General features: G+C 38.4%; 2 protein-coding genes, 3 long non-coding RNA genes and 1 other non-coding gene across 7 annotated transcripts; 3 read left to right on the forward strand and 3 right to left on the reverse strand.

Moving 5' to 3' along the window:
• Positions 1-15,907: 15,907 nt before the first annotated feature.
• Positions 15,908-27,266, forward strand: LOC126816678 (uncharacterized). Its single transcript, XR_007678514.2, has 5 exons — positions 15,908-16,004; positions 18,543-18,906; positions 23,940-24,108; positions 24,505-24,594; positions 27,128-27,266. It is a non-coding gene; the product is annotated as an uncharacterized LOC126816678 (long non-coding RNA).
• A 7,844-nt stretch (positions 27,267-35,110) lies between these two features.
• On the reverse strand, positions 35,111-45,082 carry LOC126810482 (zinc finger CCHC domain-containing protein 8). The gene is made up of 4 exons (XM_050535613.2): positions 44,534-45,082; positions 43,596-43,934; positions 41,832-42,434; positions 35,111-38,271 (listed from the first exon to the last, which is right to left on the reverse strand). The coding sequence occupies exons 1-4, from the start codon at positions 44,897-44,899 to the stop codon at positions 37,411-37,413; spliced, it is 2,169 nt and encodes a 722-aa protein (XP_050391570.1). The 5' UTR covers positions 44,900-45,082; the 3' UTR covers positions 35,111-37,410.
• Positions 45,083-45,178: 96 nt separating this feature from the next.
• LOC126816147 (biogenesis of lysosome-related organelles complex 1 subunit 5) lies at positions 45,179-55,228 on the forward strand. The gene is made up of 5 exons (XM_050542413.2): positions 45,179-45,269; positions 48,104-48,186; positions 49,945-50,074; positions 51,903-51,958; positions 52,932-55,228. The coding sequence occupies exons 1-5, from the start codon at positions 45,245-45,247 to the stop codon at positions 53,109-53,111; spliced, it is 474 nt and encodes a 157-aa protein (XP_050398370.1). The 5' UTR covers positions 45,179-45,244; the 3' UTR covers positions 53,112-55,228.
• A 1,608-nt stretch (positions 55,229-56,836) lies between these two features.
• On the reverse strand, positions 56,837-103,147 carry LOC130010553 (uncharacterized). 2 transcript variants are annotated; one of them, XR_008785846.1, is made up of 6 exons: positions 102,777-103,147; positions 72,716-72,933; positions 67,730-67,892; positions 66,669-66,886; positions 57,264-60,261; positions 56,837-57,145 (listed from the first exon to the last, which is right to left on the reverse strand). It is a non-coding gene; the product is annotated as an uncharacterized LOC130010553 (long non-coding RNA). The 2 variants fall into 2 exon arrangements; XR_008785845.1 differs by having other exon boundaries at positions 56,837-60,261; positions 102,777-103,127.
• Positions 103,148-113,348: 10,201 nt separating this feature from the next.
• On the reverse strand, positions 113,349-115,220 carry LOC126832526 (uncharacterized). The gene is made up of 3 exons (XR_008785877.1): positions 115,172-115,220; positions 114,209-114,371; positions 113,349-113,459 (listed from the first exon to the last, which is right to left on the reverse strand). It is a non-coding gene; the product is annotated as an uncharacterized LOC126832526 (transcript).
• A 6,618-nt stretch (positions 115,221-121,838) lies between these two features.
• On the forward strand, positions 121,839-132,009 carry LOC126816719 (uncharacterized). Its single transcript, XR_007678579.2, has 6 exons — positions 121,839-121,876; positions 122,309-122,497; positions 122,622-122,897; positions 129,532-129,664; positions 130,354-130,442; positions 130,884-132,009. It is a non-coding gene; the product is annotated as an uncharacterized LOC126816719 (long non-coding RNA).
• The last annotated feature ends 12,170 nt before the right edge of the window (positions 132,010-144,179 follow it).

Below are 144,179 nucleotides of genomic sequence, written 5' to 3' on the forward strand. Positions count from 1 at the left end.
TATTTCTATGTCTTTTGCTCAATAGGTTGTCAACTCACTATTATACTATCAAAGGTTATCTTTCTCACACTTAAAAATCTTCACACCGGAAATAATAACACAATTACCTCCCTTGTTTTCCTATTCCCCACCATAGAATAGCTATCTTCAAACGTTTGAATTTGAAGTTGAAAATGATATTTTTGCCAATTTCCCAACTGGCAATAGTGAATTCTAGGATTAATAGGATTATTCTTTAGCAAGGTAGGGCGATACCATCTATTTTAGGGCTTTATTTTAATAAATTTTAGGGCTTTATTTTAATAAATTTTAGGGCTTTATTTTAATAAATTTTAAAAATATAACTTAAAAATATGAAATTGTAACTTTAAATTGAAATTTTATCGATCTATGCATATTTCTATGTAAAACGCTCGCCGCCATTTTGTAGTCCGCGAAAGATTATTGATGTATCTATTTTAAACCCGATTAATGTTGTTGTTGTTGATTACAGATTTAACGTCCAATACAATAAATATGATTTTATGGACAGGTTGGTTTAATTTGATTTAATTAGATCATTTACACTTGTAAATTGTTGACAACACAAAATAAAGAAAGTCTTCGGATATCAAAAGTTCGCCGTCGTGAGAAGAGAGGGTGGGTCATCTTCTCCCTTTATCATAATAAAGTTAAATTATCCGATTGATAATTTAATTTTGTTTCTATAATCAATATGAATACATATCAGCGTAACTGAACCCGTGAGAAATTTGGTATTTTAACAAAAAAAGGACGCATCGTTAATTTAATGTACCCAAAGAAAAGTTCTACAAGTCAAAAAATTACTTAGTTTATCCAACTGACTTAAATTATTAAAATAAACATGTCTGTATGATTGCTTGGTACTTTAAGCTGACAGGCCTTCATTTTTTTATAAGTTTTTTACCATTTTGTTTATTTGGGGAAATTTATTAAAACTGTGACTCATTATAATAATTTATTTCTTTCACATTCATCGTGTATATTTCGGGACACGTCTTGTGGACCCTGATGGTAGATAAAGAGGCTAATCTTTAAAACAAAAGCCGTTTTTTAAAAAGTTTTTAAATGATTTAAAAGTTGTGCTGAAAATCCAATTTATATTTTTATGGGGAAAATACTAACACGTGTCAAATGTGGTTAAATACGTTGAAACCGATTTCGCAAAACGAACATCAGAGGGGGAGGGGGAGGGGGTGGCCGAATGGTTAGCGCGTACGCGCTGTATCATAAGGCATGTCAACTGGCGTGGTTTCGAATACCCGGTTGTACGTGACAAGGAGTAGGGTCGCCTGTCCAACCTCGTGGGTTTTCTTCGGGTCTTCCGCCCCCCCCCCCCACTACCCAAGCCAATTATTGAAATAAAATTGAACCATATGTTTGTCCCGAAATGACAGTTTGTGTCGAGTGGACGTTACCCCCCCCCCCCCTCTCTCTCTCTCTCTCTCTTTCTCTCGAACATCCGAGCAATTTTTGTATCATGTGTTTCATGCATTACGTAACAGTTACATCTGTTTTGATTTTTTCTAGTGTGAATCATGGGTTTGGTGGTTTTTTGATCACGCGAACATAGGTCAAACATTGTAATAATATATGCAGGAAATGAGTTTCGTTTGGCTTCAAATATTATGAACGTTATTAAAGGAACATTATGGGAGATTGGATAAAGAGCTTACGGTTCTCGCTATAATAGTTAAAATATTGATAATGTAAAGAAAATTTAAGTCAAATTGCTCCACACTGAACCGAAATATTAGGCCTAGTCTCGAAAATGTCAGTGGGGCCCCTCCATCAACAGTGAAAGAGGCAAAGGGGCCGTATTCTGGCGCATGCTGCCCGGTTACCTTACCGTAGCTGCAAAATATATATATATACCCTCTGTTAACCTCTTCCGTAATCTATGACGTATTTATTTATGATACAATTTTTTGGGGGCCCTCTCAAATATTTGGGGTCCTCTCTGATATTGGGGCCCAGGCGTTTCACAAAACAAAAATCCTGTACTCTCAGAACGGCGACAATAGAATAGTCGCGGAAGCATGCGCAGTAGTTAATAATATACTCCCCGAACTTCACACAAAGATATTAGGTCATAAATTATTAAATGTTTGATACACAGAATCAAATAATATTAATAATGGCCAGCGTAATCACACTACGTCATGCAATAGTGTGTAATACGTCAACATTATTGTCTTTGATGGTTAATGGGGGATGTGTATCATACAAAATGGCGGTTTATCGTGTGAGTGATAGGATTGATAAGTTGGTGACAAATTGAATAAAAGCCTGGGAAAAACTCTTCTGTCCTTTCAGCTTTATTGGTCCAACCCCGTCATAAAATTATTAATTAAACTGACCCCGAACATGGTAGCGGTGGCAGGGACAAAAAGTCAGCACCTCAATAATAAAATCATATAGGCCTATCCGCAATAAGAGTCAACTTGAGGTGCAAGTAAAATAACTTTTGACGTCTGGGATTCGAAATAGGCCCGCTAAATTCCCCTCATTGCACACTGTATGATGCAAACCTGTCTTCATTGACCCAGTCGGCACAGAACAGAAGAATATTAAACCTCATATCCTTTCATGGAGGTCTATTGGTTTAACGCTGTCAATGAATCAAGAGGTGTGGATTCGATTCCCCGGTTGTACGTGACAAAGCATCGGGACGTGGGTTTTCTCCGGGTTTTCTTCTGTTTCCTCCCGCAGCTTGGATTTATTATCTGTGACGTTAATTTATTAGCTTTTAATGACGTTTGCATATATATGGAGTATACATTTTCAAGTGTTATTCATGTCATCACACACACTCCAAAAAATTAAACAAATGCTCTAATGTCATGATGTACGTCTACTCCCACATCAGAACAGATATGAAATAAACTGACCGACTATTTAATTCTTAAAAGGGTGCTTTTAATTGAAAATATCCAAATACTTTGAGAAGAAGTAAATATATTCTAAATTATCAATTACAAATTTAATAAATTTTTCCAGACCATAATCAACTCATGATGTCATCGCTAGCCTTCGATATTTACTGGATTAAATCAAAAAATGGATAATCGAGACTTTTTTGTACCAACTTTAGTAATGATGATCGAGGCTAGGCCCAAAATTAAATCGCTAAATTCTCGCTTCAGAGTGAATCCATTTGACTGAAATTTTCAGTAAATTCCCTTTTTTAACTATTATAGTGAGAACTGCCAGCTCTTTATCCAATCTCCGATAATGCACCTTTAATCCTCTTCTGTATGAAATGAAATGTGGTTGAACTTCCTACTGTTCTGCTCCGAACTGGCCTAATGAAGACGGGTATACGCCATACAGTGTGCGATGAGGGAAATTTTGTTCGGACAGCGGCACTACAGCCTACTTTTATATCGAATTCCAACTGTCAAGGGATCCTTTATGTTTCTTCGTCCCATGCGAACGTCTAGACAAGAGGGAAGCACTCCGGAAAATCTGAATGAACTTTCTCGGCCAATGCAGGGATCGAACATCCAACCTCCAGGCTAGCGTACCCGCAGCGTCTAACCATTACAGCTCTTTATTCAATATTACCTAATACCGTTTATAATATCTGAAGCCAAACGAAACGCATGCAATATCCCGAATTATCTCTTGCGTAATGCCTATGATGGGAACACAGGAAAAACGTGAGAAAAAAATACCCGGATGTACGCGTTGCCATATCAATTTTCGCTTGACTTATCGCGTGTTTTACACGTGTTTATATATTCCAAAAGGAACCACTGTAAATACTGATAAAAATCTTTCTTTTTGAATATATCGTGAATCGTGACACGTCTAGCCCAACGGGTGTGTCATTGAGACTAGACAGCAGTGAATCAACAGAAAGAATCAAGAACGATAACCCACATCGTAGGGGAGATAACCCTCAATATAATAATATGATAAGAGGTATTTCAATAATACTTATCTAAGATCGTGGCATATCATAAAATTAAGAACATTATCAAACACAGTGTATCGTAGCATATAGTGAAATTTAGAATTTTCTTTTAAAGGGACAATAACACTCACATTTGAAAAGGTTTACGTTAGGCTTTTCAAATCATTTAGTTGAATTTTTCCAATTTTTTTAAATTAGGTGTGTTAAGATGAAATTTGTATCATCAATTAATTGAAATATTGTAAAATAGTACAATTTGTTGACCAGAATAAAGATTGGGAGATATTATTCAGTTACAATAAGAGTAGTATTGAGCCTTTAAAACAGTGTGCATATTACAGACTTTACCTTTTCTAACACAGAGTTTAAAGAAGCCAAGTCTCTAACTCAGTATCATCCAAGGTCTTCGACATTGAAATCACGAATGATTTGTCAATTTAAATCAACATTGATGTTGTGATCTTACTTCTGATATCCAATATTTAAAAGAAAATAAACGTCATTTGTAACAATCGACCCGAAGAACGAACAAGGCTAGACATATTCCACAAGTCGTGTCAAACGGTGACGGCGTATTCTTATCTGGAGAGCATGCGCAATAAATACTATCGGTGTAGACTGGAATAACCAGGCACTAGAGATTGCTATTCGATTGAAATTTCCGATGAGAGAGAGAGAGAGAGAGAAATGGAGTTTAACGTCCACTCGACACAAACTAGGTCATTTCGGGACTAACATACGGTTTAATTTTATTTACATAATTCGCTTGCGCGGAGGGGTCTTTAGCAGTGGGAGGAAACCGGAGGTCCCGGAGAAAACCCACGAGGTTGGACAGGCGACCCTACTCCTTGCCACGTACAACCGGGGATTCGAAACCACGCCAGTCGACTCAATGACAGACTGTATGATACAGCGCGCGCACGCTAACCATTCAGCCATCCAACCCCCCAAATTTCCGATGAATTTCGCCGAACATAATGTAAAAACGGAAATCATTTTATATTAATATAACAGTATTAAATGCGTCCCATTTGTATCAATTTCTAGGTCCCAAATATTAGCGATTTGGCCCTTTAATTAAACGATTGTGTCATATTATAAAAGTTAGAACCTTTAAAATTAAACAATGTATTCTTAAATCGTGGCATATTATAAAATTTAGAAACTTCTCTAAAACAGTGTTTTAAAACTAAACGATGTACTATTCTTAAATCGTGGCAAATTATAAAATTTAGAAACTTCTCTAAAACAGTGTTTTAAAATTAAACAATGTATTGCTAATGCCCCCGTCAGACCGAGGTGGCGTCCTTACTATGCTGCTACCACCGTACGGCGACCACAGAATACTCAAGGTCGCCGGCAAAAGTGAACATAACGCGAGAAAATGTCCCAAAAAATTACAATCTGGAAAAACGTCGCGTTCTCACAGCTTTCTAGACCAGATTGCAGAACCTTGGCGTTTGCTTTGAACATTTTCTCGCGTTGTGTTCACGTTTATGCACTATTGAATAATAACTTTGTTTTAAATCAGCTAAATTAAACATACATTATGACGTCACATTAATAATGACGTCATTTTATTAATCACATTAAACATATATTATGCAAGAGTTAAATCTGCCTATTGCAGCTCTTTCTTTATTAATTAGACATTAATTAACTTATCCAGACCGTATTCAACTCTCGATGTCATCGCTAGCCTGCGATATTTACTGGATTAGATCCATGTCTGCTGCTTCTGATTAAATCAAGAAATGGATAATGAGACATGTATTTTATCGTACAGGCTTTAGTGATGATTATTGAGGCTATGCCCAAATTCCATCGCTAAATTCTCGGTTCAGAGTATATCAAATTGACTGAAATTTGTCAGCAAATTACAGTATCTAGTTTTTAACTATTATAGTGAGAACTGCCACTTCTTTATCTAATCTACCATAATGTATCTTTAAGGGGGAGGCACGTGCACTTTAGTTTCTATAAAGTTTTAATTTCACATGATGTTAATTTCCCACGGACAAAATCTTTACTTTTTTTGTTTTGTAAGAAAAGCCAGTCAAAACAATCAGTCAGGATGGAAATATTTCCACGGTGGCCTTGACCTTGAAGTTTCTGGCCTGGGAAATTACGACATCTTGTAGTAGAGTACGTACGTGCCTTCGTTCTATAAATCTACAAAAAAAAACACAATCTGGATTTTAATCAAATACGTATCTAATCCATCAAAATATCTGCCTTATCTAAAACAAGCAAGGATTTAAAGAGTTAATTATATGAAAATAACTTTGACACTTGGACTAATTAATCATCGAATATCTTACGTCATTTCTCTAAACGCGACCAAGCATTTAATATATTTTATAATTTGATCCATTGATGGCTTTAAAGTGACAGGGGGGGGTTGGATGGCCGAATGGTTAGCACGTGCGCGCTGTATCATAAAGCCTGTCATTGAGTCAACTGGCGTGGTTTCGAATCCCCGGTTGTACGTGACAAGGAGTAGGGTCGCCTGTCCAACCTCGTGGGTTTTCTCCGGGACCTCCGGTTTCCTCCCACTGCTAAAGACCTATACGCGCAAGCGAATTATTGAAATAAAATTAAACCATATGTTAGTCCCGAAATGACCTAGTTTGTGTCGAGTGGACGTTAAACTCGGATAATCAAGACTATGTAGTTTATCATATTTTAGTAGCTAGCCCCAAAATTGTTTATAATCCGTTTCATATTCACAAAGCCCAGCTAAATATTTTGAACTTCATTCAATTTCATTACATATTGAATTGAAAGCGGAATAAACACTTCTCGAAATTACTCAAATGTATGTTGTTTTTGACTTAAATCGTCGAAATGGGAAATAACATGTCGGTGAATTATCTTAGTGTCTGTTCTCAAGTGGAGCTAATTGTGGATAGACGGCGTATGTTTCCGTCTATTCACTCGGCAAACCTCAACAGATTCCAGTACCCTACATCTAATCTCGGCTGTATGACAAAGTCCGCCATTAGAACTACTTTCAAGTTCCCGGATTACAATGGCGTTGTCCATGACGACCAATGACGTGATTGATGACGACGTATTTGAAGAATGTTTTATCTTACAAAATTTTCAAGTTTATCCGATTTTCTTTAGACAAGGACAAATTTGCACTGAAAATTCTACACAATTTTGAGAACTTCTTTCTAAACGCGTGCAAGTTTGTTTCCCTTATAAGTAAACCGGTGCCGCATCGCAAATATATAGGCGTAGGTACATATCACTTACTGTCATACAGCCGAGGCTAGATGGAGTGTACCGGAATCTGCCGAGGTTTGCCGAGTGGTCGTCTATTATTATTAATCCATCATTAACAAATCATGCCCAGTGTTAGAAGATTCAATAACAGCCATCTATGGATGATTGCATCCACCATTTGCACAACCTTGTCAACCAAAGTCGTGGTGCTTGACGCAGGGCCATCGTACCACGTGGGCAGTTGCCTTGGGGACCCTACGGGCACAGAGGCCCTATACTTATCTAAGTATGTCAATTGCTAAATGCCACTCAAAGAAGACTTATCTACGTATGTTCTGACTTTGTATGTTGTTACTGTGGAGAAATCAAGGCCTTTCGAATTCAATGCCTTTCTCGAGGCGGCGACAAACGTTACCAAGTCATGTGTACGTTTTCTCTTGTACATGTAATTCTAATAACATTGTTCGTTCATTTTAAAAATTGTATGTTTTACCCATTTGAGCTACGTTTACCTGTTTGAGCTACGTTTCGACTAGACGTCTTTAGTCATTATTTAAATTATATTCCCTTTAGGTACATGTAAGGGGTATCTCTGGTTGGTCACCATGAACTAAATATTGTTGTGTACATGTATATATTTTCTTATTATATTTTCACATCCTATCATTGCTTGATAATGACTAGAGAAGCCTAGTTGAAACGTCGTTCAGTTATAAGCAGTAATTGTATTCCATAGAATCGTGACCCTGTATATTCCAGTTCAATTACTAAATGCTATTGAAACAATTTACTCGTAAACTAGTGTTTAAACCAAGGGGGCGACAAATGTAATAGCTCCGAAATTGAAGTAGAGCTCGACAGTTTGGAAAGGTTTCTTAGAATGTCGCTTTAAGTAAAACAATCCTTAAGATAAAATACCAAAGAGTTAAAAGCACATTAAAAGAGAATATTATCTCGTGTGATAACCTTTCAAATAAAACATTAAAAAATTACAAGAAAATTAACTTTCATTCCGTGAACTCAACCCCAGTGAAAGACGTCATTGTGTGACAAAATGTTGTCCCAGGAAAAAACATATTGCATTTATTTATTTTGCCCTGGAAATTATCAAAAAAAACAGCAATAAATCTCAAAACATGATGACAAGATAACAAACCGTATAAAATAATCGTAACTAAGGCATGTGAACCTAGAAAAATACATTACAAAATTCGCTGTAAACAAAAATAAAACAAAAATATTCCCCCGACAAACTGTCGAGAGAACTCGGTCATTTGCGAAAACATATGCTTTATAAGTCCTAAAAAATATGTCAAATTTGTGAAAACATATGCTTAAAAAGACCTAGATAAATTGCAAATAACTAATTTCGGTAATAAGCATATTTTGTGGCTCTGAACTTCAGATCAATTATTGTAAAATATTCAGGCGTTTACAAATTTCTTTTCTAAGATTTCTTGTTTTAATTGAATTCATTCATAAACAGACCTGCGATTAATTAATTAATGATGTTGATTATAATTCGCCGTTCTACAATCAAAGAAAACAAACGTTTGTTCCATTCTCACTTAAATTTCACAAATCAAAAACACCCGCCATTCCGTAGTTCATCGACAGTGTAGTTATAGATAACCTTAGCAGTCTGGATAATAAAGGCTAGGCTGAAGTTGTGTAAAATTCGCAACTCGTGCTTTGTAACATGAAACGAAATACTAATAGAATAATTAGGTGGATGGCTTTGTGTTGTGATACGTGGGTATCGCACATGTTGTAGGGTCGTCATTAATTAGACAATTAACGATAGGATTGCTAATTAGATTATGGCGGTTTCTTTGATCTGAAGCCGTTAGTTTGTGGATGTGATACGGGTTTTATTTGCATAAATTATTGAAGGGGAATAATAGGATTTGTGTAATGCGATGTTAAATGTTTGTTAAGCGTCAAGTGGATTCATTTGTTAATAAAAGTTACGGAATGTTTCCTGATCAATTATTTAAACATTACATTAGATACCTGTCCTATTATATCGGGCGGGGTCCGATATAATTTATTAAAGGCTCAATACCACTCTTGTTGTAACTGAATAATTTTACAATATTCCAATTAATTGATGATACAAATTTCATCTTAACACACCTAATTAAAAAAAAATGGAAAAATTCAACTAAATGATTTGAAAAGCCTGACGTAAAGCTTTTCAAATGTTACTTGGATTTAAAAATATTTTTGAACCCTCTGGACAAGTAAAATAGGATTTAATGGATAATTTACACAACAGGTGGGACACTAACACATAGTACTTAGAGTAAGGCTATTTTTTTTTATTTTCTGGAGCTGTCAAGCCAGCAAGAGTGTTATTGTCCCTTTTAGACGGGAGAGAGAGAGAGAGTCTTGTTAATCAAGTGTATCTATATGAGAATCTTGAAGTAATTGTTTAACTATGATTGTTAGTTGATATACTTGTCATTGTATCAGAGTTTATCAGAAGATCAAAGACTTGTAATTATATTAAATGGTGCTATATCTATTACACTTGTACTGTTACTTATAGTCCATTCTTCTCATTAAGGGGGGGGGGTGGATGGCTGAATGGTTAGCGTGCGCGCGCTGTATCATACAGTCTGTCATTGAGTCGACTGGCGTGGTTTCGAATCCCCGGTTGCACGTGACAAGGAGTAGGGTCGCCTGTCCAACCTCGTGGGTTTTCTCCGGGTCCCCCGGTTTCCTCCCACTGCTAAAGACCACTACGCGCAAGCGAATTATTGAAATAAAATTAAACCATATGTTAGTCCCGAAATGACCTAGTTTGTGTCGAGTGGACATTAAACCCCATTTCTCTCTCTCTCTCTCTCTTCTCATTAAATGGGGGATCACGATGGCTAAGTGGGTAAGACACTGGCTCACTAGCCTGGAGGTCGGGTGTTCGATCCCTGCATTGGTTCTCCCTTGTCAGTGATGCAGTATGGAGGGCCTGACAAGGACAGATATCTAGTCGTTCGAATGGGACGAAAAACCGAGGTCCCGTGTACTCATTAGCGTGCACGTAAAAGATTCCTTGACAGTTGGAATTCGAAATAAGGGTAGGCCGTAGTGCCGCTCTCCGGGCAAAATTTCCCTCATAGCACACTGTATGGCGTCTTCATTAGCCCAGTTCGGAGCAGAACAGAAGGACGTTAAACCCCATTTCATTTCATTTCTTCTTACATGCGCGCTGTATCTTAACGTCTGTCTTTGAGTCAACGAGCGTGGTTTCGATTCACCGGTTGTACGTGACATGGAATAGGGTCGCCTGTCCAACCTCGTGGAGTTTTTCCCGGTCCTCCGGTTCCCTCCCATTGCTAAAGACCTCTACGCACAAGCGAATTATTGAAATACAATTAAACCATGTGTTTGTACCGAAATGACCCCCCTTTAACAAACAGACATGTCGCAAATACTAAATGTATTTAATAAAAAAAAACCGAATGTTACCGAATGTTATTGTAATTACAAACATTATCAATAATGACATCAGATATTCACTTTATCACGAGACAAAAAAGATATACAAAAACCACAGTTAAATGAGATCAGATATTCACTTTATCAAGGGCGATAATAGCTATACAAAAAATAGTTAAATTGAGTTAATATAAAACCAAAAATTTGTTAAAAAGATTAGAAAGCTTTATCTACAAAATAGATAATGATAAAAACACACTTGGTATATCAAAACAGCGCTTTTACTTATCTATCGCGGGATTGTTTATATACTTTGACCTTTGACACGTGTTATTATCAACTAGACACGTCGCGAGCGCCATCGACACTCCATTATAAAAGACCATTTATATTGTTTAGACAGCACGCGCTCGTATTAAATCGTTAGATCACTAAAATAACTCGTAAAAGATGTCGATGTAATAAACACATTTTCTTTGCCTTAGTTATGATCTTCGCAACAACTTGAGAATCATAAAATGTATTGAAATGTAATGGGGTTTAACGTCCTATTGTTCTGCCCCTCAGCGGCGCTACGGCCTACCTTATTTCAAATTCCAACAGTCAAGGGATCTTTTACGTGCACACCAATGTGTAAACGGGACCATTCGAAGGACTATACCCTGCTTTGACTGGGCTAACGAAGACGGCAAAATGTTTTGTATAGAAACGTCATTTATTGTGTAAAAAAAAAATGTCTCTTCTATACGCTTAAATATTATTTACTTGATTAAATTATGTCAGGGAGAGAGAAGTGGGATTTAAAGTCCACTCGGCACAGATTAGGTCATTTCGGGACTAATAAAGAGGTCTTTGTCTTTAGCAGTGAGAGAGAAATGAGGTTTGACGTCAACTCGACTCCAACCAAGTAATTTCGGGACTAACATATGATACAATTTTATTTCAATAATTCGCTTGTGCGTAAAGTCTTTAGCATTAGGAGCAAACCCCCGAGATTAGACAGACGAACCCGACTATACTTGTCACGAACAAGGCTTGTAAGAATCTCACGGTTCTAATAGAATACGGGATCACGTGGCTAAGTGGGTAAGACGCTGGCTCGCTAGCCTGGAGGTCGGATGTTCGATCCCTGCATTGGCCGAGAAAGTTCATCCAGATTTTCCGGCGTGGTTCTCCCTTGTCAGTGATGCAGGACGGAGGGGCTGACAAGGAAAGCTGTCTAGTCGTTCGGATGGGACGAAAAACCGAGGTCCCGTGTACACATTGGCGTGCAGGTAAAAGATCCCTTGGCAGTTGGAATTCGATATAAGAGTAGGCCGTAGTGCCGCTGTCCGGGCAAAATTTCCCTCATAGCACACTGTATGGCGCATGCCCGTCTTCATTAGCCCAGGTTAGGAGCAGAAAAGTAGGACGTTAAACTCCATTTCATTTCATTTCTAATAGAATACATTCTCTGTGGATTGCTAGTTAAAATTAGCTATTAGTGTCTAGTTAGTAGCTGATGTACACGTGTTTACACCCCTGGAGTGACTTAAACACTTTACTATCAGGGATTTGCGTAACAGGGCAAATTTGATAGGCAACGGTTTGGATTTATGGGTAGAATCAAAATTACATGTATACATTTTGCGACATGAAAGTTTTGCGATTTTACATCAATTGTAAATTCTTTCATTAATAGATAAATGCGAGCATTTTGAACACAAACTTTCTGCAATTATACAATGTTAACACATTCACTGCCCAGAATAAACTCAAACTTAATTTCCTAGTTCAACCTTTGATACAATTTCCAGCACGCGGGGTACCATTGGCTTGGCCAAGAATTTACCCGGTTCAAAGTAACCACCCTGCATCAGTCTTAAATTATTTACATTCCTCAAAGTCATTACACTCTATACACGAGGGAAAACTAGTCGTTTGGTTGGGACGAAAAACCTAGGTCCCGTGTTCACGTAAAAGAATTTTGTATGCAAAATAAGAGAAGATTGTGGCGCCGCTGTCCGGGCAGAACTTCTCTCATAGCTCAGTATGGCGTATGCCCGTCTTCATTAGCCCAGGCGGTGTAGAAAATATAACGTTTCATATTAAAAACAATTCGTTCATGAAGAAAATAGAACGCTTAGTCATCATTTGATTTGATTTAATTCAAAGATACATTGGTTAAGTCCAGATTTTCCGGCGTGGTTTCCCCTTGTCAGTGATGCAGGACGGAGGGCCTGACAAGGACAGCTGTCTAGTCGTTCGGATGGGACGAAAAACCGAAGTCCCGTGTACAAATTGGCGTGCACGTAAAAGATCCCTTGGCAGTTGGAATTCGATATAAGAGTAGAGCCGCTGCCCGGCCAAAATTTCCCTCATAGCACACTGTATGGCGTATGCCCGTCTTCATTAGCCCAGTTTAGGAGCAGAACAGTGGGACGTTAAACCCCATTTCATTTCATTTCATTTACAATGGTTAAGAGTTCGATAAAGAACTGTCCGTTCTTGCTATAATAATTCATGTAAATAACAAATAAGTTTGTTATGTATGTGTGAGTTAGTTGTATCTTACGTCCGCTTCCACAGAGGTGATATCGCAGACAATAACATAATATATAAACATGTACACAGTGAAATTATTTACAATCTTTTTTTATGTATTTTATCAGTCGGCTTTATTAGATGTCGTAGATCACATGATCAACAATCTATAGATGTTAAAAGAGTTGTGAAAGAGGGTCGTTAAAAAAAACTGTGAAAATCAATCTTGAAATCAAAGATGAACGTCGCCAGGAGATTAGGTTAAACATAAACTGTCTTGTTGATTATTTAACCCAAATAAAACGTTAATCTCTTAACCGGCGAGTTGGATGGCTGAATGGTTAGCACGTGCGTGCTGTATCTTAAGGCCTGCCATTGAGTCAACTGGCGTGGTTTCGAATCCCCGGTTGTACGTGACAAGGATTAGGGTCGCCTGTCCAACCTCGTGGGTTTTCTCCGGGTCCTCCGGTTTCCTCCCACTGCTAAAGACCCTACGCGCAAGCGAATCATTGAAATAAAATTAAACCATATGTTAGTCCCGAAATGACCTAGTTTGTGTCGAGTGGACGTTAAACCCCATCTCTCTCTCTCTCTCTCTCTCTCTCTCTCTAATCTCTTAACCGCGGTCTCAAAACATTCTTTAATTGAAATTTGATAGTAACACTTTGGGTTTATAGTTAGAACGCATTCATTTGTAAAAAAAAAAACACACAACACAATTTATATGGAATACAATCACTGGTTTATACACATATACCACGACGTTTCGACAAGTATTCTCTTATCGTTATCCTTTCCATATAAATTGTGTTGTGTTTTTTAATATGCCCAATCACTAAATGCCACTCAAGGATTGCATTCATTTGTATCAAAATTATAAATTTTGCGATTTGACATCAATTAATACTTTTGAACTCCGCTTTACTGCATGATGCTGTCTTCAAAATGAAAGATAGGGGTAGAATAATTTGATCCGAGAAATTAGATGATATTGGATTTTAATTGTACACAAAGTCTTTGGTAGTGTTTCCCTTTTCACGCACCTGTTTTTAGAGACTAGTAAAACAATAGAAAACTAGGATATATCTAGGTAATTTACTTATACCATAGTATATAACTAAATAAGCTAATTACTGCAGGTGTCAAACAATAATCAACAAACAGAATCAACTACGATCTAATACAGCTAGCTAATTAATGAATGGTTTCTTACATCATGCCGACTCCTTAACTAGTCTGCGATATCCACTTAGATGGAAGCGGACTTTAATAGTTATAATTCCCAAAAGTGGTCCAATCTCTCTAAGGGATATGGCAATCGTTTTTTCTAAACAATTTTAAGACGGAAAGCGATGCGATGTCACCCTTGATGGAAGGGGAGTTTAACTTCCAGCAGTTTAACTATTTCTATGACCCAAATATACATGCTAAAGTGGCACCACCTCTCCATGGAATATAGCAATTTGTGCAATTATTGTGGACAACTCAAATTTTTCTACACAATTTTGAGACGGAAAGCGATCTCTTTAACTAGCCTGCGATCTCACCCTTGGTGGAAGCGAGGTGGAAGATGGGACGAAAAACCGAGGCCCCGTGTACACATTGGCGTGCACGTAAAAGATCCCTTGACAGTTGGAATTCGATATAAGAGTAGACCGTAGTGCCGCTGTCCAGACAAAATTTCCCTCATAGCACACTGTATGGCGTATGCCCGTCTTCATTAGCCCTGTTCGGAGCAGAACAGTAGGACGTTAAACCCCATTTCATTTCATTTCATTTCCTTTCTTTTGTTTCTTGGTGTTTTTACAGCCATATTCTTAAAAAAAAACCTGTCTTTATCTATCACCACGTGTTCACTCGTAAACATTTTGATTATGTTGTTTATTTTTCAATATAGAACCTGGAAAACATCAATGTTTCAAATACAAACCAAGTTTAAAAACTTTAAGTGGGGCACGTTTACAGAGTGTGAGAGATTAAGAGTGTCTCTATTGTTCGAGAATTAACACTGAGTTTTAATAATTGAAGAACAGTGGGTGGTGTGATTGCCTTTTAACGTCTAATGTAATTACAAATGAATGAATGAATGGGTGGATGGATGGAAGGATGGATGGATGGATGAATGAATGAAATCACAAATGAGTGAATGGGGGAATGAATGAATGAATGAAATCACAAATGAATGAATGAATGAATGAAATCACAAATGAATGAATGAAATCACAAATTAGTGAATGGGGAATGAATGGATGGATGGAATGAATGAGTGAAATCACAAATGAAAGAATGGATGAATGAATGATCGGATGGAATGAATGAATGAATGAATGAATGAAGATATTAAACCATGTACTGTTTCTATGAACTATATTTCAAGTGTTAACATATTTCGTATTTAGTGTGAAATATATGTTCGGCACCATGAAATCTATGTTGAGAATTTGAAAATTTCTTAAAGAAAATTAAATTCTAACGACTTGGTTAAATTATAGGTTAAAACTACAACTCTCTGCAAATCTAAAGAATGCGTGAATAGACCCGTTTAAAACTAAAATCCCGTAATATTCTGATGAATTAATTAATAAATTGAAATGTAATAAGCTAAACTATTCTTCTACAGAATTGAACATTAACGAGAGTCTGCAGTCCGAGTCATAGTTTTCTATGAAAACGACTGACATAAGATACACTGTAAATTAAAATCCTTCCTCGTTGGTTTTACTGGTAGATATTCACTGGTGATTATTGTGTATACATTACTTATGACGTTGTCACGTGACGTGCACGCCCCACTGGCTGACAGTGAACACATATAAGTAGTGCGATTACGACACTGTATTATTCAAACGGATTCTTTGTCACTCTAACGGTAAGCCGCTATATTTTTGCTAAATAATATGAGATGGTCATCTTTTTTTTCTTTTTTTTCTAAAAGTATACTTAATAATTGCAATTGATTGTTTAACTGATGTTTCATTGGCAAAAAGCGACAAAATTTTTAGTATTTACTAAACAAAAAAGAAGGGACACCGTGCGCGCTGTTTGATTGCTTTTTTGTTTCTTTTTCTAAAAATGTGCTTAATGACTGCAATTGATTGTTGAACTGGTGCTTCATTGGCAAAAAGCTACCAAAGTTTTAGTATTTACTAATTTTACTAATAAGAGCTGTTCAATTGGTTTTGTTATTTTTTTTCTAAAAATGTGTTTAATGACTGCAATTGTTTGTTCAACTGGTGCTTCACTGGCAAAAAGCGACAATTTTTTTCTGTGTTTACTAAAAAATAAAGGGCTGTTCATACGAGCTGTTCAATTGGCCCTTTGCTTTCTAAAAGCGTGCTTAATGATTGAGATTATATTTTAGTATTTACTTTCAGAAAGGAACATTATTTAGCTGTTCAATTGTTGGTTTTTTTTTTTAATGTCTGCTTAATCACTGACGGTTCACTGGCAAAAAGCGACAAAATGTTTAGTATTTATTTTTTAAAAAAAGTGCTTAATGATAGCGACTGATTTGACGATTCCACGCTGGTAAAAAGCGACAAATATTTTAGTATTTTTTTACTATAAAAATGGAAATAATTTAACTGATACGAGCTGTTCAATTGGGTTTTTTTTGCGTTTTTTTCTAAAAGTGCGCCCAATGCTTACGATTGATTTGTATAACTGGTGCTTTACTGGCAATAAGCGACAATATTTAACATTTACTAAAAGAAAAGAGACGCTATTTAACTTATAACAAAATACCCAACAGCCTTTACATGTACTTGTAGGCCTGTTGAATTAGTTTGATGACTTTGATAATTTCATGTTTTTAAAAATAATTTCTTATTTCGCTCATTATTTCCACTGATGCTTCGTTGGCTAAAAACGACATATTTTTTTAGTATTTATTAAAAGAAAGGGCATACTTATGTTTTTAATTAATGCATGCTTAAGTTCACATATTTTATTGTCATCGTAAACGTATCGCTTTGCATAGAATAGTTTTTTAAAATGGTCACTGACGTTCAAAACGCTTTGTCTTTTCATAAAGTAATTCAGATCTTTGAATTAAACTAATATTATTATCCAAGCAAGATTTTTTTTGTGTTTGATTTTTTGTTTGTTTTTGATTTATTTCTTAAAACGGATAAGTATACAACTTTATCGTGGGGTTTTCCGAGTCCTCCGGTTTCCCCCCACCGCTAAAGACCCCCCCCCCCACGCGCAAGGGAATTATTGAACCATATGTTAGTCCCGAAATGATTTAGTTTGTGTCAAGTGGACTTTAACCCCCATTTCTCTATTTGTCCGGATCTAGTATTTTAAAGAAAATATAGAAATATTTTTACAGTTTAGAATTATAGTTAAATTATATGAAATAAAATGGGGTTTGAACGGACATAAGCCATGCAGTGTGCTATAAGGGAAGGGGGGGTGGATGGCTGAATGGTTAGCACGTGCGCGCTGTATCATAAAGCCTGTCATTGAGTCAACTGGCGTGGTTTCGAATCCCCGATTGTACGTGACAAGGAGTAGGGTCGTGGGTTTTCTCCGGGTCGTCCGGTTTCCTCTCACGGCTAAAGACCCCCTACGCGCAAGCGAATTATTGAAATAAAATTAAACAAAATGTTAGTCCCGAAATGACCTAGTTTGTGTCGAGTGGACGTTAAACCCCATCTCTCTCTCTCTCTCTCTCTCTCTCTCTCTCTCGCTATAAGGGAAGTTTTTCTCGGCCATCTCTGGAACCAAACATGGGTTTTGAAAATGAGGAGATTAATTCTTTTTCCTGTTCATGTTGTTTATCCCATGATTTTGTCAATTGTTTAATGAAAATTTTCAAATTTTTGGGTATAATGTGTAGGGTATGAATATCTATAATATATTCCCCTATACAGGTGACCATTCTGTGGAATATAATAACTGCTTATAGAGAGAGAGAGAGAGAGAGAGAGAGAGAGAGAGAGAACTGGGGTTTAACGTCCACTCGACACAAACTAGGTCATTTCGGGACTAACATATGGTTTAATTTTATTTCAATAATTCGCTTGCTCATAGGGGTCTTTAGCAGTGGGAGGAAACCGGAGGAGAAAACCCACGATGTTGGACAGGCGACCCTATTCCTTGTAACGTACAACCGGGGATTTAAAATCACACCAGTCGACTCAATGACAGACTTTATGATACAGCGCGCATGCTAATCATTCAGCCATCCACCCCCCCCCCCCTTACTGCTTATAACTGGGTAACGTTTCGTCTAGGCTTCTCTAGCAATGATAAAATATGAAAAATATAACAAGACAATATTTACATGTACATTGGAATACTTTGGGCGCCATTCACCAAAAAATAAACGATCTTTTACATGGTGCCGATGAATGAAGCATTGAATCCCATTTGATTTCATGTGAATTGTTTTTCTTTTCAGATTCTTCTTCCATTAGTATTTTCAAATATCACAGAAACTACCAAGATGTCATCGAAAACGATTTATCCAGAGCCTCTATACACGTCACTTCCGCCCTTGCCGTACATATCATCACCCGGGAGCCTAGGGTTGTATTCACCCCTTACACCACTAAACAGAATAGCCGCCATGTCAACTTATTTCTCGTTCAACCAGTACGGTCTAAACAGTTTGGGTTATGCATCTATGTGCGATTATCCAGACAGTAGTAGTTGTTCATCGTCACCGTCCTCTTGGTCGCCGCCGTCACATCGTTCAGCGTTTACTTCTATGAAGCCATGGAGTCCCAGCTACGACCTAGGAAGAGACAGAGTCGACAGTGAACGTAAGTATTAAAATTAATACAAGAAATGATAGTAGTCAGGCCATATCAATTTAATTTTTTGTTCTCCGGGAACACCCCATTAAAATTTATGCCTCCAATTTGTTCAGGAATAAAGCTAATTTAAAAACCAAAATTACACAATTTTAATATTAACTGAATGGAGGAATAAATTATAACACATACTTACGGAAGAACAATTACTGATTTATTTGGGCGAAAAGTTGCCCTTTTTAAAAGTTTTTCGTTTCAATTTTGTTAATTTTGAAATTTTAACAAACCATCGAATACAAAAAATGAGTGAATTATTTGTTGATAGTGATCCCGAGCAACTAAAAATGAAATTGGTTTGACCTAAAGGACAAATGAAATCGTTTATTTTAATCGACACATTGCGGCTTTAAACTAGCATACTAAACTTGAGCACAGACACTAAGCTAGTTCACCGACATTTTGAGTCCTAAATCGACGATTTTAGACGAAAAGATTAGGTATACTTTCAGAATTTAGAGAAGTATTTTTACCGCTTCTATTTAAACGCTTCTGTTTAGTCGCTGTGTGTATAGAAACCGGGATAGGACCGCATTACAGAATACAATGTAGTATACAAAGTTTTGGATATGGCGGCCATTCAGTGCAGAGATCTATTCTCGAGGTAGATAGTTATCTGTGCAGACAACATTAGCCCAAATGGTGCCGGGGTAGAGGGGTTGAATGACCGAATGGGTAGCACGTGTGCGCTGTATAATAAGGTCTGTCATTGAGTCAAATGGCGTGGTTTCGATTCCCCGGTTGTACGTGACAAGGACCAGGGTCGCAAGCGAATTATTGAAATAAAATGACCTAGTTTGTGTCGAGTGGACGTTACCCCCCCCCCCCTCTCTCTCTCTATCTCTCTCTTAAGATTCTGCAATATGACGATATAATTATTATATTTAAGAGGAGTTATTACCGAAAACAGGATATATAGCTTACAGCAATCTGTAAAACTGAAGACTTTGAACCGCTTCTTTCCGTTCTTCAAATAGTTTAAATAGTATTTTTTATTTTACTGATCATATGACAGCTACTTATCATCCGTCACAACAGGCACGTGATCCACATGCATTCAGATTGAGGATGTGATATACTAGAGGCCAGGGCCCTGTTTCACGAAATCTTAACTAAGATAAAATCGAAATTTTAGTAATTTGATTGGATAATATTAAATTGATTTTAGTGCTTAGCCAATCAAAATTGAAGTATCTACTAAAATTTGGATTTTATCTTAAAGTAAGATTTCGAGAAACAGGGCCCGGAGCCGCAAACTTTTACACCGGGTCTCAAACTTTTTTTTTCACCGGATTTCAAACGTTTTATTTTTCAACGGGTCTCAAACGGTTTTTTTCACCGGGTCACAAGAGAAAAAAAAGTTCGTTTAACCATGCAAATGAAATACCAGAATGTACAGTCGTGTACTTTTTACTTTAAGCGGTTTTGAAATGGTCGCTCAAACTGTTTATAGGGGCGAATCAGGGACGGACAGGGTGGCGCTGGGCCCTCATCGCGGTAAAGAATGCGTGTCATGACAAGACAACGAAACTAGCTTGATTCATCTTTCTCGCGCTCATAGATCACAGAGAGAGAGAGAGAGAGAGAGAGAGAGAGAGAGAGAGGGGGGGGATTTGGGTTTAACGTCCACTCAACACAAAGTAGTTCATTTCGGGACCAACATATGGTTGAATTATATTTCATTAATTCGCTTGTGCACAGGGGTCTTTAGCAGTAGGAGGAAACCGGAGAAAACCCACGAGGTTGTGCAGACGACCGACCCTACTCCTTGTCACGTACAAGTGGCGATTCCAAACAACATCACTTGAGTCAATGACAGACCTTTTGATCCAACGCGCACGTGTTAACCATTCGGTCAAAAACTCCCACATTTTAGAGATATAATGAGGATATTAATTCGTTTGACATTTCCCCATTTATGTAAACTTTGACAAGGCAGCAGCACCAACATTTTAAAGGGACAATAACACTCTTGCTGGTTTGACAGCTCCAGAAAATAAAAAATAGCCTTATTCTAAGTATTAGATGTTTATGTGTCCTACCTGTTGTGTAAATAATCCTATTTTACTTATCCAGAGGGTTCAAAAATATTTTTAAATCCAAGTCACATTTGAAAAGCTTTACGTCAGGCTTTTCAAATCATTTAGTTGAAATTTTCCAATTTTTTTTAAATTAGGTGTGTTAAGATGAAATTTGTATCATTAATTAATTGGAATATTGTAAAATAGTGCAATTTGTTGACCAGAATAAAGATTGGGGCATATTATTCAGTTACAACAAGAGTGGTATTGAGCCTTTAAGAGTGAATACAAGGATATTAATTCGTTTGGCTTTTCCTCCATTAATTTGTTTATCGTAAAGATAATTTGTCATTGTTTGATGGCATCTGATGATAAGCACGCGACTTGTTTGTTGTTGGTCGTTTGCTTTATGATTCTATATTTCCGGCGGGAAAACTATACGAACAGTCATATCTATTGTTCTTGAGTTGCTTCTGTAACGCCCTGGATTTCACAAACTATGAAATACTGAATAATTTACTAGCTACTTTAATTTAAACATACATTATGCAAGAGCTAAATCTGTCTATTGCGGGTCCTTCTTTAGGCCTGGAATGTTAAATAAACTATTAATTAGACATTTATCAACAAAACAAGACCATAATCGAGATTTTAACTAGATTAAAACGGTTCGCCATTTAAAAATTTATTTTAAAAATGGGAAAGCGAGGCTGAGTCCCGATTATACCAGTGCCCTGGTTACCACTGTGCACACATCTTGTCAAAACTACAAACAATATAACAATATTTTCTTTTATTATCATCTATTTTTGATCTATTATAGCAAGAACGGTCAGTTCTTTATCTAAATCTTACATAATGTATCTTTAATTTAATCAATTCTCTCAAACCGCATGTAAAGTAAAATATATGGAGATGAAATGAAATGGGGTTTAACGTCCGAATTTTCTGCACCATCAGGGTATGAAGACGGGCATGCGCCATACAATGGGCTAATGAAGACGGGCATATGCCATACAATGTGCTATGAGCGAAATTTTGCGGCACTACGGCCTACTTTTATTTCGAATTCCACTTTTACGTTTAGTCATCCTTCACAAAATGTTCCCCAATCCGCTAAATATCGCAGGCTAACGATGGTTGATTATCCTCTGGATAAGTTAATTAATGTCTAATTAATAATTTAGATAACATTTCAGGCCTAAAGAAAGACCTGCAATAGGCAGATTTAGCTCTTGCATAATGTATGATTAAATTACATAAAACAAATATACGTGTTTTTTTAGTATGCATTTTATGTTACTGATAACATTACGGAAGCTGCAGCGGAAAGATATCGATAACAAAAACCAAACGTCAATTTGTCATCAGATGCACTGGTCGGATGACATGCTACCACAGATGTTAGTCCATTAGACTATGGCGGCACTCGGCAAACCTCAGTAGCTTCCAATGCCCCGCATCTAGCCTCGGCTGTATGACAAAGTCCGCCATTGGAACTACTTTCAAGTTCCCGGATTACCCCGGATGACGACGCCTTTGAAAAATGTTTTATCATACAAATATTTCAAAGTCTGAAGCTATTTTGTTTTCAAGTTTATCCGATTTTCTTCAAACAAGGACAACTTTCCACTGAAAATTCTACACACGCTTCGAACGACGCAATTTTGATAACTTCTTTTTAAAAGCGGCAAGTGTTTCTAATAAGTAAACCGCGGTGCCGCATCGCAATTGTACATCATTTACTGTCATACAGCCGAGGCTAGATGTGGAGTAACGGAATCTGCCGTGGTTGGCCGAGTGACTATGGCGGGTGTGCGTGAAATCATAATGTCTGTCCTTGAGTCAAGTGGCGTGGTTACGAAACCCGGTTTGTGCGTGACAAGAAGTAGGGTCGCCTGCTGTCCAACCTCGTGGGTTTTCTCAAGGAACTCCGGTTTCCTCCGTCGTACAAGCTAATTATTGAAAGAAAATTGAACATATCTATCTCTCCATTAAATATATTATATAAACAACAGATGCATCGCAAAGAGGTACCATACTAAACTTACGCTGTCTGCATACAATTAACTCCACTTGAGAACAAAAACGAAGCAAGTTGGTCGACATTTTAATTCCCATTTAGTCTTTGTGTGTATAAAACGGATAATGAAGTAGGAAGTCAAATTTTACCCGTAAAATTAAGTAGGGACATTTTAACGAGAAGTGCGTAAAGCAGTAAGTTAGGGAAACTATACCGAAGTAGGCTCGGGATGTAGAGGAAGCATTTTATATTTAAATATATTTAGCAAAACTTCCGTTGTATATGATAACTGTAAACAAAATGGCGGGTCTGAACTTCCTTATTTCAATTGTCTTTATACTAATGAATAATTTATTTTAAAATTATTTCCCTAACATACAAAAAAAAAATCTTCTTATTAAAATATATTTTATTTTTTTTATTCAACCTGGGGATGCGTTTTTTGTATTCCTTATTTACACATTGTTTCTAAAACTTTAGAGAACCGCGGTGGCTCTGGGTCGACAAGCAGGACGACCCGGGACCCGTGTACACATTGGTTGTAGACAAATAGAACGTTAAACCCCGTTCCATTTCATGGTGGGGGGGGGGAATAATAATAATAATAATAATATCGTCATTTATAAAGCGCGTTAATACTGAAGAAAACAGTTTCTAAGGCGCTGTTGGTTTTTATATTCACTGATTATTTACAGATCAGTGTTTTGAAATAAGAATGTTTTGAGTTGAGATTTAAAATGGCCCACAGACGGTGATTGTTTTATTGATTGTGGTATTGAAATACAATTGACCCATATGACCTAATTCACTTAGTACATATATATTTTATTTTTAGAAATTGACATTACCTCAAGAAAAATATTTTAATCGACAGTAATATTTGTTTTCTGTAAATTTTGATGACTTCAAAATTTAAACAAAATCATTTTATTTTATTTCAGCCGACTCACCTGAAGAGAAACCCAAGCCAAAGAAAAAATTTGATTTCTCACGATTGGCTGAATCCGCTACACGTGACGATGAAGAAACGCCCATTCCTGGAAAGGAATCTGTCAGTCAAGATGCCCAGGTGTATAGCCACACCCTCACCTTGTATCAGAACAATATCAGGTGAGTTGATTGGCTATTCAGAGATCACGAGATGTAAACAGGGCTAGCGCTAATCCCTCCCAACCCTAACCCTTGACCTAGCCCCCAAAACAGCGAAACCAACTAATGTATATAAAACTAATGTATTGCATGTATTTTTAATAAAACTAGGAAATATCACGAAGCAAATTTTCATCATCTTAGGTCAGTGCTTATGTGGAGACTTAACCTCTGAAACGTAACCCACCATCTCGCCAACAATCACATGCACTAACCTTATTTCCATCTCAGCGACCTTGACAAAAAATGAGCTGACCTTAAAAAATAGATTTAGCCATTTATGAAAAACTAATTAATACACAAATTTGTAAATTTATTTATTTTCTATATTTACAATTTTTCGATTTTCTTTATCAGGTACAGCAGCATTTTCAGTGGAATGAGGCTACCCATCACCCAAAGTTCACCGGTAGAGGGCGACAAGTTCAAAATAAAAAGACCAAGAAGGTAAATAAATATATTCGATTCTTTTATTGATGTAATATATAAGAGTAAAATCTGTCTATTGCAGGTTTCGATTCCCCGATTGTACGTGACAAGGAGCAGGGGCGCCTGTGCAACCTCGTTTGGTTTTCTCTGGGTCCTCCGGTTTCCTCCCACTGCTAAAGACTCCTACGCGCAAGCGAATTATTGAAATAAAATTAAACCCTATGTTAGTCTCACATGGTATCAACTATTGGTTTCGATTCCCCGATTGTACGTGACAAGGAGCAGGGTCGCATGTGCAACCTCGTGGGTTTTCTCACAACCTCCGGGTTCCTCCCACTACTTAAGATCCCTACGCGCAAGCGAATTTTTGAAATAAAATTGAACTATGTGTTAGTCATGAAATGACCTAGTTTGTGTCGAGTGGACGTTACCCCCCCCCCCCTCTCTCTCTCTCTCTCTCTCTCTCTCTCTCTTTCTCTCTCTCTCTCTCTCCCCGTGAAATCATAAGGTCTGGCATTGAGTCAAGTGGTGTGGTTTCGAATCCCCGATTGTACGTGACAAGGAGTAGGGTCGCCTTAGATACTTACTGGGAATTACCTTCCTGAAATTTGGAATCCTTCAATTTAAATTCTAACTTACGACGTCGCACAATTCTTGGTCTTTGGAAAAAAAACAGATTTAGGATTTCGAGGCATTCATTCATATTAATGTTTGATGTGACTCCCATTTTTTATGTTATAGATTTTAATCTTAAATACCTGACCCTCACCCTAACCCTAATAGAAAGTAGGAAATTCCATGTGAACACACTACCGACGGCTAACCGCTAATTTTTCGGTGTAAAAGTGATATAAAAATAGAAAATCATCGCTTAAGATAAATTATGAATGATATCATATATATATATATATATTCATGTTAACATTTACTATGAATGAATATTTCTGTATAATTAGATCGTTGAATAGATATGTGTACCCCTTCCGGTTTCGCCATCCTGACGCTGTACTCACCGAATGTATTAACGGATATTTGACAACTATAGATAACATCATCGTCTATTACTAATTTATATCCATAATATTATGAACACTGCATAAATAATTCAATGAAATCGCGCTTCGACTGGTTTCAGAAGACCAATGGTTAAAAGGGAGAGAGATGGATGATAGGGAGGGGTGGGGGGCGGGAGGGGGGATCAATTAACAGATCCACACACAACGATCGGACATTATTATGCATAGGGGGTTAAATCAATGAAATCGTTCTTAGACTGGTTTTAGAATAATCATGGTTAAAAGGGAGAGAGAGAGATGGGGGAGAGAGAGAGAGAGATGGGGGAGGAGGGGGAGATATTTTTACAAGCATAAAATCCCCACAACGTCGAAACATTATTATGCATAGGGGGTTAATTCAATGATATTTGGGGATAGTGTACAAGTGTATAATGTTTTGTTATATTTTTCATATTTCATCATTGCTTGATAAAGACAAGATAACACTAGCCGAAACGTCGCTCAGTAATAGAGAGAGAGAGAGAATGGGGTTTAACGTCCACTCGACACAAACTAGGTCATTTTGGGACCAACATATGGTTCAATTTAATTGCCATAATTCGCTTGCGCGTAGGGGTCTTTAGCAATGGGAGGAAACCGGAGGACCCGGAGAAAAACCACGAGGTTGGACAGGCGACCCTACTCCTTGCCACGTACAACCGGGGATTCGAAACCACGCCAGTTGACTCAATGACAGGCCGCATGATACAGCACGCACGTGCTAACCATTCGGCCATCCACCCCCCCCCCCCCCCCCGCGCTCAGTAATAAGCTGTAATTGTATCCCAAAATGAAAACGTACAGCAACAAAAAAATAAAATGAAACTAAATAAAGACTGTTGAGCATGAAATTCAATGATTTATCTTTTTAGTGTATGAATGAGTCATCTCCCCGACAGCCCTCTTTAAATTTAATCTATATTTCGTTTCAATTTTGGAGCTTAAACCTGTGAAGTCAGGTCGATGGAATTTAGTAACAATAGTTTTAGGCTAAAATTGTTAAAACGTTACCAACTCCTAAAAACTGCTCCAATGTTGATATTTTGCCAAAAACTCTAAATTTATGTCGAAATTTAAATGTTAAAACGGAAACGCAATTAAAAATGGAAAATCAGGGAAATTTTTTCAGTTTATTGTATCTTATTAACTCCATGTATCAGTAAGTAAGAGAAATGGGGTTTAACGTCCACTCGACACAAACGAGGTCATTTCGGGACTAACATATGGTTCAATTCTATTTCAACAATTCGCTTGCGCGTAGGGGTCTTTAGCAGTGGGAGGAAACCGGAGGATCCAAGTGTAGTAAAGACAAGTAAAACGAAATTTTGAACTATAAAAACGAAACGAAATAGGATCTGTGTTTAAACCAAATTGCACTAACATGCAAAACAAGTATGAAAGGTTCCTGTCAAAATATCCAAGCATTGCAAAAATTTAAAAACAATTTATTTGTAGAAGAAAACTTCTAATGAATTTTGTTGTCTTTATTTTTTCAGAGCCAAGAAAGAGTTTATTTGTAAATATTGTCAACGTCAATTCACCAAATCGTACAATTTATTGATACATGAAAGAACTCACACTGATGAACGACCCTACCCTTGTGAGATATGCGGCAAGGCTTTCAGAAGACAGGACCATCTCCGAGATCACAGGTAAGGAAATGAAATGAAATGGGGTTTAACATCCTACTGTTCTGCTCCGACTGGGCTAATGAATAAATACGAGAATAGTTGGAATATGAAAAAGCGCTGGGTTGAAGGATATATTGCATTATTTAATGCGATTTGTTTTTGATGCCATTTTCCACTGACATAAATGTATTTAAACCAGGAACCAGGAGCGAAATTATAATCTAATATCCAGTTGATTGTAATCCCTGCTGTGTAATACATGTATCACCTGTATTCTTTACCTATATATTGTATATATAACCAGTTCTTTATCTATATTTTAGATACATCCATTCTAAAGAGAAGCCATTTAAATGTGAAATATGCCAGAAGGGGTTTTGTCAATCACGTACATTAGCTGTTCACAGAGCTACACATACACTGGTAAGTCATCAATACAAAAATGAAATGGGGTTAAACGTCCTACTGTTCTGCTCCAACTGAGATAATGAAGACGGGCATACGCCATACAGTGTGCTATGAGGGAAATGTTGCACTATGGCCTACTCTTATGTCGAATTCCAACTGCCAAGGGATCTTTTATGTGCACGTCAATGTATACATTATGGAGGTTATTGTCATTTTGGTCATGTAATTTCATTAATTCAGAATAAACAATTTTCGCGGTAGGCTGGTGGATTTCATGCAACTTTAATGACGAGTATAGGTCATCCTGCAGTACAGTATGTCTGACGACAATGTTACGGTCTGAAGACAGCATTATATGAACGTCTTCTATCATAGTGGGATAGCATTTAGGATGGCTCTTTTAAAGATGCATTATAAATGATTTAGAAAAAGTTGACTTCTTAAAAAGTTACAGTAGGACGTTAAGCCTCATTTCATTTCATTTCTTAAAAAAGTTAGATTACCGAAAATGAAATAATGAAAATTTCAGTCTTGAAGTCTTAAGCAGAATAGCGTAGTTTAGCGTATCGTTGCTACGATAATAAACGAAGTCTCGATTTTCCATTAATATCAAAGCCACCCGACGGTCTAAATAATTGGATATGGGTTTGCAATGTTAATATATGTCGAGTTAATAATTTAAATGACATTTGAAGTCCGATAAAATACACCCAGTGGGCAGATTTAGACCTCGCATAATGCAACTTTAATGTATTTTGTTCTTATATTTCAGACATGAGCAGTCACGATTTGTTACATTTGTTTGTTTTGTTGGAGAATTAGTTTGTTAAAGATACGAGAAAAGACTGGACAATCAATGCATTTACAGAAAGGACTGGACGAAGATGACAACCAACAGTGCTACCGTTGCTAAAGTTAATGGATTGGAGATTTTCAGAATTTCCAGTGTTGTGAACAATCGTATGAAGCATGCGCAGAGTTCGTTTTTTTTAAGATTATTAAAAAATTAGTGTGCTGACCGTATCATTACTGCCATACAAATTTTCATTTCGAATTTATTTTCGAATGATGGCTCAATCTCAGAATTGAATCTCAAGATAATTTATTTAAGAATTTTTAAAACTTTACCAAGAGACAGTTACTGCACCAACGGTCAACACCGTTTGGTTTGTGGAATGCCCTCACCCATTTTCATCGATATATGATCCGAGCCAATACTGTATAATAATATATATGTGCTAAAGTTTAATTCCACAAAGCCTTTGTCTCACACCATATTTGCTTATTTTGCATGGAGAATTTGTTTTGTTTTTAAATTAAAATTTTACTGTGTATAACTCTTCGACTTTAAAACTAAAAAAAATCTCCAAATGAAATAATTTCAAATAATTGGATTTATGACAAATTTACAATTTGATTTGTTTCAATATCTTTTTTTAAAATATGACGAATGACTTGTTGCTGTTTTTTTTGTTATTTGTATATATGTAAATCAGTAGTCTATCACGTGATCATATTAATCACGTGACTATGCTTCCCAAATAGTGCCTTTTATATATTTTCATACAACAAAGACGTTTTAATTGGGTTTAAAATGTAGTCGAGGGGAAGCAAGTTTATAGTCCCGGAAAGTGCCCAAAAGTTAATAACCAAACCTACTTATGTTAAAGCGGAAATTGCAAATTTTTAAGTTATATTTTTAAAATTTATTAAAATAAAGCCTGAAAATAGATGGTATCCATAAACAGTCCTACCTTGTTAAAGAATAATCCTATTAATCCTATAATTCACTATTGCCAGCTGAGAAATTGGCAAAAATATCATTTTCCTCTTCTTTTTTAAACGTTTGAATATCGCTACTCCATGGTGGAGAATAGAAAACAAGGGAGGTAATTGAGAGGTAATTGTGTTATTATTTCCTGTCTAAATGAATCTTAAGTGTGAGAATGACACCTATGATCGTATAATTGTGAGTTGACAACCTATTGAGCAAAAGACATAGAAATAATTACATTTTGACTTTCTTAGAAAATTTGCAATTTCCGCTTTAAAGCGAAATGTAGATTTTCGTTTTGTTTGGCGATCTAGTTACTGCAATATGTACATTTAGGCCACGTCTATTTCATTTTCTGTTTTTCGGGATCTTGATAAACAAATACGCGAAATATGTCTTGCCTAAAATTTCAAAACTAAAAAAAAAGAATTGGAATTAAAGGCTTTTGATCAGCACAGCCAAGTACTTCTGGGTTCTGTTTCTTGAAATCTTAACTAAAGATAAAATCCCAAGTTTAGCAGATACTTCAATTTTGATTGGTTAAGCAATAAAATCAATCTAATATTATCCAGTCAAATTACTTAAATTTGGATTTGATCTTGGTTAGAATTTCGTGAAACAGGCCCCAGATTTTTAAATAAAACTTGTTCTAGAAGATGTAAGAAGGAAATATTTATAGGTGGCCCCGGTGAACGGAAAATAAAATTGGTTTGGCCTTATGTAAAAATTCTAGTCAATGCAAATTCATTGAAGCATATCGAAGGAATTTACAAATCATTTATCCATTATTCCCTCATATATTCTATTTTTTTGTATAATTGTATATTTTCATAAATGTAGTTTAGCTGTTTTTGTATATAAAAAAACAACATGGACCATATGTAACCATTGACAACATGTAACCACTTGCTGCGTTATAAATACGTCATACATACTCATTAGACATTCCTTATGTAAAATACTTTATACAGCTGGATAATCGAACATTAGTATAATAAAAGAATTGATAAACAAGTACTAATATTTGTTTTGATTTTCGTGAATGTATTAAAATGAAATGAAAAGGTCGGCTGGGTTGATCTTAATTCCTGCTACTGAAAAATACTTTTGTTTATGCTTGCCCCCCACCCCCTCCATTCTGCTTAATGCTTTAGACCGGCAAACTGAAAAATACTTTTGTTTATGCTTGGAATCCCCCCCTCCATTCTGTTTTATGCTTCAGACCGGCAAAATCTGTCTATGTCTTAGAATATATTGTGTCAGTCTGTGGTGAGAGAGAGAGAGAAAGAGAGAGAGAGGGTTTAATGTCAACTCGACACAAATTAGATGATTTCGGGACTAACATGGTGGGGGGGGGGATCGGAGGACCTGTTCGTTGAGAAAATCCACGAGGTTGGGTATTAAAACCACGTCCTCAAAGTCAGTATCAAAATACATTTGCATCCTAATTTAATCTGTCGTCGTCCATAAAATTGACCCGTACCTTCCTTCTGCGACCGACGTGCGTAAATTACCACCTGAGTAACTCATTATACTATGAGTAACAATATACCACCCGAGTAACTCATTATAAGATGAGTGACAATATACATATTCCGAAATTTGTGACCCGACGCACCGGCTCAAGTTCTACTATAGCCATCCACGGCCGTGAGTATGGTAAATGCAGAGTATTCAGAAACGTGACTATCCGGACAAAATTTCTCCCATACCACATTCTTGATTAGCCCGGTTGACTTCCAATGGAATATACTAAAGCTTTCGATGACATTAATGTAGTATCGTTTTATTTTACACTCGACAGGGGGTTCAACATCCTACCTTTCATCGCCGACTGGGCTAATGAAGACGGGCAAACGCCATGCAGTGTGGTATGGGGAAAAGTTTGCCAGGACATCGGTGCTACGGTCTACACGGGGGTTTGGTGGCTGAATGTTTAACGCGTCCGCGTTGGATAGAAAGGTCTGTCATTGAGTCAACTGGCGTGGTTTCGACCTCCTCTTGTACGTGACAAGGAGAAGGGTCGCCTGTCCGACCTCGTGGGTTTTCTCTGGGTCTTTCGGTTTCCTTCCAGTGCTAAAGACTCCTACGCGCAAGAGAATTATTGAAATAAAATTGAACCATATGTTAGTCCCGAAATTATCTAGTTTGTGCCGAGTGGACGTTAAACCCCTTATCTCTCTCTCCGGTCAACTGCCAAGGGATCTTTCACGTGCACGGCAATGTGTACACGGGAACTTATTTTTTTCGTCCCTTCCGAAAGATGGAAACAAAATCCATATTATGTAAATTGATAGTTGTAGAATCTCAATATCATCATTTCTGCGAATTTGTATCTAATTGCGCTGCCTAGCCTATATTCCTATACAGTTTGTCTTTTTTTTGTTGTTGTCTTGTAGTTTTCCTGCTTTTTCTGTTACAGCATAGAACGAAATGAAATAGGGTTTAACGTCCTACTGTTCTGCTCCGAACTGGGCTAATAAAGACGGGCATACGCCATACATTTTGCTATGAGGGAAATTTTGTCCGAATATAGGCGTTTCCACCTACTCTTATATTGAATTCCAGCTGTCTGTAAAATGTTATTTTAGTTCGTGCACGCCAACTTGCATCTTTTGAGTCATTATCATTAGGTGGTAATGTCTCTCACATTGGCGTGCACGTAAAAGAACCTTTGGCAGACGGAGTTCGACATGATGTACGCCTGCCTTCATTAGACGAGTCGGCTAAGGAAAGTACATGTAAATGGAAGGACGATAAAGGCCCACCTCTCTCTTTCTCTCTCTCTCTAGATAATGCACAGTCATATATTATTCAGAACGAAACATTTTATTGTTCGTTTAATTAATCCGTTTGTTATTGTAGCCGGTCTTCTCTAACATATTCAAATAAAATTGAATCACGTTAGACCAGAAATTACCTAGTGTGTGTGAATGTTAGTCTCTCTTTCTCTCCCTCTCTCTTTCTCTCCCTCTCTCTTCTCTCTCTCTCCCCCTCTCTCTCTCTCTTCTCTCTCCCTCTCTCTTCTCTCTCTCTCTCTCTTTCTCTCTTCTCTCTCCCTCTCTCTTCTCTCTCTCTCCTTCTCTCTCTCTCTCTTCTCTCTCCCTCTCTCTCTTCTCTCTCTCTCCCTCTCTCTCTCTCTCTCTTTCTTAATATTTAATATTAAAACACAATTTATATGGAAAACAATTACTGACTTTATTTCACACTACGTTTCAACACGTTCATCTTGTCCTCAAATTAGATGTCAGTTATTTTATATCGATGGCGTTCAATCTCTATCTACCACAATTAGTAAATATTTAGAATTCGTAACTCGAGGTAGACTTCTCCACCCTTAGCAAATTATCAAAATTCAGTCGCCAATTACATAAATATAGTCTTACTGACTCCCTCATTAGGCCGCGAGAGGGAGAAAATGTACAGAGGGTTCGACCCTTCTCCACCTTAGTTTATACCGTAACACCTATATTCGAGTATAAACGTATTGGGGTTATCAGCGAGAGAATGTGCCATGATCAACAGAAGCCATGTTTAATAAACCCCACCTGTTAGCAGAAATTCTGTGTATGGCATTTAAATGGAGAGAGAGAGAGAGAGAGAGAGAGAGAGAGATGGCATTATGGGGTTTAACGTCCACTCGACACATTGCGCGTAGGGGGTTTAGCAGTGGGTGGAAACCGGAGGACTCGGAGAAAACCCACGAGGTTGGAAAGGCGAACCTACTTCTTGTCTCCACTCTCAGAGAGAGAGAGAGAGAGAGAGAGGGGGGTAAACGTCCACTCGACACAAACTAGATCATTTCAGGACTAAAATATGGTTGCTTTGTGGAATAATTTGTAGTATATATACAATAATTTTTGTCAATAATATAAAAGTCTATTGCTTCAACATATCGTAATTGTTTTCGAGTTTTTTTGATGAAGGTATAAAAAAATATTATAATGTATAAAAAGAAAAAAAAAATGGGATATGGCGGTCAGTAAGGACAGAGATCTATTTTCGAAGTATTGAAGTAGATGGAACTCTGTATGCAGAATGTAGATACTCCTTGTCAGCACAATTAGGGAGTCCTACTAATCCCCGAGAAGGACGGACGGACAAGAACGTTTCTTTTGCCAGTAGCAACCAAAGTATTGTGCTATAAATTAATATTTTTTGCCGTTTTGACCAAAATATTGCCGTTCTGACCAAAATATGGCCGTTTTGACCAAAATATTGCCGTTTTGACCAAAATATGGCTGTTTTAAATAATATACTTGGCCGTTTTGGTATGGTGTATAACCCGCAAAAAGTGACCGTTGCCGATATACATATTCCAAAATTTAAATGATTTCTTAAAAAATCACAAAATTGTTGAGCATTACGAACTATTGTAAAATAAGATAATTATAGAAACTATGAAAGTCAGAATCGGCATTATTTTACAGAATCTTACTCGATAATTAAGCAGCTAGAAATGCTAGGAAATAAACAATTTACGGTTTTTACAATGGAGAGAGAAATCGGGCTTAGCGTCCACTCGACACAATTTAGGTCATTTCGGAACTAACGAGGTTGGACAGTCGACATTACTTACTCCTTGTCATGTACCAGCAGGGAATCCAAACCACGCCACTTGCCTCAATGACAGACCTTAGGATGCAATGAGCATGTGTTAACCATTCGGTCTGCCACACCTACTGTGCTTACGGAACTAATGAAGACAATGTGTTATATAAATTGTATTGACTTGACAATTTTTACACTGTCTTACCTTAATGATTACTTCCAATCCCATACAGAAATTAAATGGGGTTTAACGTCCTACGCCAACTGGACTAATGAAAACGAAAATGAAATGGGATTTAATGTCCTACGACAACTGGGCTAACAAAATGAAATGAAATAGGGTTCAACGTCCTACTGTTTTGCTCCAACTGGACTAATGAAGAGAAGCATACACCATGTAGCAGACAGTGAGGAAATATTGCCCAAACAACAGGGCTACGACCTACTCTTATATCGAGTAGGTGTACATGGGACATCGGTTTTTTGTCCTATCCGAACAAGTAGATAGCTGCCCTTGTCAGGCCCTCCGTCCTGCACCACTGACAAGGGGAAACCACGTCAGAAAATCTGGATGAACTTTCTCTGCCAATGCAGTGATCGAACACGCGACCTCCAGACTAGCGAGCCAGCGTCTTACCCACTGAGTCACTGTGGCTTCGGACAGGTTTATGTCAAACATCATACTATATGCTATGGGGACATCGGCACAACAAACAAAGGTGCTAAGCATTGCCGCTATTTTGGCCTCTCCACTCTAATCAATCCTATAGAGATGGGGTTTAACGTCCACTCGACACAAAATGGGTCATTTCGGGACTAACATATGGTTTAATTTTATTTCAATAATTGGCTTGGGCGTAGGGGTGTTTAGCAATGGGAGGAAACCGGAGGACCCGGAGAAAACCCAGGAGTTTGGACAGGTGACCCTACTACTTGTCACGTACAACCGGGGAATCAAAACCACGAGTTGACTCAATGACAGACCTTATGATACAACTTGCACATGCTAACCATTTGGCTATCCAACCCCCTTCTGACTTTATACCCTTCTCTGGCAAGACCTCAAGCCAATCTTGACACTGTCTCCACCCTGACAATACTATATTTTTTATGACAATAATGAATGATTTTTATTTTAAAACAATTTTCAAGCAATAAAAACATGACATTACATGAAATGAAATCTACAATGTTTGCACCATATTGAAATTTCCAGCACTGTAAACATTTTTATAACATTAGAACTTTCTCAAAAGTTTTATATTATATATCTGTTACGAAAAATCTTAAAAATATTTATTAAATATTGGAAATCAAGTAATTTTATAATTATCTGACCTCCATTGTTTTCTTTATCTTAGACCAAATGTACACCATGGTGAGTCCAAAATATTCCATCATTTTAGTTTAAAGTGAAATGTACACCATGGCAAGTCCAAAATATTTTCCTTCATTTTAGTTTAAAATCAAACGAACACCATGGCGAGTTCAAAATACATCATTTTAGTTTTAAAATTAGTCAAATGTACACCATGGCAAGTCCAAAATAATCCATCATTTTAGTCAAATGAACACCACAGCGAGTCCAAATTCGTGTTTTCTGTACTCTTTTAGCCATAAATACTCCAGTGGCCTTATTCACAAAAGCTTAAATCAAAATATTTTAAGAATGCAGGTTTTTCATTGGCTTAGAGCTGAAATTTTCAGTTAGATTTTAAAATTCAACCAATGAAAACACTTATTCACAAAAGCTTAAATCAAAATATTTTAAGAATGCAGATTTTTCATTGTCTTAGAGCTGAAATTTTCAGTTAGATTTTAAACCTTGACCAATGAAAACACTGCATCTTTAAAATATTTTACTTCAAGTTTTTAAGAATAAGCCCCAATATCTTATTTTTGTTAGTCCAAATTATTTTCCCCCATAAATTCTATGTGTAGTTGTAATTTAATGTTTTGGGAATAAAATTACTTTATCATTACATGAACAAATGCATCCTCCTCCGAGTCCACAAGCAAAACCAAGAACTAGAAAAACTATCTGTCGTAAATACCATCCCAGAAATCTTTTACACAGCTTTTAGATATAAACGTCTGGGCTACTTTTCTGCAACATTTTTTTTGGTGAGTTTTGATAACAATCCCAACAAGATACCCCCTATTTATATTTGCATCATATTTACCTCCGCCATCAAAAGGAATAACTCATTTCCTAGAATCTCTTGATGTCATCAATGTCCATGACTCTACTTATTCAAATCTCTCCCGTTAAAAGGCAACACCTAATAACTCATGTTTTTCTTATTTAGAGAAAACGTAATGAATGAATATTAAACAATTAAACCCCAGCTTATCCACTGATTTGACTATTGAGTTACTAGGCTTTTCTGTGGTATACTAGGCAAATGGAAGGAAGTTGCTTGGTTGTTTCATGGGTGTAACTGCTTACAAAATCAAAAGATTGGAATATCTAGTACAACAACAGCAAGCACATACCCTAGTAACTACAAATTTGGTCCTAAGTCAATTTTGATAATAAAGTGAGTTTCTAGATTTTGACTTTTGACAGGGGATCTTGGAATACTCATACTACTAGGGGACTTCAACTGGGCTACTTTTCTGCACAATTCTGAGCTTTTACCTAAATATTTTTTGGGTGGGCAGGGCTTGCCACGAGACGCGAGTAATTACTCGAGCGCACGCTACGCTCGCATAAAACCAAATTTACGTGAGTGATTAAGTACTCGCGCAAATATAAAAATTATTTAATCAGAAATAATTGAATATCGTAATATAAAAAGCTGTAAACAATTTGTATGCCTTCATATCGATGCACTATTGCGCAAGCGGCGTGTCTTTCCAGTGCCAACTGTTGTTACTAAAAATACTTTGAGACACGTACTGCCAGGCGGTTTTTAAGCGGATGTCCTTTGCCGTGTCTGGATAATCAAACATTGAGCGGATGTTGTCGTTTCTATTAATAGCAATTCTTTCGATCCCGCATCTTTTCTGCAAATTGATGGGATTGAAATTGTTTTGCCTGTTCTTTTACCTTTCTAAGCTTTAGCCGAATCCCCTCAGCACACCAACGATTGCAAAGGGAAGCCCAGTTTCTCTTGCAACGTTCTTGTCATGGGAAGACGATTTACAGATAATATTACTGCCAAGGAAATAAAAGAGTATGCATTGTCATTGTGTGTGAAATAGCTTTATTCAACGTCCGCTTCCACCGAATTGACAAGAGCATTGCCATTAGGCACATGAAATTTAAATGGCTACTCGCGCACATCATTCTGCGTGAGTAAATACATGTACTCGCCTCACTCGCGCAAGTCTATATTTGCGTGAGTAGTCATCTACTCGCCTCCAATTTGCTCGTGGCAAGCCCTGGTGGGTTTTGATAGCTAATATGAACCTATTTCTTCCCTATTTTTGATTTAATTTTCCCCATAAGTTGCCTGATCTTGGAGAATGTTCCTGTCGAACCAGGTAAGTTCTCAAACAATAAATGTTCTTCAGCGCCTTGTTTGAAGTTATTGCGATTTGGAAGTTGCGAAACACTTGTCGACACCTCAAGGATGGGCGTTCCGAACTCTTTTGTTAAAGAGTTCCCGCGTGCTAGTCCTGATTCGTCTAATGATTGTATTGATAAAGTGCTGCTCGCTCGTGACAATGTACGCACAGACGTATCAGAATTGTTAGTTGTCTGTCGGCTGAGAGGCACAGTGGAATTGTCTGATTCCTCGCTCGCTTCCACCATAACAACAGAATTGATTTCACTTTCAGATTGAGAGCTGCCGTCTTCATTTAGCTGTTCCAAGATCTCCTGATACTTTGCCTGTAGATTTTCAAAACTAGGACTGTCGTTTCCGTTCGATTCCTGGGATTTTGATCTCAAAGTAAGGCTTACAGGGGGCGTAGGAGGGGGTGTGCCATCAGGGATTGGAGGACGACAAGGTGGTGTGTAGTCCGGTAAAGGGGGATTACTCCCATCAAAATGAGGCGGGGTTAAATTAGCAAGAGTTGGGTGATAAAGAGGACCTCGTTGACTAACAGGTGTAATAGGGGGAGTTCCGACTGGTATTGGGGGTTTGGTTGGAGGTGTGTTGACTGGCAACGGAGGACGGAAATCAGAATCTGTTCCAGAAGTCTCTGTATCATCCTCCTCATCACTCATCTCCATGTCTGCTTCTTTATTTATCATACGAATTCTCTTTCTTTTTACCTCATCTTCTTGCTCGGCTTTACGTTTTTTCATATCTTCTTGAACACTGACCTATAAACAGAAACAGATACATTAAACATACATTATTCAAGAGTTAAACCTGCCTATTGTAGATCTTTCTTTAGGCCTGAAATGTTCTAGAAATTATCAATTAGACATTGATTAACATGACAAGACCTTAATATCAACTCTCGATGCCATCCATATTTACTGGATTTGAATACATTTTGTGATGGATGATTTAATGTAAAAATGGATAGTCTAGACTTGTTTTTTTTTATTGTAGCGACTTTAGTAATGATGATTGAGGCTAGGCCTAAAATTTGGTGATTTTGGTCACTGATAACTCGGCACAGAGTGAGGCAATTTGACTAATATTTTCAGCACATTCTCTTTACATTATCTATTTTTTATAGCGAAAACCGTCAGCTCTTTATCTAATCTCCCATCATGCCTGCTAGCCTGGAGGTCGGGTGTTCGATCCCTGCTTTGGCCGAGAAAGTTCATTCAGATTTTCCGGCATGGTTTCCCCTTGTCAATGATGCAGGATGGAGGGCCTGACAAGGACAGCTGTCTAGTCGTTCTGATGGGACGAAAAACCGAGGTCATACGCCAATGAAAGGTTAAGGCAAGTGAAATTTGAATGGTTGTGTAATAAAATGAAATGAGATTTAATGTCCTACGGTTCTGCTCCAATCGTTCTGCGTGCAGGTAAAAGATCCCATGGCGGTTGGAATTGGATATAAGAGTAGGCCACAGTGCCGCTGTCCAAGCAAAATTTCCCTGATGGCACATATATGCCTGTCTTCATTAGCCAAGTTCGGAGCAAAACCGTAGGACGTTAAACCCCATTTCACTTCATTTGTAAAACGTTTTACTGTTCTGCTCCGAATGGCCTAATGAAGACGGGCATACGCCATACAGACTGCTATGAGGGAAATTTTGCCAAAGCAGCGGCACTTAGGCCTATTCTTATATCGAATTCCAATCGCCAAAGGATCTTTTACGTGCACAGAGAATAGTTGGAGCAGAATCTTAGGATATTAAATCCCAGTTCATTTTATTACACAATCATTCAAATTTCTGTGGCCTTAACCTTTCATTTATAAGTAGATAAAATTTAATTCAAAAATATAGTCTAGATTTATCCTCACATTTCTGTGTAACTGTGTTTTTGTGACTAGCATATCGATAATTACATTCATTACAGTTAATATTTTTTATAGTATCTGAGTGTCTATGTCAAAACTGTAAGGTTTAGTGTCAGTTAATTGCTGTCTGATTCCTTAAAAGGGAGGCAACTCTTGTTTTGATTTTCCTCACAATTCTGTATAGAGTATTTTTCTGACTAACAAATGGATAATTACATTCATTACAGTTAATATTATTACAGTCTCTATGAAAACCGAATGTTTTAGTGTTAGTTAATTGCTGTCTGATCCCTGGAAAGGGAGGCAACTCTTGTTTTGATTTATCCTGAGTAGAGCTAATTTTGTGATTATCACATGGATAATTACATTCATTACATTTAATATTCTTTACAGCATGTATTGCAAAACTACGTTTTAGTGTTAGTTAAATACTGTCTGATCCCTTGAAAGGGAGGCAACTCTTGTTTTGATACTGGCATTTTATTGAAGGATATAAGAGAGAGAGAGAGAAATGCAGTTTAACGTCCACTCGACACAAGCTAGGTCCTTTTGGGACTAACACATGATCTAATTTTATTTCAATAATTAACTTGTGCGTAGGGGGTCTTTAGCAGTAGGAAGAAACCAGAGGACTGGAAGAAAACACACGAGGTTGGACAGGCGACCCTACTCCTTGTCACGTACAACCGCGGAATCAAAACCATGCCAGGTGACTCAATGACAGACATTATCACTGCATGAGTACTCCATTACTTGCACAAAAAAGACTCTGTGTGAGTTTGGCGAGTAACTGACTTACTCACGCAAAATTTTCGTAGGGGAGTAAAATTACAATAGAGACCAAGAACTCTGACAAATGGAAGCTAGGCCTAGACTCCATTGATTAACTTCCATTCCAAAGATGTAAGACTTTATTTTCTAATGTTCTTCACTAGAAGTGAGCCTTCTTGTCATTTGTAATATTATTAATATTAATTCAACACTTGAACTTTTATTCATTCTAATTCCAAAAAGAAAACTTATTTGTGCGAGTGCCTAGATTAATTTAATAAACAATAATAATTAAAGAATATTTTGTCCAATTTATTTTGGCTGAATGTGAAAATAATAGTAGTTTACTTTAAAAAAAAATATGAAAGGCTTCTGTCGAGGGAACAAAGACAACTGGTGAAAATAATAGTAGTCGATCGTGTGTAAAGTCTAATGATGTAAAACCCTTGTGACTTGTCGTTTGGGGTCATATTCATCTTTATTATAACAAATGTTTTTCGTTATCCTGTTTAGCTAAGATAAAAAGGTTTTCAGAAATACGTCTCTACCCTTTTGTATTATACATGTGATGTTTGAAAATCGTGGAATGTACTGTTGTCCCACGATGTTAACAGTGGCATCGTCTGCTAAAATATACTAATAATTAATAGTTTAGTAATTAAATAGTACTCGTACGTACAGCAATGTCAACGCACTTTGTTCTGACTTTAGCTATTGTTATTCCAATACAAATAGTTCTCGGCATTTCTAACTATATTCTAGCTTGTTTAATATTTATTTTAAAATGAAACCACTATTCAAAATGTAGTCATAAAGACTAGAAAATGACATTATATTCGTAAAAACATTCTACAAATTTTCATATCTCGTTATATTTCTCGCGAGAATTCTACTTTGGATTTCAGTTAAATTAACCAATCATAAAAATTCTACGTTGCAAGCCCGAAATAATTTCTTTATTGTCCAATCAATAGACGCCTTCTATGTTTACTTTATTCTATTCTTAGTAACATTGTGTAATCGGAATAATATTATCGCAGTGTCACGTACAATGGGAAACAGACAGAGTTGGCCTATTGTCTTGTATTTTATTGTAGATATTGAATTAAAAATGGTGAACCGAGCAAACCAGAAAATCAAATAACTATGGCCTTAGATAATTTTAAATTTTCATTTAAGAATTGTACATTTTTCTATGAAAAGTTTCCAGAAATGTTTGCGCGAGTAATGCCTTACTATCGCGAATTACATTTTAGGCGAGTATAGCGTGCGCACAAGTAATGACTCGCACCTCCTGACAAGGTCTGCATTATGATACAACGCGCACATGCTAAACATTCCCCCCACCCCTGACACTGTCAAAAATATTATACACCTTGGCTACTAGAGGCCTCCTATATATTTAGCAACTAGGCTTCAGTCAGACATTGATTAATCAATCAGCGTTGACGTTTCTAGTGGTTTACCTACAGTTTCGTAACAGACTGTTTCATTAGCTTATCCCTCACTTCAACCGAAATGCCAGTAATATACAACTCTTCCAGATCCAAGTGTAGTAAAGACAAGTAAAACGAAATTTTGAACTATTATAAAAAACGAAACGAATTAGGATCTGTGTTTTAACCAGATTGCAACTTTGGCAATTGACAGCGCGAGCCCTTCGTACCCTGCGTATAAACAACCACTAACCTGTCTTTCAAGTGTATTTTTCAACTGATGTGTTTGTAATGGCGGCATGTTAAAATGTTGACAATCATCTACAACGCCATCTGGTAACGGAACCGTGAACCCGGGATACTCGATAATCTTTTCAATCTCTACCTGCGGATCTTCCGTTCCCTCCGCATTTATTTCACCATCTTCTAGGGTCTCGCCCTTTAAATTTGTCTCTTTGCCCTCTTTATCGAAAATAACAATTCCCGACGAATATCCTTTCTTAGCACTGAAAAGCCAGCCGGGCGGATAACCCAACAGCCGCATCTTATATATATACATCGGCAACTGCGATCTATCGATTCCCATCGCGGAATAAAGTTCATCACTTATTTCACCTGGTCGAAACTTTTTAAATCGGGGATTGTCTTCGAAATCTGAATAATTTTTAGACAAGCTTAATTTCGGCACAGAACTTGCATCCTGGAACTTGCGTCGATTTTCGCGTATTTTGTTCTGGTCTTTGGGTGTGGGGCAGTCGTTTAAGTTATGTTCTCCCCCACAATTAAAGCAGCCATTTTTCTTTTTCTGATCCCTTTTCACAATCTTTAAATCTTCTTCATCCACTGGTAATGGAGTCTAAAAAACATAAAAACATAGGTTGCCAGGCAATGAAACATATATCCCACAGCAACTAAGTCATGGGGGGGAGAGAGAGAGGGAGAGAAATGGGGTTTAACTCCACTCAACACAAACTAGGGGGAGTAGGGCATTTTAGGACTAACATATGGTTTAATTTTATTTCAATAATTCGCTTGCAGAGGGAGGAAACCGGAGGACCCTGAGAAAACCCATGAGGTTGGACAGGCGACCCTACTCCTTGTCACGGACAACTGGGGATTCGAAACCACTTCAGTTGACTAAATGAGTCCTTATTATGATACAGCGCGCTAGCGCTAACCATTTGGCCATCCAACCCCCCACCTGCTTTAGCAGGTCAACCTTGAAACGAATAATTTTGAGTTCCATTTTATCCTTTCGAGTGATTTGATCCCATTAGTTCCACATCAATATAATGGGGTTAAATTGGGTCATTCCAATTCTATTCTGTCACTGTCAAGATCAGTCACTTGGTTTTTTTTCACTTTTGTCTGTGCGGTTATCAGTTGAATTTTTCAGACATTAACATGGCTTCTGGAAGCAAAATTAAAGCTGCATCTAAAGAAACTGTTATGAAATGGAGTAAGGAACTAAATGAAAACTACAAGTTTGTTTTTTTTAGACAATATTATTAATTATGATTTGGAGGATTCGTGCAGATTGCATACGAGAATCCTCTTATACATACATTATGCAAGAGCTAAATCTTCCAATTGCAGGTCTTTCTTTAGGCCTGAAATGTTATCTGAGTTGTTAATTAGACATTAATTAACTTATCCAGACCATAATCAACTCTCGATGGCATCGCTAGCCTGCGATGCTTACTGGATTATGATCCCATTTATCGCTCGACTTCCATTCATAATTTAATCATGAAATAGATGATCGAGACTATGTTTTTTATCGTACAGACTTCAGTAATGATGATCAAGGCTAGGCTGAAATTTCAATCGCTTAGTAATACTCGGTTCATAGTGGATCAATTTGACTGAAATTTTCAGCAAAATGCCTTTACATTATCTAGTTCTTAACTATTACTGTGAGAACTGCCAGCTCTAAATTATCTTATCTCGCATAATGTATCTTTAAGATTCTCGCAAAATATGACGAATTTCTAGCCCTGCAGATTACTAAACATACCTCAAATAATTGTTCAAACTTGATGAAATCCCAAGTAACAGAATGGTCTGAAGAACCAGGTAGAAGAGGCCATCCCCGAGAATCCACCATAAACAGCTGATGAAACTGTGCACAGCCAATGATAGCATGAGCATCCCACATCTCGGCCGTTCTTTTTTCCACTGGTAATTTCTCGTTGATATCTACGCACGTTGGCGTTGAAGCTTTCAGATTTAGTTTTGGCAGATTCAACTCTCCGTGGTTATATTCTTCGTGTCGATCTCGATCCATTAAATTCAATATAAAGTCTTCAATCTCTGCTCTGTGATTCCGTGAAAATTTGTTATTTTGGAATAAAATCTGAAAAGAATTTGGGATTCATAAAAATTTGTTATATAAGAGAGAGAGAGAGAGAGAGAGAGAGAGAGAGTTTAATGTCTGCTTGACACAAACTAGGTCATTTTGGGACTAAAATATATTTCAATTTTATTTCATTAATTCGCTCGAGCATAAGGGTCTTTAGCAGTGGGAGGAAAAGGGAGAAAACCCACGAGGTGGGACAGGGGACCCTACTCTTTGTCACATACAAGCGGGGATTTGTAACCACACCACTTGATTCAATGACAGACCTTATGGTGCAATGTGCACGACTTAACCATTCGGCCACCCAACCCCCCTCAGTCAATTAGGAATGTCCTTGACTAATAACAATCTTTGGCATGAATAACCCTAACATAAATCCTAACCAAACTATTAAAATACAATTGCTAGTAATACATTTAAATAAAATATTAATTCAGAATCGTAGATTGAAGTGGACTAGCCTATATTTCAGCCACTGGCTGTCAGATTTCACGCTAAAGTAACGTGACCTGAAACCCCTACTCAAGGCCCCAGGGCCCCCACCATGCCCATGGTTAATAATCCGGCGCTGATGCCATCATTTTATGTAAAGTTACCTGAACTGCTGGACTCTGGTCATCAGGTACATATTTTGTTGAATCTATTATTTTAGCAAAAGAACGAAATTTATTTCTTTCATATATAATCTTGTGCTGTGTAGTTTTTGATACTGTTTCTTCCCCCGTTTCCATTTCATCAGATCCATCATCGACTTCACCAGAAACCGAAACTGCGGTTTTGACGTCACAGTCGTCTGGTTCTGAACTGCTGTCGCCATTATCAATAGATATAGCATCATTTTCTTCATCTTTCGTATTTTTCACATCTTCTGAGGCATCGGCATCGTCAAGAAATCGCTGAGTTTCGCGGTCTTTTTCAAATTCAGAAAATAAACTCGCATCACCAAATACGTCGGCAGCCATGTTTTGTCACATTTGGTGTTGTACAATCCATTTATTAGATTCGGATCGAAGCCACACAATTTCGGTTTTCCCAACAAGACAGGAGTTGTTTTGTCTTGTTTAATTATTCATGACCAGTCCTAATGTACATATGATTTCTTGGTTTTAAACCAAGTCTCCAACCGAGTCCTATTTTATCAGCACGGCATTTCTGTAGTGTTTTTTTTTTTTTCACCAGCGAACATCAAATTGCGGCTTGGTCCACGTCAAAATTGTTTGTAGAATTTGTAGTAAACAAGAGTTATTTCTCTTTGCTGTCACGAGATGAAATAAGACAATCTTTCAACGCTGTGTACAACTTCCAAGATGACAACAGAACACTTATTCAAAGGTTTGATTAAAATCATTCAGTTTTAGAGTAAGCCCGGGGGTTCCCTTAACATGGAGTAAATTTCTTCTACCCAGAGAGTATCTTTGTTTTTGTCTAGATTTGCCCCAAAATAAAATAAAAAATGAAAGAAGGAAATGAATTTATTGAATATAATCTTGCAAGTTGCATTTGCCATGTTTATGTTTAATTTGAGAGAGAGAGAGAAATGAGGTTTAACGTCCACTCGACACAAACTAGGTTTAATTTCGTTTCAATAATTCGCTTGCGCGTAGGGGTCTTACTATAGTTTTTGTAACGTTAAACTGTGTGTTTACGTTACAATTGATACCTGTAGTCTTAAACTCCTTACGCAAGTACAAATAGGTTCAAATGCACAATTGTCAACACATATCATTACAGTTTGTATTGGAATAAATTCTATGACAAATTGTGAAGACTTGACCACTAAAATAGTTACCAAACAGTTTTTCTGTGTGGTTATACGTTCTACATTTGCATAGCGATGTTTCTTGTAATGACGTATTACGCAAGCCGCCATAACATCGTACAGTTGAAATTTCGCGTAGCAGTTGGGTTTCATCAAATCATATAATTAAGCGGTAAGGCTTCACCTTTATTTCAATGGGAATTGATTTATTATATGTTAAGCTATGTGCAGTACTGTTTTGGGTCAGTTTATGTGTACATGTAAATTAAGGGAACTATAGGCCAGTAACCTTTTTGTAGTGATTTGACTCAAAAACTTGCGCAAAGGAACTCCGTAGGACGAGCCACTACTGTGGCTGGAGTAAGGCGGAAGACATCAGTAGTGGAACCATTTCTAGGGTCTTAGCGGTGGGAGGAAACCCACGAGGTTGGACAGGCGCCCCTACACCTTGCCACGTAAAACTGGGTATTCGAAACCATGCCAGTTGACTCAATGAAAGACGTTATGATACAGCGTGCACATGCTAACCATTCGGCCATCCAACCCCCCTGTTTAATTTGAACTTTAAATCAATCATAATGGATGGTCAGTTGTCAGTCTGGCAGGAACGTTCTGAATTTTCAAATTTTATGTATGTAACATCTTGAAAATCGATGTATCACGATTCACCTTCTCACGATTCTCATAGGCCTACTGAATCGCATGATGCTGAATTGATGTGTCTTGATTCCTTTTTTTTAAAGTGTTTTTTGTTGCTTAAAGAAGCATTATGATGTAAGATTTAGATACGGAGTTGGCTAGGTTCTTGATATAAAAGTTCAAAAATAGATAATGCAAAATGAATATATTGAAAATCTCATTCAAATTACTTTATTCAGAGTGAGGATATTTGCCTTTAAAGGTTTGACAAGATGTGTGCACAATTTGTAACCACCATACTTGTTGTTCGATGCTTAACCTCGCTTCACCATTATTATATTCAATCATTAAATGGGCGAACAGTTCTAATCTACTTAAAATCGGACTTCTTCAATTGCATCGAGATTAATTACTTTAATTAATAAATCATATAACATTTAAGGCCTAAAAAGACCTGCAACAGACAAATTTAGCTCTTGCATAATGCCTGTTTAAATAAGTAACCTGTCACTTCTAATTATCCAGGGGGGTTGGATGGCTGAATGGTTAGCATGCGCGCGCTGTATCATAAAGTCTGTCATTGAGTCGACTGGCGTGGTTTCGAATCCCCGGTTGTACGTGACAAGGAGTAGAGTCGTGGGTTTTCTCCGGATCCTCCGGTTTCTTCCCAGGGCTAAAGACCCCCTACGCGCAAGCGAATTATTGAAATAAAATTAAACCATATGTTAGTCCCGAAATGACCTAGTTTGTGTCGAGTGGACGTTAAACCCCATTTCTCTCTCTCTCTAATTATCCATGTCACACATTATCCATAGACACACCGAATGCCTGGTCATCATTAGCCCTGTTGGTGCAGAAAAGTAAAACATTACCATTACATTTTATCAAAGACTAGAAGAATGCCCGGCTTCGCTCGGGGGTCATAACCCCGAAACTGGAAGTGGTAGACTAACGCCACCCTGCCTATGTTACTCCCCGGTCCGAGCTACCCCTATACCCCAAATTTCAGACTCGGGGCAGACCTAGCGTAGCCGCCAACCCCGAAAAGACAGACAAACGACAGCCACAAATATTAGTATAGATACACTGTATTGCATATGCCCATCTTCATTAGCTCAGTACGGAGCAGAACAGTATTTCATTTCATTTCTATTATATTGAAAGTGGACCATCATCTGTTATACCTCATGCAATACAAACGTTTATAACAGAAATCTATGACAGATATTTAACCAGGACGAGAATAGTATAAGTTTTCTGGAAAGTCACAGTTAATTACTGCTTCGTATTAAAGATACATTATAGGAGATTTGATAACGAGTTGGCAGTTTTCACTATAATAGTTAAAAACTAGATAATGTAAAGGCAATTTGCTGAAAATTTCTTTCAAATTGATCCACAATGAACCGTGAACTACATGTAAGCGAATGAAATTTCCGCCTAGCCTCGATCAACAGTACTAAAGTCAGTACGATAAACAGCATAGTCTCGATTAACCATTTATTCGTTAAATCATGAAGGAAAGTTATGCCGTAAATTGGCTCATACCATTAGCAATGCCATTGAAAGTTGATTATGGCCTGGATAGGTTAATTAATGTCTAATTAATTTCAGGCCTAGACAGATTTAGCTCTTGCATAATGTATGTTTAATAAAATAGATTGTTGATGCTTTTGTTATCCCCATAGATTTTCCAATACACCTGTGTAGCAAACTATCTATTTATCTATTAATAAATAAATTGTTAATGTTTTTTTTATATCCACAGATTTTAGTGTTCTATACAGCAGATTGTTTGATCATCATCCAATTCTTCAAGGAAATATCAATTTATTCCTGAGAGAATTTGAGGTATAGTTTTATACGCTTGACCTAAACTATCAAATATAATATTATTTCCATGACAGACAACATCCTTTATATGACCAAATTGTCGGTGAAGTGTCAAAAGGGTGTATCTAATAGTAAGTGCAGGAGGACCGCACTACACGTAAAACAAAAATCTACAAGATAAACCTGCGGACAAGACAGAAAATAGACATTGCACCAAATAAACAAATATCAAATCAAGTGAATCGATCCGGGGGCTAACCGTAAGCATCCACTGCGCTGTACAGTCCCGGGCCTGTAGTGACACAGACTTCACTCAAGTTTGAAAACAATCAGGAATACAAAAAAGATTTTCTAAAGATTAAGAAATAGAACCTTTTGTATTTCAAAATTTCCACACATCAAGATACAACATTTGGAGACATGAGACCCAGAACAGTTCTAATTGGCATAGAGATACAAACCTTAGACAGAAATGTTCATATTAATTGGGAGATTTTAAAAATGCAAAAAAGTCTATTTGACTAATTTCCCGAGATACACCCTTTTGACACTTCACCAACGAAATGTTTTTAATAATAAATGATTGTCGTCAACCTTGCTACTGAAGGAGCTAAATCTTTATTCTTTGGCACCTGGAAGTGGACACTAATAGATTGCAATCGTTTCTGTTTTTACACTAATTTCTAGTCAGTTATATTCGTGAAATACGTGAAGAGTCAAAATGAATTGGCAATCTTTGGCATCTGGTTATTCCAGTCTACACAGTATTATTCTCCTGTAGGATATGTTTAGCTTCGTTCATCGAGTCGCTTTATAACAAATGATGCACAAAGCATTCTGGCACGTGCTTCATTGATTTAAATTGACCAGTAAGTCGTGTTTGCAATGTCAAAGACTGTGGATGATATTGAGTTAAGGACTCGCCTCCTTTAATAGCCAAAAGTCATATCTAAGCGCTTTACAAAAGCATCTAGTGACTTGTTAGGGAGCCACGGTGGCTAAGTGGGTAAGACGCTGGCTCGCTAGCCTGGAGGTCGGGTGTTCGATCCCTGCATTGGCCGAGAAATTTCATGCAGATTTTCCGACGTGGTTTCCCCTTGTCAGTGATGCAGGATGGAGGACCTGACAAGGACAGCTGTATAGTAGTTTGAACGGGACGAAAAACCGAGGTCCCGTGTACACATTGACGTGCACGTAAAAGGCCCTTTGGCAGTTGGAATTCGATATAAGAGTAGGCCGTAGCGCCGCTGCCCGGGCAAAATTTCCCTCATAGCACACTGTATGGCGTATGCCCGTCTTCATTAACCCAGGTTAGGACCAGAACAGTAGGATGTTAAACCCCATTTCATTTCATTTCATTCTGATGAGGAAAAAAGCGGGGTTGGATGGCCGAGTGGTTAGCATGTGCGCACTGTATTATAATAAGGCCTGTCATTGAGTCAACTGGCGTGGTTTCGAATCCTCCGTTGTACGTGACAAGGAGTAGGGTCGTCTGTCCAACCTCATGGGTTTTCTCTGGGCCCTCGATCCGGTTTCCTCCCACTGCTAAAGACCCTATGCTCAAGCGAATTATTGAAATAAAATTAAACCATTATGTTAGTCCCGAAATAACTCTCTCACTCTCTCTCTCTCTCTCTCTCTCTCTCTCAAAATGGTATATTGTGCCAGTACTGATACATGTATGTACAAAGAGTAAAAACAAAATCATGTATTTTTCCCACAATAATGGCATGAATAATTATGATAGTATATTTATATTGGGTTTTTTTTTTTTAGGATAAACGAGGAGAGCGAGAAATCGAGAGATTACGATTTACGTCTGATTCATGTCAAAGTATTAATGATCATGTGATACCAGATATTTGTCAAATACTAGACAATAATCTTCAACAAATATCGGATAAAGGTTTGTATAATTATATACATTCGATGATCACAAGTTTATGTATCAAATGAAATGAAATGAAATTGGGTTTAACGTCCTACTCTTCTGCTCTGATGAAGACGGGCATACGCCATACAGTGTGCTATGAGGGAAATTTTGCCCGGGCAGCAGCGCTATGGCCTACTCTTGTATCAAATTCCAACTGCCAGGGGATCTTTTATGTGCACGCCAATGTGTACACTGGACCTCGTTTTTTTGTCCCATCCAAACGACTAGACAGCTTTCCTTGTCAGCCCCTCCGTCCTGCATCACTGACAAGGGAGAACCACGCCGGAAAATCTGGATGAACTTTCTCGACCAATGCAGGGATCGAACATCCGACCTCCAGGCAGACTCCATAAAGTGTGCTATGACAAATATCAGATAAAGGTTTGTAAAATAATATACATCGGATGATGAAGATAAATGAAATGGGGTTTAACGTCCTACTGTTCTGCTCTTACTGGGCTAATGAAGATGGGCATACGTCATACGGTGTGCTATGAGGGAAATTTTGTCCAGACAGCAGTGCTATGCCCTACTCTTATATCAAATTCCAACTGCCAAGGGATCTTTTGCGTGCAAGCCAATGTATTTACGGGACCTAGGTTTTCCGTTCCATCCAAATAACTAGACAGCTGTCCTTATCAAGCCCTCTGTCCTGCACCACTGACAAGGGGAAACCACGTCAGAAAATCCCGCTGAACTTTCTCGGCCAATGCAGGGATTGAACACGAGATCTCCAATCTAGTGAGAAAGCATCTTACCCACTTAGCCACGAGAACATTCAGTGGCCTGTCAGTGGCGTATGACAGAGGGACTGGCCAGGGACAATTTATAGTCGTTCATGTTGAACGAAAAACTGAGGTCCAGTGTATATACTGGTTTGCATGTAAAAGATCCCATGACAGTTGGAATTCGATATAAGAGTAGGTCGTAGTGCTGCTGTCAGGGTACAGTTTCCTTCATAGCACAATGTATGGCGTATGCCCGTCTTCATTAGCCCAGTCGGTGTAGAACAGTAGGACGTTAAACCCCATTTCATTTCATTTCATTTTCATGGATTAGAAAAATAAATAAAGATGTTTGACGTATTTGTAGGTCAAAATTATTTCCTATTTAGTGTAAATGGGTATTAAAATGAGTAAAAGGTGCCATTCTGCTCGAATCAGTAACGTCTTATGTAAACAATACACGCGCCATTGTACTAATGATTGACGCAGCGTGATGAGGCGCCACGTGTTGAAGGTAGTCATCTTTTACAGAGATATTAGAAGACTTTCGTAATCATCTGTGAAACAGATTGAGCTAATGGTTTCAACTGTTTTCAAAATTATTATTGACTGAGTATTTTTCCTGCATCCGATTTTTAGGGTAAGGATCATCGGAGAAATGAAATGAAATGAAATGGGGTTTAACGTCCTACTGTTCTGCTCCTATCTGGGCTAATGAAGACGGGCATATGCCATACAGTGTGCTATGAGGGAAATTTTGCCCGGGCAGGGGCACTATCGCCTACTCTTATATCGAATTCCATCTGCCAAGGGATCTTTTACGTGCATTCCAATGTATACAAGGGACCTCGGTTTTTCGTATAATCCGAAGGACTAGACAGCTGTCCTTGTCAGGCCCTCCATCCTGCATCACTGACAAGGGGGAACCACGGCGGAAAATCTAGATGAACTTTCTCGGCCAATGCCGGGATCGAACACCCGACCTCCAGGCTAGCGAGATCATCGGAGAACCAGAATATATATTTTGTATGCCCTAATTGGTTGCAATGATTATTACTAGTATGTTTTATTTTTAGTTTACTCAGCAACAAAAATGGCGCTAGATTTAGCTGAAAGTGAGGAAAATGTTCAGGTAAGGGCAGTAACTCTTGTTTATCTTTTTGGGGATGATTGGTTTTCAGTCTGGAACGTCTCGAATTGACAGAATTGCAATCAAGTGATGCAGAATTTAGTCCCGTCAGTTCTGACAGTGACAGTGGAGGTGGTGTGAGTAGAATCATGACGAATATGTTTCATGCAGCCGGTGCATGCGTTGTAGCCCGAAGACTGCCTTTTTACTTGATTGTCGCAATTTTTGGGGTTGAGAGAACTCAAATTCAGAATATTCAATCGAGTATCCTCTTAATGTTTTGGCAGGGTTGGATGGCCAGGTGGTTTAACACGTGCGCGTTGGATCAGAAGGTCTGTCATGGTTTTGATCCCCCGCTGGTATGTGACAAGGAGTAGGGTCGCCTGTCCAACCACATGGGTTTTCTCTGGGTTCTGCGGTTTACTCCCACTGCTAAAGAACACTACGTGCAAGCGAATTGTTGAAATAAAATTGAACCATATGTTAGTCCCCGAAATGACCTGGCTTATGTCAATTGGACGTTATTGCAAATACTGAATGAATTATTTGGTGAATAACATGAATAGTTTTATAAAAATTTCTATTGAAAGATGCGAGACGCGGTGGTTCAGTGAGTAACCATGAGGACTGATCACTTCCAGTTTTTGGCCGAGAAAGTTCTTTGGGATCTTCCAGCATGGTTTCCTCCTTATCAGTGGTGCAGGAGGGAGGGCTGGCAAGTGACAACGTATAGTCGTTCGGATGGGACGAAAAACTGAGGACCTGTGTACACATTGGCATGCACGTAAAGCAGCCCTTGACAGGCCAGGCAAAATTTCTCTAATAGTACACTTCACATGTCTGTATTATTATCCAAGTCGGTGCAGAAAAGTGGGACGTTAAACACCATTTCTTTTCTTTCTTGTCATTGGGCAAATTAATAGTGTAGCCTACTGCGGCCAATTACTGGAAGATTTCTTTTTTTTTCTAATTTCAGAGACCGTACCTGGAGGAACAGAGAGCTAGACGGAAAGAAGAATGGACAGAATTTATGTCTGGACAAGTTGCGAGAAGTAGTCGAGTTGATCAAGACTACGAAACACAAGTGCAGCAACTAAAAGAGAATTATAACGAATTAGAAACAAAATTAGATAATTCTCTAAAACCAGTTTTATAAATTACTTGCACTTCGGCAGTCATTCGTTGGTGAAGTGTCAAAAGGGTGTATCTAAGAATTTCTAAAGATTAAGAAATAGAACCTTTTGCATTTCAAAATTTCCACAAATCAAGATACAACATTTGGACACATGATACCCAGAACAGTTCTAATTGGCATAGAGATACACAGCTTAGACAAAAATGTGCATATTAATTGGGAGATTTTAGAAATGCAAAAAAGTGTATTTGATTAATTTCCCGAGATACACCCTTTTGACACTTCACCGACGCATTGCCATATGATAATTTTATCTTTGGATGTGACTTAAACATACATTATGCAAGAACTAAATCTGCCTATTGCAGGTCTTTCTTTAGGCCTGAAATGTTATCTAATTTATCAGTTAGACATTAATTAACTGATTCAGGCCATAATCAACTCTCGATGACATCGGGTTTATCTGATATTAAATTGATTAGAATCGTTCAGCCATATTTTGATTTAATTTAAAAATGGAGAAGCGGTACCGTTATTGAAAATTATTACACCCGTCTTTTCAAACCTTCAAAGGCTAATATCTTCGCTAGCAATAGAGTAATTTGAATGAAATTTTCAAATTATTCATTTTACATTATCTATTTTTGAACTATTATAGCAAGAATGGTTAGTTCTTTATCTAAATCTTACATCAGTGATTGTCGCGGCCTAACGAATATTCACTGCTGATCAGTGTGTCATTAGCTCTTTAGTATTAAAACTTAGGTTTTCCATTGATGTCAAATAAATGTCAGAAATAGCAATGCTTGTTATATTGTTGTTTCTGCAGTATATATATAATAAACTGTTCAAAATATGTTATGAAAGTTTGTGCAAAGGTTAGGGATTAATATTGAGATGGACTTTTTTTTCTGAAGCATATTTTATCATATCGTTTTGAAGTTCATATTATAGTAGTTGTACCTGTCGCAATCTGATTTAAACACAGATCCTATTTCGTTTCGTTTTTTTATAGTTCAAAATTTTGTTTTACTTGTCTTTACTACACTAGGATCTGGAAGAGTTGTTATCATTGATGTGTTCTGAATGGTATGAGGAATTAGCCAATGAAACAGTCTGTTACGGGGAGCTTTAGGCATGTTATGGACGGCACTGTGGGTAATCCATTAGAAACATCAATGCTGCTCGTATGACCTCTTACATGACCTATCGCTATAACTTGTCAGATTTTCATGTAGGCCATCGAAAGTATAAAAAAACGAAACGAAATATAGATCTGTATTTTAATCAGATTGTACATGTTGTTGATGATCAAGTCTTCTTGTTTTAAGTTACAGCATTGTTGATTCAGAATCAAGGATTGCTTAATTCCTTAGTTATTTATTATCATTATACGTGATTTATGTATGTTTATATACTCATTGTTATTGTTGAAAAGTATATTTTAAATATGTTATATGTATAATAAGGGACTGTCCCAAAATGTCGGCAGGGTCAAAAAAAAGAACAAGAATTAATGATCACATGTGGCAAGACTACTCATGGGGATATACCAAAAAACGATTGAATGAAAATTTTCTATAGACCCCTTTTGTGGACGAGCCCCAAATTCGTGAAAAAATAAACTTAATAAAAAGGATACGCATATTCCGTATGAACAATTCTAATTATTCACTGAATTTACCTTAAAACATCCATCTTGCACTTTATCGATGTCTAGAACAGTATATTACCACGCACTGCAAGATGGATGTTTTAAGGTAAATTCAGTGAATAATTAGAATTGTTCATACGGAATATGCGTATCCTTTTTATTTAGTTTATTTTTTCACGAATTTGGGGCTCGTCCACAAAAGGGGTCTATAGAAAATTTTCATTCAATCATTTTTTGGTATATCCCCATGAGTAGTCTTGCCACATGTGATCATTAATTCTTGTTCTTTTTTTTGACCCTGCCGACATTTCAACATACCTGTGCACACGCATAACCTGCGGAACTGGGTGGGTGTGTGAAACAACACCCCAGATAAAAATAAAAAAAAAAAATTTTGGTTATCATTAAATCATGAACGGAAACATTTTCTTACAGTCTCTAATTGTTATTTGATGATTCATAAATAAAAGTTGAAAATGACAAATGTTGGATGTTCTGTGGTGTTTTGTCTTGGACCTATGAGGCAGGGTATGTACACGCATTCTAGAACATTTCATACCACTTCCCATCCAAAGAAAATGCTTACTCTTTCTGGAACACCAGATATCACACGTTTCTAATTTGAGGAGTTCACATAGCTATAATAAACTTTTGTTTCTTAGTTGTATTTGCCAGATTTTCCGGTGTGGTTCCCCCTTGTCAGTGATGCAGGACGGAGGGCCTGACAAGGACAGCTGTCTAGTCCTTCTGATGAGACGAAAAACCGAGGTCCGGTGTCCCTTGGCAGTTGGAATTCGATATAAGATTAGGCGATAGTGCCGCTGCCCGGGCAAAATTTCCCTCATAGCACACTGTATGGCAAATGCCCGTCTTCATTAGCCCAGTATAGGAGCAGAACAGTAGGACGTTAAACCCCATTTCATTTCGTTGTACTGGATACAATAAGACTAGTGTCCTTTATCTTCAAGGGTAGCTTCTAATTCTGAAAGTCAGGTCCATAAAATTGCCCCAGTAACAAGGGGTTGGGGAGGGGGGGGGGCGAATTAGATCATAAAGTCTGTCATTGAGTCAACTGGCATGGTTGAACTAAATCCTAAGCAGTACCAGGCCCGTCTTATCACATGGGCTCAATACCACTCTTGTTGTAACTGAATAATATGTCCCAATCTTTATTCTGGTCAACAAATTGTACTATTTTACAGTATTCCAATTAATTGATGCTACAAATTTCATCTTAACACACCTAATTTAAAAAATTGGAAAAATTCAACTAAATGATTTGAAAAGCCTAAAGTAAAGCTTTTCAAATGTGACTTGGATATAAAAATATTTTTGAACCCTCTGGACAAGTAAAATAGGATATAATGGATAATTTACACAACATGTAGGACACAAACACATCTAGTACTTAGAATAAGGCTATTTTTTATTTTCTGGGGCTGTCAAGCCAGCAAGAGTGTTATTGTCCCTTTAAATGTATAATCATTATAAGACATATAGAAATAGATTATACTATAATTAACACACTTAACCTGTATGTGTATTGAAACGTAGCATGTTAATAAAATTTAGAAGTAGTATATCCATATAAGTGTGTTAATTTTAGCATATTGTATATTTAATTCATCAACCTTTTACATTTTTATTCCTTGTAAGTGGATATAAATCCAGATCTTATCAAATTCATTTTTATTTTTCAGTCAACTCTGAAGTTCAATTTAATATGTGATGAGTATTTTATTTTTCAATTGCTTTGGAGAAAATACTTGACCAGGGTCAATGCCCATACTGGCCATAGTTTAGAACTGTCTGTCTACCCTAACTGTACTTGTTGAGATAAAACGGAACCTTCTGTGACATTGACTACAAACATATTCCATGTGGTTTCGATTCCCCGGTTGTACGTGACAAGGAGTTGGGTCGCTTGTCCAGCCTTGAGGGTTTTCTCCGGGTCCTCCGGTTTCCTCCCACTGCTAAAGACCCCTACGCGCAAGCGAATTATTGAAATAAAATTAAACCATAATATGTTAGTCCCGAAATGACCTAGTTTGTGTCGAGTGGACGTTACCCCCCCCCCCCCCTCTCACTCACTCTCATGTAAAAAAAAAAATAATTACCACATCATTTGAAAACCTTTAAATACAAAATAACCAACGCTTCCGTATTGAAAGAACGCACTTAGAGGGAGGCAACTCGTTTATACTTAGAAATAGGATGCAGACCACAATTAATTTCCGTTATATCTGTACACACGATTTGTAATTCGTCTGCATATTATTATAACAGTTCACTCCCCATTCTGCACGCAGAGAACCATCTACTTCATACTTCGAGAATAGATCTCTGCCGTAAAAGGCCGCCATATTCATAAATGAATATACTGTTTTGTAATGCAGTTCTACTTTTGGTCTTCGAAAGAATTATTAGTGAGCAGAAATTCGCCCATGTATCTGTTATCGCTCGTCACTTCAGTCAGTTATACAGAGGGATATCTCGTGTTTTCCTTTTGCGTTCGTCACTTCCGTTTCACATCTGTCATACACGCAAAGACTAAATTAACTTTCACAATTTTATTAAATGGAAGCAGATTAAATACTTAATAAAATTCTCGAAGTATACTTAGTGGCTTTGACTAAAATCGTCGATTTAGGATTTAACTAGCTTAGTTTAGTGTCAGTTCTCATGCGGAGCTAAGTGTGCCCCCCCCCCCACCTTTTTCTCCCTTTTGCATTGCCATTTTTGTTGATACCCCATTTCATTTCTTTTATTCCTGAAGCGATGTCCAAAACACTTATATGTTGTGAGTTGTTTATAGAGTGACGTGGTTACTTGGTGATCAATTACATTTCAAGCAAAATCCAATTTCTAAAAATCAGTGAAAGAATCAGAGGGAGTAGGAGGGGGGGGGCGGAGAAAATCCACATGGCTAGGCAGTCGACCCTGCCACTCAGTCATGGCCTTATTACCCAATGTGCACCCCCTTACCCACTAGCCTGTACTTGCCATTATGGCTATCTATAAATACTTTATTGAATCACACTCAGGCCCGCAGCTATCCTCAAAATGTTCTGGGGGTGGGTGGCAAGGTCTTCTGGGGGCGCCGGTGTACCTACATTTGACGGTCCACGGCGAACGGGTGCTCCCCCCTCCCCCCGCCATTAAATTTGAGAAAATAGGGTTTTCACCTGAGGAGAGGAACTATGGAAATGATGGAAAATTTCAATTTGGAGGATGTATTTGCGATATAGGCGTATTATGATATTTTGATATGAACATTATAAAAATTTGAAGGAAGGAAAACGACTCTAGCGTACCTATAATAATGTTTTTGACCAATCGGCAAAGGTAGCTGCCCCCCCCCCCCGAGCTATGGGCCTAAATCACACTTAATTTTCACTTACAGGACTCATAATTTGAATTTTCGTCTGGGCGTCGCCATTGCCTTTGTAATAAACTTGTGTATATCTATGCTTCTGTCTTAAGTTGATGTGGACATTTGATATTTTAGGGATTAATCCAATAGCAATATTCACAACAAGCATTACATTAATTTATTAAAGGACAATATTGGTGTCAGTTGTTATCACATATGTGATAGAACTGGTTAAACACGTTCCAAATATAATCAGTCTCACGCAACAACTTTTGGTCTTCGAAAGAATTATTAGTGAGCAGAAATTCGCCCATGTATCTGTTATCGCTCGTCACTTCAGTCATTTATACAGAGGGATATCTCGTGTTTTCCTTTTGCGTTCGTCACTTCCGATTGTTGAAACCTTCATTATGTATCTATCGTAGCAATGATCTCTGTGTTAAAATTATATTTGGAACGTGTTTAACCAGTTCTATCACATATGTGATAATGACTGGCACCAATATTGCCCTTTAATGGCAATTACTCGTTTTATTGTCAACAAAAAACCATTTTCATTCCACAAACACGTGACAGTCATCCTTTAATCAACAATATAATAATAAACAGGAACACTCCATAAATAATTACAAACAGAGAGAGAGAGAGAGAGAGAGAGAGATAGAGAGAGAGATGGGGTTTAACGTCCACTCGACACAAACATAGGTCATTTCGGGAATAACATATTATGGTTTAATTTTATTTCAATAATCCGCTTGCGTGTAGGGGTTTTTAGCAGTCGGAGGGAGGAAACCGGAGGACCCAGAGAAAACCCACGAGGTTGGACAGACGACCCTACTCCTTGTCACGTACAACCGGGGAATCGAAACCACACCAGTTGACTCAATGACAGACTTTATGGTACAGCGCATATAACTACACATATGTATGGAAGCGTATAAAAGTCAATAACAAAATATTTTAATAAGGCAATATGTCAACATGATGATGGAGTGATTTTACCTCTGAAAGGACGATTTTTGCCGAGTTAATTAAATCATTGCACTTTGTCGTAGACTGTCATTACATTTCTCTGCGGTTTGAGCATGTTTAGTCATGGAAACCTTGAAATTCGATATAAGAGTAGGGCGTAGCGCCGCTGTTTGGGCACAATTTCCCTTATAGCACACTGTATGGCGTATGCCTGTCTTCATTAGCCTAGTCGGAGCAGAACAGTTGGACGTTAAACCGAATTTCATTTCATTTATTTCATTTTACATGTGCACATTTGAGTTTCAGTGATAAAATCATCTCCACGATCACAATATGTTGACGTATTAATATCGACTACACACACACGCTATATCAATTACTAACACACGAAACATACTCAATTTACACGTTGTCTAAAGCGTGACGCGAATTTACAATTAAATATCACTATCCCGAACCCCTTAGTCTCGAAGGTCTGGATGTGTCACTATCCCGAACTTCTAGTCTCAAAGATCTGGATATATCACTATCCCGAACTCCTAGTCTCGAAGATCTGGATATATCACTATTCCGAACTCCTAGTCTCAAAGATCTGGCAATAGTATTGCGAACTCCTTAGTCTCGAAGATCTGGAAATATCACTATTGTCTCGAAGATCTGGAAATATCACTATTGTTAACTCCCTAATCTCGACGATCGGGAATCATCACTATCGCGAACTTTTTAGTCTCGAAGATCTGGTTTATATAATTTCGAAGTTGGCATCTATCCCCAAAAATTCGAATTATCAAAAGATAAGAAAAACATCCACTATTGTTATGAATAAGCATAAGCAAGCTCGGCACAAGGAAATGCAATATTATTTAGCAAGCCACGCGCTAATATACATGTTTCTTAATTCATTAAGAATATGACACACCCTATAATACCAAGACTAAATCACACAGTTCAAACTTCTGTAGTTAGGTGAAGTCCCGTAGGGTTGTCATAAGGCTTGACGTAAAGATGTTCGGCAGAAAGTTTTCACGATGAAACCTTTGAAATGGGCGGAGTCTATCACTTTCCTGAAATGGGCGGAGTCTATCGCTTTCCTGAAATGGGCGGAGTCTATCACTTTCCTGAAATGGGCGGAGTCTACCACTGTCCGGAAATGGGCGGAGTCTGTCGGCGTCCTGAAATGAAAAATAAAGCATTGACGTACATAACAGTTAAATGTTTTTCTCTGGTGGATCTTTACCCAAAGCCCAGCTTAGGTTTAGGGGGGGGGGGGCATGGCAAAAAGAGAAAAAAATCAAATTCCAGATGAAAGTTTCACGGTAATCGATCTAGCGGCGCGAGGGCTGAGACTGAGCTATCTCTTAACCTTCTCTGTGAAGTTCCAGTCGGTGATCGGTCTAGGCTTCTAGCGGCGTAATGGGCAGATACTGGGTGAGTCTGCCACCCCCCAACCTTCTCTGTAATTGTGCCATTCAAAAGGATATGAAATAACGTTTTCGTCGCGTTAGGGGTCCAGTGATTCTAGTCCGGCCCCGGGCCTCGATCCCGTTAATCTGAGCTTTGTCTTTACTTGCAAGTCCAGAGAATATTTATTGTATTCAGACAGATAATCAATTAATATAGAATCATTATTTCCACATTGTTTTATGTTGGAAAGGTAGTCCTTCGGATGAGACGAAAAACCGAGGTCCCGTGTATACATTGGAATGCAAGTAAAAGATCCCTTGGCAGTTGGAATTCGATATAAGAGTAGGCGATAGTGCCGCTGCCCGGGCAAAATTTCCCTCATAGCACACTGTATGGCGTATGCCCGTCTTCATTACCCCAGTTTAGGAGCTGAACAGTAGGACGTTAAACCCCATTTCATTTCATTTCATTTCATGTTGGAAAGGAGAGGGTTAACTTTCTACCGTTCTGGTCAGAGTGGGGATGCTTTACCTGCCGACAATGAGGCTTCTATTCCCAAGATGAAATCGAAATGAAATGGGGTTGAACATCCTGTTCTGCTCTAACAGAGAGAGAGAGAGAGAGGGGGGGGGCACACACACGTGTTAACGTTAAGGACGGTTGGGTGACATACAGGAGTTTCGGCACTAGAGGATATTTCGGGTGTTTCCATGGTGTCTACAGTACCTTGGTCAGTAATGGTTCCATATTATACACTAAAGGAGTTCCGCCGAGTGAACTGGTCCATGTGTTCTGTTATGTAATATGTTCCACATTTGTTAATCGGGACTACAATATGGCAGAATTGAGGGGTGGGGGTCGCCATGTTGAACGGTAACCAAGCAACCAGATTTGCACCAACACAACCAAAAGGCTATTGAGTGATGTAGGTTAGGGTGCAGGCCGTAACTAGGGGGGTGAAAAAATTGTCGACCATAAAAACGTCCGTTAATTTTACAGCACCCCCGAGAACACTTCCCGCCCCCCTCGTTGCTCTGAGCTAGTTACGACCCTGCTAGGGAGCTACCTTACCAAAATAACGTGACAGCCACAATTAAGCAATACTGGTATTATATAGCCAGAGGCGAACTGGGTAGTTCTTTGTTTACGATATCACCTTAGGTGGTCCGAGGCTCAGTCCGCCCTGATGTAGTTCATTTCATTTCTATTGGGTCAGCCACATATTAGATCAATGAAATTGTCCGTCGACATTTTGGGGGTGGAGGTGGTCTAATCGTTTAACGTATGCGCGTGAAATCACAAGATCTGTCGTTGAGTCAGTTGGTGTGGTTTCGATTTTCTGCTTGAACGTGACAAGGAGTGGAGTTACCTGTCCAACCTCGTGGGTTTTCTCAGGGTATTCTGGTTTCCTGCCACCGCTAAAGACCCCTACGCGCAAGCAATTTATTGAAATAAAAGTGGACCATATGTTAGTCCCGATATTACATAGTTTATGTCGAGTGGACGTTAAACATCTCTCTCTCTCGTCGTCATCTTTATTTTGAACCAAAGCATTGAATCCGGTGTGATACGAGCATTTTAATTGGCTGGTTTAAAGATGTGTGATACGAGCAATTTAATTGGTTGGTTTAAAGATGTGTGATACGAGCATTTTAATTGGCCGGTATAAAGAATTCTGATTGTCTCGATTTATCCGTAAACAGGAAACAAATACATCTAGGAGGTCAACAGATAACGCGTCCATTATACCATGGCTTCAATTATTGACTATAGTAGGCCCAGTTTCGCGTGGAAGGCGACAGAATTGATAAGACTATAATAATAAAACTATATTGTATTGTTTTGTTTTATTATATAACAAGAATATAACAATAACGAAGAGAGAGAGAGAAATGGGGTTTAACGTCCACTCGACACAAACCAGGTCATTTCGGGATTAACGTTTGGTTTAATTTTATTTCAATAATTCGCTTGCGCGTAGGGATCTTTAAAAGTGGGAGGAAACCGGATGACCCGGAGAAAACCCACGAGGTTGGACAGGCGACCCTACTCCTTGTCACGTACAACCGAGGAATCGAAACCACGCCAGTTGACTCAATGACAGACCTTATGATACAACGCGCACACGCTAACCTTTCAGCCATCCAACCCCCCAACAATAAAGAAACGTAGGATTAATGGATGTAAACTTCCGATGGTATGGCGGTCCATACGCCTCGCGGTGTTTCGTTTGATTAGGCCTAATCCCACTTAACATTGCCGTAATGAAAGCACATTTCTGTTCCAATTTATGACTGGTCAATAGTCCGATTAACATCCAATACCTAACAATTTCATTCGAGTGTAAACAAAGCTCCAAAATAAATTGTTAACATAACGTTACGTCATGACTCACGAAATTTATTACGCCCATTTAACCAGTGCATAGCAGAATATTGCAGAAAAACTAATAGCGTGACAAACGAGGCTATTGAAAACGGTTACACTGTAAACAATATTGTTTGGAGGCGAAGAATACTTTCACCGTTTTTAATACCTTAAATCACTGTCCAAAGTTTTAGGGGAGATTCCAGATTAAACGAAGGGCTGTCATGTTGCTGTACTTGGGAGAGGTTTGATTGGACGGAAAGAATAAGCACACTCCCTCAAAAGCTCAAGTATCAGAAGCCAATCTAGCAATGGCCAGAGAGGAATTCCTCCCGGGCCATTGCTTCAAGAATACCGACAGGGGCATGTTCGGGAATTTGAGCAGCTGGAGGTTCAACATGGAGACAATGTTTGGCGTGAGGTTTGGGAGATTATCAACAAACTTTACATAATGAAATAATTCTGCTCGTTCAGACGCATACATGTATATGAAATGAAATGAAATGGGGTTTAACGTCCTATTGTTCTACTCCTAAACTGGGCTAATGAAGACGGGCATACGCCATACAGTGTGCTATGAGGGAAATTTTGCCCGGGCAGCGGCGCTACGACCTACTCTTATATCGAATTCCAACTGCCAAGGGATCTTTTACGTGCATGCCAATGTGTACACGGGACCTCGGTTTTTCGTCCCATCCGAACGACTAGACAGCTGTCCTTGTCAGGCCCTCCGTTCTGCATCACTGACAAGGGGAAACCACGCCGGAAAATCTGGATGAACTTTCTCGGCCAATGCAGGGATCGAACACCCGACCTCCAGGCTAGCGAGCCAGCGTCTTACCCACTTAGCCACGTGATCCCTCATTGTAAACAAGGCTGGATCTAGTGGAGGCGCACCCTGCGCACGAACCCGACCCCCCCCCCCCTTCTCCCCCGAGACCGCTATCGGGATTTCTGGCTGAAAACGGTCCATTATAATTCATTATTTTTTAACTGGATTCTTGTTTCAGATCACTGGAAATGGCTTTCCGGGCTTCTAGCGTCACCATCCGTGCTCCCGCCCCCTATCCTGGGCTCTGGATCCGCGCTTGATAAAATAGACTAGCGCCACTCTTCATCTAAATCGGGCACTGGAATTTCCGTATTTAACTTTTATTTAACACAAGTTCTTCGTTATAGACCAATTAATCTATTAACGTTATAACAAGAGATTACTGTCATTCTTTAAACGAGGGTCATAAATGACGTCATCACTAAGATATTTATATTAATAGCTCACAGAAAAATATAAATAACATGCATTAACATGTTTAAATCATGCTTTAAAATAAATCGTCATCTATTTTTAGTAACACGTCGGACTCTTCAGCACAATGAATATACATATGAATTTTAATGGCTTGATTTTTATAACACGGTGACATATTTAGTTTTCATTTATTAATGAATAAAATCAATGCAATGTCTTCTTTGTTACATAATCACATACTTAAACATGCAAACTTTCGTCATTATTATTCTATGCGTTTATGGGGGTGGATGGCCGAATGGTTAGCACGTGCGCGCTGTATCGTAAGGCCTGTCATTGAGTCAACTGGCGTGGTTTCGAATCCTGGTTGTACGTGACAAGGAGTAGGGTCGCCTGTCCAACCTCGTGGGTTTTCTGAAGGTCCTCCGGTTTCCTCCCACTGCTAAAGAACACTACCATATGTTAGTGCCGAAATGACCTTGTTTGTGTCGAGTGGACGTTAAACTCTCTCTCTCTCTCTCTCTCTCTCCCTCTCTCTGCGTTTATATGCTTACGGATATAACCAGTAGTACAATGAATTATAGTCTCGGTCACCCAGAACCTCCTAGTCTTCAACGTAGACTATTTTTCTGGATGATAGAGACTACTATAATTAGGGCCATTCATTATAAGTTTGGGTTTTCCCAATAAATAATGCAATTAAAATCATTTTTATATTCCGAATACGTGATTGGAATTTCTTCTTGTTATTATTCGGTGAGTCATAGGAATGTTATTGTCGTTATAAAGTATGAGGGGCTTAATCTGGAAAGTATGGAAGCATATAGGGGTCAATAGCGCGATAGATACCGCAATATTAAATTGGTAATATGTCAACATATTGTGATTGTTCTGATGATTTTATCTCGGAAAAAAACAATACAGGTCAAGTCAAGAAAAGATGTCGCACAGTTATACCTTACAGTTTATCAACAACATTCTTCGTTATAAAGTTATAATATTATGTTTTGACGTTATCTTTCATGTTAATAACGACTTCTCGATCACGATATTATCTAATAGTAGGCCTAACTACACAGGGGGGGGGGGGGCTACAACAAGCACAATTACACAAAACAAATCTACGGATAAGACATACTACGCGGAAATCACAAACAAAAGTACATATCAGATTAAGTGAATATATCCGGTGGCTATTTTCAATGTAAAGCTCTTTTTTTTTGCTGTAACGTTATCTTTAATTATCACCATTTTAACCACAATGTTACCGCAGACATTGTCGGCAACGTCCCACCGATCTGTTCAATGTCAAGTTTTTTTTCTGCTGTAACGTTATCTTAACCGCCATCTTGATTTCAATGTTACGTTGATCACAACATTTTGTTGATGCAACGTTTACTCGGTTGTAACGTTACCATTTATACGTTATTAAAATAGAATTTTCTTAGTCTCAGAAGTTGTCTGTAACGTGATACCGGTCTCTTTAATATAAAGTTTGTTTCTCTCGTAACGTTATCTAAACCGCCATCTTGAATACAACATTCTGTTGCTGTAGCGTTTCCTTTTAATACGACGTTACCATAGAACTTTCTTAAACTCAGAAGTTGTCTGTAACGTAACACCGGTCTCTTTAATATAAATTTTGTTTCTGTTGTAACGTTATCTTAGCCGCCACCTTGATCACAACACTATGTTGGTGTAGCGTTTACTCGGTGTCGACGCTACTTTTAATACGACGTAAATACTATAAAACTTGTCTGTTTTAGACAATGTCAATGTGGAGCACTAGATCACAACAAAAGCCAGGGTCAATCAAAATGACTTGTTAAAACACACATTCACATTTCCATTCTTTCAAGCAGAGTGGTCTTTCCTTACACTAGCTGGATAGCGAGACTTGCACGGGAGAATGCCACATTTCCATTCTCCCAAGCAGACAGAGGTGCCTTCCCTGTAGCGAGACTTTCATGGGAGAAAGTCACATTTCTCCCGAGCAGAGTTGCCTTCCCTTGCATGGGAGAATGTCACATTTCAAGAGTCACATACAGTAATCCATGCATGAATTAAAACACATATTTTAGCGTTTTATTTATTAGTACGCTTGTCGTTACAGTCTGGGTGATAGTTTGTGGGTCTTTTATCCCGGGTAGCACTAAATAATATTTTTATCACAGTTAGCCAGACTATCTATAGCTGTCGTACATGATGCAGTACATGCTTATTCTGTGTTGAACCCGAATACAATTTACGATGTCGATGACGGTGAAATTTTAATTTTGGTTGTGTATGCGTCGTGGATAGTCACGTCATATTATTCATAGATAATCCAGGAACGTTGGTCATCTTAAAAACAGACAGAACAGACTATACACAAGCACCGATCAGCATACCTAGGTTGATTCCTGGATCACAACAAATGTATTTCATCACATGCCAACAAAAAAGCAATCAATCACTTAAAACCTATTCATGCTCCTAAATGCATTCCGTGGGTTTGGTTATTTTTAGTAACACACTTAGCCAATAGGGGGTTTCCCTATGACGTCATCACACCGTTACCTCAATATCCTGTCTGATATATGACGAAGAACCGGAACTTGACTCCGACTCGGAATATTTGTGGAAATATTTCGAATGTTTGTCGGAATTTGGTGAGGATAATGAGGAGGAAACGGAAGGAGTTTTTCGACGAGTTTCAAAATCTGTCTCTAAATCTAAACACTGTTTTTCTAAGTCTTTACACTCGTTGATACTCTTGTCGAATGCTCTGTCGAACTCTGAAATAACAAAAAATGCAAATACTTTAAAAGAGAGAGCGAACTGGGGTCTAACGTCCACTCGACACAACTGGGTCATTTCAGGACTAACATATACTTCAATTTTATTTCAATAATTCGCTTGCGCGTAGCATCGGAGGAAACCGGAAGAACCGGACAAAACGCACGAGGTTGGACAGGCGACCCTTACGTACAATTTGGGAATCGAAACCACGTAACGTGACTCAATGATAGACCTTATGATCTAGAGCGTACGCTATTGTAAAATAATGTACTAATTTTTGGATATGGCGGTCACTTCCATTACTGCCATTGTTACGATAATAAACAAAGTATCGATTATCAATTATTAAATTAAATGGCGCTCGTGTAACAATCCATTAAAAATCGCGACCGGCCGATTGCCTAGAGAGTTGATTAATGGCTTGTTATGTGAATACATGTCTAATTAAATATTTATATAATATTTGCCGTCTTCATTAGTCCTGTTGGAGCAGAACAGTAGGACGTTAAACCCCATTTCATTTCATTTCATATCATATACCATTTTAGGCCAAAAGCAAGATCTGCAATAGGCATATTTAGCACTTAAACATACACTATGCAAGAGCTAAATCTGCCTATTACAGGTCTCCATCCAGAACCTCCTAGTCTTCAACGTACGGAGGGTCTGGGATTGTTGTCAATATTTAAGGAAAAGTCCATTGCCCATGCGTAACTGGGAGTTTGGTTTTTTATGCGGTTGATTATCCAGTATCTTTGGCCAAGTCCCCTTTAGATAATGCATCTTTAAAATCCAATCAATTCGAGTTTAAGAAAATGTAGCATGTTCTATCATCTCACCTGATATTTCCCAGTCCTCCCAGTGACCTTCATCTTCCTCAAGGTCATCTTCTGACATGTCGCCATCATGCCACGTGTTTTTCTGTAGTTTCAGGTTTTCTATCGTATCCTGGCATCGTCTTAACTGACCTAATATTTGTTGATCTTGTATCTTAAGATTCGACTAAAATAAATGAATAAAAATATAAATAAATTGAAAGAGAGAAATGAGGTTTAACGTCAACTCGACACATTTATTTCGGGTCTAACATATGGTTCAATTTTATATCAATAATCTGCTAGCACGTAGGGGTCTCTCTCTCTCCCTATGTTAGTCCCAAAATGACCTAGTTTGTGTCGAATGGACGTTAAACCCCACAGATAAAAAAAAGTCTGTATTATTTTATTCTGCGTATTGTTTCTTTAAATATAAGAGTAATTTGAGTTAACGATGTTTGTTACGGTATGTAACAACCGGAGTAATTTAAGTTAACGATGTATATTACTACCGGTGTGTATCAACCAGGGTAGTTTGAGTTAACGATTTATATTACTACCGGTATGTAATGTTTAAACACAATGGAAGCTATAATGCCAGGAATAACTACGTCGGTGCCAAACCCAGAATTCTTCAAACCACCTGTAACTAGTACTATTAATCACGGTATAAAGTTGGTGCCAACATTGCCTGGCAACCATTACAGTATATGTACAGAGTACTGTGCCATCAATTCACCATGCATTTTAAGCTTCCACAGGCGAATGTATTAACATATTTACGACAGGTGTAAACAGAAAATGGTGTCCTAGAAAGTAAATATTCCCTGCCTAGTGCAATGCACCCGTAACAAGGATCACGAGCTGGTGTATGTTGGTAGTAAAAGATATATTAACTATTACAGCTTATGTACAGAGTACTGTGCCATCAATTCACCATGCATTTTAAGCTTCCACGGGCGAATGTATTAACATATTTACGACAGGTGTAAATAGAAAATGGTGTCCTAGAAAGTAAATATTCCCTGCCTAGTGCAATGCACCCGTAACAAGGATCACGAACTGGTGTATGTTGGTAGTAAAAGATATATTAACAAAAGCCCCGGATGTTGATATATTTGAAATCAAAAGTGACTTGTACACGATTTTTATATATTACATAAGTCTATTTCAATGGGGTGGGGGAGGTGATGCAGGACGGAGGGCCTGACAAGGACAGCTGTCTAGTCGTTCGGATGGGATGATAAACCCGAGGTCCGGTGTTCACATTGGCGTGCACGTAAAAGATCCCTTGACAGTTGGAATTCGATATAAGAGTAGGCCGTAGTGCCGCTGTCCGAAAATTTCCCTCATAGGACACTGCTGTATGGCGTATGCCCGTCTTCATTAGCCCAGTATAGGAGCAGAACAGTAGGACGTTAAACCCCCATTTCATTTCATTTTCGTTTAATATCAAAATTAAATCATCCGATTTCCTTGCTTCTTTTAATAATCTAAAGAAGATTAATTTGAAAATAATGGAGTAAGACATACATTCACTTCATTTCTGAGAGATAATTTCAATAGTCTGACTAGCAGGAAGGAAAAGGAAACCAGGTCTTAGATACATTTGACATTTGTTGAAATCGGGTGTAAAGTAGAAAAGTATGTCTGGAATGTAGTTAATCTATTTCTACCCGATCATTATTCATTAATCGATAAATCAATACAGCTCAACTCAACAGCTGATAAAATATAACACATTCTAGACTTAACTCGCTAGGGGTGTACTAGAAGAGAGGGAGAGAGAGAGAGAGAGAGAGAGGGAGGCTTTAACGTCCACTTGACACAAACTAAGTCATTTCGGGACTAACATGTTTTAATTTAATTTTAATAATTCGCTTGCAGGTAGGGGTCTTTAGCAGTGGGAGGAAATCGCAGGACCCGGAGAAAACCCACGAGGTTGGACAGGCGACCCTACTCCTTGTCACGCCAGCTGATTCAATGTCAGGCCTTATGATACAACGCGCAAGCTGTAAGCATTCGTCCATCCAACTCCACCGGTAGTAAATATACTGTAAACTAGTTTTACTACCAGCTTCAGATTAAAGCCCATGTACTAGAAGAACCCAATAACACTATAAACCTATCATAACCAAAATAGTACTAGAATCAATTGTACACTACAACAGCTGCTTGTATTCGGTCTCAGCACAACATTAATTTCCCCATTGATTCTAATCTTAATTCCCTGCTCAAACTTGTCCCTATTCTTTATGTCCTGATATCGATATCTTTAATGGTATTTGAAAATAAGGCGAAGTGTACAGATCTTCCGGCTAATACACTTGCGAATTGCACACAAACAATATCTATAAACGGCAGAGTAGGCCATCCCCAACAATTGGAGGCTGAGTGATCTAAGGTCTGCGGGTCCTCCGTTTTCCTCCCAGTGCTAAAGACCCCTTCGCACAAGCGAATTATTGAAATTGAATTGAAACATGTGTTAGTCCCGAAATGACCTAGTTGGTCGAAAGGACGTTAAACCCCATTCCACCCTATCTCACTCTGTTTAGATCATAAAGCCTGTCATTAAATCGACTGTTGTGTATGCGCGTGCGGTTAGAACTATTTCACATGCACACCTGCAGATTTCCCAAGGTCACGAGATGTAAAACAGGGTTAGGGCACGTGATTGTTGCCAAGGATTGTGGGTTAGGGTAAGGCTTAGGGCTATAGCTAGGTATTCGGTCAGAGATAGGGTTAATGTTCGCCCTGTTTACATCTCGTGACCTATGACGAAATTTCCAGGTCTCCATGTGAAATAGATCTAACCGTATGCTGCGTCATTTTTTTCAATGACGCCCCCCCCCCCCCCCCCTGCATTGAAATGAAATGAAATGGGGTTTAACCTCCTACTGTTCTGCTCCTAAACTGGGCTAATGAAGACGGGCATATGCCATACAGTGTGCTATGAGGGAAATTTTGCCCGGGCAGCGGCACTATCGCCGACTCTTATATCGAATTCCATCTGCCAAGGGATCTTTTACGTGCATTCTAGTGTATACACGCGACCTAGGTTTTTCGTCTCATCCGAAGGACTAGACAGCTGTCCTTGTCAGGCCCTCCGTTCTGCACCACTGACAAGGGGAAACCACGTCGGGAAATCAGGAGGAACTTTCTCGGCCAATGCAGGGATCGAACACCCAACCTCCTGGCTAGCGAGCCAGCGTCTTACCCACTTAGTCACCGTGGCTCCCTATTAAACGAAATGAAATTGAATGATGTTTAATGATACGTGTACATCAACTCATTGAACTGGTATATATAGCGCCTTAATAATTTATAATAACAGGCTTGGTATATGAATGAGCCGCGGTGGCTCAATGAGTAAGACGTTGGCTCGCTAACCGGGTGATCCCGTGGTCGAACCCGGGGTTGGCCGAGAAAAATTCGTCGGATGTATAGTCGTTCGAATGGAACGAAAACAAGTCCAGTGTACACATTGGCGTGCACGTAAAAGAACCATCGGCATTTGACATTTGATATAAGAGTAGGCTGTTAATCTGCATTCATTTCAATTAATTTGGTATATGAAGTCGGGTATACGTGGTGGCTATGCCGGACATTATAATATTTCGGGGGAGCTCTCTTCGAAAAAAGACTAAGGCTGAGACAGGCATGATACTGACATGCTTGATCCGTAGATAATAATTTCGCGTCGATGTTTGACATGACGTCAAACTTCCAAGATGGCGGCGATGTTGTCATATTCGTTTCCTGGTCTATACTGTATAATATGGGCAGGTGTGTGAAATCTTCAAATGATCGTACTATAGTTCATATATCACACCTGTATTAATTAATATATTATCATCATTATCTCCTTATTAGATAATATTATATTATTTGTTCTTTTAATGACGGATACTAATATGTATTATATCGTGTTAATGATCGTTAGATAATGATAAGGTTGTTGACAACACATTTACCAGAGAGAGAGAGAGAAAGAGAGGATGCATCACTGACAAGGATGAAACCGCGCTGGAAAATCCCAAGGAACTTTCTCGGTCAAAACCCAGAAGTGATTCCAAGACCTCCTGGCAAGCGAGCCAGCATCGTGTACTCACTGAGCCCCCGCAGTTCCCATCTTTCAATAGAAATTCTTATAAAACTATTCATATGTAATTCCCCAAATAATTCACTCAGTATTTGCAATATCTTTAAAGAGAGAGAGAGAGAGAGAGAGAGAGAGAGAGAGAGAGATATTTACCAGTTGTTTAAAATTAGAAATGTACGACAATCATATTACTTCCTGTATTTTTATAATTTAAAAAAAAAAGCTGCGAATTCCACCTTCGTCGTTGTTAATGGTTCTGTGTTATTTATATATTCAAACTGTAAGGGTTAAATGGAACAAGTTCGATAATCTCAGTGTACTCCGGGCCTAGGACCTCGGTTTTTCGACCCATCCGAACGACTAATACCTTCTCACCTGTCAGTCCTTCTATTGTGCACCACTGACAAGGGAGAACCACGCCGGAAAATCCCAAATGAACTTTCTCGGCCAAGGGAAGGATCGAACACAGGACCTATAGGTTCGTGAGCCAACTTCTTACTCACTGATCCACCGCGGCGCCCAAAGATTACAATGGAATGAAATGAAATGGGGTTTAACGTCCTACTGTTCTGCTCCTATAATGGGCTAATGAAGACGATCATACGCCATACAGTGTGCTATGAGGGAAATTTTGCCCGGGCAGCGGCGCTACGGCCTACTCTTATATCGAATTCCATCTGCCAAGGGATCTTTTACGTGCACGCCAATGTGTACACGGGACCTCGGTTCTTCGTCCCATCCGAACGACTAGACAGCTGTCCTTGTCAGGCCCTCCGGAAAATCTGAATGAACTTTCTCGGCCAATGCAGGGATCGAACACCCGACCTCCAGGCTAGCGAGCCAGCGTCTTACCCACTTAGTCACGTGATCCCCAAAGATTACAAAAAAGGAGTAAACAGTATACTTACTAATTCAGTCCGTAGCCAGGATAAAGCATCGTCTATTTTCTTCTTCCGGTCTCTCCAGGAAGTATATGTAGCGCCATCTAGAGGTTGAGGTGGAGGTATGTTCACTTTAACCGGCTCCCACTGTCGCTCTATGAATATCGGTATAGACACTGGTCTCATCTTCACTGGTAGATCAAGACTAGGTTTGATGGCAATACTTTTATTCGTGATGTACATGTCTACAAATAAAAAAAGAGTTTCAAATGAGTCACTAAAAAGAGACAGAAATGGAGCGTAACGTCCACTCGACTAACATATGGTTCAATTTGTATTTCAATAATTTGCCTGTTCATAGGGTTCTTTTGACAGTGGTAGGAAACAGGAGGGCCTGGAGAAAACCCATGAGACCCCATGCCATAGGTGATCCTACTCTTAGACTCACTCCGCAAACTTCGACAGATTCCGTTACTCTACATCTAGCCTCGGCTGCATGACGGTAAGTGATATGTACCTACACCTATACAATTGCGATGCAATCTGAATAAAACACAGATCGTTTTTTATAGTTCAAAATTTCATCTTATTCGCCTGTACTACACCGGGATCTGGAAGCGTTGTTATATAACTTGCATTCTGGATGGCGTGATGGATTAGCCAATGCAACCATCTGTTACGGCGACTTCGCGGAACTGTGGGTAAACCACTAGAAACGTCAACGCTGATTGATTAATCAATGTCTGAAGTCATAGGGTCAAAAGCCGCTCGCACGACCCCTGACGTGACCTTCCAGTACAACTGGCCAGATCTTCATTTAGTGTCGGTCATCGAAAGTATAACAAAACGAAACGAAATATAGATCTGTATTATTACTATTAGAAAAACTTGCAGCTTTTGGAAAGAAATTCCCAAAATTGCGTCGTTCAAAGCGTGTGTAGAATTTTAATTGCAAATTTGTTCTCTGTTTAAAGAAAATCGGATAAAGTTGAAAAAAAAACAGCTTCAGACTTTGACATCTTTGTATGATAAAATATTGTTCAAAGGCGTCGTCATGAGCGACGCCATTTGTAATCCGGGAACTTGAAAGTAGTTCATATGGCGGGTACTAGGGTCTGATGAGATTTGCCGAGTGTCCCTAGGCTATTCCACTTATGTCTCTCCCCTCAATCCCAATACCCCTCTCCCACCTTTCTCTCTCTCCTGGGGGGTTGGATGGCCGAATGGTTAGCACGTGCGTGCTGTATCATAAGGCCTGTCATTGAGTCAACTGGCGTGGTTTCGAATCACCGTGACAAGGAGTAGGGTCGCCTGTCCAACCTCGTGGGTTTTCTCCGGGTCCTCCGGTTTCCCTACCACTGCTAAAGACCCCTACGTGCAAACGAATTATTGAAATAAAACTAAACCATATGTTAGTCCCGAAATAACCTAGTTTGTGTCGAGTGGACGTTAAACCCCATTTCTCTCTCTCTCGCTTTTACTGCGTTGTGGGACTTGTCTGATCGAAACTATGTAGGTCTATACGTGTAAACAGTAGTCTCGTACGTGTTGTCTCGGTTGTCATTATTGGTTTAAGAAGAAGGTGTTGGTCATTAAGTAAATAACAATTTGGTTATGTTGAGATTAACCAGAGCATGAAAGTAAACAAAATGGCGGAGCAGATAGTTTTAACATGGTTCTGATATAGTCGGCTGTTATCCACTGGTTAAAGACAACAAAATGTCATGTTGTCAACATTCCGGACGCGACATAACCGGCCAGACAAATGAGAGTGTGAGAGAGAGAGAGAGAGAGAGAGAGAGAGAGAGATATGGGGTTTAACGTCCACTAGACACAAACAAGGTCATTTCGAGACTAACACATGGTTCAGGTATTTTTTCAATAATTTGCTTAAGCGTAAGGGTCTTTAGCAGTGGGAGGAAACTGGAGGACCCGGAGAAAGTCCACGAGATTGGACAGGCGACCCTACTCCTTGTCACGTACAACCAGGGAATCGAAACCACGCCAGTTGACTCAATGACAGACCTTATAAACGTCGACTCGACACAAACTAGGTCATTTCGGGACTAACACATAGTTCATTTTTATTTCAATAATTCGCTTGCGCGTAGGGGTCTTTAGCAGTGGGAGGAAACCTGAGAGCCCGGAGAAAACCTACGAGGTTGGACAGGCGACCCTAACTCTTGTTACGTACAACCGGGGAATAAAGCGGTAAGAATATAGATAAGTAAAAGTTTGTTATGTTTATGACTTTAGGTTTTAAATAATAAATGACACTTGTCATGTTTTTTTACATGATTTTCCCTCGTCTGCTTTTAGATTTAATTACCAGCCCTCACCAATACCCAGAATACATCCGGGCCAATAAACAGCTTTATCTGCACGCGATAAAACATTAGAACGTAATACAGTCGAGCACGACATCTTCTCGGGATTGGTCGTATTTAGAAGATGAAACAGAATCGAGTTTATCCTGCCATGAAATGAATTGAGATGGGGTTTAGCGTTCTACTATTTTTGCTCCAACTAGACTATAATGAAGGCGGGCATATGAGTACCAGGTCAGATATAAACGTAAAGGCCACCTTAAGGGAATCGAAATCACACCATTTGACTCAATGGCAGACCTAATGATGCAACGCACACACGTTAACCATTCGGCCACCCAACGCCACGAAATAATCTTGAACTCTGGCCGATTACGTCTGGGTTGTTTATATTGATCCGCTTCACTGATGGTTCGAGATAATGAAACATACAAAAACAGATCTGGAAATCCGATAATTTGTTATTTATTATTTATAAGACGATTGTTAATATCACACTATTTCCTATTAATCTGTTTTCACTAGAGATAACATCTGAAAGCCAACAGCTGAGTCACATTTAAAATAAAATGAATGTTCCTTACAGAGTTATATTATTTCTCTCAAGGCGTATTATGGCGAACAGAGGGCCTGACAAGGACAGCTGTCTAGTCCTTCGGATGATACAAAAAACCGAGGTCCCGTGTATACATTGGAATGCGCGTAAAAGATCCCTTGGCAGTTGGAATTCGATATAAGAGTAGGCGATAGTGCCGCTGCCCGGGCAAAATTTCCCTCATAGCACACTGTATAGCGTATGCCCGTCTTCATTAGCCCAGTATAGGAGCAGAACAGTAGGACGTTAAACCACATTTCATTTCATTTTATTTCGTATTATGGCGAAACCTTTCAAATCGATATGTGTAACTATTTACAGAAACAATAACCAGAGTGCTATGGGGTTTAACGTCCAATGTCATGCTGGAATCTGTCATACAGAGTGCTATGGGGTTTAACGTCCAATGTTATGCTGGAATCCGTCATACAGGGTGCTATGAGGGAAATTTTGTCAGGACGGCGGCGCTAAGGCCTACTCTTATATATCGAATAGTTAAACGCCTGCGCGTTAGATCATAAGGTCTGTCATTGTGATTGCGATTCTCGGTTGCACGTGATAAAGAGTAGATCGCCTGTACAACCTCGTGGGTTTTCTCCGAGTCCTTCGGCTTCCCCCACCGCTAAAGACCCCTACGCACAAGCGAATTATTGAAATGAAAATGAACCATATGTTAGTCCCGAAATCACATAGTTTGTGTTGAGTGGACGTTAAACTCTCTCTCTCGCTCTCTCCCCCCCCCCACCCCTTGTCACCGTTTCCAATGAGAATATAGTCAATCGGAATGACATACGAAACTCCCATGCGGAAACTCACTCTCTCTCTCTCTCTCTCTCTCTCCGGTTGGAGATGATACTTGAAATACAAAATGAAATGTTGATATAATTTTACCCCTGGTCATGTTGTCGTATGCGATGGTTTATCGCCATTTTATGTTGTAATAAAAGATAATTATTTTTATTGATCAGTGTGGAACATGGCCGGTGATGGCTGGCGATAATTAACGCTAAAAAAAGATCAGAGAAAACAGACAAGTTCCTTTAATTAACCTACTTGTTAAAGGTGTCACGTTAAAGGGCATATGACTCTATTCTTTGGAACTTTAAAGGGCGTATTGCTCTATTTTGAACAATGGATGGATCTAAAAGCACATATAAAGTGATTTATATTCAATTTTTGTTGTTGTTTTTTTAAATTGCAATTTTTAATCAGATATGTTCGGTGAAATACGCGAACAGATCAAACTGAACGAAAATCATTTACGCTTAATTAGCCCATTCTTCAGGTTTTTGTTTTTTTAATTATTATTTTATTATTTGTGAATCAGCCATTACTATTGTAATTTTGCATATGTTGTTCTTTGCCCATTCCTTTTGCCAATGAAACAATAGGGTACACGATTCGTGTACGGATTTTAAAATGTTCAATATATTTCAATAAATCGCTTGCACGTTTTGGTTTTTAGCTGTACGTGGATAATAAAGAGTGACAGGTTACTTACAGAAGCGACAAAAAACAAAATAAATAAAAAATAAAATACGAAAAGAGAATCGCGATACACCGATTCAGTGTCTTGCGATTCAATACGCGAATCGTGAGAAAGTGAATCGCGAAACATTGATTCAACGATATATCGTGCCGGCACTAAGGAAGTGAAATGAAATGAAATAGGGTTTAACGTCCTACTGTTCTGCTCCGAACTGGGCTAATGAAGACGGGCATACGCCATACAGTGTGCTATGAGAGAAATATTGCCCGGGCAGCGGCACTACGTTCTACTCTTATATCGAATTCCAACTGTCAAGGGATCTTTTACGTGCACGCCAATGTGTACACGGGACCTCGGTTTTTCGTCCCATTCGAACGACTAGACAGTTGTACTTTTCAGTCTCTCTGTCCTGCATCAACTGCTGAGGGGGAACCACGCCGGAAAATCTGGATGAACTTTCTCGGCCAATGCAGGGATCGAACACCCGACCTTCTGGCTAGCGAGCCAGCGTCTTACCAACTTAGCCACCGTGATCCCCACCCCCACCCCCACTCAGTTATATATGTAAACTAAAAGCCGACTTTCACTCGGTCGCCATTTCATTTCCTTTCCTTAAGGATGATTGTTTATTGCAGGAATTATTGGTTGCCATGGTGAAAAATTAAAGACATTATCGTGTGACTGAAAGTAATTTCTCTTAATGTATTTCAATTAACCAGTTCATACGTGTAACTTCCGTCGCCTAGGAGACTCCAGAGACCAAGTATGGTTGCATATTGCCGACACCACGATTGTTGCGGGGTTTTTTAATTCAATTTCTGCATGGTTCTCTCGTGGACGCGTTCTTGAAGATATTATCTTCTAGTTTAAAGTATCCAACCTCGTGGGTTTTCTCCGGGTCCTCCGCACAAGCGAATTATTGAAATAAAATTGAACCATATGTAAGTGCCGAAATGACCTAGTTTGTTTCGAGTGGACGTTAAACCCCATTTCTCTCGCTCTCCCTCTCTCTCGCCCAGGGGACTCCAGAGACCAACTATGGTTGCATATTGCCGACACCACGGTTGTTGGGTTTTTTTTATTCAATTTCTGCGTGGTTCTCTCGTGGGCGCGTTCTTAAATACATTAGTTTCTCGTTGAAAGTAATATCTTTTTATGGTATTTCAATTAACGAGCCCATTGAAGTGTAGGAATATTTGCATGTGCCGTGAGCCTATTTGACATTCTTGCTGCCATGTAATGGATCTACCTGTCAACATTTCGATCGATTTTAGAATTAATTATCTCTATTCTAGGTTCGTCCATTTTGAAACAATCGTCCATGATTACTAAGAATTTATTATGCCTCCTTTTTTTTAGGTCTGTGTGGCATTGAAATGAAACAAAATAAATTCAATTTGTGTAGCATGGACAGGAAAAAATTAATTAAATTTGGGTTATTTTGAGACTTACAGAAGATAATTCGGGACCAACTATGTCATTTCTGGGCTAAACAACTACATAGAAATAAAATGAAATGGGGTTTAACGTCCTGCTGTTCTGGGGCCTGTTTCACCAAATTTTAACAAAGATAAAATCCAAATTTTAGTAATTTGATTGGATAATATTAGATCGATTTTAGTGCTTAGCCAATCAAAATTGAAGTATCTACTAAAATTTGGATTTTATCTTTAGTTAAAATTTCGTGAAACAGGCCCCTTCTCCGACTGGGCTAATAAAGACGAAGATCTGCAAAACAATCTAGGAACTCTACCAATTCCGACATCTACATGTAAATGACAATTAAGTTCTTTCCAGATTTTGATGGTTTAAAAAATACATGTTAATACTGTTATTACCTCAAATATTTATTTTTACGTTGATTGATTATTCTTCAGTCCTTATATAAAACTCTAGTTTGATCGTTTTTGAGTAAAATTATGTATCCAAAAACCTATTTATGTCTGGAGTCTAGATTAGCCCATTGTTGCCGTCAATGTTTTTCGTGCGATGTTTTTGCACAAGGATTAAATAGATCGTTTAAGATCTGATTGGACGTAAATCATCGTATTCAAAATATTTCCTCCATCTAAAAACTCCAACCTCGTGGGGTGTCTCCGGGTCCTCCGGTTTCCTCCCATTGCTAAAGTCCCCCTACGTGCAAGCGAATTGTTGAAATAAAATTCGACCGTATGTTATTCCCGAAATGATCTCTCTCTCTCTCTCTCTCTCTCCCAACAATCAAATCATCGTTAAATCTCTCTCAAAACTTCTAGAAATCGTTCCTAGGTGTTAATTTCACAATATGGTTATTAGTAAATAAATTTAAAAATTCAGTATTTATGTCCCGTTTCTATGGCGATGTTTACAATTAGAACTGTTGTTTACATATTTACTTTTGAATAAACAACATTTTATTTACATACGTTCTTGTTAATATATCAGTCGTAATTAGCCGTACTCAAGTAAATATTTACTTATTGTATTCATAATTATATTAGCATGGCGCTGTAATATTCATGTAATTAAATATTTACCTAGAGTAATATTCATAACTAAATTAGACTCGAAATGTTTTTTATGTAAATGGTATGAGGTTTTTAGAGAAATGAAATAAAATGGAGTTTAACGTTCTACTGTTCTGCTCAAGTTTGGCTAATGAAGATGGGCATACGCCCATATAAGAGTAGACCAAATTAGACTCGAAAATGTTTTTTATGTAAATGGAATGAAATAAAATGGAGTTTAACGTTCTACTGTTCTGCTCAGGTTTGGCTAATGAAGATGGGCATACGTCCAAATAAGAGTAGACCATAGTGCCGCTGCCCGGGCAAAATTTCCCTCATAGCACAGTGTATGGCGTATGCTCGTCTTCATTAGCCAAGTCGCAGCAGAACAGTAGGACGTTAAACCCCATTTCATTTCATTTGAAAACAATCGAAGGTTCGTATCGGACCACGCCTATATAACAACGAAATTGAGACAACGCTCATAATGGCATCCTTTGTTCTGCTAATTTCACGAAACTACATAACTATGAATTCACATTGCTATTGTTGTGTTGGCGTTGGTTTTTTTGTCTTTTTTTTATGTCTTTTTTTTTTTTGCCTTTTTTTTTTGCCCCTCGGTGTTTTTGGCTGACAACACGCTTTACGTTATCACGAATATCCCTGTCCGTTGTATGCGATTATATTTACACGTAATAACACCGTATAATTATTACAATAATAATTAGTGTAATAAAACAATTTAAAACAAGTATGTTATACATTTAAAGGTCAATGTTAAATTATCAAATGGTGATTGTTTTTCAATCCGTTCAAAATCACAACCATCTGATGTTCTAGAGAGTTGGTTATTAGTTGTCATATTAAACATGCATTATGCAAGAGCAACATCTGCTTATTACAAGTCTTTCTTTAGGCCTGAAATGTTTTCTAAATTATCAATTATACATTAAGTAACCTATCCAGACCATAATCAACTCTAGATGGCATCGCTAGCCTTCGATCTTAAGTGGATTGTGAGCCGATTTACTGCATAACTTTCCTTCTCCATTAAACGATTAAGTGGATAATCGAGACTATGCTGTTTATCTTACTGACTTTAGTAATGATGACTGAGGCTAGGCAGAAATTTGATTCGCTTAGTTCTCGGTTCATAGTGGATCAATTTGAATGAAATTTTCAGCAAATTGCCCTTTCGTTATCTAGTTTTTAATTATTATAGTGAGAACTGCCAACTCGTTATCGAATCTCCCATAATGTATCTTTAATAAATGTTTAACTAATAATTTATATCATATTTCAGGTCTAAAGAAACACCTGCAATAGGCAGATTTAGTTCTTGAACGTTTAAACTTAAAGTATATCTCTACAAAAATGGTTCCAAAGCAAGATTTTTTTATTTCTTGAAATCATTCAGTTTAAAACATTAGATGCCACCAATTCGACATCTATGTTACCCAAGGACCCCTTTTACTCGATTCTCCCCGTGCATAATAGTAGCCCCGGCTCTGGGTATCATAAACAGACAATCTTATTAAAATACAGATCAATATTTCGTTTCGTTTTTTATACTTTCGATGGCCTACACTACATAAAGATCTGACAAGTTGTAGTTGGGGTCGCGTAAGGGATCATACAAGAGGCTTTTGACCCTATGAAGTTCGCGCACCAAGAACTCGCGGCAACAGACCGTTTCATTGGCCAATCCCCGACATCAACCAGAACGCGGGTTTAATAACAACTCTTCTAGATCCTAATGTAGTAAAGACAAGTAAAACGAAATTTTGAACTATAAATAACGAAACGAAATAGGATCTGTGTTTTAATCAGTTCGATGATCAAACATCAATGTATTTTTACGCTGTATGATTTAAGATGTAGGCCTAAAGGCTGTAACAAATCATTTCTTATCTATCTGGTAGCTTAGTAATTTACTGTCAAGTTAAACTAACCCGTCCTCAAACAGTAGGACGTTAAACCCCCTTTCATTTCATTTCATTTCATTTCCTGAATATCTGCACATAAGGCTGTTTTAATACCAGGGCCCTGTTTCTCGAAATTTTAACTAAGATAAAAATCCAAATTTTAGTAATTTAATTGGATAATATTAGATTGATTTTAGTGCTTAGCCAATCAAAATTGAAATATTTACTAAAATTTGGATTTTATCTTTAGTTAAGATTTCGAGAAACAGGGCCCTGGTATTAAAACAGCCTTATGTGCAGATATTCAGGAAATGAAATGAAATGAAATGAAAGGGGGTTTAACGTCCTACTGTTCTGCTCCTATGCTGGGCTAATGAAGACGGGCATACGCAACACAGTGTGCTATGAGGGAAATTTTTGCCCGGGCAGCGGCACTATCGCCTACTCTTATATCGAATTCCAACTGCCAAGGGATCTTTTACGTGCATTCCAATGTATACGCGGGACCTCGGTTTTTCGTCTCATCCAAAGGACTAGACAGCTGTCCTTGTCAGGTCCCCCGTCCTGCATCATTGACAAGGGGGAACCACGCCGGAAAATCTGGATGAACTTTCTCGGCCAAAGAAATGAAATGAAATGGGGTTTAACATTCTACTTTTCTGCACCAACTGGGCTAATGAAGACTGGAATACGCTTTACAGTGTACTATGGAGGAAATCTTGCCCGCACTGCCGTGCTACGACTTATATTTATATCACATTCATACGCCAATGTGTACACCGCTGTTTTTCGTCCCGTCCGAACCACTACACCTTGTCCCTTGCCAGGCTCTCTGTCCTGCACCACTAACAAGGGAGAACCACGCCCAAAGATCCCGATGAACGTTCTGGGAACATCGGAATCGAACACGGGACCTCCAGATTAGCGAGCTAGCGCCTTACCCAGTGAGTCACTGTGGCTCTTCTAATGCCTAGCTCTTTAAACTCAGGCCCATTCCGAGCTGTGATATTGTGAATACTATCTGCGACTCCTCTAATCTGATTAAAATACAGATCTATATTTCGTTTCGTTTTGATTCCTCGGTTGTACGTGACAAGGAGTAGGGTCGCCTGTCCAACCTCGTGGGTGATCTCAATTGAAATAAAATTTAACCATGTGTTAGTCCCGAAATAACCTAGTTTGTGTCGAGTGGACGTTAAAACCAATTTCTCTCTCTCGTTTCGTTTTTCTATACTTTCGATGGCCTACAATATTTGAAGATCAAACCAGTTGTACTGGGAGGTCGCGTCAGGGGTCTTACTAGTGGCTTTTGACCCTATAACGTCAGAGACATTGATTAATCAATCAGCGTTGATGTTTCTAGTGATTTAACCACAGATCCGTAACAGACTGTTACATTGACTTATTCCTCACACCGACTAGAACGTCTGTTATATAACAACTCTTCCAGATCCTAGTGTTGTGAAGACAAGTAAAACGAAATTTTGAATTATAAAAACACGAAACGAAATAGGATCTGCGTTTTAATCAAATTGCGGCTCCTCCAGTGCCCCTTTAAACCGTTTCATTGGCTAATCCCTCACATCAACTAGAACGCCTGTTATATAACAGCTCTTCCGGATCCTAGTGTAGTGAAGACAAATAAATCGAAATATTGAACTATAAAAACACGAAACGAAATAGGATCTGCGTTTTAATCAAATTGCGGCTCCTCCAGTGCCTCTTTAAACCATTTCATTGGCTAATCCCTCACATCAACTAGAACGCCTGTTATATAACAACTCTTCCAGATCCAAGTGAAGTGAAGACAAGTAAAACGAAATTTTGAACTATAAAAAAAGAAACGAAATAGAATCTGTGTTTTAACCAGATTGCGGCTTTAAACAGGTGTCAATTCCACGCTATGATATTGTGAATACTATCAATAATATAGAAGTGATTTAATGAAATAACTCAATCTTCAATTGATTTGTGATAACATCTATTTATCATTGTGACAGTTATTGTGATTGATGATGTCATATAATGTCACGTGATGTAAATGATATCCTAATACAAATATTGGACTAGAACCGTCAAGAATTTTACACATTCTAATACAATGATTAAATACCAATACGGTTCCTGGGATACAAAGAGAGAGAGAGAGAGAGAGAGAGAGAGAGAGAGTGGGTGATGGTATTTCCTTCATAGCACACTGTATGGCGTATGGCCGTATTTATTAGCCCAGTCGGAGCAGAACAGTAGGACGTTACACCCAATTTCATTTCATTTCTTATCACATCGACTTTTTACGTTTTGGTTTTTACGTTTTGGTTTTAATGTTTTGTTGTTTACGCTTTTTTTTTAATGTTTTGGTTTTTACTTTTTACATTTTGGTTTTAATGTTTTGCTGTTTACGTTTTTGTTTTAACGTTGTGTATTGATAAATTTACAATTGTTTCTTTATCCTGTGTATATCACACGTTTCCCCTTGTCAATCATTCAGGACGGGGCCCTGACAAGAACTGCTGTTTAGTCGTTCGGATGGGACGAAAAACCGAGATCATATGTTTCCGTCTTCATTATCCCAGTTGGGACAGAACAGTAGGACGTTAAATACCACTTGATTTCATTTTATTTCTGACACCAGTCATAACCTCAATTGACCTTGAATTAGTCGAGTCACAGTGAGTGTAATATAGTCCCGTGGCAGTCGGTGTTTAATCCCTTTGTTAATCCACGCTAATCCGTGCTAATCTCATAACACGTGTTGGTTATACAGTTGCCGTGTACGTGTTATATATGTCACTTGACCCGATAAGTTTAACACTAGTATTCCGACACGCCATGCCGGACACGATACAGGTCACACGAGGTCAAGATTTACGATTCAAGGTCAATGGTATATTACAGAATACCGCGTAAGGTTACAAAAGTCCCGTTAACAGATTGGGAGAGGCTAATTGTCGGCCGGTTGGGGAGGTTCGGGAATTTCCGAAGCCCAAAATGGCCGCTTTTTATAAATGAGTATTTTGGGGAATACTAAACCGAACCCTAACCCTAACCCTTTTAAGAGGGGTAAATGTTAAATTAGATCCAAGTTCAGTCGTCTAAAAAGGGTTAGGGTTAGGATTAAGATTAGTATTCCCCAAAATTTACATTTATATAAAGCGGCCATTTTGGATTCCGGAAACACCCGAACCTCCCCAACCGGCCTACAATTAGCATCTCCCTAACAGATTTACTAACTCAAACACTTATACGGATATACTAATTCTGAATTTATTAACAGGCAGGTATCGTTATCAAACAAATAAAGAAATGAAATGAAATGGGGTTTAACGTCCTACTGTTTTAAATAAATCTTAAAAAAAATAGAAATTGTTTTTTATTTACCGTTCATTTTTAAAAGGTTTTTTTTATCTTTAAAACTGTATCAATCCCTTGCTATCTGATTAAAACACAGATCTTATTTTCACATTATTTATCTTTTAAAATGAATGAATGAATGAATGAATGGACGAACGAACGAATGAACGAAAGAACGGACGAATGAATGAATGAATGACATCGTGTTTCTCACGAATCTGTCCTGTTGCTAAACTGAACATGGCGTTGACATGGAGTATAAAATGATGGGTGTAGGTAATTATGTTATATTGTATTATCAGGTAAATAATACCAACTCTGTATTCACTTCATTTAAACCTTATTGTGTCTCTCTCATAGTGAAGTCACACAATTTGATTTTCGCTTCGTCGGGAACACCTTGAAAAAATTTTCTTCTTAATTCTTCGTCTCGGGAAATTACTTATTTAAAACCAAAAGTACTTGACTCTGCTATTCCAAACTGCCTTTAGTTCCAAATTTGTATGTTTTGAAATTTTAAACAAAATATCTTTCACGAGATTCGAGACGAGAGAGAGAGAGGGAGAGGGAGAGGGGGAGAGGGAGAGAGAGAGGGAGAGAGAGAGAGAGATGGGCTTAACGTTAACTCGACACAAACCAGGTCATTTCGGGACTAACACATGGTTCAATTTTATTTCAATAATTCGCTTGCGCGTAGGGGTCTTTAGCAGTGGGCGGAAACCAAAGGACCCGGAGAAAATCCACGAGGTTGGACAATCGATCCTACTCCTTGTCACGTACAACCGGGGATTCGAAACCACGCCAGTTGACTCAATGACAGGCTTTATGATACAGCGCGCACGTGCTAACCATTCGGCTATCTCACCCCCCTATTTGTTACACCTTCTCCTGTATAACCAAATCAAATTGGTTTGGCCTTAACAAGTTAAACTATTTGTTACACGTTCTCCAGAATAACCAAATCAAATTGGTTTGGCCTAAACGAATTAAAAACTACTCGTTACAGAATAACCAAATCAAATTGTCCTTGTCAAGCGTCATTGCTGTGTCAAATAAAATGATTTATATGTTTGAGGAGAGATTTTAAATTCAGAGTAATACAACTATCTCAATATAATCAATTTATTTATTTCAAGATAAGAAATTAGTTTTATGGATACAGTCAAATGTATGTATTTAACTGCAAAAACCTTTCCTTTTTGAAAGGATTGGAGGTCAACATTTTGTCATGTGGTGGTGTTTTTCGTGACGTGAGATAGATAGAGAGAGAGAGAGAGAGAGAGAGAAAGAGAGTTAAACACGGTTCAATTTTCATTCAGTAATTCGCTTGCGCGTAAGGATCTTTATATGTGGGAGGAAATTGGAGAAACCCCAATACCCATGGGGTTGGACAGGCGACCCTACTCTTTGTCACGTGCACCCGAGAATGGAAACCACACCAGATGGCTCAATGACAGACCTGATGATCTAACGCGCAGGAAACCGGAGGACCCGGAGAAAACCCACAAGGTTGGACAGGCGACCCTCTTGTCACGTACAAACGGGAAATCGAAACCACGCCTGTTGACTCAATGACAGGTCTTATGATACAGCGCGCACGTACTAACCATTCGGTTTTATCCGGGTCCTCCGGTTTCCTCCCACTGCTAAAGACCCCTACGCGCAATCGAATTATTGAAATAAAATTAACCCATATGTTAGTCCCGACATGACCTAGTTTGTGTCGAGTGGACGTTAAACCCTATTTCTCTCTACATATATATATGAAGCCACGACTCGCGCAAATAATTGCGGATGATGTTCTTTTTTTTTTAAAAAAAAGAAAAACATGACTCAATTGTTTCCACATACAACAGGATAAATAATAATTTCTTTTAAAGGAAATTTCTTATAAAGTTAATCAAAGGAAACGTAACATAATATCTACACGCTAAATATGTGTCCAACATAGTCTATCAAATCACAAAGGAGGTGTCACTTAAAAAAAGAAATAAAATAAACATTTTTTGTCACTTAAAATTGCTAAAGGTATCACTTTAAAAATGATAACATAAAAAAATTGTCTCTTACAACTGGTAATTTTAAAACTGAACTGAATAAATAATATAATACATATAAAGACACTAAAGAAAGAAGATACACGCTTAGTATTTGTCATAACTACAGTGACAGAGAGAGAGAGAGAGAGAGAGAGGTGGAATGAAATGAAATGAAATGGGGTTTAATGCCCTACTGTTCTGCTCCTAACCGGGGCTAATGAAGACGGGCATACGCCATACAGTGTGCTATGAAGGAAATTTTGTCCGGGCAGTGGCGCTACGGCCTACTCTTATATCGAATTCCAACTGCCAAGGGATCTTTTACGTGCACGCCAATGTGTACACGAGACCTCGGGTTTTCGTATCATCCGAATGACTAGACAGCTGTCCTTGTCAGGCCCTCCGTCCTGCATCACTGACAAGGTCGAACACCCGACCTCCAGGCTAGCGAGCCAGCATCTTACCAACTTAACCACGTGATCCCCCGAGAGAGAGAGAGAGAGAGAGAGAGAGAGAGAGAGGGGGGTTTAACGTCCACTCGACACAAACTAGGTCATTAAGGGACTACCATACGGTTAATTTTATTTCAATAATTCGCTTGCGCGTAGGGGTCTTTAGCAGTGGGAGGAAACCGGAGGATCCGGAGAAAACCCACGAGGTTGGACAGGCGACCCTACTCCTTGTCGCGTACAACCGGGGAATCGAAACCACGCCATTTAACTCAATGACAGACCTTATGATACAACGTGCACGTGCAAACCAATCGTCCCCCACCCCCACCAGACATTATAGAAATATGATACATAATTATATTCACGCTTAGTATTTGTCATAACTACGTGTACAGTGTGTGAGTGAATGAATGAGTGAGTGAATGAATGAATGAATGAGTGAGTGAATGAATGAGTGAGTGAATGAATGAATGAGTGTGTGAGTGAGTGAGTGAGTGAGTAAATAAATAAATAAATGAATGAATGGGGGTTGTATAGCACGTCAGCTCCAACCGGGATATATTGCGCCAAACATAACATGTAGAAATATGAGACAGGTTAAATTATATCACATAACAGAAAATATATACGCAACTCGTACATAATACACACACGCGAAATATTTGTCATAACTACGTTGTCATATAATAAAAAGGTAATTCAACAACTTGAATATTGTGTCAAGTTTGTTATTTAATAAAAAGTTTATAGATAATTCAACAACTTGAAGGTTATTTAGAATTATATAGACAGATTGTTACACCGGACTTTTATTGTACTGTCAACATAATATACTCAATTTACAGGCTGAAACAAGATTTAAAAAAGACATTCCGCTGAGATATTAACCTCCGCGATATAATTATAATATACTCAATTTACAAGCTGAAACAAGATTTAAAAGAGACATTAGGCTGAGATATTAACGTCTGAGATTATAAAATAATCAATTTACAAGCTGCAACAAGATTTAAAAGAGACATTCCGCTGAGATATTAAAGTCGGCGATATCACCCAAGCTGCAAGTGGACGTAGAACCCTACGAACGAACGAACTAATGAGATATTAAATTATGCGATATCACTATCGTGGAAGCAGACGTAAAACCACAATCTATAATTGGTAACTCCACTTATCAAATACAAACTTCTCACGAATTTATTACTGAGCGACGTTTCTGTCAGAGAGAGAGAAATGGGGTTTGTTTAACGTCCACTCGACACAAACTAGGTCATTTCGGGACTAACATATGGTTCAATTTTATATCAATAATTCGCTTGCGCGTAGGGGTCTTTAGCAGTGGGAGGAAACCGGGGGACCCGGAGAAAACCCACGAGGTTGAACAGACGACCCTACTCCATGTCACGTCGTTTCTGTCAGGCTTCTATAAACCGACTTCTCATTGGTAGAGTACGTATGATCGCCTGGAATTCTATGAAAAATGCATAGAAACACACTTGCCAGGCAAAATCCCCCCCCCCCCTACCCCCAACCCCCTTTGTACATGTAACCATAACAAAACAAGAACTACTATTCCCAAAGCATGCCAAACGTTAAACATGTCTCAGCCAATTTATGAACATAAAAGATCGCATGGAATATGAAAATACCACTGTCTGGGCAAAATTCTCCCCCTTTACACATTTAACCATAGAAATACAAAATACTGGCCCCAAACCGGTGTCAATCCATTTTCTAGCTTAAAAGATCACATGGAATATAAAAATACCGCTCTCTGGGCAAAATCCTCCCCCTTTGAACATGTCACCATAGAAATACAAATACAAGTCTCAAAGTATCGTGTCTCGATCTATTTATTGACGTAGTTTAACAATAATTATAGAATCTAGTTTCATATTATATGAAATTGGTTACAATATTACACGATGTAGTTTAAATAGTCCACTTAATTCATGGTGTCCAATCTTTATACGACATCTTTCATACGCTTGGTTTGCTTTAAATTAAAGAAATAGTTGACTATTGAAAGAGGCTACATTCTTTATGTAATAGTATATCTTTATCATTATTCTCGATCAACTAGGCTAGAAACCGTGTAAAGGCCTCTGCCACCTGGACCATCACGTGACATCTATATGATCAACTGCCCATAAAGTCCTTTTAAATAACCGAGTATTGACAATTAATTCACTCGAACATCCTAAAATGACACACCCTCAATTTTACAGATTTGAAATCAAATTATCAATTTGAAATGGAGTTTAACGTCCAAGGTCCTGCACCGTCTGACGGGCATGCGCCATACAGTGTGCTATGCAACCGGAGAGTGCGCGTGTGTGTGTGTGTGTGTGGGGGGATGTCATTGAATGAAGAGACGTAGTTTCGATTCCCCGCTTGTGCACCCGGAGAGGTGGGGGGGGGGGGGGCTAGTTCTGTCATTGAATCACGAGACGTAGTTTCGATTCCCCACATGTGCGTGACAAGGAGTGGGGTCGTCTGTCCAACTTCGTGGGTTTTCTCCCGGTCTCCCCACCCCCATTTGTAAATAACCCTTTGCACAAGCGAATTATTGCATTTGAATCGAATCGAATTATGTTAGTCCCGAAATGACCTAGCTTGTGTCGAGTGGACGTTAAACCCCATTTCTCTCTCACTCGTCACGAAGCATATATTCTAAAACGTTAGAGTTGAACAGTACAAGATTCGAATATGAAACGGAAACCTGATGATAGACGTTTGACAATGATAAATACTAAAAGTCACGAATAATGATGAAACTTATAACTGTGATTTGTCCATTAATGGGATTAACGAGCCTATTGGGTGGGTTGTGCCATCTTCGCTATGTCACGATATTGCCACACGATAGCCTTTGTCTAGTGTATGTCTCCGCCATGATACAGTTACATCTACGTAGTAAGTCAAATAAAAGTTTCAATTTGGAGATTAAAGATACATTATGTAAGATTTAGATAAAGAGCTAGCCATTCTTGCTATAATAGTTCGAAAATAGATAATGTAAAATGAATAATTTGAAAATTTCATTCAAATTACTCAATTGCCAGGTTTCGAATCCCCGGTTGTACGTGGCAAGGAGTAGGGTCGCCTGTCCAACCTCGTGGGTTTTCTCCGGGTCCTCCGGTTTCCTCCCACTGCTAAAGACCCCTACGCGCAAGCGAATTATGTAAATAAAATTAAACCATATGTTAGTCCCAAAATGACCTAGTTTGTGTCGAGTGGACGTTAAACCCCATTTCTCTCTCTCCCTCTCATTCAATTGCCAGCGAAGGTATTAGCCTTTGAAGGTTTGACAAGACGTGTGCAATAATTTCAACCACCGTACTGGTTGTTCGGAGCTAACTCTCGCTCCTTCAGTTTTTAGCTTAAATCAAAATATGGCTGAACTGTTCTAATCTATTTAATATATGAGAAATCCGATGCCATCGAGTGTTAATTATGGCCTGGATAAGTTAATTAATGTCTAATTAATAATTTAGAAAAACATTTCAGGCCTAAAGAAAAAAACTTGCAATAGGAAGATTTAGTTCTTGCATAATGTATGTTTAAACAAAAAAAAGTACCTTTAATAAAATAATTCAGTAAGGAATGAAATGGGGTTTAACGTCCTACTGTTCTGCTCCGACTGAGCTAATGAAGACGGGCATACGTTATACAGTGTGCAATGAGAGACATTTCGCCCAGGCAGCGGCATTATGACCTACTCTATATCGTATTCCATCTGCCAAGGGATCTTTTATGTGCACGCCAATGTATACACGTGACCTCGGTTTTTCGTCCCATCCAAACGACTAAACAGCTGTCCTTGTCAGGCCCTCCGTCCTGCATCACTTGACAAACTCAGTAAGGTAAATTAATGAAAATGACCACTGTTTATAACTGATGACCATTTGACGTTTATATTAGTCGTGGTTTTTTTTTTTATTGATTTCCCTCCGCCATTTCTATGTGTTTTAGACAAATAAAGTAATAATAATTCTGCTATCGTTTCCGGGGTGTTGAATGGCCGAATGGTTAGCACGTGCGCGCTGTATCATAAGGTCTGTCATTGAGTCACCTGGCGTGGTTTCGATTCCCCGCTTGTACGTGACATCAGTAAGGGTCGCCTGTTCAACCTTGTGGGTTTTCTCCGGGTCCTCCGGTTTCCTTCCACTGCTAAAGATCCCCACAGGCAAGCGAATTATTGAAATAAAATTGCACCATATGTTAGTCTCGAAATGACCTAGTTTGTGTCGAGTGGACGTTAATAATTTTCATTCAAATTATTTTATTCATAATAACGATAGCCTGAACCTTAAAATATAATGTGGCGTGGTTTCGATTCCCCGCTTGTGCGTGATAATAAATAATGATGAAAAATGGATATATTGAAATTTTCCTTCAAATTATTTTATTCATAATACCGATAGACTGTACCTTAAAATATAATGTGGCGTGGTTTCGATTCCCCGCTTGTACGTGACAAGGATTAGGGTCGCCTGTCCAATCTCGTGGGTTTACTCCGGGTCCTCCCGCTGCTAAATACCTTTACGCGCACACAAATTATTGAAATAAAATTGAACCATTAGTCCCGAAATGACAAATCGCGCTATAGCAAGGCGTTATTACAAGGTCAGTATGTTTATACATATTTCAATTAAAGGCTTTGAAAAAAAGATTATTCATAATGTAAAGATTCTTTTATCGGTTTCTTGTGATAAGCTGTGTGTCTAGAACAGAATACATTCTTCTATATATACTCACTACATACAATATCCTAGAATATATCAGACCCACGTGTACAATCGATAGAGATCGACTAAGCCAGGAAAATTCGGATGTTTGTTTTTACACATTTTTAAAAGATAAAAAATTATATTGCACTTTAGATAACAAATTCATATGCCTCTAAGATAAATAATTTACACGTTATTTTACGTCATATTGTGAGAAAAGGGACGATGTTTTATGTTTATCTTCGTATCAGAATCGGCTACTTCCTTGTTAGCTGAAAATTGCTCGAGATTTTCCGGTGAGGTTTCCCCTTGTCAATTGGCGTGCACGTGAAAGAAACCTTGACGTCCGGGTGTTAAATTCCTGCATTGGCCGAGAAAGTTCCTCGAGATTTTTCGGCGCTGTTTCCTCTTATCAGTGGTGCAGTACGGGAGGTCTGAGAGAGAGAGAGAGAGAGAGAGAGAGAGAAAATGGGGTTTAACGTCCACTCGACACAAACTAGGTCATTTGGGCACTAACATATGGTTCTAATTTTATTTCAGTAATTCGCTTGCCCGTAGGGGTCTTAAGCAGTGGGAGGAAACCGGAGGACCTGGAGAAATCCACGAGGTTGGACAGGAGACCCTACTCCTTGCCACTTTCAATCGGGGATTCGAAACCACGCCAGTTCGCTCAATGACAGGGCTTATGATAACCATTCACCATCAAACCCCTTTCATCCATCGCATTGTGTATAACATAACATACGGGTAATGACATGACCCTCTGACACTAGGTAAATAACCAATAAATCATAATACCTATATCTATATAAACATCACGAACTACGCAACTAAGTATTGTTGTGTACATGTATATATTGTCTTGTTATATTTTCATATTTTATCATTGCTTGATAATGACTAGAGAAGCCTAGTTGAAACGTCGCTCAGTCATAAGCAGTAATTGCATTCCATAGAATTGTGTCCCTGTATAACTACGCACTTATTATCATTTTCATACATACGACCACAACATAAAGTTCGTGTTGACGGAAATCGAGACTTTAAATTAAGAGGTTTCCATATATTGAGTAAGACGCTGATTCGCTAACAAGGATGTCGAGGATGTTGAACCTTGTAAATATTCAGAATTAAGGGGCCTGACAAGGAGCTGTAGGACGTAAACCAGAGAGAGAGGGGGGAGGAGAGCGAGAGTGGGGGGGGATAACGTCCACCCGACACAAACTAGGCCATTTCGGGACTAATGTATGGTTCAATTTTAATTCAATAATTCGCTTGAGCGTAGGAATCCTTAGCAGTTGGACCCGGAGAAAACCCACGAGGTTGGCCATGCGAATCTAATTTTTGTCACGTACAAGCGGGGAATCAACACTCGTAGCAAAAGAAAAATCATAAAGTTCCCGCCTCTAGGTTATCAAAAATTAATCTCCCTCGCCGTCCCCCTTGACAGAGTTGGCGCTCTCTATACAAACAGATACATTTACGTGCACGTAAAATATCTCTTTTTGGAAATCTAAATAGTCCAAATTTCTTCTAGCTAGCATAATTTAGTGTGTCGTCTAATGCCAGTCTGATTTAAATACAGATCTATATTTCGTTTCGTTTTTTTATACTTTCGATGGTCTACACTACATGAACATCTGACCGGTTGTAGTGGGAGGTCGCGTCAAAAGTCACACGAGCAGCTTCTGACCTATGACGTCAGACATTTGATTAACCAATCAGCATTGATGTTACTAGTGGATTATCCACAGTTCCGTGCAAAACACGCCTAAAGCTCGCCGTAACAGACTGTTTCATTAGCTGTTCCCTCACATCATTCAGAACACGTCAATGATAACAGCTCTTCCAGATCCTAGTGTAGTAAAGACAAGTTTGTCTTGAATAGATGAAAATACAATTATTCCCCATTGCGTGCTGATTCTGACACAAGTACTTCAATGTTTTGACATCTCTGTCACATCTTAACGCCTTTCTGACCTGCTGACTCAAAGCACGTCATAAAAAAACAGACGGATGGTTCACATATATTTCAAACGTTAAGACATAGTATGGCTTGTACGAAAAAAAAACCCCAAGGACAACTGTCTAGCCGTTCGGATGGGACAAACGAAAAACCGAGGTCCTGTAAATATATTGGCGTACACGTAAAAAGAGTAGTCCGTAGTGCCGCTGTTCGGACAAAATTTAACTCGTAGCACACTTCATTAACCCAGTCGGAGGGGAACAGTAGGACGTCAAACCCCATTTTAATTCATTTCATTTTGTAAGAAAAAAAAGAACAGAATTTGTTATAAAAGATGGCAACGTAAAATCAACGGAAAACAATGAAAACTTTAAATGGCCGCACTTCAAGGTATAATTAATCAACTTGAATAAGTTTTGGAACAGAATGGCTTTTTATATAAGCTGAATTGGATTTACCAATAGGAATAGTAGACCATGTGGTGCAATTTTATTTCAATAAGTCACTTGCACGTAGGGGTCTTTAGCAGTGGGAAGAGACCGGAAAGCGCGGAGAAAACCTACGTGGTTGGACAGGCGACTTTAGATAAGTAAAGTAAATGAAATGAAATGTTTTGCTCCGAACTGGCCATACAGTGTGCTATGAGGGAAATTTTGCCCGGACAGCGGCACTACGGCCTACTCTTATATCGAATTTCAACTGTCAAGGGATCTTTTACGTGCACGCCAATGTGTACACGGGACATCGGTTTTTCGTCCCATCCGAACGACTAGACAGCTTTCCTTGTCAGCCCCTCCGTCCTGCTTCACTGCTAATGCAGGGATCGAACACCCGACCTCCAGGCTAGCGAGCCAGCGTCTTAGCCACTTAGCCACCGTGATCACCGATAAGTAAAGTACTTTAGATAGTGTATAGTCTTTATAGATGCATTATGTAAGAGCCCAATCTGTCTATTGTAGTTTTTTTTTTATTCTGGCCTCAAATGTTATATAAATTATTATTTAGATATTTATTCACATGACAAGCCTATAATCAACGCTCTAGATCATAGAATGGCAGAGATTTAATTTGATTAAAACACAGATCCTATTTCGTTTCGTTTTTTATCGTTCAAAATTTCGTTTTAGTTGTCTTTACTACACTAAGATCTGGAAGAGTTGTTATCATTGACATGTTCTGGATGATGTGAGGGATTAGCCAATGAAAAAGCCTGTTACGGCGAGTTATTGGCCTTTTGATGAACGGAACTGTGGGTAAACCACTAGAAACGTCAACGCTGATTAATCAATGCATGACGTCATAGGGTCAAAAGCCGATCTCGTTTGACCGCTGACGTGAACTCTCACTATAACTTGTCAGATCTTCATGTAGTGTAGGCCATCGAAAGTATAAAAACACGAAATGAAATAAAGATCTGTATTGTAATCAGATTGGCGGATATTTAAACGGATTGAAATGCGATCACCATTTAATGATTGGATTTTAAAATGGGGAAACGAGGCTGTATCTCGATTAACATGTAGCGTTATCATGGTAATTCACAATACTTGCCACATCTTGTCAAAACCTCAAACAGTGATAACTTTGCTAATAATGTTATATAACTATTAATTTGACATTTATTAACAAAACAAGACCATAATCAACCCTCGATGGTATTGGATACTCGAGATTTTAACTAGATTAGAACGGTTCGCCATTTAAAAATTTAATTTAAAAATGGGAAAGCAAGGTCATGTCTCGAATATACCAGTTCTCTGGTTACCACAATGCACACATCTTGTCAAAACTACAAACCGTGATAACTTGGCTAATAATAAATTAATTGGAATGAAATTTTCAATGTATTTCTTTAATTATCTTTCTTGGAACTATCATAACAAGAACGGTCCGCTCTTTATCTAAATCTTACATAATGTATCTTTAACTATTATAGCAAGAATGGTCAGCTCTTTATTTAAATCTTACATAATGTATCTTTAATATAACTATTATAGCAAGAATGTCCAGCCCTTTATCTAAATCTTACAAAATGTATCTTTAACTATTATAGCAAGAATGGTCAGCTCTTTATCTAAATCTTACATAATGTATCTTTAACTATTATAGCAAGAATGGTCAGCTCTTTATCTAAATCTTACATAATGTATCTTTAACTATTATAGCAAGAATGGCTAGTTCTTTATCTAAATCTTACATAATGTATCTTTAACTATTATAGCAAGAATGGCTAGTTCTTTATCTAAATCTTACATAATGTATCTTTAACTATTATAGCAAGAATGTCCAGCCCTTTATCTAAATCTTACAAAATGTATCTTTAACTATTATAGCAAGAATGGTCAGCTCTTTCTCTAAATCTTACATAATGTATCTTTAACTATTATAACAAGAATGGTCAGCTCTTTATCTAAATCTTACATAATGTATCTTTAACTCGATGGTGTTATTATAGCAGGTCGGAGCTTTAATTTAAACATTTTATATGTTTTTATGATAGTAATAAATTATAGAATATGTCACCGCGTTTTACATCATATCTACATGTAGACACTCCTTAAAATATAATATAAACTTTATCATACTAACATGTACTAGCAAGTTAAAAACACGGATGTGCCCACGTATCCCGAGCTCTCGGTTCAAAACCTACTTTCTTAAAGGGACTATCCCGATTTGAACAGAGTCTCAAAATAAAATTCTGAGTACCTATAAAATTTAAGCGCCAAAATATAGAGGAATGGTGTATTTACCCTGTCTCAAAATTTCAGCTCAAAATATTAAGTTGTTTGGACGTGAACGTCAAAACTGCTTATCCGGACACGTAACCCTTTTAAGATATCGGATCAATTTTTTCCTTGGCTGACCTGATAATCGATTCCTGTTCCTTTAGAGGTTTATACAGTGAATGTAAATTTCACCTACATATAAAATAAAAGTCTGATTTTATCCAGGCACCGCATAATACAGCTTGGGACACCGGTCTCCATTTCCAGATGACGACTGACGGGTTTAAGTTGTTTGAAAACGTATCACATATATTGAGTTACTTGCTCAGCCCTAAGGTAGAGGATTTTAAGTGATTTTAATACAAAATTAAGCAGTTTTATTCTCCAAAATATTACCGGGATTGGCCCTTTAAACTATAAGGCAACCAAAATGACGTTTTTTTTTCTTTTATCGTAAGCGACGTCATCGAGAGATAATCAATGTGTATTTATGACGGATCATAAATGGCTAGATTTTTTTAATTTATTGATAAATTGAACAATTAATACGAATATACGCCGATTGAATGACGAGAAAATATCCAAACATAGACTCATAGCTGATACGTGTACCCTGTACAGTTGGAATTCGATATAAAATTGGGGTAAATTTTCCCTCATAGCACAGCGTATCGCGTATGTCTTTATTATCATTAGCCCAGTTGGTACAGAAAGCAGGCCGTTAAACCCCATTTCATTTTAAGTTCAAAGGCAATTATTACGTGCAGCAACTATTACAGTTAGATTTAAATAAATCTTTAAAAAAAATAGAAATTGTTGGGGTTTTTTATTTACCATAATCGCTTTATACGTTCACTTTAAAGGTTTTTTTTATCTTTAAAACTGTATCAATCCCTTGCTATCTGATTAAAACACAGATCCTATTTCGTTTCGTTCTTTAAAGTTTAAAATTCAGAAAGTATAAAACAGCGAAACGAAATATAGATCTCTATGTTAATCAGGCTGAAATGAAATTGGGTTTAACGTCCTACTGTTCTGCTACGACTGGGATAATGAAGACGGGTATATGCCATACAGTTTGCTATGAGGGTAATTTTGCCCGGGCAGCGGCGCTACGACGTACTCTTATATCGAATTCCAACAATCCAACTGCCAAGCTCCAACTGAGGTAATGATGAATGGCATACGCCATACAGTGTGCTACGGCCTACTTTTATATCGAATTCAAACTGCCAAGGGATCTTTTACGTGCACGCCAATATGTACACAGGACCTCGTTTTTCTTCTCATCCGAACGACTAGCTAGACAGCTGTCCTTGTCAGGCCCTCCGTCCTGCACGACTGACAAGGAGAAACCACGTCGGAAAATCCCGATGAACTTTCTCGACTGGGATCGAACAACTCATTGGAATACAATGTCGCCCTTGTAATTAAAAGTAGTCATATTTCATTGAACCGCGTCTCTTGTAAACTATTAATTAGTAAGGTGGGGGTGGGTTGGGTGGCCGAATGGTTAGCGTGTGCGCATTGTATCATAAGGTCTGTCATTGAGTCAACTGGTGTGGTTTCGATTCCCCGGTTGTACGTGACAAGGAGTAGGGTCGCCTGTCCAGCCTCGTGGGTTTTCTCCGGGTCCTACGATTTCCTCCCACGCCTAAGGACCCCTACGCGCAAGCGAATTATTGTAACAAAATTGAACCATATGTTAGTCCCGAAATGACCTAGTTTGTGTCAAGTGGACGTTAAACCCCATACCCTCTGCCTCGCTCTCTTAATTAGTAAGGACACTTGGCAATAAGAATATTATCTTATCTGCGTGTCAATTTCAGAACTTGTTAATTCTTAAATAAACCAATGTCAATTTTGACACCCTTTAACCTTATTTTGTTTGTTTTGAAATCAATTAAGTGAGATTTGAATAAAAACAGTAGTCGTTCGGATGGGACGAAAAACCGAGGTCCCGTGTACACATTGGCGTGCACGTAAAAGATCTCTTGACGGTTTGAATTCGATATAAGAGTAGGCCGTAGTGCCGCTGTCCGGGCAAAATTTCTCTCATAGCACACTATATGACGTATGCTCGTCTTCATTAGCCCAGTCAGAGCAGTAGGACGGTAAACCCTATTCCATTCTGAATAAAAGCAGGGTTTAACAAATATTAACTTGGTAACTTGATATTTAACAAACATTTAAGAAAATCATTTTAGTTTCAAGCAGGAAAGGATGGTAACCCGAGAACCCGGAAAAATACGCGGCTAGGTGGGCGATCCTACTTCTTGTCACGCATAAGCACAGTAGCCAAACAGCCGCTACCTTGAATCGATTACAGAGATGAAATGAAATGGAGTTTAACGTCCTACTGTTCTGCTCGTAATCTGGGCTAATGAAGACGGGCATACGCCATACAGTGTGCTATGAGGGAAATTTTGCCCGGACAGCGGCCTACTCTTACATCGAATTCCAACTGCCAAGGGATCTTTTACGTGCACGCCAATGTGTACACAGGACCTCGGGTTTTCGTCCCATCCGAACGACTAGACAGCTTTCCTTGTCAGCCCCTCCGTCCTGCATCACTGACAAGGGAGAACCACGCCGGAAAATCTGAATGAACTTTCTCGGCCAATGCAGGGATCGAACACCCGACCTCCAGGCTAGCGAGCTGGCGTCTAACCCACTTAGTCACGTGATCCCCCGAATCGATTACAGACGATAGGATTTAAAGCGTACACTTTCCCCACCCCATCCCTTTATAAGAGAGTGCGAAATGGGGTTTAACGTCCACACGACACAAGCTAAGTCATTTCGGGACTAATATATGGTTTAATTTTTTTTTATTTCAATAATTCGCTCGAGCGTAGGGGTCTTTAGCAGTGGGGAGGAAACCGAAGGACCCGCAGAAAACCCACGAGGATGGACAGGCGACCCTACTCCTTGTCACGTACAACCGGGGCCCTTTATAAGAACTCATATACTTAAACAATACACGTTGTTTGCCGCCTCTTTATACAAGACCAAGCAAATATATACCAGTGTTTGAGGTAACATGGCCCCCAAAATAGGATCGGTCCCTCGGAATCTTATTTTTTAGTAATTTGATTGGATAATATTAGATTGATTTTTAGTGCTTATCCATTCAAAATTAAGGTATCTACTAAAATTCGGATTTTATCTTTAGTTAAGATTTCGAGAAACAGGAACCTGTTTTCTAGCATTTTTAGCTTAACTACCGAGTAAGGTTCTTGAAAATAATACCGAAATGTCAGAGTGTTGGAATTTGTCTAGAGAAAAATCACGCCAAGACCGAGTTATAGGGCCTGGCAAATGAGAAAAAAAGTTTAGGGTACGCGATTTCGGCTAATGAACATAGGGTCAATGATATTTCTGTTCCCGCCCCCTGCATCGCCCATGGGAGCATGTAAGAGTTTTTTGTTAGATGTATGTATTTATCATAGAATTCCCCTGTGATACAAAATTAAACCCTACGTCACAATGTATTTTTTTATGGAATTCCCTTGTGATCCAAAAATAACCCATACGTCACAATGTATTTTTTTTATGTAATTCCCTTGTGATATAAAAATAAAGCATACGTCAGATTGTATTTCATATAAAAAAAATAATCACCGTGAAAATGTTTTTTTCTACACACAATGAATAGCCTGGTGAAATGATCGGTGTAAATCATATACTGGAATCGTCCACTGGAATTAGAGTGTCCGGTTAGTTGCTTTGTTTTCAAACCCTTACAGATCTGAGTTGAATCCTTTGTGTTTGATTTGGTTGTTTGTTTTTAATCTCGTTTGGCACAAGTAACCGTTAGAGATATGGTTTAATCTAGTATCAATGAAATTGGTGTGGATATTCGCAAGAGAGAGAGGGGGGGGGGGGCGGGTTAACGCCCACTCGACACAACTAGGTCATGTCGGGACTAACACATGGTTCCATTTTATTTCAATAATTCGCTTTCGCGTAGGGGTCTTTAGCAGTGGGAGGAAACCGGAGAACACGGAGAAATCCTACGAGGTTGGACAGGCGATCCTACTCCTTGTCACGTACAGCCGAAGAATCGAAATCACGTCAGTTGACTCAATGCCAGACCTTATGATACAACGCGCACGCGCTAACCATTCGGCCATCCACCCACCTGGATTTATGACCCCTTTAGGAATATGTAACTTGAAACCCACCATCTCACAATACTATTATATTAGTGTAAATTGTTTCAATAGCATTTAGTAATTGATTTGGAATATACAGGTCACAATTCTATGGAATACAATTACTTCTTATAACCGAGCGCCAACCTAGTGGGCTTTCTCACGGTCCTCCGGGTCCTCCGGTTTCCTCCCACTGCTAAAGACCCCTACGTGCAAGCTAATTATTGAAATAAAATTGAACCATTTAATTGTTAGTCCCGAAAGTACTCTCCGAGACACTCTCTCTCTCTGTCTCTCTCTCTCTCTCTCTCTCTGAACGACGGTTTCGTTGATAAAATATGAAAATATAACAAGACAATATATACATATACACAACAATACTTGGTTAACGCTAACCAACTAGAAACATCTTTACTGTACCGACATCGCATTAAGAACGTAGGATTGTTACATACATGTACATATTCCCCATCTGTTCTTAGTACTTGATCGATGACTGCCGAATCTAATATTAGCGTGTGTGGATAAGCTATTGTACATGTATATACCAACGAAGGGGAACACAACGGATTCCAACCCAGATCTTTAATGTTATGAAAACAAAGCAACTACCGTAGACCTTTAGTAATATGCACACCATTCATATTAGCGTGTGTGGATAACAACGAAGGGGAACACAGCGGATTCCAATCCCGATCTTTAATGTTATGACAAAAAGCAACTAACCGTACTCCTTTAGTAATATGTGTGTGGATAACAGCGAAGGGGAACACAGCGGATTCCAATCCCGATCTTTAATTGTATGAAAACAAAGCAACTAACCGCACACGTTTAGTAATATGTACACCATTCATATTAGCGTGTATGAATAACGTAATGTATACATTACACGCCGGTCGTCTTCATTAGCCCCGTCGGAGCAGAACAGTAAGACGTTAAACCCCATTCCAATCATTATATTACACGTAGAGTCGTTGATACTAGATTAATACATTATTCTACGCTAACCTATGACACGATAGATGCGAAAAACAACCAAAAGGAACACAAAGGGTTTCAACCCAAATATGAAATTGTATGAAAACAAAGTAACTAATATCGTACGCCTTTATGTAACTATCCTTGAGGAATATGAAACTATTCTCGTCTAGCATGCATCATTCAATCTACCATTAATATAAGAGTGTGGATATCGTAATGTATCTATTACATGTAGAATAATCTTAACGTTCTTTGGTATAAATGTTCCTTGTGCAATACGAGGTGATACTATAGCCAAGGCAGTGGCCTGTAGACATTTCTTCAACCTGACATGCTATCAAAACATATGCCTTTTAATATTTTATTTGTGATAAAAGGTGATACTATAGCCGAGACAGTGGACTGTCGACATTTCTTAAACCTGACAAACTTTCAAAACATATATCTTTTTTTATTGTGGTAATGGTCTGTCGTCATTTCTCATTTTCTTCTCGAGGTTCGTGGCCCTCCTTCTCGTGCAGGCTCTCCATTGTTCCCCTTTTAGTCTTAGGTTTGTATGTCGATTATGGGTTAGGGTTAGTGCCCATTACTTTCCATTTCTGATATCATCTTTGTGAAAAAAGGGCAGTCTAAAAAATTAGTCAGATCAGCCAACAATGCCGACATTTCTTAAACACGTTATATGTTTTACTGCAGCATGTGCAGTACGGGGGATATGTATGTATATTTTTACAGGGTTTCTTTTAATAAAGATTTAACCGGCCTCGTCTTTTGATTGAATAAGACCCGGTTACAAATATAGCCAGAGCAACATTTCTTAAACCTGACATAATTTAAAAACATATATCTTTCTCTTACCTGTATTTACTTCATAATGTCATTTAAATCCTTCATGTACATAGGTAAAGAATATATATCCTTAATATACACATCTTATATACCACACTTCATAGTGAGTCTATCGCTATATACCACACTATATCACATATACCACAGTTTATAACGGGCCAATAGTAATATACTCCCTCACAATATACCAGTCCAATATCTATATACCTTCGCTCTTATATCATAATATGTATCTTGTATTTACCAGTATTTAAAACGAGGCTACTAGGATATATATGACAGGTAAAAATATCAAGTTCTATTTTTAGCTTCCACCAAATAAATATACTGTTTTCCGTAGAATAAATGTAGTGAGTTGAGCGCGTGTCGGTCTCGCGCTTGTGTTGTTGTTATAGCGTATGAGTTGTGTTCTCTTGGTGTTATAAATAATGTTGTCAGCGCTTGTTGATCAATATCAGGATTTGGTGAGTGGCCTTTGATTGGTTCGTTTATAATTCGCGGTGTGTGTTTTGTTATTGAACGGCTTGTAATTGTTTGTATTTTTTTGTGTCTGAAGTTAGTGTCAGGTTTCATTGTGTGGGGTTGTCCAACTAACTGACATAAATGACACGGGCTGTTTCGGGGAGTTTGGTCGCCGCGGGTCATTCCGGCGTGGTTTCCCCTTGTCAGTGGTTCAGAGGGGGGGGGGGGTGTTTAACGTCCACTCGACACAAACTAGGTCAATTCGTGACTAACACACTGTTCAATTTCATTTCAATAATTCCCTTGCGCATAGGGGTCTTTAGCAGTGTAAAGAAACCGGAGGACCTGGAGTAAACCCACGAGGTTGGACAGGTGACCCTACACCTTGCCACGTACAGCCGGGGAATCGAAACCGCGTCAGTTGACTCAAAGTACAAATCGTCTCTCGTAATTCTGAATGAATGACAGTTTTTTTAATCCGTGGTATATTATTTTATGAATGTGATGTATTTATAACTGGCGAGACGTTAATCAACTACTACCACTACGGCATAAATGGCATGGGCTGTCTGGAGAGTTCTGGTCACCGCGGGTTGTTCCACCGTGGTTTCACCTTGTCAGTGGTGCAGAGTGCAGGGCCCAACACGGAACGATGTCTAGTCCATTCGGATGGTATGGAAAGAAAAAAAAACGAAATGAAAATGAAATGGAGTTTAACGTCCTACTGTTCTGATTCAACTAATAAAGACGGGCATAGGCCATACAGTGTGCTATGAGGGAAATTTTGCCCGGACAGCGGCACTACGGCCTACTCTTATATCGAATTCCAACTGTCAAGGGATCTTTTACGTGCACGCCCACGTGTACACGGACCTCGGCTATTCGTCCCATCCGAACGACTAGACATCTGTCCTTGGCAGGCCCTCCGTCCTGCATCACTGACAAAGGGGAACCACGTCGGAAAATCTGGATGAACTTTCTCTGCCAATGCAGAGATCGAACACCCGACCTCCGGGCTAGCGAGCCAGCGTCTTACCCACTTAGCCTCCGTGACCCCCACCATTTTTCCCGGACAGCGGCGCTACAGCCTACTGTTATATCGTATTCCAACTGTCAAGGGATCTTTTACGTGCACGATTATGTGCACACGGAACCACTGGTTTTCGTCTCATTCGAACGACTATACATTGTCCCTTGCCAGGCCCTCTGTCTTGCATTACAGACAATGGTGAACCAGACCGGAAAATCCCAATGAACTGTCTACGCCAACGCAGCGATAAACTAAAAACGAATCGCGGTTTGTACTGAAAGAGTGAGAGAGAGAGAGATGGGGTTTAACGTCCACTCGACACAAACTAGGTCATTTCGGGACTAACATATGGTTTAATTTTATTTCAATAATTCGCTTGCGCGTAGGGGTCTTTATCAGTGGGATGAAACCAGAGGACCCGGAGAAAACCCACGAGGCTCGACAGGCGGCCCTACTCCTTGTCATGTACAACCGGGGATTCGAAACCACGCCAGTTGACTCAATGACAGGCTTCATGATACAGCGCGCACGTGCTAACCACTAGGCCCCCCCCCCCCCAGTACTGAATGTGAACAGTGAATGTTGGCCCGAACGTTCGTTCGTTTCTGGGGTTTTACGTCCACTTCCACCTAAGGTGATATCGTAGACAAGTACTGAAGGTGTCAAGTTTTATAGCCTAAGCGAGAGAGAGAGAAAAATGAAGTTTAACGTCCACTCGACACAAACTAGGTCATTTCGGGATTAACACATGGTTCAATTTTATTTCAATAATTCGCTTGCGCGTAGGGGTATAGCCTAAGCGATAATCTAGCTGGAGAATACGTAAGGCAGGTTTATAAAAGTATTTAATAAATTTTGGGTGAGTATGGATTCACTTTATAAAGTATATTTAAAATTGAAATTAAATGGGGTTTAAGTCCTAATGAAGGCAATTTTGCACGGACAGCGGCGCTACCCTACGACCTATGTCGAATTCCATCCGTCTATGACTTTTAGTGTAATAAATATGTTGGTTGTTGTTTAAAGTCCGCTTCTCCCGACGGTCATATCTTAACTGTATTTTTATTTCCATTATATAGGGTCGTCCCAACACCCACAATATGCCAAAGTTACTGAATCATTTGAGAGAAGTTCGTTTGAAGTATAATATGTTCTATTTGTCACAATTTGATTTGACAGGTTTCAAACGTCATGCGCATAATGATAGCGTATTGACCTATCAGAGGACACGTCACAATCAACACGTTTCCTCTTCATCAAAAATTGAACACGCACATCAAAGTTATATATAATTATTCATATGTATATTTATTCGACGATTGACAAGGTTATAAGGGACACATAGTACACAGAAACACTGCCTGAGACATTTAAAATAAACACTAGTTACTAACTTCTTTCGTGGGAGGAGGCCGCTGTGGCTCAATCAGTAAGGTGAGAGAGAGAGAGGGAGTGAGAGAGAGAGAGAGATGGGCTAACGTCCACTCGACACAGACCAGGTTATTTCGGGACTAACATATGGTTTAATTTTATTTCAATAATTCGCTTGCGCGTAGGGGTCTTTAGCAGTGGGAGGAAACGGGAGGAGCCGTAGAAAACCCACGAGGTTGGGAAGGCGACCCTACTCCTTGTTACGTACAACTGGGGATTCGAAACCCCACCAGTTGACTCAATGACAGGCCTTATGACACAGTGGGCGCACGTGCTAACCATTCGGCCACCCAACCCCCCATTCAGTAAGGCGCTGGATTGCTAAACTGGAGGGCCCGTGTTCGATCTCGGTGTTGATCGAGAAGTTTATCGGAATTTCCCGGCGGGGTTCCCCCCTTGCAGTTGTACAGAACAGAGGACAAAGGACAATGTATAGTCGTTCGGATGGTACGATAAACCGAGGTCTCGTGTATATATTGGCGCGCAATTAAAAGAACCTTTGACAGTTGGAATTCGACATAAGAGTAGGTTGCAGTGCCGCTCACCGGATAAAATGGAGTAAGCCCCTCTTCTTTTGGACGTTAAACTCAATTTCATTTCTGTACCCTTCTTTATACGTAGACGTAATGTCTTCATTTATTTAACAGGACACTAACGGGAGACAACTCGAAATATTTGATCAGGAGTAAGACTAGTAATTCTCACGCCGATTGATTTCAATGTTAAAATCCATGCCATTTCTTGGCCTATAACAGTGGTTTTCAACCTTGTTTTGCCAATGGCACACCTTGGAACACATGAAAAGATAGCGGCACATCTGGCTAAATATATATATATATATGAAAAATATTCGAATTTTGCAAAATAAAAACATGGCAAGTCATGGACGACATACAACCGTAGGTACAGAATAGTTATAGACACATAGAGTGACTCAAACTAAATAAAGAAAAACACAGCTATGAACTTATCAGTAGACACAAATGAATACTCAGTTGGGATCACGTGGTTTTTCACATTTTCTTAGTGTGCCGTTCAAAATTTCGCGGCACACTTAGGAAGATCTTGCGGCACACTGGTTGAGAATTACTGGCCTATAACATATGCCTTGAATATTCCAATGACCGTAATCTTTACAACAACACAGGTGTGATTGTATGTCTACCCAGTGACTACAATGTCAAATTCATTTCATTCCATGGCTTATAACATTAATTTATTTAACATTCCGATAACCTTAAAGGAGCTAAATCGCTAATATTTGGGACCTAGGAATTGATACACATGGGTCGCCACGCATACAATAATATAATATGAATGTATATAAATTGATTTACATCCAATCGTTTCTATTTTTACTGTAATTTCTAATCAGTTAGGTTCGGCGAAATACGCCAGTATTCTCAATCGAATTTCAATCTCTAGCGTCTGGTTATTCCAGTCTACGCCGATAGTATCTATTAGGCATGCTCTCCAGATAAGAATATAGCGTCACCGTTTGACATGACTTGTGGAATATGCCTAGCCTCGTTTTTCGAATCCCTTATTACAAACAGCGCTGAAACGCCTTATGCTACACGATTCGTGTACCAATTGTAAAATGTTTATTTTGTCTTAAATATTGGATAACAGAAGGCCATCTTTTCCCGGTAAGATCACAACCTCAATGTTGATTTAAACCGACAAATAAATCGTGTTTTCAATGTCGAAGATTTTGGATGATATTGAGTTAGATTTAGCTATTTTAATCTTTACAACAACAACCCATCATTAGGGTGACCCACCATAAATAAATATCTCCATATATCTCGACAATTACGCCACAATATTTATATATATACCAAGCCTCAAATCAGTTTCACACAATTATAGTCACTAAATAAACGATCATGTTGTACTTAATAAGCTATGACCATTAATCACGTATAAATAATAGACTGAAAACTGGTTCCAAGAGGCGTCCATAACATCCAGACACTTATGAGTAAAAGATAGGTTACGTGCCCTTGTTTTGAAATTAGTCTCGCTTAACCAGTCTATCGATCATTCTACGTCTGATTGACAGGTCGGGATAATCAAGACTACTTTTTTACGAAACATAACAGAAAGCTAGAACAAGAAATTGAATTTAGAAATAAGCACGTTAGGTAGCTCAACAATCGTTTTAAGAAGCTTGTAAAAGTAAAATGAAACTACTACTAGTATCATGTTCCTGTCTAACCCGAGTGATTCAGAGATATTATTTGTACTAAACCAAAAGATGCCGCTCTTAACGGTACAGTAAATGATAAAGCGATTTAAAAAATGAAACGAACGTAATTTCTAAATCTGCTGTAATAACCAAGAAGCTTAATTTTACTGCTATTCAAAATCGTCAACAAATAAATTTTTTACGGCTGTAATAGTTGATAGATTTGTAGAGAATTGCACGTGCCATGGCTATTTATAGTATCATACTGTCAGAAAGTTGGTCTCGGCACGGCGAATGTGCACGCTTCAGTGGTAGTCTCGAACTTTCAGCGGTGGACTGTATTTCTGTGAGTACATGGGTCACCCTACCATCATGTCACAATCATCTGATAACAATATTGAAGGGGTCAACCATTCTATGGAAGCCTATAACTACCATTCGTAATTTCTTATTTTCGACTTGCAGTTTGGCTTGTGTACCAAAATGAAAGTCGAAAATAAGAAATTAGGAAAAAACGAGGGGTGCTGTTAAAACGCGGTGTAATATTTCTTAATTTCCTATTTTCGAGTCGCTTTTGGGCTTTGTCGTAACTTCTACTTTTCGACTTTTCGTGTTTTGAAGGGGCGAAAAGTAGAAATTACAAATGGTAGGTATAGGCTTCTATACCATTCCGATTTTGTTTTCTAGGCATGGTCAAAGGGAAAAAAATAATGGGATTTAACTTCCACTCGACGACACAAACTAGGTCATTTCGGGATTAACATTATGGTTCAATTGTTTTTCATTAATTCGCTTGCGCGAAGAATCTTTAGCAGTGGGAGGAAACCAAAAAAAAAACCCACGAGGTTGGAATGGTGATATTATTCTTTTCATGTACAGGCGGGAAAAAACCAGACCACTCAACTAAATGACAGACCTAATGATCCAAAAGCACGCGTTAACCATTCGTCCCCCCCCCCCACACACACCCCCCAACCCAATCATCCAATGCGCCGTGCCTGTTGTGTGGTTTCTCCTTGTCAGTGGTGCAGGACGGAGGGCTTGGCAAGGACAAAATGAAATGAAATGGGGTTTAACGTCCTACTGTTTTGCTCCGAACTGGGCTAATGAAGACGGACATACGCCATATAGTGTTCAATGAGGGAAATTTTGCCCGGACAGCGGCACTACGACCTACTCATATATCGAATTCCAACTGTCAAGGGATCTTTTACGTGCACGCCAATGTGTACACGGGACCTCGGGTTTTCGTATCATCCGAATGACTAGACAGCTGTCCTTGTCAGGCCCTCCGTCCTGCATCACTGACAAGGGGGAACCACGCCGGAAAATCTGGATTAACTTTCTCGGCCAATGCAGGGATCGAACACCCGAACTCCAGGCTAGCGAGCCAGCGTCTTACCCACTTAGCCACCGTGACCCCCTTTGACAAGGACAGCCGTCTAGTTATTCAGATGGGACGATTAACTAAGGTCCCGAGTACACATTGGCTTGCTCGTAAAAGATCCCTTGACAGTTGGAACTCTATATAAGAGTAGGCCGTAGTGCCGCTGTCCTGGCAAAATTTCCCCTCATAGCACACTGTATGGCGTGTGCCATTCTTCATTAGCCCAGTCAGAGCAGAACAGTAGGAAGTTAAATCCCATTTCATTTCGTGTTTTGATTTCCATGCCTTCCGGGTTGGGTCAGGGGGTTTAGGGGGCCATTGATCATGACTGGAAAAAAAAGTTGAGCAATTTGCGAAGTTGAATTTTATTAAATTTGATTGTTTTAAAATCCTGTTTTTAAAAAAATATAATAATTTCGAAAAAATATAATCATGTTGAAGAAAATATATATTCATTAAAAAAAAAATAATAATCATTTTGAAAAAAATATAATCATTTTGAAAAAAATATAATCATTTTGAAAAAATATAATCATTTTGAAAAAATATAATCATTTTAAAAACAAATATAATCATTTTAAAAAAAAATTTCAATCATTTTGAAAAAATATAATCATTTTGAAAAAATATAATCATTTTGAAAAAATATAATCATTTTGAAAAAATATAATCATTTTGAAAAAATATAATCATTTTGAAAAAATATGATCATTTTGAGAAAAAAATATAATCATTTTGAGAAAAAAATATATATAAGGCTTTCAATAGATTATTACATTGTAATATATTCAAGAATTTCATTCTGAGAGAGAGGGTGAATACAATTACATTTGTATGAAATCTACAACGAAACATACGCCCACAGCAGCTAAATCGTCTGAGCCGTTGACAAGGGTTGTCGCATATTTAGTCTTCTGTAGGTAAAGACGGGGGGGGGGGGGCATAATAGTTTTTGTTGTTTGAGGGCTAACAAGGTTCTACAAACTGAAACAAGGACCTTAACTCTGGAAGTAATTTACATAAAATGTTGAAATTCGACAGGCTTTTTCGTTTTACTAATTTAAATAACGCATATAAATTTCAAACCGATCGAATGAACTCGAGCGTTCACAAGACCAAAGAGTGACACAAGGGTCACAACTCTAGAAGTAATTAACGGAAATTGCTGAAATTCAATAGGCTTCTTCGCTTCACTAATTTAAATGATGCATATAAATTTCAAAGAGATCGGAAGATCACCTTTGTCGTGAGAGCCTTCACAAGGTTCAAGAAAGTGAAACAAGGGCCATAACACTAGATGTAATAACGAAAATTGCTAAAATTCAATAGGATTCTTTGTTTCACCAATTTAAATACTGCATATAAATTTCATACTTTTGTCGTTAGAGAGAGAGAGAGAGAAATGGGGTTTAACGTCCACTCGACACAAACTAGGTCACTTCGGGACTAACATATGGTTTAATTTTATTTCAATAATTCGCTTGCGCGTAGGGGTCTTTAGCAGTGGGAGGAAACCGGAGGACCCGGAGAAAACCGACGAGGTTGAACAGGCGACCCTACTCCTTGTCACGTACAGCCGGGGATTCGAAACCACGCCAGTCGACTCAATGACAGACTTTATGATACAGCGCGCGCACGCTAACCATTCAGCCATCCAACCCCCCTTTGTCGTTAGAGCATTCACAAGGTGCAACAAAGTGAAACAGGGGCAATGACTATAGAAGAAATTAACGGAATTATTGAAATTTTTCCTCATCTCACTAATGTAAACAACATATATCAATTTCAAAACAATCAGATGATAAATGTAATCTATAGAGTATTCACAAGAAATTGTGGACGACTGACGGACGAACGGACGGACGGAAGGGGCGACAGCAATATACGACCACATTTCCAGGTGAGCGTATCAAAATTAGGTAACAAAATGCCCCACCTGTCTATTGCTATAGGAAACGGATCTATATAGGGGTGGGGAGGGCGAGCGGGTGTGTATGTATAACGTTTGTTTCCATAACAATTTAAGTAGGTCGTTAATTACATTACAACATATCTTCAATAATTTCACCCTGAACGAAATCCAAGAAATTACAGTAGATTAGTTATACAGATCAAAACGATTACATATAAATGAAATTTACAATAATTATCTAACAAACTGCCACACCCATCGGTTGCTATTGGTAACGGATCCGTCCATTTCACACCACGTTCAAATATACTATTATCTCCGAAGGTTATTGTAAGACGTTGATATTGATTGGATCGCTGGGTATCAAATACAACAGGTAGAAGCTTGGTGGTGTTTTCCGGGTGGGTTAGAAAAGCAAACTGCCCATTTGTTTCCATTTTGAATTCATTTGCCGTTTTTGTTGTGTTTAGAGTACCTTGTAAATACGTCATATTGAAGTAAAGTGATTGGCCATGAGCAATAATTTGTATATCTCCTAGAAACCGGTGGCCATATTCTCCTACAAATTGACTGACGTCATCTACTGGCAAGTTGGTTACGTCATCTGTGTTGTTTTTACTGGGAGATTTCGGAGCCCATGGCGAGGGATATGAACACGCCGTTGTTTTATTTAACCAAGGTTCTTTCTCTATCATCAGATCAAATATAAATGGAAATATTGTTGTAAACACTTTTGATGTATCGGCTGCTCCTGCGGGTCCATTTATGTTGCTAAAGAAACCTATATCTAAATCCGGAAATATCCATAGCATAGCTGAATATCCAAACAGTCCTCCGCTATGCCACAATTTCTTGTAACCTAAACAAAATATTTTAAACTTTTAATAAATCTAAGCCTATACAAGGGAGAGAACTGGTATATAAATACGGAATCAGACCACCCCCTTCATTCATTTTGAACAACTGCATAGAAATGAAATGAAAATCAAATGGGGTTTAACGTCCTAATGTTCTGCTCCGACTTGATTAATGAAGATGGGGATACGCCATACAGTGTGGTATGAGGGAATTTTTGCCCGGACAGCGGCGCTACGGCCTACTTTTATATTGAATTCCAACCGTGAAAGGATCTTTAATATGCACGTCAATGTGTACACAGGCCCTTGGTTTTTCGTCCCATCGGAATGACTATACGTTGTCCCTTGCCAAGCCCTTGGTCCTGCACCAATGACAAGGAGAAACCACGCCGCAAAATCTCGATGACCTTTCTCGGCCAACACCGGGAGCGAACCCGCGACCTCCAGGCTAGCGAGTCAGCGTCTTACCCACTTAGCCACCGTGGCACCCCTGTGGCAAGGACTGTTACCCCCAACGTTTGAAAGCTGAGAAATAGTTATCAATTACAATTTTAAAATCCTATTCATTCACTGGTTTAGCAATTATTTCAGGTTGGTCCAAGGACCTAACGTTCGCTTCCAACGCGGGTGAAGGGAATTGGATGGCCTAATGGTTAGCACGTGCGCGCTGTATCATAAGGCCTGTCACTGAGTCAACTGGCGTGGTTTCGAATCCCCGGTTGTACGTGACAAGGAGTAGGGTCGCCTGTCCAACCTCGTGGCTTTTCTCCGGGTCCTCCGGTTTCCTCCCACTGCTAAAGACCCCTATGCGCAAGCGAATTATTGAAATAATATTAAACCATAAAATTATGTTAGTCCCAAAATGACCTAGTTTGTGTCGAGTGGACGTTAAACCCCATTTCTCTCTCTCTCTCTCTCTCTCTCTCTCTCTCTCTCTCTCTCTCTCTCTCTCCAACGCGGGTGATATCCAAGACAAGTTGTCCTAATTTAATGTATTCAGTGCATGCGCAGGGATTGTAAGAGCCACATACGCCCACACCTTAGGATTGAAATCACGTCAGCAAGCCAGAGGTGTCCGGCCATTTGGAGCTCACGGAGCGATACTCTAGACCATCTACCCCCCGGTAATATTATTACTAACATTAATAAGCTGCTATTACTAATAGTAAAATCTCCTCACCATCATGGTTGCCATGAAACCATCCGTAACCATAGCCCTCATTTACATCAGCAACTGGAAATGTGGGTTTCTCCAGACTTGATGAATAAACATTGTGAGCTTGGAAAGCTTCTTTATATATTGTCCAATTAGCAACCATCTGACCGTCAGTCAAATTACCCTTGTTTAGGATAAATTGGATCCATTTTGACATGTCTTCAGCTGAAGATGCAATAGCTCCAGCAGGTTCCCCTGGAGTTAATCTGGAAACACAGCATTAACACTTTAAAGTACTCAGACTGATTAATTAAAGATACACGATGGAAGATTAGATAACGAGTTGGCAGTTCTCACTATAATAGTTAAAAACGAGATAATGTAAAGGGAATTTGCTGAAAATTTCATTCAAATTGATCAGCTATGAACCAAGAACTAAGCATAGAAATATCCGCCTAGCCTCTATCATCATTACTAAAGTCAGTACGTTAAACAGCATAGTCTCGATTATCCATTTAATCGTTAAATCGTGAAGGTAAGTTATACAGTAAATCGACTCACAATCCACTAAAGATCGCATGCTAGCAATGCCATCTAGAGTTGATTATGGTATGGATAGGTTAATTAATGTTTAATTAATAATTTAGATAACATTTTAGGCCTAAAAAAGACCCGCAATAGACAGGTGTAGTTCTTGCTTTATGTATGTTTAACATTTAGTTAAAGATACATTGTGTAAGATTTAGCTATCATAGTTCGATTCAATCGAATTAACATATAATTAACACTGGTATAATAACTATTAGAAAGGCCTCATAACACGTAAAAAGTCATTCATAGCACACTGCATGTTGTATGCCTGTCTTCAGTTATCCAATCAGCTCAGAAAAGTAGGACGTTAAACCACATTTCAATACCGTTGACCCCCTTTTTATTTTCGCCCCCTATAGACTAGAAAAGTCCGATATCACTTCTGGTAATATAAAAAAAGTATTGATGTAGAGTGTCAACATACGTATATATTTCTGGCGGAGACGGTATGACCTCGTCGTCAACCATTGCATAAGGTTTGGCCATCTTGTCATCAGTAACATTGATATCTATATCAATTATTCTCGTATCTAACATCTCCAGAGGATCCAAGATTCTCGCCCTTAGTTCGTCTTCCCACGTATTGCCTGAAATGGAAGAAATGAAACGGAGTCTTGTGGCACGTCAGCTCCAACCAGGTTCTATTGCGCCAAACATGCCGTGAAGGTGATGCAGGCTAAATCATATAAAAAAAAACAAAAATATTGATATGCATATAAAAAAAAATAAATACCACAGGTTATTTGAAAATAAAAACTGAAAATGATCTTCATGTACAATTAAAATTTATAACAAAACCTCGTTTCTTTTAAAATATCTAATATCTTACAATATAGACCCGGTTAGTCAAATAATTGGTTTAATGACTTGCAACAGTACAAATGTGATACAACATCCTTGAGATGCTTTCACTCAATCCAAATGTGCTTAAAGTCTCGATGCGTCATTGTATCACTACAGGAATCCCTTTCAAGCTACAATATTGTGTGAATGATGAATCTCTAATAGGAATATCAGTCCAAAAATGGTTCGATTCCGTTCAGTATCTACGAATTGATATTTCGTTGACCAATGCTGCACGTTATGTAATAAGCCCGCCGCCTTAGTGTTGTCCAGTGTGGTTGAATGGCCGAATGGTTAGCGCGTTGTATCATAAGGTCTGTCATTGAGTCAACTGGCGGGGTTTCCATTGTCCGGTTGTTACGGATATGATCTGCTAAAGGTGTGTTACCTGATAGAACCTCTACGATATAACTAGCTAAAGGCGTGTTACCTGATGGAACCTCCACGATATAACCTGCTAAAGGCGTGTTACCTGATAAGAGCCTCCACGATATAACCCCACTAAAGGCGTGTTACCTGATAGAACCAGCTAAAGGCGTGTTACCTGATAGAACCTCCACGATATAACCAGCTAAAGCATACATCCAATTATTATAAACGAAGGTATCACGGAATGGCTTCAGTGCACCCAGATATTGTAATCTCCTGCAATGGAAAATTATGTTAAAATGAAATGAAATGAAATGTTGTTTAATGGCACGTCAGCTCCAACCGGGCTATATTGCGCCAAACATATGGTGAATCTAACGAGACAAATTAAAACAATATCACATAATTGAATTTATATATGTAAATAAAAACAAATATCACAGAAAATATATAATTAAAAATAAATATAACAAATCTTTTACACATATAAATATTTAAAACGATATACATGATTAAATATATACAATTAAAATTGAGAATAAAAGTTTGTCTCTTTTAAAAATGTTAGCACTTTATCATATAGCTCCGGTTGAGCAAATAGCTGACGTACTGACTGGCAACGGTAGTATTTAGATCTAATGTACTTGAGATGTTTGCACTCAATTAAGATGTGTCTCACTGTCAAAGGAACATGACAGTGAACACATTCCGGTTGAGGCTCTCGCTTCAAAATGAAAATATGAGATAAAAAAGTATGACCAATGCGAGAGCGACACAAAACAACTTCATCTCTCCTGTTAGACCTGTAGGAGCTTGGCCATTCTCCAAGGAGAGGCTTTATGTGATGGAGTTTGTTTGTGCCTGCAAGATCCCTAGACCGTTGCCAGCGGTCATAAATAAAATTATTTATACAGGAAAATTATGTTAAAATAATCACCAATATTGCTAGATGAAATAGTTAAAACATATAGGGGGTTGGTTGCCGAATGGTTAACGAGTGGCGTTTCATCACACGGTCTGTCATCGATTCCCCGCTTGTATACGTGGCAAGGAGTAGGGTCATTTGGCCAACCTCGTGTTTTTTTTCCGGGTTCTCTGATTTCCTCCCACTGCTAGGTGAATTATTGAAATAAAATTGAACCATATGCTAGTCCCGAAATGACCTAGTTTTTGTCGAGTGGGCCTCTCTCTCTCTCTCTCTCTCTCTCTCTCTCTCTCCCTCTCACCAGAGTGGAAATTTATGTTAAATATTACTATTGCTAGATAAAATAGCTAAAGCATACAGTCAATTTTTAAGGATGAAGTGGAGCTACGATGGCTCGGTGCGTAAGACGTTGCTTTACTTACCAGAAGGTTTCGAGGTTGCTCTCGGTATTGGCCGAAAGGTTTCCAAGGGAGATGAGACGAGTTCACATTGGCGTGTCCGCAGTTGGAATTCGAAAAAGGAACAGGCCGTAGGGGTTAGGGAGATCAGGTGACGTTTTGACAAGACAATTTGAGTATTTCATACATAGGCGTCATACATAGACGTAATGTATGTTATAACGTAACCATTTTTAAGAATAACCCCTTTCTTCGTGTAGCAGCAAAGACTGCTCAAGTCGATGAATCATCGTAATGCTGTGTTCGAACTTGACGCCTTCTTTCATCAGCCCAATCGGGGCAGACAAGTAGGACGTTAAACCCCATTTCATTTCATTTAATTCAGTGGAATATTGTTACCTATGTTTTTAAATTTTACTTGTGCATTACGGGAGAGAGAAATGGGGTTTAACGTCCACTCGACACAAACATGTGGTTCAATTTTATTTCAATAATTTCGCTTGCACGAAGGGGTCTTTAGCAGTGGGGGGAAACCGGAGGACCCGTAGAAACCGACGAGGTTGAACAAGCGACCCTACTCCTTGTCACATATTACCGGGGAATCGAGGGGATCACGGTGACTAAGTGGGTAAGACTCTGGCTCGCTAGCCTTGAGGTCGGGTGTTCGATCTCTGCATTGGCCGAGAAATTTCATCCAGATTTTCCGGCGTGGTTTTCCCTTGTCAGTGATGCAGGAAAGAGGGCTTGACAAGAACTGCTGTCTAGTCGTTCGGATGGGACGAAAAACCGAAGTCCCGTGTACACATTGTCGTGCACGTAAAAGATACCTTGACAGTTGGAATTCGATATAAGTTTAGGCCGTAGTGCCGCTGTCGGGGCAAAATTTTCCTCATAGCACACTATGGCGTATGTCCGTCTGCATTAGCCCAGTATAGGAGCAGAACAGTAGGACGTTAAACCCCATTTCATTTCATTTCCGAGGAATTGAATCCACGCCAGTTGACTCAATGACAGACCTTATGATAAAACGCACACGTGCTAACCATTCGGCCATCTAACCCCGCACTCGTGCATTACAGGAACAAGTTGAAGATGCATCTCGACAAGAACTTACTTCACCATTTCCTTTCTTGTAAATACAGTAGGATAGCCAGCAATTAAACCAATATCCCCGGTAGTTAATCCAGTTCTATGAGCCAGTATATCTCTTAGCATCGTCTCGCTACTTCGTATTTCATCAACCATTTTAAACTCCTCACCCAACACATCTCTTAGTTTACTTGTCCAATTATACCTGATAAATATACACCAATATCAGTCATATATGAGAGAGAGAGAGAGAGAGAGAGAGAGACCCCGTATTATGGGTCTGTTGAATTATGGGGAAGTGTGATTTTTAGTATTGGAATATAATTGGAAGGGGATAGAGGGATAGAGAGAGAGAGAGAGAGAGAGAGAGAGGGAGAGGGGGGGGGGGGTAGGCAATGTCACTCGACACAAACTAGGTCATTTCAAGACCAACATATGGCCCAATTTTATTTCAATAATTCGCTTGTGCATAGGGGTCATTAGCAGTGGGAGGAAACCGTAGGACCCGGAGAAAACCCACGAGGTTGGACAGGCGAGCCTACTCCTTGTCACGTACGCCTGAGGAATGGAAACCACGCCATTTGACTCAACGACAGACCGTATGATACAACGCGCACGCGCTAAACATTCGCCCCCCCCCTCCCGCCAAATTGGAAGGGACCACCAACGATTTTCGCATTGACATTAATATTAATTTTTGTCTCTTTGCCCGGCTCAAAATCCTTTGACAGTTGAATTATTAAATACGAAAGTGCCTGGGAAGACCAGCGTTCAGTCGTTCGGATAAGATGAAAAACCGAGGTACCGTGTACACGTTAGAGTACACGTGCAAGAACCCATGGCATTTTGAATCTGAAAGAGTAGGCCGTAGCGTCGCTGTCAGGGCAAAATATCAATCATATCACACTACATGTCAACTGCCGGCTCTAGAGCAGAAAAGTAGGACGTTAAACCTCACTTCAATTTTACTTACTGATCTGGCTTCTCTTCAAGATGCATTGATAACAGCATGGAGGTAAATGCTTTTGTTATGGAGCCTATTCCAAACAACGTTGACGTATTAACAGGCCTTTTGTTCTCAACATCGGCATAGCCAAAGCCTTTATTCCAAGTCTCGTTGCCCTTAACAACGGCTAACGTCAAACCTGGTACCCTCACACATTCCATAACACCAGTAACAAAATATTCTATTTCTTGTGTTTGTGTTCGTGAGAAAATCTGACATGAGCTCAAGGAGATGAGCCCGAAGAAGCACAAGCATCCTTTGAACAGCATTTTGACTCCTGACTACGCTGGTACGCCTCCTTTACACGATTGAATATATCTTTTCCCAGCTACCAGATATACTCACGGGTCCCTAAAACTTAAACTTCAGCTAAACCTAGTACACCTATATACGGCAGAAAAAAACCCGTTTCGGCTACACTCGTACACCTATATACGACAGAAGAAACCCCGTCTCCGCTACACTGGTACACCCACCTATATATACGATAGACGAACCCGTCTCGGCTACACCGGTACACCCACCTATATATACGATTGACGAACCCGTCTCGGCTACACCGGTACACCTATATACGCCAGGATAAGCTTACTCTTCCGGACACCTGTTATCACTGTTTGTCATGTATTTTGTACACGAGGAGCAGTCCATTTGCTGATTACACTATTTTGCTTTAATACACTATTTTGCCTATAACGTTTTTTAGGACTTCGAGTTCTGTCTTATGGTTTGGATTGTTCGTACTTGGTTTTATTTTATTTTTATAGAAGAACCCCCGTCTCCGCTACACTGGTACAACTATACACGATAGACGAACCCCTGACTCCGCTACACTGGTACACGATAGAAGAAGCTCTGTCTCGGCTACACTGGTAGAGGAAGCCCTGTCACGGCCACACTGGTAACCTATAAACGATAGAAGACAACACACTCACTGGTTCCGAGGTACCTTAAAACATAAAACTTAAAATGTTACAACACCAAAAATCCACGGAGGCTAAATAAATAAACACTTTGTTTCTGAAGTAATTAAATGGATTGGCGCAGGATTAACGTCCTGTATAGACATTATCACGAGTCTTACAACAGAACACCCAAGATAAAAATACACTTCAATAAATTATTCTTTTTAATAACGATGACAAGTAATGTTTACAGCGGTGCTCTTCAGTTGTTAATACATTAAAGGCCGTGGGGTTGGGTGAATGGTTCAATCCGTACGATTTAATTTATAAGGTCGTCCATCCAGTCAAGTGGCTTGGTTTCGATTCCCCGCCTGTCCAACCTCGTAGGTTTTCTCCGGGTCCTCCCACTGCGAAAGATCCCTATGCACAAGCGAATTATTGAAATAAAATTGAACCATGTGTTAGTCCCGATATGACCTAGTTTGTGTCGAGTTGACGTTAACACCCCCTTCTTCTCTCTCCATAGCTCGCACGGAGAAAGTGACAGATACTTTGCAGTAAGAATATAACTCTTTGACATCACGATACTATAGCTGGTCGCAAAACAAAATCGAAAAGTATTTTTGTTAAGTTTTACGGTAGATTAGGTATATAATATATAACTTGAGAATGAGTGGGCCTTTAATCTCTCGTGTTTACTTATTATACCTAATGAGCGAGCCTTTAATCTTTCTCCTGTTTACTTATTATAGCTATATATCATGATATGTTTGAATAGCATCTAATATATATGATAAAATGAGGTCGTAATTCGAAATAGTATTAAAGGATAATATTGGTGTCAGCTATTGTTACATTATGTGATAGAATTGGTTAAACACATTCAAAATATAATTTTAACACAGAGATCATTGCTACGATAGATGCGTGACGAAAATTTGAAGAAACCGGAAGTAACGCCAAAAATGACCTGTGTTAAAATTATATTTGGAATGTGTTTAACCAGTTCTGTCAAATATGTAATAATGGCTGACTGGTATTGTCCTTTAATATATATCACTGAAAAAACACTTGTGTTGGATCTCAACACAAGTACTTGTGTTAAAACTAATCTACACAAGTTATGTGTTGTTTTGCATTGCATTAACACAAACTTGTGTCGATTTATAAAATCTTGTGTTTTTTTCATATCATTAACACAAGTAATGTGTACCTTCCAAGATTTGTTTTCTTTTTAAAAAAAAACTCCATACAAAGTCTGAATTCGGGAGTCGTCAAGTTTTAAGAAAAGTAATAAAGGGCTTAATTCACATCTCGAAAATCACATGCTGTTCTTCACTGGAAGGGTGTGAGTACCAATTAATCAGACAATTGCCAGACAGACTTGAATGTTAATTGATGTTAAGTTGTCTGTAAAGTTAAAATGTCTGTCTTTTTTTATTGACCCAATAAACTGATAGATCAAATGAATATATAGTGTACATGTGATTTTCAGCACCCTGGTGTTTTCGAAAATTGATTCAATGTACAATGAACAAAAAAAATGAGTAAAACTCTAAATAATGTAATTGGTTGATGTAATCGAAATTGGACAGTATTGGTTAACTGAAAAGTAACCAATCAAATTTAATTGATCATCCACGTGTATCTCATAATCGACTTATTGATATAATGGTTCTCCAAGTTATCTATACTTTTTGTCTGCGATATCACTTCGGTGGAAGCGGACGTAAAATACAACTAACTAAGAAGAAGTATCTATACTTTAGTCATTGCGACAAATTCTTTCTTTGATATTATATCAGCGACATTCAGTTAGATAGATGTAGTGAAGTTAGCATCAACAGAGTGCTTTAGCCGTGATATTTTAAAAAAAATTATAATGGTCACATAGAATACCAGACCGCAGGTTTGTAAATTTTTACAAAAAATAAAACTGTGTATTTAATTTAGCATGTATATATATTGCTTCTATGTATATAATAATTCGTTTCGTTTAAAACAGTCAGATTTAGAACTACTGCCACTGACTGCACCGGAAGTCTATTTATATAATGGCGCCACAAAGAAATTTTTTTTGATGTGTTCTAAAAGTGTTCCGCTAATTCAGCAATCTAATGAATCTGTCTTAATTTTTCTGAAATCGTGCTTAATTATTATTAGCTAATCGGCGCTACACCGTTGTTCAAATACTTATAATTGCAAGAAACCCCCGACTAGGACCAGCAGGTAAGAATCTGTTTTGATTTTATAGTAATACCCGGTTGCAATTATTGGCCGCCATCTTTGATTTTTATAGACGTTCGGGCAAAAGGAGAAATGTATATCCAGACATGGACTATAGCTAGATACTAACTTTTGTGTTAGTTGTTTAGTTGAAATGTAATCTTATTTCTGTAAAAGAAAAAAACAACAAACAAATCAGCCTTTTTTTTTATATCAATGTCATCAATGTGTAGGCCTAATATTAGACTTTCAATGATTCAGTAGTTTCTCTACAGTTTCGTTTTTTTTTTCCAGTCATTGATGTTAGCATGTACTATACAAAGAAAAACAGGTAACAGAATTTCATTTCCTTTTAATATATTTTTTTAATAATGGCCAATAATTGTTATTGTATGTAACACGAAAAGTATTTATCTCTGTAGAGAGAGGGCGAGTAAATGGGGTTTAAAGTTCACTAAATTCACTTGACACAAACTATGCCATTCATTTCCTTGTATTAAATTGGTCGAATCAAGTAGGTCCATGCTATATATATGTCCTAGAATCAAGTAGGACAGGTAGTCTTCTTCCGCCCTTTTTCTGAACACTGTCTCATTCTATTGCCATCTGTGTATGTTGTGTTATATTAATTCTGCATAATTAACTCTAGTTAACCTAGTTAACTCTATAATAATAAATGAATTTAATATATAAATAAATAAATAAAATATAAATAAACCAATAATATATTTGTAGTTTAATATGTTTTATCTTATCATTACAGGCAAAGCATGAAGCCAAAGGAAATGTTTTTACCAAGGCATGTTCCTCAATGGCGGAGAGAGTTTTATCCAGTGTCGGTTCTGCAGAAGAACCCATTCATAGCAGACCATTCATTGCAGCACTTGTAAGGTCGCTATAAAGAACCCGACAGACTCTGCGACCAAAAGATCCCACTGACGTGTCGTCAAGCGTAAGTACTCATGCAATTAAATACCCATGTATATAAGAATTTATTAACATGGAATTAAATGTACAATCTTATTTATTTATTAACATGTACTTAAATGTACTTTTTTATTTATTTTTTGTTTTAGCTTGACGAAGATTTCATCGATCATAGTGCACCGGGATTTTATCAAAAAAGAGTAAAAGTTGGGGAAAGGCGCCATCACATTTTTTGTACTGATAGACAGATGCAACTACTCGCACGCGCAAAAACTTGGTATATGGATGCAACTTTTCGGGTGGTGAACAAGCCATGGTCTCAGCTGTTTTCCATACACGCCTTCATTAAGACTGGAGAGACCACCCGACAGTTACCATTGGTGTTTTGTGTAATGTCGGGTAAAAGCCAAGACGACTATTATAAGGTAAATAGCACTTACTGATTGAATTACTATTAATAGTAAAAAAGGACTATTATTTGGGACCTTGAAATTGTCACAAATGGGTCGCACTAACAGCGACATTTGTTTCAGGCATATTTGTTTCATCGGTGACACGTCTGGTGTCATGTGAATGCAACGACAACAGCCTGGTTGATTGATTTGTTGATTGGAGTTCAGATGTCTACATTAAAATCGACCACTTTCAGGTTGCCGTATTCACGGCCAGGCAAGACCGACTTGAAATTTCTAGAAATTTTTCTGGGGGAGACAGGCCCCAACAAATCCCCCGACGGTGCGTTTCACGACTTTGGCGCAAGACGGTGACCTTGAAGAGACGTCGAAAACCATTTAATAGACATAGTAAAAGTCATATCTTACGAGATTATCGCTGGTCTTGTCAGAAAATGCTATTTTATATATGACCAGTTTGTGTTTGAAAAATTTAATTATTTATTCTCCCACCATTAAAGCACACTAATTACGAAATATCGCTCTCAGAAACTTCATGGTTTCTTTTGCAATTTGTTTGGGGTAAGACGTTATATAAATAATATCAATCTGTCTACCACACAAATTTAACAGATACAAATGCATGTTATTCCACAGGTAGACAGACAGGGCCTCCTTTGAAGGGACTCAGTGAAGGGAACGCAGTTGGTTTAGAGTTTGTCTGACCCCTTTGAATATTTGCGTCTCATCTCCAATGAAAACAATCATGTTGCTCTCATGCTGTTCTCAACCAGAATCAAACATATATCGTACCTGAGATTTGTTAGCATGTTCCACACAACCCAACATTTATCGGCACCGGGATTAAGGGTGTATATCTTTGTTTCTAACGCTTATTGGGAATACGCCAGGGAAACTACAATAAAAACTTATTTACAAAAACATTCTTAAGAGGGACAACTGACATATTTCAAGCTTTACTGTATTTAAAGAAATAATTTAAATCAGCCGGCTGAAACCCCGTCTCCGCTATTTGTTCAGTCATTCTTTAGGTATAGTGCCAGTTTCCACCGACAATGATATTGCAAACAAGTGTCCAATCTATAAAAGCATACATTCCTACAAAATGTTTCTTTAGTCAAGTGAAACAATAAATTCATAACTATACGAGGATGTGGTGAGTACATTCGTGGTAACAAGTGTGAATAGGCTAATGTGACATAGAACAAGGTCACATTGATGTTGGCAAATACGTAAGACGATATGAACATCAACTAAAAAGATATGTAATGTGATTCAGCTGCAAGGTGATATATGCAGCATAGATAATTAAAACTTCTATTCAAGTTAAACCAACTGTATCTATTTATTTAAGTCTTACGTCGAGCTGAATACATTTTATGATTTATTTTCATCTATTAGTGGTTAACTAAAAACTAAAATTGGATCTTATTATTGCCAATGATATAATGTACATGTAATAGCAAGTGTATATATATTTTTTGTTCAGTCTGTACACAGTAACATATCTGAGAACCATATTATTATCATTTCTGCCCAAGGCTCCCTGTGCCTTATAGTTAGCAGTGATACAAGGCAATTACCAATTTTCCATGTTCTTGGCCTGAAGAAATAAAATAATAAAAGTCAAGTTTTTATTATTAAGCAAGTGGAAAAATACAATTATTCATAGTATGATTTGAATAAATACAACTGATTTGAAGTTGGAATTATTATTTGTCTAAGATGACTGGGCATTTACAAATTGAAATAGCTACTCTTCATCAAGAAAATACATGAATATTTTTCCCAATTCACCTGGATTTTATTGTAGGTCTTTGTACGTGAAATAGCTTTATTTAACGTCCGCTACCACCGAAGTGATATTGCAGAAAATTAACAAATTCGGATTCCCTTTTAAAGGGAATTGACTGCACTATCGCTGGATTGTATTATATAGGTCATGTCAGTTTTTTTCAAAATGGCGCCCAGAACACAAAACAAACATTGCAATTCAGGGCTGACTGGTGTCGAGGCTGTATCCTAAGAATGATTTTTTGAATATTTAATCACACAGAAACACAAGTATGCACATGCAGTTATGATATAATATTAAATTAGCTTACCTCAAATACCTCGAAATATACTGTTTGGTCAGTTTGTCCGCCCGCCATATTTCTATTAGTCACACATCCTTCGGCCAATTAAAATGGACGTATATTTTGTTTTAACCGAAACGAAAAATTTGCGTTATAAATAGTAAACGAGCTTGATTGACCGACCACTGCTAATGTTTTTTCGTGAAACGGTATAACTGCAATCAACACACGGCCGCCATTCTCGATGATTGACAACTCACGTTTTTCCTCATCCACCAAAGAACCGTTAGGTTTCTTTGAACATACTGTAATAACATTGGGATTATCAGTTAATCAGCTTTAATTATCCCGCTTTGATCGTTGCCATTTCTTATATTTTCCACAAAAAAACTTTGCCTTGTACGCACTAATTTATCAATTGGTATTGCCATCTACGACAAGCATGTCAACGTGCAGCTCACGGATTATCGTTAACAATTTCTAGGGCCTTGTAAAAAAAAGATTGCATGTTGTGTAAATATTTATTTTGTTTTTTGTGTAGGTCATTTTCAAATAAATTCATCAGCATATTATTCGTTTTAAATAAATATAAAACTTTTATGAGAAACGATGATTATCAAAGAACCGTAAGTGCAACTAATGTTTTATCGTTTGGTTGAGCCTTTTACTAACCACGTGTTTCATGTTAATAAATATTTTCTTTCGTGTTTTGTTTGAATTGGCCTATTTCTAATAAATTATCCCGAGTCCCAAACGTCGTTAACCCGAGTCCCAAATGACGTATACCAAAGTCCCAAACGTCGTATACCGGAGTCCCAAATGTCGTGGTCATATTTTTTTGAGTCCCAAATGACGCGAGTCCCAAATGACATGTAATCAACCTAGAGTTGTTGTTAGTGTTTGTCGGATAGATCCTTTATACTTACTGGCGCTAGGTAATTTCGAGGCTAATATTGTTCAATTTTATTTGAATGATTTGCTTGCGCGTACCGTAGGAGTGTATTAGAAACAGTGTTTGCGCAGGTTCGAGAACGGCTGAAGAACATGAAAACACTTTCATGAGTCTCGAACATGAGAGAACGGTATCCATGGTAACAAGATGAATTAAATTTATACAATCTGTTAAGATAACTTGTTTAGTATTTACTTCGCTATTAAGCATAATTTTGATAAATTATGACACCGTTTTACTCCTTTTCAATTCTTTGGATGACGATTACATCACCTTTTGATACGCCCTCGTCCGTAGGTTTGTCCGTCGTCTACAGAACTGATTATTTTGAAATTGATATGTTGTTTATTTTAATGAGATGAATCCTATTTAATTTCAATAATTTCTGTTAGTTTCTTCTGGAGTTATGGCCCTTGTTTCACTTTGTAAAATTCATTTGAATCTTTTAAATTAGTGAAACGAAGACGTCTATTAAATTTCTGCGATTTCTGTGAATTATGTCTAGAGTTGTGGCCCTTGTTTCACTTTTTCGAACCTTGTGAACGCACGAACAACAAAATTATCATCCGATTTGTATGAAAATTGTATGGATTATTTAAATTAGTAAAACACAAAACAAAAAAATCTGTCAAATTTCAACAATTAAGGCCCTTGTTTCAGTTTGTAGAACCTTTGTAAACCCACAAACGACGAAAATTATAATCTTGTATGAATCTTTCTTGTAAATGCCCACATTACCTACAAAAGAATGAATATGCGACAATCCCTGTTGACTGCGCAAACGATTAAACTGCTGTGGGCATATGTTTCGTTGCCTGGCAACCTAACTTACTTGATGTTATACTGGCCACATACTACATCCAATTTTCGAACGGTATTAAACTTCTAAATTAATAAATGCACCCATGATGCTGTTTTCTCAGCAGTTATCGATGCGTCGACCTTTGTAAACCCACAAACGACGAAAATTATAATCTTGTATGAAATTTTCTTGTGAATGGCCACATTACCTACAAAAGAATGAATATGCGACAATCCCTGTTGACTGCGCAAACGATTAAACTGCTGTGGGCATATGTTTCGTTGCCTGGCAACCTAACTTACTTGATGTTATACTGGCCACATACTACATCCAATTTTCGAACGGTATTAAACTTTTAAATTAATAAATGCACCCATGATGCTGTTTTCTTAGCAGTTATCTATACGTCGACCATGTTTGTTCTCCCTCACACCAGCTATGAGGTAGTGTGGGATTTGAGAACGGGAATGTGTTCATGAACGCATTCCAGACTGCTCAAGTCCGACAAGAACCCATTCTCCGTCCGTTCTCTGCACCGGAACACTGTTTCGAATACACCCTAGGGGTATTTAGCAAAGGGAGGAAACCGGAGGACCCGGAGAAAACCCACAAGGCTGGACAGGCGACCCTATTCCTAGTCACATTCAAGTGGGGAATCACATAAAAATGGCCTATTTAAAATAACATATTTGCATATAAAGAAAGTAGGCTTACAGCCTCTTTCAAATGTGATATTTGCATATAAAGAAAGTACAAACTTAAATCGTCAGTGCTGGATAAACTAGCCAAAGGATTTGGCTGAATCAATTGGCGCTAAACTTCACCTAGTTTATCCACTGACATACGCCCGAATCCAACATGTTTGATATATTTGGCCGAATTGTATTTGAGTGGTGTGTCCGCTTCGCCGAAGCATTCGTCTGATTTTAGAATTCATTAGCCAATCACCACTCATTCATATCGAGTGGGTATCGCAAACTAGCAGTCGAACTGTGACACGGGTGCTACAGCCAACAAATTCCAACTACCATACTATCGGCTTAAATGCACGCCAATGGGACCTCAGGTTTTGTGTTCCATTGAAACGACTAGAAATGAAATGAAATGGGGTTTAACGTCCTACTGTTTTGCTCCGAACTGGGTTAATGAAGACAGGCATACACCACACAGTGTGCTATGAGGGAAATTTTGCCCGGACAGCGGCACTGCGGTGTATCGAATTCCAACTGTCAAGGAATCTTTTACGTGCACGCCAACGTGTACACGGGACCTCGTTTTTTCATTTCATCCGAATGACTAGACAGCTGTCCTTGTCAGGCCCTCCGTCCTGCATCACTGACAAGGGGGAACCACGCCGGGAAATCTGGGTGAACTTTCTCGGCCAATGCAGGGATCGAACACCCGACCTCCAGGCTAGCGAGCCAGCGTCTTACCCACTTAGCCACCATGACGACTAGGCATGGAATCCATGCTGAAAAATTCAAATGAGCTTTCTCGGTCAACACTGGGAGCGAACCCGCAACCTCCCGGGTAGCAAGCCAGTGCCTTACACACTAAGCCACATGACTCTCTTCTAATTACTGTGACAGTCCAGTCACATGACAAACAAGGGTTATTAAAACAGATTTTCAAGGCTTGGGTAAGATCTTCCGGATTCAAATGGTTTTAGATATCACACAGTTTGTATATGGTAAGATATCTTAAACAGTTTATTACATGTCACATATTCATATTTTTCAGTTTCCATATAACATGTAGATGCCATAGCAAATCAAAGATCATATAATAAAATAAGTCAAAAAACCCAAATATGGAAAAAGAAAGAGCTGAAGAAATGGCGATTTGAGCACCTATGCTTTCTCATAGGTGTTTTTGGAGGGTGAGTGTTCAATTCTAATAGAAAAGATTGTTGTTATGGTATTTTAGAATCTCACCATAATGTGTTTGGCACAATATATCCTGGTTGGAGCTGATGTGACATAAACCTCCATTTCATTTTATTGTTTTGAAATTTAAAATTCAGTTTAGTATAGTAAATTTGTACACGTACATGTATGTGCACAAACAGAATCTTACCTATGTCCAGATACATGTAGATATGACTGTCTCATCTGTGGGGGACCACGGTGGCCAAGTGGGTTAGACACTGGCTCGCATATTTTAAGGTCGCGGGTTTGCAGTAAGACATTGCAGTACGGAGGACTGGGCTAATGAAGTTGGGCATATGCCATACAGTGTGCTACGAGAGAAATTTTGCCGGGTACCGTGACCTTAAGGCCTTCTTTTGTATCAAATTCTAACTGCCAGGGGATCTTTTACATGCACACCAATGTGTACACGAGACCACGTTTTTTTGTTCAATCTGAATGACTAGACAGCTGTCCTTGTCAGGCCCTCCGTTCTGCATCACTAACCAGAGGAAACCACGCCAGAAAATCTGGGTGAACTTTCTCGGCCAATGCAGGGATCGAACACCCGACCTCCAGGCTAGCGAGCCAGTGTCTTACCCACTTAGCCACCATGACGACTAGACAGGGAATCCATGCTGAAAAATCCAAATAAGCTTTCTCTGTCAACACTGGGAGCGAACCCGCAACCTCCCGGGTAGCAAGCCAGTGCCTTACACACTAAGCCACATGGCTCTCTTTTAATTACTTTGACTCTCCAGTCACATGACAAACAAGGGTTATTAAAACAGATTTTCACGGTTTAGGTAAGATCTTCGGGATTAAAATGGTTTTAGATATCACACAGTTTGTATATGGTAAGGTGTCTTAAACAGTTAATTACATGTCACATATTCATATTTTTCAGTTTCCATATTAGATGCCATAGCAAATCAAAGATCATATAATAAAATAAGTCAAAAAACCCAAATATGGGAAAAGAAAGAGCTGAAGAAATGGTGATTTGAGCACCTATGATTTCTCATAGGTGTTTTTGGAGGGTGAGTGTTCAATTCTAATAGAACAGATTGTTGTTGTGGTATTTTAGAATCTCACCATAATGTGTTTGGCACAATATAGCCCGGTTGGAGCTGATGTGACATAAACCTCGATTTCATTTTAATATTTTGAAATTTAAAATTCAGTTTAGTATAGTAAAACTGTACACGTACATGTATGTGCACAGACAGAATCTTACTTATGTCCAGATACATGTAGATATGACTATCTCATCTGTGGGGACCCATGGTGACCAAGTGGGTTAGACACTGGTTTGCATATTTTAAGGTCGCGGGTTTGCAGTAAGACGATGCAGTACGGGGGGCCTTACAAGGACAGCTGTCTAGTCGTTCAGATTGAACAAAAAAACGTGGTACCGTGTACACATTGGCGTGCATGTAAAAGAGCCCCTGGCAGTTAGAATTTGATACAAGAGTAGGCCTTAGGGTCACGGTACCCGGCAAAATTTCTCTCGTGGCACACTGTATGGCATATGCCCAACCTCATTAGCCCAGTCGAAGCTGAACAGTAGGACGCCAAACCCCATTACATTTCATTTTTTTCATTTTGTCTCATCTGTGACAAAGCAAACCAAAACATTACAATACAATTTAATTAAATTAAAACTTTCGTCTATTTAAATATTGAATCGATTTAAGTCAACTAAAACATAGTATGTTTTTTTTCTCAGTTAACTACATCAGAAAGATCAAGACAGTTGGAAATGGCTATTCATATTATGGAAACTTTTTCTCACAGAGCTTGATAATCAGGTAAAATGTAAGTAACATACATATTTGTATTTTTAATCATCAACTAGTTCTATACATTTGATTGGTAATCTAGTTATTCTTCTTGGGGCAATGCCTAGGACTCTCCTATTCAAGTCTTGGCATTCTTGATTTTTGACAATCACATCCATTGATTTTCTTCAAGTTGTGATAGACCCTATGTGTATTTTTACAGTAAATAGCAGTATAAAAATGGACAATATTTTACTTTTCAAATAGATTTTAATAGGTAATATCCAATTTGTTGTCGATGGAAATAAAATATAATAATCTGCCTGGGTCTGTTACTGGACAAGACACAATAAGTGTTACCCAAAGATGAAACAAAATAGAGACTCAGTCTCGATGTGGCAAAATAAATTGTTTATTTAAACATTGTGAACCATAAATAGTAAGAAAGTATTCTTATTGCCTACTTTTTATTTTTTAGGCTGGAAGATTATTTGATGTATGACAACAACAAGAGATCCCAAGCATCAATTTATTTTATAATTCTGGAAAAGAATGCATTTGACCCAATTTTTGAATATTTTTTTTTGTTTTTACTGTTAAATATTCATCCCAAACACAATTAGATTTTAATTCTCTACAGAAATTTATGTATAATATAGAATGTAAAGTGACATATAAATCACTTAGAATTTGGTCGGAAATCATAAAGTATTTAATAGGCATAGTCTAGAAACCAAATGTAGATCAAATATACCCAGAATTACAAAAAAACTTGACCTACATTAAGGTGACTTTCCCTTGCTTATGAAATGAAATAGGGTTTAATATCCTACTTTTCTGTGTTATTATGGTGATTCTGCCCTACAACCTACTCTTATATCAAATATTTCAACTGTCAAGGGTTGTTTAAAGGGAACCCAGGAGGGCCGAATGGTTAACACACGCATATTGGATCAGAAGGGTCTGTCATTGAGTCAGATAATTCAATTGTCAAGGGTTCTTTAAAGTAAACGCAGTGGGGGTAGTTTCAATTCTGGGCTTATACCCAATTATCCCTTGCCATGTCCTACACTACTGACGTGTGGGAACTATGTCGGAAAATCCAGTTGAAATTTCTCGGCCAATGCACTCACTGAACCACAATGGCTCCTCCTTGCTTTTGACTTGTGATTATTTATATATATTTTGTACATATTATTTAATGTTTGCGATTTTCTCTGATATTTTTTTATTTTTCAATCCTGTAATCTTGATGCTTTGCTCCTTTTATGTACAAAATATTCATTTTGTTTGAGGAAAAGGTTCTACATCATTTTATTACTCCTGCAAAATAGTGCATTTTTCTTTTGTTAGTTTTCTGTGTATGCTAGTTTTTTCTAGATGCCTCACAAATCACTAGTAATATGACTTTGTAGCACTTTTCAGTTTCTGAAAGTATTTCAATTTAGTGCATAATTAATCTAATTAGGGCTTGGTTTGGATGTTATTAAATTTAGATATATTTGAATTATATATTTTTGGGGTATGGGGTAGGGATCTTTCTTTTCTCAGTTCTTGTTTTCGGGTAAAGAAAAAATTAAATAGCTATTTTGTATTTTGTGATGTGGGGGGGAGGGGGGCAAAGTATAACAAAATTTTTATTAGTATTAGAATTAAATCTCTGTTTTTCTGTTAACATTTCAAATGATGTCTATTTAGTTTTGATTTGGTGGTGTTAATTTACTTTTTCCTATCATTTTATGAATAAATGATAATTTAACAAATAAAATTATTGTTACCTCATTTATCAAACTTTACAGGTTAAACAGAGCAAAAGGGGTGGGGGGCTGCATGGGAAAGATTGCTAAATTGAGGGAAAATAAAACACAAGTTTTTGTTGGTGGTTATACACAAGTTTTTATGAAACCACACAAGTTTCAGAAATTTCAACACAAGTTTCAGAAATTTCAACACAAGTTTCAGAAATTTCGACACAAGTTTCAGAAATTTCAACACAAGTTTCGACACAAGTATTGTGTAGATTTTCACACAAGTTTCAACACAAGTTTGTGTTGTTTGGTAAATTTTAACACAAGTTTTGTGTTGTTTCAACATTTAACACAAGTTTGTGTTGTTTCAACACAAGTTTTTTTTCAGTGTATAATTATATTTATTTGCGAAAATGAAATGCAAAATGACGATCATCGTATTAAAATAGAATTATATCTGTGTACGGCCTACACTTATATCGAATTCCAACTGCCAAGAGATCTTTTACGTGCACTCCAATGTGTACTCGGGACCTCAATTTTTTGTCCTACACGTATCTCGAATTCCAACTGCCAAAGGATCTCTTAAGTGCATGGGACCTTTTTTTCGCTCCACCCGAACAACTAGGCAACTGACAAGGAGAAACCACGACGGAAAATCCCGGAAGCGAAATGAAATCGGGTTTAACGTCCTACTGTTCTGCTCCGAATTGGGCTAATAAAGACGGGCATACGCCATACAGTGTGCTATGAGGGAAATTTTGCCCGCACAGCACCACTACGACCTTCTCTTATATCAAATTCCAACTGTCGAGAGATCTTTAAGTGCACGCCAATGTGTACACGGGACCTCGGTTTGTTCGTCCAATCCGAACGACTAGACAGCTGTCCTTGTCTGGCCCTCCATCATGCATCAGTGACAAGTGGGGAATCACGCCAGAAAATCTGGATGAACTTTCTCGGCCAATGATGTATAGAAGATCCAACCCCCAGGCTAGCGTGCCAGCGTCTCACCCACTTAGCTACCGTGACCCCCACACCGGGAGCGAACTCACAACCACCAGCGTCTTACTCACTTAGCCACCGTGGCTTCTATGAAACCACCCTATCTTCTTAATCCAATACAATGTTACATTGGGGTTGGACAGGGATGTGTGTTACGCCCAACCCTGTTAAATACCTATGTACATGATATTCACTCACCATATATCCCTTTCCTTTAGCAGCACGTTACTGGCGTTCATATAGCAAAATCTAATTTTAAAATACCCCGACAAGCTTCGGTTACTACCAATTGATGCTCTTCTCAGTAGCGTCATTACAGCCAAATCTTATATAATAATGTCCTGGCAAGCCTCGGTTACTAATATTTAGTAAACTATTTCACTATTAATAACCCCTATTACGACTTGAAACTAAATGAAATGAAATGAAATGTGGTTTTATGGCACGTCAGCTCCAACCGGGCTATATTGCGCCAAACATATGGTGAAAATAATCGAGACAAAATAAAAGAAATCACAGAAATAAATTTATATCCATAAATAAAAACAAATATCACAGATAATATATAAAATTAAAGATAGGTTGCCAGGCAACAAAACATACGCCCACAGCAGCTAAATCGTCCGGGCGGTCGTCAAGGGTTGTCGCATATTTATTCCTTTGTAGGTAATTGGGGGCCTTACAGTTCCATACAGATGAGATTATAAATTTTGTCGTTTGAGGGTTTACAAGGTTCTACAAACTGAAACAAGGGTCTCAACTTGTTGAAATTTGACAGGCTTTTTCGTTTTGCTAATTTAAATAATGAATATAAATTTCTTACAGATCACATTTGTCATTCAAACGTTCACAATCACCATAACTCTAGAAATTATTGACGGAAATTGCTGAAATTCAATAGACCTGTTTCACAAATTTAAATGATGCATATAAATTTCATACATTTCGGATGATAACATCATCAATTGAGCATTAACAAGGTTTAACAGAGTGAAACAAGAGCAATAACTCTAGAAGTAATTATTGTAAATTGCTGAAATTCAATAGGCTTCTTCGTTTCAGTAACCTAAATAATGCATATAAATTTCAGAAAGATCGGATGATAACTTTTGATGTTAGAGCGTTCACAAGGATCAATAAAGTGAAACAAGGGCCATAACTCTAGACGTAATAAACGGGAATTGCTGAAAGTCAATAGGCTTCTTCGTTTCCGTAACCTAAATAATGCATATAAATTTCAGAAAGATCGGATGATAACTTTTGATGTTAGAGCGTTCACAAGGATCAATAAAGTGAAACAAGGGCCATAACTCTAGACGTAATAAACGGGAATTGCTGAAAGTCAATAGGCTTCTTCGTTTCAGTAACCTAAATAATGCATATAAATTTCAGAAAGATCGGATGATAAATTTTGATGTTAGAGCGTTCACAAGGATCAATAAAGTGAAACAAGGGCCATAACTCTAGACGTAATAAACGGAAATTGCTGAAAGTCAATAGACTTCTCCGTTTCACTAATCTAAATAATGCATATAAATTTCACAAAGATCGAATGATAACTTTTGGCGTTGGAGCGTTCACAAGAATCAATAAAGTGAAACAAGGGCCATAACTCTAGACATAATAAACGGAAATTGCTGAAATTCAATAGGGTTCTTCGTTTCAGTAACCTAAATAATGCATATACATTTCAGAAAGATCGGATGATAACTTTTGACGTGAGAGCGTTCTCAAGGATCAATAAAGTGAAACAAGGGCCATAACTCTAGACGTAATAAACGGAAATTGCCGAAATTCAATAGGCGTCTTCGTTTCAGTAATCTAAATAATGCATATAAATTTCAGATAGATCAGATGATAACTTTTGACGTTAGAGCGTTCACAAGGATCAATAAAGTGAAACAAGGGCCATAACTCTAGACGTAATAAACGGGAATTGCTGAAATTCAATAGGCTTCTTCGTTTCAGCAATCTAAATAATGCATATAAATTTCAGAAAGATCGGATAACTTTTGACAGAGCGTTCACAAGGATCAATAAAGTGAAACAAGGGCCATAACTTTAGACGTAATAAACGGAAATTGCCGAAATTCAATAGGCTTCTTTGTTTCATTAATCTAAATAATGCATATAAATTTCACAAAGATCGAATGATAACTTTTGTCGTTAGAGCCTTCACAAGGTTCAATAAAGTGAAACAAGGGCCATAACTCTAGACGTAATAAACGGAAATTGCTGAAATTCAATAGGCTTCTTCGTTTCACTAATTTAAATAATGATGATAACTTTTGGCGTTAGAGCGTTCACAAGAAATTGTGGACGGTGGACGGACGGACCGACGGACGGACGGACGGACCGACAGACGGACGGACGGGGGCGACGGCAATATACGTCCACATTTCAATGTGGGCGTATAAAAATGAATATCAAATACTTTATGAATATAAACAATTAAAATGAAAGAAGATAGGATACATTTATATACACAGTTAAAACTTATAATAAAATTTTGTCTCTTTTAAAAAGTTTAGTATCTCACAATATAGCTCCGGTTGAGCAAATAAATGATGTAATGTCTGGCAACGGTAATACTTAGATCTAATATTTCCAAGATACTTGCACTTAATCAAAATGTGGACTTGAAACTAAATTGCAATGCACATACAGTACAACTAACCACAACTTCCTTCCAACAGCGGTGTCCCGGTTATACAACGACTAAGAAATGCACTTTTAATTTCCCAAGACATAAAAATCTTCGGCAAACACTCTTGTAAACTATAAACTGCCTATTTCTGTCAGTACGGGGGGGGGGGGTGAATGGCCGAATGGTTAGATAATAATATAGTGGTTTATATTGTTAAACTATTCAAGAGTTTGTTTAAATATACTTTAAATATAGTAAGTAAATATTGCGATAACAAGACGAATTTTACTTAAACATACATTATGCAAGAGCTAAATCTGCCTATTGCAGGTCTTTCTTTAGGTCTGAAATGTTATCTAAATTATTAATTAGACATTAACTTATCCAGACCATAATTAACTCTCGATGGCATCGCTAGCCTGCGATATTTACTGGATTAGAATCAGATCTACTGTTCAACTCGAGACTATGTTTTTATCGTATCGACTTTAGTAATGATGATCGAGGTTAGGTCTAAAATTCAATCGCTAAATTCTCGGTTCAGAATGGATTAATTAATCTAACCGGGCTATATTGCGCCAAACATATGGTGATATTTACGAGACACATTAAATGAAATCACAAAATACTAATATACATAAAAAAAAAACAAATATCACAGTTAGCACTATTCAAATTATATAATATTATTTTGTGTATATCAAATATTTCAAAAATAAAATATCAAAAACAGTATATATACAAATTAAAATTTTCTATAAAAATGTGTCTCCCTTAAAAAATTTAACGCTTCGCTGTATCATAAAGTCTGTCATTGAGTCGACTGCCGTGGTTTCGAATCCCCGGTTGTACGTGACAAGGAGTAGGGTCGCCTGTCCAACCTCGTGGGTTTTCTCCGGGTCCTCCCACTGCTAAAGACCCCTACGCGCAAGCGAATTATGGAAATAAAATTGAACCATATGTTAGTCCCGAAATGACCTAGTTTGTGTCGAGTGGACGTTAAACCCCATTTCTCTCTCTCTCTCTCTCCGAACGCTCATAGTCGATTATGCCTTTTTTAAATAGCTTTTCATTACTTTCCTTCTGGAGGTAAAGCACTTTAAAAAAAACTTACTTCGAGCTTGAATTTGAATTACAATGAAATGGTACCTTTTTTTTAACACCTTGTTTTAATTTTTAAATATTTAAAAATGATGTAAATAAACAAAAATAGTGGTTTTAATTTACCTTATTTACAAAATAACCCTTTTCTTGTGATCAATTCTCCCTCAAATTCTACGGCAAAAGAAATGTCTATATCCAGTTATTCTGTCAGCCTTGTTATACTCTGACATTAATTTACCTGTAAGATTCGCCCTTTAATAATAAAAATACTTAGCCATGGTTTACTTCCTTGTCACTTAATAGGCGGAGCTGTCACAACCGGAAGTAAGCATATGACCATAACGAACACGCTTGACAAAAGATACCACTCCAAAATGTACAGTTTAGTTTGGGAGGGTGGTTTTTATTCTTTTTTAGGATAGGCCGCTCTAGACTGTCCTGTTCTATCTTCCCCTATTAACTGTCCTTAATCTTATTTCGATTTCCCTGGTTCTTTTGTAAGCTTATCTGTCTTCAATTTTTCTGACTAGATTCTAACTTTTTATGTTCTTCTGTCCCCTGTTTACTGTACAGACCACACCCCTCACCGGGTATTGGGGGGGGGGGTATTTTTAGGGGTTTATTATGGTGGCGGAAAGCGTCCATTTAGATCGGCGTGTTTCTAGATACAACGCGAGAGTCGCCGTTAAGCCAGCACGACGAAAAGGGCTCCGATCGGCGACTTTTTCGTCGTACTGGCTTAACGGCGACCCGCGACTTTCACAACACGAGAGTCGCCGTTAAGCCACGCGACGTAAAAGTTGCCGAAAAAATCAGCACCTTTTTCGTCGGCCTGGCTTAACGGCGACTCTCGCCTCGGAAGTTTATAGTTACTTACTTGCGCAATGGCTACAATTTACTTGTATATAAAATCAAAATGGAGGAGATTTTGGATGAGTAAGGGCTGTCGAACTATATCAACATTTTCAGTGACACTAGGGGAAATTAAAATTTATGAATGTTACAGACACTTGTACTTTCAAAACCTGTTTAGTTACACTTGAATTAGATTTAAAATGTACACGTCTTTATATCACTAAATATTTCCCCATTGACTTAAATGTTAATTCTCGTATCTTAGACCGGCTCTAACTTTTTCTCAAATTTTCGTTGGGTAGAACGCTTTCTGCCACAGATGGAGCAACATGTGGCAAACTCTTGCACAAAAGCATGTACGAGGTTCACCATGAAAAACTTGAGATACACAAGCTGGAAGTAGAGACAAGTAAACATGCAATTTTCGGCCCTACATTTCAACCTAACCAACCTCTCAAAATCATGAATATTCACCAAAACCTAGCAGAAAATGTATTTTCAAACCCTTTTCTTCGATTCTACACCAAAAAGTCAACAAAAATCGCCATGAAAAAGGGGGAAAGGGAGACGACGTAGAAATATTTGGTGATCTGTGTCCATATACAAGAAGTAATATGTAGCCATTGCGCATGTAACTAACTATAAACTTCCGAGGCGAGAGTCGCCGTTAAGCCACGAAAAAGTCGATCTAAATGGAAATGAAATGAAATGAGGTTTTATGGCACGTCAGCTCCAACCGGGCTATATTGCGCCAAACATATGGTGATTATTTCGAGACAGGTTAAATTATATCACGTAAAAAAATTACATGCATAAATAAAAACAATATCACAAAAAATAAAATCTATCTTTTATGCATATAACTATCTAATATACAAAACTGTATATATGTATATATTTTTCCCCAGGAGGAGCTCCATTTTATAAAATTGGGGTGTGTTGTAAACATGAGTTGGTTCCCCTTGTGCAATATTGAACCAGCCCGTTTATTTGTTTAGGGGAAATCTGCACGTGCAGTCGTTTTTATATGAATCGGAATGAATGAATGAAATATGGTTTTATGGCACGTCAGCTCCAACCGGGCTATATTGCGCCAAACATATGGTGAATCTGAGACAAATTAAAACAATATCACATAAATGAATGAATGAATGAAATATGGTTTTATGGCACGTCAGCTCCAACCGGGCTATATTGCGCCAAACATATGGTGAATCTGAGACAAATTAAAACAATATCACATAAATGAATTTATATATGTAAATAAAAACAAATATCACAGAAAATATATTAATTAAAAATAAATATAACAAATCTTTTACATATATAAATATTTAAAACGATATACATGATTAAATATATACAATTAAAATTGATTATAAAAGTTTGTCTCTTTTAAAAATGTTAGCACTTTGTCATATAGCTCCGGTTGAGCAAATAGCTGACGTACTGACTGGCAACGGTAATATTTAGATCTAATGTTCTTGAGATGTTTGCACTCAATCAAGATGTGTTTCACTGTCAAAGGAACATGACAGTGAACACATTCCGGTTGAGGCTCTCGCTTCAAAATGAAAATATGAGTTAAAAAAGTATGACCAATGCGAGAGCGACACAAAACAACTTCATCCCTCCTGTTGGTTCTATAGGAGTTGGGCCAATCTCCTAGGAGAGGCTTAATGTGATGAAGTTTATTTGTGCCTGCAAAATCCCAAGACCGTTGCCAGCGGTCATAAATAAAATGATTTATACACGAATTAAAATCTTTATATGGTATTAAAAAGGGTGATTGGGGAAGATCTAAAGCAGCTTTGGCAGCAAAATCTGCTTGATCATTCCCCCTTATATCTACGTGACTGGGGAGCCAGCAAAAGACGACGTCTTTACTGTTGAACTCGTATGATAATAGCAGATGATAAACATCTGCTACTAATGGGTGTTCAAGCTGTTTGTTGTTAATTGCTTGAAGCGAGGACAGAGAATCAGTAAAGATGATATACTTTAAAGATGAAGAGGATTGTATGAACTCCAAGGCCTGAAGAATGGCCTGGAGCTCAGCTGTAAATATTGAAGCAGCAGGTGGAAGACACACAGAAATGGTCTCAGATGGCGTCACGGTAGCCGAGGCTACCCGATCAACATCTTTAGAACCATCTGTGTAAATAGGAGCATAATCACCATACTTAGACCTTAACTCTCTAAAGAGAGATTGGAACACCGTAGAGCTAGTATCTCTCTTTTTATGTTGAGTTAGATCGAAATCGATCTTTGGGGGAGATATAGCCCACGGTGGAGTCCTAAAGACAGGGGTATTCGCAATACTGTCAAGGCTGATACCAGCCTCAGACAAAAGGGGTTGTATGCGAATACCGAATGATGGAATAACATTAGTCTTCACCAGATACAAATGCTCATAAAGAGGTCTAAATATGGTGTTAAATGAAATGTGATTCGGAAGTGATGCTATTTTCGTAGCATACTGCAGGGCCAGTTTATCACGTCTGTTGTGCAATGAGGGCTCATGCGCCTCGACGTATAAACTGTCCACTGGAGATGTACGAAATGCTCCTAAACTGATTCTAAGTCCCTGGTTGTGTATGGTGTCGAGCTCTTTGAGATAAGACTCGCGGGCAGACCCATACACAATACACCCATAATCGAGTTTTGATCTTATTAAAGCTCGATATAATCGGAGCAAGACCTTACGGTCTGCTCCCCAGTCAGTATTTGATAAGACTCTCAATATGTTGAGGGCTTTCAGACATTTCTTTTTTAGGCTTTTAATGTGGGGGATAAATGATAATTTCTTATCAAATATCAGCCCCAGAAATTTGGTTTCATCCACAACTGGAAGGCGGTTGCCATCCAAATAAAGTTCTGGATCTGGATGCAAACCTCGTTTCTGACAGAAATGCATGCAGACAGTCTTGGATTTCGAAAAACGAAATCCATTTTCGGTTGCCCATTGTTGAAGTGAATTCAAACAAAGCTGCAACTTACGTTCGATTATCCGCATGTCTGTAGAACCATAGCACATCTGAAAGTCATCAACATAAAGAGCGCCGTTTGTACCTGGTTTAAGGCACGCTGGGATAGTATTAATTTTAATTGCAAACAATGTTGGAGATAAAATACTTCCCTGTGGAACTCCCATTTCCTGAGGAAATGGGTCAGAGAATATTGATCCCAGTCGTACCTTAAATGACCTATCTTCCAGGAAATTTTTAATGAAGATAGGTAAGCGACCTCGTAGGCCGAGGTTATGGAGGTCGCGCATGATACCGTGTTTCCACGTTGTATCATATGCTTTCTCCAGATCAAAAAATATTGCAACTAAATGTTGCTTCTGGATGAAAGCATCCCTGACGAACGTTTCAAATCGAACGAGATGATCAAGAGTGCTCCTTTGGGACCTAAATCCACATTGGAGGTCAGTAATGAGGTTGTTGGACTCTAGGTACCAAACAAGCCTTCGATTGATCAATCTCTCCATGGTTTTGCAAATACAGCTAGTTAAAGCGATCGGACGATAGTTGGTAGGATTCGTATGATCTTTACCGGGTTTAGGGATGGGAATTATTGTGGCTTCATGCCACGAAGGGGGGAATTTCCCATCAACCCAAATCCGGTTAAAAAGATCCAGTAAAATTAAGAGAGTGGAAAAAGGTAAATGTTTAAGAATTTGGTAGTGTATTTCATCTGGCCCAGTTGCAGTATCTCGAGCTCGCTTTAGCGAATCCCGAATCTCTGCAATGGAAAAGGTATCATTATAGCATTCATCATTGCGGGACTTGAAATTAAGTCGCCTTTTCTCCTGTTGTTGTCTAATGCCTCGAAAGGCATCGGAGGAGAAATTGGATGATGAATTAAATGAAAAAGTACTGGCCAGAGAATTAGCAATATCAGGAAATGTTGTTAAGGTGGTATTATCAACATTTAAATGATTAACTGATAATGCACTACTTTTACCTTTAATCCTACGAATCCTATCCCATACCGACTTAGATGTGGTACGGGAATTAATCCTTGAGACGTAACCTTGCCATGAAGATTTCTTTGCTTGACGTATGGTTCTACGAGCCTTCGCCCGGACCATCTGGTATGCCGCAATATTCTCCATGGAAGGATGGTTCTTTAATCGCCTCAGGATGCGATCACGCTCTTTAAGAGCGGATTTGCAGTCATCGTTGTACCATGGTTTATTGAAACGTTTTGGTGTAGTCGTGGTTTTTGGAATCGCCTGCTCAGCCACATCTTGAAGAATTGAAGTGAATAAGGCCATGGGCTCATCTGCATCTTCTAACTCCTTTGTATCAAAAGAGAAGAGACACAAAGATTCGAAAAGAGCCCAATCGGCCTTATGCAACTTCCACCTCTGAGGTCTTTCGACCGGAGAGGGACCATTATTATCAATCAAGATAGGAAAGTGGTCACTACCACATAGATCTTCATTTACCCTCCATGAAAAATCCTGAAACAGGACCGGAGAGCAAATGGTGAGATCTAGGGAAGAAAAAGAAGCTGTGGCAGGATGTAGATAAGTAGGCGAGTCATCATTTAATAAACACAAATTATTAATGTTAATGAAGTCCGCTATTTGTTTACCTCTGTTGTTATCATCTGGACTACCCCAGAGCGAATGATGACCATTGAAATCCCCCGTAATAATAAACGGGAGAGGAAGCTGTGCAACAAGGTCATCAAGATCTCTGGGATTAAGATGTAAACTGGGTGGAAGATATACAGAGCAGAGTGTTAGAGGAATATGCAAAGTCACCCTAACTGCAACTGCCTGTAAAGGCGAGTTGAGGGTGACTTGACTCTGAGGAATATCTCCATTAAGAATAATAGAAACACCCCCATGAGCCCTACCATCACCAACTGAGTGATGATGGTAACCAACAAAATGTCTAAAAGACAAAGTGTCAGAATTCTTTAAGAAGGTTTCCTGTAAACAAATAGCTAAAGGATTGTATTTTTGGATAAATAATTGAACTTCATTAAAATTTGGTTTTAAACCACGACAATTCCATTGAATAATGGAATTTACCATTGTCAGGGAAATTTAAGTTTTGGCGGCTTACTGAGTGGGTTCACATGGACATCCACTACAGTAATGCCGTCCATCAGATCATCCCCATATTTATTGAAGAGAGTGATAGGGTTTTTTGAACCCTTTGAATCTTTCTCTCGAAACTTTGATAAATTTTTATGTTTTTTAGAATGCACTATATTCTCCTTTGCGGATGGTATACTCTTAAACTGCACCCCTGACCCAGTGGAACTGGAATCAGCAGCGTCAGCTTTAGAGTAGTGCAAGGGAGAAGCCCCCTTGCCATTTTGTGTGGGAGTATTGGGAATAATCTCAATATCTCTAGATGGAGGCAAGGAGGATACAACCTCATCAGGTAGAGGGGTAGTGCTTTGAGTCGAGCTCTCAGTGGCGCTCGAAACCCCTTTTATATGATCTGATGTAATAGTCAAAGTCTTAGGTTTTTTCTGCTTATAAGGCCAGGTTATATCTGTTTGAACAGATATGGTTTTAGAAGAGACTTTAACTGCACTTGCAAAAGACTTCCCTTCAGATGGAATGGGAAAAAGTGCAGTCAAATCTACCTGTTTTCGAGCATCAAAGTATGGTATTTTCCGCTCTGACATAACCTGTTGGATTCTCTTCTCTTTCTGCCATATTGGACATTCACGGGAATAAGCAAAGTGCTTTCCCTTACAATTTACACAACAAAACTCACCCTGGCAGGTAGCGCTATCATGACCTTCATGGCCACAACGAGCGCAGGTGTCTTTACCTCTGCAGACAGTTTTGCTGTGTCCAAACTTTTGGCACTTGTAGCAACGAAGAGGGTTGGATATGTAGGAATCCACAGGTATGTTTAAATAACCTGCCTTGAGAGTCTTTGGTATGTCGGGACGATTGAATGTGAGGATGTAGGTGCTTGTTGGAATCACCTTATCTCCTCGACGAACACTAATTCTTTTGACGTGTTGTACACCTTGAGAAGAAAGGTATTCTACCATTTCTTCCTCACTGCTGCCTTCAAGGTCCCGGCAACGTATTACACCTCTACTAGAATTTAAAGACCTATGGGGAGACACCTTAATAGGAATGTCTGCCAAAGACGATGATTTAAGGAGCATGGTAGCATGCTGTTCTTTGGCACATTCTATTAAGAGTGTCCCGTTCTTTAGTTTTTTAATAGCCTTGGGCTCACCGGCCAAGCCAGCTATCCCCTTAGCTATTAAAAATGGCGACACTTTCGAAAGGTCTTTAGAGGGACTCTCAATTAAGAGAAACCTCGGCCAAGACTTTGACATTTTACTATTATTTTTAAATATATTTGAAACGTCCTCGGAATTAGGACGTTTCTGCTTTTGTCTTTCAATTGTTGGGGTTGGG

The sequence above is a fragment of the Patella vulgata genome, chromosome 1, assembly GCF_932274485.2.
Source record: "Patella vulgata chromosome 1, xgPatVulg1.2, whole genome shotgun sequence".
In the NCBI taxonomy this organism is placed as follows: Eukaryota; Metazoa; Mollusca; class Gastropoda; family Patellidae; genus Patella; species Patella vulgata.

Coding starts and splice junctions, on each gene's coding strand:
- LOC126810482 (XM_050535613.2), bottom strand. CDS start 44,899: ATGGCTGCCGACGTATTTGGTGATGCGAGTTTATTTTCTGAATTTGAA. Junction 43,935..44,533: donor ACCAGAGTCCAGCAGTTCAG/GTAACTTTACAT, acceptor AATTCTTTTCAG/ATTTTATTCCAAAATAACAA. Junction 38,272..41,831: donor AAAATACACTTGAAAGACAG/GTTAGTGGTTGT, acceptor TTCTGTTTATAG/GTCAGTGTTCAAGAAGATAT.
- LOC126816147 (XM_050542413.2), top strand. CDS start 45,245: ATGACAACAGAACACTTATTCAAAG. Junction 45,270..48,103: donor AACAGAACACTTATTCAAAG/GTTTGATTAAAA, acceptor TTATATCCACAG/ATTTTAGTGTTCTATACAGC. Junction 50,075..51,902: donor TCAACAAATATCGGATAAAG/GTTTGTATAATT, acceptor TTTTATTTTTAG/TTTACTCAGCAACAAAAATG.